General features: G+C 43.0%; 7 protein-coding genes and 1 pseudogene across 7 annotated transcripts; all 8 read right to left on the bottom strand.

Annotated features, from left to right (window-relative positions):
- Positions 1-18,888: 18,888 nt before the first annotated feature.
- On the bottom strand, positions 18,889-22,551 carry LOC109748732 (wall-associated receptor kinase 4-like; annotated as a pseudogene).
- A 12,128-nt stretch (positions 22,552-34,679) lies between these two features.
- Positions 34,680-35,573, bottom strand: LOC109748731 (uncharacterized). The gene has a single exon (XM_020307753.1). The coding sequence runs from the start codon at positions 35,571-35,573 to the stop codon at positions 34,680-34,682; it is 894 nt and encodes a 297-aa protein (XP_020163342.1).
- A 105-nt stretch (positions 35,574-35,678) lies between these two features.
- LOC141025725 (uncharacterized) lies at positions 35,679-42,873 on the bottom strand. Its single transcript, XM_073501638.1, has 11 exons — positions 42,750-42,873; positions 42,575-42,664; positions 42,374-42,478; positions 42,189-42,272; positions 41,929-42,102; positions 40,717-40,791; positions 40,479-40,628; positions 39,136-39,261; positions 38,319-39,036; positions 38,116-38,213; positions 35,679-38,029 (listed from the first exon to the last, which is right to left on the bottom strand). Exons 1-11 carry the CDS (start codon positions 42,871-42,873, stop codon positions 35,679-35,681), a joined length of 4,095 nt encoding a protein of 1,364 aa, XP_073357739.1.
- A 9,892-nt stretch (positions 42,874-52,765) lies between these two features.
- LOC141025503 (wall-associated receptor kinase 5-like) lies at positions 52,766-56,845 on the bottom strand. The gene is made up of 3 exons (XM_073500874.1): positions 55,820-56,845; positions 55,591-55,672; positions 52,766-55,478 (listed from the first exon to the last, which is right to left on the bottom strand). The coding sequence occupies exons 1-3, from the start codon at positions 56,819-56,821 to the stop codon at positions 54,259-54,261; spliced, it is 2,304 nt and encodes a 767-aa protein (XP_073356975.1). The 5' UTR covers positions 56,822-56,845; the 3' UTR covers positions 52,766-54,258.
- Positions 56,846-73,367: 16,522 nt separating this feature from the next.
- LOC109777003 (uncharacterized) lies at positions 73,368-81,247 on the bottom strand. The gene is made up of 13 exons (XM_073501637.1): positions 81,122-81,247; positions 80,601-80,664; positions 80,441-80,530; positions 80,266-80,355; positions 80,065-80,169; positions 79,880-79,963; positions 79,620-79,793; positions 78,170-78,319; positions 76,824-76,949; positions 76,007-76,724; positions 75,804-75,901; positions 75,057-75,624; positions 73,368-74,952 (listed from the first exon to the last, which is right to left on the bottom strand). Exons 1-13 carry the CDS (start codon positions 81,245-81,247, stop codon positions 73,368-73,370), a joined length of 3,978 nt encoding a protein of 1,325 aa, XP_073357738.1.
- Positions 81,248-90,450: 9,203 nt separating this feature from the next.
- Positions 90,451-94,529, bottom strand: LOC141025504 (wall-associated receptor kinase 3-like). The gene is made up of 5 exons (XM_073500875.1): positions 94,047-94,529; positions 93,509-93,794; positions 93,275-93,409; positions 93,229-93,240; positions 90,451-93,162 (listed from the first exon to the last, which is right to left on the bottom strand). Exons 1-5 carry the CDS (start codon positions 94,503-94,505, stop codon positions 91,943-91,945), a joined length of 2,112 nt encoding a protein of 703 aa, XP_073356976.1. The 5' UTR covers positions 94,506-94,529; the 3' UTR covers positions 90,451-91,942.
- A 16,501-nt stretch (positions 94,530-111,030) lies between these two features.
- Positions 111,031-118,225, bottom strand: LOC141025724 (uncharacterized). Its single transcript, XM_073501636.1, has 11 exons — positions 118,102-118,225; positions 117,927-118,016; positions 117,726-117,830; positions 117,541-117,624; positions 117,281-117,454; positions 115,831-115,980; positions 114,487-114,612; positions 113,670-114,387; positions 113,467-113,564; positions 112,720-113,380; positions 111,031-112,615 (listed from the first exon to the last, which is right to left on the bottom strand). Exons 1-11 carry the CDS (start codon positions 118,223-118,225, stop codon positions 111,031-111,033), a joined length of 3,915 nt encoding a protein of 1,304 aa, XP_073357737.1.
- A 9,829-nt stretch (positions 118,226-128,054) lies between these two features.
- On the bottom strand, positions 128,055-132,198 carry LOC141025502 (wall-associated receptor kinase 5-like). Its single transcript, XM_073500872.1, has 3 exons — positions 131,173-132,198; positions 130,944-131,025; positions 128,055-130,831 (listed from the first exon to the last, which is right to left on the bottom strand). Exons 1-3 carry the CDS (start codon positions 132,172-132,174, stop codon positions 129,612-129,614), a joined length of 2,304 nt encoding a protein of 767 aa, XP_073356973.1. The 5' UTR covers positions 132,175-132,198; the 3' UTR covers positions 128,055-129,611.
- Positions 132,199-144,179: the final 11,981 nt, after the last annotated feature.

Below are 144,179 nucleotides of genomic sequence, written 5' to 3'. Positions count from 1 at the left end.
TGCTGCAATTTATTTTATTTAGCGTTCGATCTATCAATATTTACAACTCTCTCACGTCCGTTTTCCTGCCTTGGGGCGCCGCTACCCGAAAAGGATTGACAACCACTTTTACACGTCGGGTTGCGTGTATTTGTTATTTGTGTGCAGGTGTTGTTTACGTAGAGTTGCTTGGTTCTCCTACTGGTTCGATAACCTTGGTCTCATCACTGAGGGAAATACCTACCATCGTTGTGCTGCATCATCCCTTCCTCTTTGGGGAAATACCGACGTAGCTTCAAGCCGCATCAAGAACCAAGGTATTAATCCAGTAGGAGGAACACATGAGTCACCAATGGTCGCACCTACACAACCAAGCAAAAACTTGCACCCAACGCGATAAAAGGGGTTGTCAATCCCTTCACGGTTACTTGCAAGGATGAGATCTGATACTGATAGATATAAAAAGATAAGTAAAAGTGCAAAATAACATAAAGGTAAATAAATTGCAGCAAGGTATTTTTGTGTTTTTGATTTTATAGATCTGAAAATAATATGATAACAAAAACACCCGAGGGCCATAGTTTTCACTAGGGGATTCTCTCTTGGAAGAAAGCATACGTGGGTAAACGAATTACTGTTGAGCAATTGATAGAAAAAGAGCATAGTTATGAGGATATCTAAGGCAATGATCATGAATATAGGCATCACGTCCATGACAAGTAGACCAACTCCTGCCTAGATCTACTACTATTACTCCACACATCGACCGCTATCCAGTATGCATCTAGAGTATTAAGTTCATAAGAAGATCACTGTCGGTGTCAAAACCGGCGGATCTCGGGTAGGGGGTCCCGAACTGTGCGTCTGAGGATCAAAGGTAACAGGAGACGGGGGACACAATGTTTACCCAAGTCCGGGCCCTCTTAATGGAGGTAGTACCCTACTTCCTGCTTGATTGATCTTTATGAATATAGGGGTTACAAGAGTTGATCTACCTCGAGATCGTAATAGCTAAACCCTAGATGTCTAGCCTCGGTGATTTGTGATAGCCTCTACGGACTAAACCCTCCGGTTTATATAGACACCGGATGGGACTACGGTTGTACAAGATCGGTTTACAGAGGAAGGAAACTACACATCGGACGCCAAGCTTGCCATCCACGCAAAGGAGAGTCCCAACCGGACACAAGGGAAGACCTTCGATCTTACATCTTCACGGCCCATCAGTCCGACCCATATCACATTGCCCGGACGCCCGAGGATCCCTTAGTCCAGGACTCCCTCAGTAGCCCCCAAACTTGCCTTCAATGACGACGCCACATCTGGTTTTATGCCTTCAGCTTTGCAAGGCAGGTTCTTCATTATACCTTGGATAGTTTGGCTTTGCATTGAATACCACACTCTTCGCCTTCTGCGCCGCCACCGTCTCGGCTTCCACGCGTCGGATGAATACGAAGGGTCTAAACAGTTTTGCAAATAATCCCTTGACCGCATAGGGAAAGCGTCTATTTAAATAGATGAGGTCTCAGATGCCATTCCACACCACGCAGAAATCCTTAGATCTTCCCACAGAAAATCGCTCAAGCACGGCCAGCACTCCTAGCTCCTCCTCACGCCCTCACGGCCCTCGAAAAGGAGACTGGGAAAGTTGTTCGGTATCCCACACTCATCTGAATAAACTTCAGATATAGGGATACCTGCCTCCCGTGGATTTAGTCCCCATTCGGGCTGGATTAACGTCCATCAGCGGCGAAGTCCTGGCAGAGAATTTCCCCAATCCCACTGAAGGGTAGAGGGTGTGCTTTTCTTCCTTCCTGTTGAGAGGTGTAGGGTTTCCGATCCACCCTTTCCTCAGAGGTCTCCTGGAGTATTACGGCCTCCAACTGCACTGTCTTACACCGGGCTCAATCCTGCACATTGCGGGCTTTGTTGCTCTTTGCGAGCTGTTCCTAGGCTGTGAGGCCCATTTCGAGCTATGGAGGAAATTTTTCTGCCTCGCCCCCCACTCCCAGAAGGGATCTATATTCGAGGTGGGCGGTGCCGAAGTGTGGCGCATAGCCGGGACAGGATACCTGTCCGGCACTCCGAAGTAGGCGTCTGAAGAGTGGCCCTCGGAATGGTTCTACATCGAAGACGTTGTTCTCCCGGATCCAATCCAGATTGGTCTTCCCGAATTCTCCACCGCTCCTTTGAAGAAGCGCACCAGCTGGCGTCCCCGAAGCCTCCAGGAAGAGGACAGTGCGGAGGTTAAGAGGCTAGCAAGCAAGATCAGAGTCCTCGCCAACTCCGGACTATCCATAATCGAGGTAATGGCGATTTCAATAACATGATGTGTTCAGCCACTCCAATCCAGAGGGCTTCCCGTGTGGGCATTACAACGGGGAGGACGACGCCTCCCGCTATGGTCGCAAGGGTCCGGATAATTTTGCCGCCCTGGCCGCCATGTTGGCTGATCTTTTCAAAGGGGAGAAAAAAGACTTCACTCGTTTGAAATGTCGGGAAGGTTTTTCCATGCACAATCCCATCTCGTGGGTGAGTTTTCATCGATTATTGGCTCCACTTAATCCCCTTCCCGAGTTGCACTAGTCGAATTTAATCCAGCTATTTTTAATAGGAGTGGAGAAAGGTTGTCGAGGGGGTCCACAGCCCCGCTCCGCAGCCAGAGGTCCACATTAGAGACCTAGATCCCGGATAGGAAGAAGATCCAGATATACTTATAGAGCTCAAGGAGGGGGTCTTTTATCAGGCGAGCTACGACGGCACAGAAGTGGCCATTATAGCCGATTGCCCCGGCCTTCTCCCCTCCTCCCACGTAAGTACCTAGGAGACGTCTCCTCCAAAAGAGTTTTCTCATTGCGCCTCACCCACCGCACCGTCTCGTGCTCCAAAGGGGCGGCACTTGTCTCGCCACGCCGTATCAGAGGTGTCCCTTAAGAGGGCGACGCCTGCGCAGGGCAGGTCTTCGAAAAGAAAGGCGGACGGTGATACTTCCGAGCCCTCACCCTCACCAAAGAGGTACGGTTTTTAATATGCACTAGGCTGACGTACCAGATTGTGACGTTTCCTGTTGTGCCGCACCTTTAGGAAGAGCATACGCCGGACTATGTCCGGAGACCTCGCCGGTCATGCATCAACCAATCCGACCCCGGACCCTGCCACAAGGACCAGGGTTGATACGGGTGCAATGTCGAATTGTCCTCTCACCGAGCATTCGGATAATGTATCTATCACCAACTCCGAAGTGGAGAGTGCGATGAACCATCAGCGCCGGAGGGCGGCTATGCGCGACCCAAATTTCACCGAAGAAGCATTCAATGCTTTCAGCTCAGCGGATGCATACATCCGAGCTGCTCGGGATGGGCTTGCCAGAGCCACTCACCAACTTTCAAAGGATATGCGGGTAAGAATTTTTGTATAGGTTTAATAATCATGTGCCAGTAGCCCCCGAGCCTTGAAGCAGTTGGCCCAACTGATTTAAGGGTCGTTATGCCATCAGGTACTCACGAAGAAGAATAACACATTATCCAAGGAGCTGGAAGAATGCCGGACTAGGCTAACTGTTGCCACCGCCGAACTTGAAGATTTAAAGAAATCCTAGGGGCACCTGATGGTAAGCACAACAGTATCTGGAGAATATTATTCCATACCCACAATGATTCCCACTATGCATTGTTTTTGTATGCAACGGCAGGATCGTCAGACCGGTTGGGCGAGAGGCTAAGAGCTGTCCAAAGGGAAAGAAGCCGCTAGTCAACGTGTATTAACACGGACCATTAATGAGAAGAACAAACTACAAGATGCAAACATCAAGCAAGCCGAAGAGTTGAAGGACATACGAGCCCAACTAGCGGATGCCTTGAAGGAGAACAGAAAGCTGAAAGGCGGCATATTCAGTATGCTCTTTAACCTTACTTTCGTACGGTCCCCTGATGGAAAATTTAACAAGTTTGTTTCAGTAGGTGTGCTGATTGGGCGGCCTGAAGGAGAAGTGTCCGGATTCCAAGGCGATCTGCTACAAGAGCTGTCCAAAGTGCATGAGCGAGCTCGAAAGGCGATGAGGAACATCGCTAAAGCTTTATGGCCATCTGGTTCTCCTCCAAGAAGTATGGAGGAACTCGTGAATTTGTTCAAGAGAGCTCGTCGCCGTTTTGGGATATGGAAGATATCGTCATGCCGCGAAGGCGCACGAGAGGCCTGGGCCATGGTGAAAACATGGTACACCGGACTTGATCCGAATCATATGGCCCGGGTCAGACCTCGGGGACCAGATGGACAAGAAATTCCTGTTAGCTTGGTGTACGACCAAGTAAAGATAGCCGCCAAGTTTTCACAACAAGATTGTAAACTAGATAACCTGTTAGATGGTCTAGAGGAGGAAGAAGTTTGTGAGTCCATGTAGCAATGTACTTTTATCGGCAGACTTATCTCCAACCGAATTGTAAAACGAATGTCATGGAAGACCTTCTGCTTCACCCTCCGAAACCCAAGGTTTGGAGTGTTTCCGAATACTATACCGTCGGTAGACACCAAAGTACATTTGGAAACCAGGCAGTCCGGTCATAGTCGCTTGAACAGACACGTTGTATTCGGGGAGTTATGTTATATTACATTTGATCATAAGAAACATCTTCCAGAGAGAATAGTTCCGTTAAGGGTTCCTCTCCCTGGGCCAGCATGCGTTTTTGTGCATGCCTAAGCTGTGATGCTAAAAATCACAGCACACGTTATATTTTGGGGGCTTATATTGCAACAAGGGCAGCTCGTCTTTTGTCCGCCGACCAATTATTCCCTTAAGAACGCTAGCTTTCGGCTTCACCCGTCTGAGGTACACGTCGGGATAACCCGGCTGTAACAATCGCAGAGGTGCTCCCTTTATGCCCTAGCCGAACAAGCGGGAACGTAGGCATAAGCACAGGAGCCAGGCAACCCCGTTTGGCAAAAACTTAAGTCATAAAGGTGCATATAATGGCGAAGAAAAGACATATATGATCAGACGACACATATATATGGTGAGCTCGATGCTCGAATAATAATAATAATAATAATAAGCTTATGTGAAAAGAAGCCCCCAGGTATCGTGGGGTATATACATTTAAGGATGTATACCTTTTAAGTGTGCAGTTTGTCCGAACACGAGCTGGAAGTCGTATAAAAACGAGAAAAAAAAATAACAAGGTGAATAGGAGAAAAGAAGGAACAAGGAAAAAGGTATGTGTGCGGACTTTGGCGTAGAATCTTCGGAGCCGGGTAGCGTTCCATGGGTTTGGCTCCAAGCGATTATCCGAAGCATTGCGAAGGTGATAGGCTTCTCCAGTGAGAACTTTATCTATAATGAAGGGACCCTCCCATTTGGGCTTGAGCTTGTTCTTTTTCTTATCTGGTAGGCGTAGAACGAGTTCCCCGACATTATAAGTCTTTGCCCATACTTCTCTGCTTTGATATCGCCAAGCCTGCTGTTGGTAGAATGCAGAACGGGCCTTCACGACATCGCGCTCTGTAGGGGAACGCAGCAGAAAACAAAAAATTTCCGACCTACGCACCAGCCCAGGACCACTATGGAGACTGCATACATGGTTTTATCTTTTTCGTTACCGACTCGTAGCGCAGCGGGAAGTAGAGTCGATGACGATCGGCGGTGCAGATCCCCGCAGCTAGGATTTACAACCTCCCAACCGCGAGGATGTATACCCTCATCTGCTCCTCAGACAGCCCTCCAGGAGGCGGTCGAACAGCCCCCCGGACGGTGTCGCGGACAGCCCTTCGGGAGGACCTTCGAAACTCGAACGGTCACTCGGACAGCCCTTCGGGAGGACCTTCGAAACTCGGACGGTCACGCGGACAGCCCTTCGGGAGGCACTCACGAACTAAGACCGAAACTACGATCTCTCTACAGAGTTGCACACATACGGTGTCATCTATCCGGCAGGGCTTCGCCGTCCAGAACTAGTTCCTGCCGGAACCCAGACAGCCTTACGGCTCTACGAAACTCTTTTCGTGGGAGGGAGAGAAGAAGCCAGATAATGCATGGCATGTGTATGAGAGCAAGGGATGAGTGTGGAGGGCTGCCCCTCCACCTCTATTTATAGGAAATCCCAAGGGGGTAGGGTAGTTTCACAAAAAACCCAAGATGCACATGAATGAAGTCCTTCCACAAGGACCTAGGAGTGAAACCAAGGAACAAGAGGGTCCCCAAGGGGGGATACCCCATGTGGCCGGCCACACCCTCATGAGGGGCCCAAAAAATGGCTCCTATCCATCCATGTCATCCCCAAGATCTTTTGGAGCAAAGCCCCAAAAGGTGGCTTTCCATAAAGTAACCATAAAGCTGATTTTCACTATTCACGACGACATTTTTCAGCGTCTGATCGAACTGAAAATATTTATGTGGGCTAAGAACATTTCCAGTACCCACTAAAATGATTTTCAACGCGTTCCGAAACAATTCCGGTTTTAGTGATTTTCATCTGCGAAACGCATATGAAGTGGCTCCGGCAGCTCCAGAACATTTCCGGTTTTTATCTCAGAAAATTCCAAAAAGCTTCCAGAATGATTCTGGCATCCTCCAAGAATTATCAGGCATGTGCCAAAATCAATTTGACTTAATGGTGTATCCCGAAACAACTTTTCGGTATCATCGAAACTTATCCGATGACCTCTCTCTGCGGTACGATTCCGCTGTCCGAAACTTTTCGGTGTCCGAAACTTTTTCGGTGATTTTCTCTCAGACTCCCTGTCTAGTATTCAGCAGATAGATGACCCTTAAGTGTGTGACCCTATAGGTTCGGTGAAGTATAGACATGACCCGGAACCCCTTCCGATCAATGATCAACATCGGAGCCGTGGACACCCATATTGACCCCTATACCCACACGAATAAATATTCGAGTGAACCTCCAGTTGTCGTGTGCTATTCCTGTTGCTTCGCGATATGTTACAAATACCCGAGGTGAGACATGTTGGCATTCCCGTGGATCAACAACTTGTCCACTATGCTAGTTACCTCGTTACCGGTATTGTTCTATTTTCTCGTTATCGTGTTCCGGCATCCCCGTGATCAAATCACAAAGTGTCTGGCCAGACGATGATGGATACCGTAACACCGAGAGGGCCCAGAGATATCTCTCCATCATCGGAGGAGCAAATCCCAATCTTGAGCTATCAAGTTACTTGACACACTTTTCCATGAACCCGTAAGCCGCCGTAATAGCCACCCATTTACGGATGACGTTTAACAAACCCCAAAGTTCATGAAGCAAGCATGAAGAAACTCGATACTCTCATGGTCTAAGGAATCATGCAAACGTTAACCATCTCTGTGTTATGTACCAATAAACTTGTGACGAATGAATCTTATAGCATAACATCATGCCGGGTCGATTCAACACAAATGTTCTCTTAACATTATGCCCTCAAGGTTGCTGACATAGACATGCCCATGATCAGGAAAACATAACCATCATGCAACACTTGAGCTAGTCTTAGAGGCCAGACTAGGAATACATTTTACCGTTTATTATTCCACACGTGCATATGAGTCTTCCTCTGAGCCTCGTGGTTATTGCAGACTCGAGAACCATAGCAGTTATAGCATGGAACATAAACATAATTATGAACTCGGAGATAAATAATATCATTTATTACTGCCTCTAGGGCATATCTCCTACAGACTCCCACTTGCACTAGAGTCAATAATCTAGTTAATGCTAATGCACTTTACACCTGTGGCACACTGGTGTAAATATGCTTCGCTTGTGGTATAGCCTGATGTCCAACGGATCTGACGACTTCAGTTCCGTGTGTATCTTTGCATGTCCTCGCGTTTTCACGTTTTCACAAAAAATCATATTTTGTGTGGACTTGGCTTTGTATGTATGTGAATCACAGGTCGAACCTGGATTCCTCAGACTGAGTTATGGAGCAACTACCTGCAGTAGTGTCCCATTGTCAAAAGCCATCTTGGAACTATACTAAGTTCATGAATGAACTATATGATTCAACATCTTCTTTGTCGCTTCTAAAGCGTCAACATACTTAGCCCTTGTTATAGAATTCGCCACAGTAACTAGTTTGAACAAATTCCAACTAACTGTGCCACCACATTGTGTGTTACACAAAACCCTTAACTTAAATCGAAAATCGCACGGTGAAAAGATGAAGACTATCGATGTAACATTTTACAACGAACTCTTCATGATCTCCGCTTGCAAGAAAACATATCATCAGTACTTACTCTAGTACTCAATGACATCTTTCACTGTTGCCCCACGATCAGTACTTTGATCACTTTAGTATCCATACTCGCAACACCTTGGGAGTATCGGACATATCTGGTTGTTTTACATACCATGGAATACATGATTAATCCAAACACAAAAGTGTGTGGAATCTGCATCATGTATTTTACTCATCAGTGTTTTGGGACACCGAGTCTTGCAAAAACTCCTTCCATGTGACTTTGGCAAGAATCACTCCTTGGCGTTTTAAATGCTAAAAGGTTTTAGCATCTTGTCAATATGTATTCATTGCTTAGCCCCATTAGGTAAATCTATCTCCATAGATCATCATGCCTAATATTGAGGCTATTTAGCCTAAGCACTTCATCGAAAAACTATTTTCAAATGAAGTCCTAATTCGTGTCAGGAAATTTATTTCCAATTACCAATGTGCCAAGCACATAAGGTTTTTAGAAATATTATTACGCTCCCACTTACTTTCTTGAATTACAAGCATCTTCGTTACCCATTGATGAACTCAAAACCCCTTTGACCCTTTCATCAAAACACGAAGATTCCAACTCCATTTTGCTCTCTTCTGTCCATTGCTGGAACTCTGAAGTTTGCATACCTACTAGCATCCTCTAGATCGACAAATTACTTTGGACTGTATCATATACAAGTCCTAGCTTTCATTTCCATTAGATGGAAATCCTTTTATCATCCATGTTTCATATCTCATGATTGAAATATGTATTAATTGCTAGTTCAACCCGAACCGACTTTAAGCATCGCTACGATGAAAACAACCTCATCGTAGTCAACTCTTGAACTTGTTATTTCAACAAGTCGAGCTTTATGGATAAAACTTTTTATCCATATCAGTTTTAAGTTCCATAAATATTCGTTAGACTCTAAGTCTTCCGAAAGGTGTATCAAGGTTTTAATCTTGAATCACTTATATGGAAACTAACTTGGGTTGTATTGGCATTTAGCCAATTCCGGAGTCAGGGCCCATCAACGCTTCCTTGTGTATCGTAGGTATAATGTTGTCTAACAACAATATCTCGTTTGCGCACCTGAGAGGTTTGCACGAGCCTTGCCTACGTGGTTCAGCTGCAAGTTCAACCGAAGTTCATACATTTTATTGTAGAAACTTCCGTATCAGTCGCAGTAGGAAACTCTGGAATTACTTCGAAGGTCTCTTTCCTTTGATCTGATGACTTAGATACTGTTTATCTCGTCGAGTTGCACTATTCTCCCACTCACCTTTTTGAAAGAACCATTCTCTTTAAAAGCACACCGTTTCGCGGCAAAACTATTTGCCTCGGTATAGTGAGGGAGGAATACCCAACATTTTGGTATAACCTACAAAGTAGCACTTGTCTGATTTGGAATAGGTTTGTAACCTTTTACACAAGCCCCATATTCCAAATGTTAAGAAAACATATAACATGGTTGGGCGTACCATACCATGGCTTCATTTCAACAGACCCGATGTAGCTCTTTTCAGTGTAAAAGCCGCAGTCTCTAAAGCATCACTTTAAAAGGGATAATGGCAAATTTATTTATGTCATCTTTCACCTTACCATGTCATAAATGGTTTGATTACATCTCCACAGACTTTCCACTTGCAGTGGTGTTCCGGGAGGTGCAAGTTATGAAACCCCTTTCACAACTCATCAGACATTCGCTAAACATGTAACTCAAATATTCCTTTGTGCAATCAAATTGCAGAAACATAATTTTCTTGTTACAATAACTTCTACTTCATTTTTGAGAACCTTTCGAATGATTTCAAAAGATCCAGACTTACGTCTCATCAAGTAAATATCCATATATCTACTTGAGTCATTTCTGAAGATAAATAAATCCACCACTAACAACACTTATCGGACTACACACATCAAATGTATGATCACTAGTAAGTTTGTTGTTCGTTCCTTATGGCCTGTGAACGGTATTTTAGTCACTTCACTTTTCGGAGGAAAGTTGCAAGTGTCAGATGATTCAAAATCAAGAAGACTTCAAAATCCATCATAGTGGAATTTTCCATGCGGTTTCTCCAATGTGACCAAATGTAGTGCCACACTTGTGTGGTATTCTTTTAGTCTTGCGACATTTAGCGTCAGTGTTATGGATGTATCATATTACCATCAATATTCATAACATACATGCCATCTTGGATGGAAGCATGGCCCTTCATGTTATTCATAATACTTAACAACAATTGTTGTTTTTATGAACAACTCTTTTGCAACAAACATTGTGCAATGGGCTAGAGTGTATGAAACTCTAAAATGAATTATGAAAGTAAACCCAGAGGTATTGTATTATTATCAATATTCATAACATACATCTCATTCATAATGAAAGTATGGCCCTTGTGTTATTCATAACATCGAACATAAAAAGTTCTCTTATGAACAACCTTCTTGCAAGATACCTTATGCAATGGGATAGAGTTTGTAAAACTCTAAATGAATTATGAAAATAAATACAGACGGCAATACACCGATCGAAGGTATAGTAACATTTACTATGTTCCCTGTGTATACCTTAACCTCATTTCTAGCTAGTCTTTCAGGCCATAGTAGTTCTTACATCGAGTTGCAACAGAATGCAATCGAGCGGGCAATTTTGTGATGAACTCACAATACCCAAGAATTAGTGATTAACATGTTTAACCATAATTCGCAAGAACTATATCTTTGACCAGCCTACTATACAACAAAAACTTGTATGACATTCATACATGAGCTGGATATTCCAGTCATCTTTCTTTCTGCCTTTTTACTTCTAACAGTTTAACTTTTAGTATTTCTCCTACTCGCAAAAGAAGCACCCAACTTAAGAGTGGCGTTAGCCCCGGACTTCCTAGGCGTGTAAGTCATACTAACACCCTTTGGACACTTCCTTTCTCTTTAAGTTGTTGTTTTATTCACCTTTCATTATATGACAGGCGTTCTTCTGGATCCCTTTCCCAACAGTCAAATGTGTAGTAAACACTTTTACTAATACTTGCAAACAAACATTGCTTTGTTTGTATCTGAAAATAATTTTCAGTTCCATGAATATCATATAACTATCCCAACTTTCGAAGTTTGGGTTTCATGGAAGCAAACATATTGCACTTGACTGAAACGGAATTATAGCTTTTGGATCGAAGGACGAGAGTCACATGATCCATAGCTTTAGCGGGAGGATACGGAAAGCATGCGATAGGACAAAGTCCTTCTCGGCACTTTTGAGGACAATCCTCATATTACGTTACCAATCGTAAAGTTTTAACCAGATATTTAACAGTTATTCAATTTTAATAGGGAAGGTGGAAACGCGAGCCATTATTCTACAACTATTTTGCAAGAAACACTTAGACAGTGTTCATAATTAATTGCACTGAGAATTAAACATGTTAATTCAACAGTGCGCTCCCACTCAAATCAATATCTCTCACAATTAATTTTGAGTGATACAAGATCCAGACTTCAATTCATCGCCATAGAATCATCATCTCATAACGGGAATTTTAATCGGTAGGCCAACTTGCCGATCACATCTCTATGTGACTCTTGCTCATCTTTCGATGCGTGTGTTCCGAGCTCAGGACGATCCTGCCATGAACGTCAAGACAACCAAGTGATCTTGCTGCGAGGTCTGACCTCACCCGCCTCACACTTCTCTAATCGTTCGTACCCATGCATCCATGGCGCACCCCGAAAAGATAGGTGCCGTGACGGTGCTACACTTGGGAGAACACTAACTACTTGATATTTTAAGTGAGAGATCACCCTAATAAAAGCGACTACCGCGCAATCAAGAAGGGTGCATCATAAGGGATAAACATCTCAGGCAATTCATAATAGCATGATATGGTATAGCCCTTTCTGACGGAGAAGTATTTCATTTCTTCGTCTTCAGCATTCGCGTCGGTGTTCACCTTCGCGAAGATTGCCACCACCTTGTCGATGCACCAGATAATATTGCTATCTCTATAGCTAACAAAATAATGCATTACAACAAGGTTGACACGCAGGTCATTAAAGTGCAATCATATGGCTCCAGCCATCATGCCGAATCATGACACGCAGGTCATGTTAATCAAATTACATCATATAGTCATCTCATACATAATCGAATTAGTATGAGCACTGCTATACCACATCACATGCACATCCTGCAAAACCAAGTTAGACGCCTCTAATAGGTTTATGCAAAATTTTATTTTACGTGGCTTCTAAGGTTTTGACTTAAACCGCAGCTACCAACGTTTTATCATCAAGTATGATTATTCAAGTTGCTAACATCTCGGGGTGTATGAAACACGGGATAATTAAATCTCGAGCCCCATACTAAACTTCATCATACGCATGACCCCCGTGCAGATCATATCTGCAATGCCCTTTCATCTGCGAATTTCATCTTTCTTTTGACTACGGCAGAACCCAAAGAACTGATAGCACTTCCATGATCAATCAGGATCACGGATTGCCAGAACTTTGTCAAATTCCACCATGCTGTCTCGAGATTGAGCAAACGCAAATTCTAGGGAAGCAACAAGAAGGTCGGGTAACAGATTTCATCTGTCACCCGCATAAATATTTTTCAGCAATAGATCTCATCTACTACCTAATTATATTATGCAATACCCATACATCTCCATGTATTCTAGATCAAAACCTGCATCTACGCATAGCACGGCTCTTGATGCCACTGTAGGGGAACGCAGCAGAAAACAAAAAATTTCCGACCTACGCACCAGCCCAGGACCACTATGGAGACTGCATACATGGTTTTATCTTTTTCGTTACCGACTCGTAGCGCAGCGGGAAGTAGAGTCGATGACGATCGGCGGTGCAGATCCCCGCAGCTAGGATTTACAACCTCCCAACCGCGAGGATGTATACCCTCATCTGCTCCTCAGACAGCCCTCCAGGAGGCGGTCGAACAGCCCCCCGGACGGTGTCGCGGACAGCCCTTCGGGAGGACCTTCGAAACTCGAACGGTCACTCGGACAGCCCTTCGGGAGGACCTTCGAAACTCGGACGGTCACGCGGACAGCCCTTCGGGAGGCACTCACGAACTAAGACCGAAACTACGATCTCTCTACAGAGTTGCACACATACGGTGTCATCTATCCGGCAGGGCTTCGCCGTCCAGAACTAGTTCCTGCCGGAACCCAGACAGCCTTACGGCTCTACGAAACTCTTTTCGTGGGAGGGAGAGAAGAAGCCAGATAATGCATGGCATGTGTATGAGAGCAAGGGATGAGTGTGGAGGGCTGCCCCTCCACCTCTATTTATAGGAAATCCCAAGGGGGTAGGGTAGTTTCACAAAAAACCCAAGATGCACATGAATGAAGTCCTTCCACAAGGACCTAGGAGTGAAACCAAGGAACAAGAGGGTCCCCAAGGGGGGATACCCCATGTGGCCGGCCACACCCTCATGAGGGGCCCAAAAAATGGCTCCTATCCATCCATGTCATCCCCAAGATCTTTTGGAGCAAAGCCCCAAAAGGTGGCTTTCCATAAAGTAACCATAAAGCTGATTTTCACTATTCACGACGACATTTTTCAGCGTCTGATCGAACTGAAAATATTTATGTGGGCTAAGAACATTTCCAGTACCCACTAAAATGATTTTCAACGCGTTCCGAAACAATTCCGGTTTTAGTGATTTTCATCTGCGAAACGCATATGAAGTGGCTCCGGCAGCTCCAGAACATTTCCGGTTTTTATCTCAGAAAATTCCAAAAAGCTTCCAGAATGATTCTGGCATCCTCCAAGAATTATCAGGCATGTGCCAAAATCAATTTGACTTAATGGTGTATCCCGAAACAACTTTTCGGTATCATCGAAACTTATCCGATGACCTCTCTCTGCGGTACGATTCCGCTGTCCGAAACTTTTCGGTGTCCGAAACTTTTTCGGTGATTTTCTCTCAGACTCCCTGTCTAGTATTCAGCAGATAGATGACCCTTAAGTGTGTGACCCTATAGGTTCGGTGAAGTATAGACATGACCCGGAACCCCTTCCGATCAATGATCAACATCGGAGCCGTGGACACCCATATTGACCCCTATACCCACACGAATAAATATTCGAGTGAACCTCCAGTTGTCGTGTGCTATTCCTGTTGCTTCGCGATATGTTACAAATACCCGAGGTGAGACATGTTGGCATTCCCGTGGATCAACAACTTGTCCACTATGCTAGTTACCTCGTTACCGGTATTGTTCTATTTTCTCGTTATCGTGTTCCGGCATCCCCGTGATCAAATCACAAAGTGTCTGGCCAGACGATGATGGATACCGTAACACCGAGAGGGCCCAGAGATATCTCTCCATCATCGGAGGAGCAAATCCCAATCTTGAGCTATCAAGTTACTTGACACACTTTTCCATGAACCCGTAAGCCGCCGTAATAGCCACCCATTTACGGATGACGTTTAACAAACCCCAAAGTTCATGAAGCAAGCATGAAGAAACTCGATACTCTCATGGTCTAAGGAATCATGCAAACGTTAACCATCTCTGTGTTATGTACCAATAAACTTGTGACGAATGAATCTTATAGCATAACATCATGCCGGGTCGATTCAACACAAATGTTCTCTTAACATTATGCCCTCAAGGTTGCTGACATAGACATGCCCATGATCAGGAAAACATAACCATCATGCAACACTTGAGCTAGTCTTAGAGGCCAGACTAGGAATACATTTTACCGTTTATTATTCCACACGTGCATATGAGTCTTCCTCTGAGCCTCGTGGTTATTGCAGACTCGAGAACCATAGCAGTTATAGCATGGAACATAAACATAATTATGAACTCGGAGATAAATAATATCATTTATTACTGCCTCTAGGGCATATCTCCTACACGCTCCTCCTCCAGGCCGTCCAGATCGTCCTGTCGATCGATCTCGGCTTCTCTCTCTTCGTACATGCGCACTCGAGGTGAGCCATGAATAATGTCTCAAGGCAAGACCGCCTCCGCTCCGTACACCATGAAGAAAGGTGTATATCTGGTCGTGCGATTGGGCGTGGTCCGCAGCCCCCAGAGTACGGAATCGAGTTCCTCAACCCAGTGCTTGTCTGATTCTTGCAGGGATCGCACTAGTCTAGGTTTGATGCCGCTCATTATCAGGCCGTTAGCTCTTTCGACCTAACCGTTTGTCTGAGGGTGATATACGGAGGCGTAATCGAACTTTTGCCAGCAGGTGGCATACCCATGGTAGGCATCGATGCCCCCAATATTTTTTTCCATGGCCTTGTATAACCAATTCCAGGCACCAACCCAAGTTGCTTGGGTTTTTGACAAGTTTTTCATTTTCTAAAGTTTTCTCGGTCGATAAATGGCTAGACATGTTGCAACTTACATACAGTGTCGAAAGTCGTTCAAACCTGCCATGGATGCCTATCATTAGCATATTCATCTAGTAGCAAAAGTTGGGGTAATTTCAAGGATATCTACAAAAACATCATGTTCAATGGAGTGTGTTCGGGTTGCCCAGAAGGGTCCGTCTGAGAGCACGTTGTTTTTCGACATCCTTGAAATGGCCCTAATTTTTTTCATGGCCTCATATGACCAATCCAAGGCACCATGACAAGTTGTTTTGGTTTTCGATAAGTTTTGTATTTTCCTTTAAATAGCCCCATTTTTCATGGCCTCGTATGACCAATTCAAGGCACCATGTCAAAAAATTTGGGTTTTGGCCCAGTTTTGCATTTTCAAAAAAAATTGTAGTTTCAGTAAAATGTTTACAATCTTAAAAAAATGTTCTTCAAATTTAAAACAAATCAAAATATCAAAATATTTTCATAAAAAAATGGTGCACAAATTTGAAAAAAAAAATCATGTCCCAAAGAAGTTCAAATTTTGGAAAACGTTTCATTTAAAAAATATTCCAAAAGAGGAGAAAACACATTAGTTCTTTTTAGCTATACTAGCAAAAATGCCCGTGTGTTGCAACAGGAGAAAAAAATCCTTTGTGCCTAGCTCATTTAACACAACTCATGACCTTCCAAAGGTCTATGCCCTCTAGTTGAAATTATACTCCTTCCCATCCTCATCAATAGTGGCCACTGTGTCCACCTGAAGGCAATGCGTTCGAACGTGACCAATCCAAACACGGTGATCTCAGCCTCTACATGAAACACCTGCAATTGAGACACGCCAGCGCAAGGGAGTGTTTATACTTTGAAAAATAATCTCGTCGCAGGGACACTCTCCGTGAGCTACACCCTAGACCTACCACTTAGGATGGTGATAATTTCTGATGTCATGAAGCCATCGGCTCCTCCATGAAATAAGTTGTCATATTTTTGGATTTCTTCTCAAGTCAGAATGCTTGATAAAAAATGGTCTCAGTTTCTTTTTGCCAGAGCACATCCCACCGAGTAATGCTACACATAAGAAACTAACCAGCCCATTCAAGTATATTGATCCCCACCCTTTAATTACGCATCTTGCATGGCAGCCCTCAATTGCCTTTAATGTTGATTCCTTCTTAAATCATGCATGGCAGCCCTCAATTCCCGTTTAACGCTGATTCCTTCTTAAACAATTCCGCAATCCCTCCTTCTATTATTATACCATGCACCTCGTGGCCTCCATCTCCTTGTGTGCTTCTCCCTTTTCTTTGCCCTCCCTCCTTCCTTTCCCTCCCAACTTCTCTCTTTGTAGACACCGATTTAGGCCAATATATGTTGGGTCTTTCTCCCATTAATTCCTTCTTTGAAAGAATCCTTGATTCGAGGCTGCTTATTGTTTTGAGCTCACTAACATATTTAAACTGGTGGGATTTTATAAAGAAAAACGATATGGGATTATCTTGTGAACAGTTCGTGAGGTTAGGATTAGGAGTTCGATCGAGTAATTATTTTTACCGTATTCTTGGGCCACGTTGCAAAGGATGGATGGATGGACTGAGGCCCAAGACAGATCAACCTAGAAATTCTGCTAGACGGGCGAAGCCGATTAACATAAGAAAAATCGGCTGATTGTGATAGATAACCGGCGCTAGATCGGCTGGTCCTTTCAGGGTGGTTTCTTGTGTGAAGTCTTGTGTTCGATCCCCGCTTGGATCTGGGCCGGCCCAGGTTTCGTGACAGGTTTTTTAGCGAGGCTAGCGTGCGGCGCATCAAATTTTATTAGTACCACCTCGCGTATACGTTTTAAATTTAAACTGAAAGCGTAAATTCACGGGAAGAAGCGTATTGTGACGGTGAACCCGATAAAATCAATCCGTGCTTTATTATTATAGGGAGAGAAAAAACTCTTTAGCTACATGGTAGGCATACCCATGGTAGGCATCGATGCCCCCAATATTTTTTTCCATGGCCTTGTATAACCAATTCCAAGCACCAACCCAAGTTGCTTGGGTTTTTGACAAGTTTTTCATTTTCTAATGTTTTCTCAGTCGATAAATGGCTAGACATGTTGCAACTTACATACAGTGTCGAAAGTCGTTCAAACCTGCCATGGATGCCTACCATTAGCATATTCATCTAGTAGCAAAAGTTGGGGTAATTTCAAGGATATCTACAAAAACATCATGTTCAATGGAGTGTGTTCAGGTTGCCCAGAAGGGTCCGTCTGAGAGCACGTTGTTTTTCGACATCCTTGAAATGGCCCTAATTTTTTTCATGGCCTCATATGACCAATCCAAGGCACCATGACAAGTTGTTTTGGTTTTCGATACGTTTTGTATTTTCCTTGAAATAGCCCCATTTTTCATGGCCTCGTATGACCAATTCAAGGCACCATGTCAAAAAATTTGGGTTTTGGCCCAGTTTTGCATTTTCAAAAAAAATTGTAGTTTCAGTAAAATGTTTACAATCTTAAAAAAATGTTCTTCAAATTTAAAACAAATCAAAATATCAAAATATTTTCATAAAAAAATGGTGCACAAATTTGAAAAAAAAATCATGTCCCAAAGAAGTTCAAATTTTGGAAAACGTTTCATTTAAAAAATATTCCAAAAGAGGAGAAAACACATTAGTTCTTTTTAGCTATACTAGCAAAAATGCCCGTGTGTTGCAACAGGAGAAAAAAAATCCTTTGTGCCTAGCTCAGTTAACACAACTCATGATCGGCTGGTCCTTTCAGGCTGGTTTCTTGTGTGAAGTCTTGTGTTCGATCCCCGCTTGGATCTGGGCTGGCCCAGGTTTCGTGACAGGTTTTTTAGCGAGGCTAGCGGGCGGCGCATCAAATTTTATTAGTACCACCTCGCGTATACGTTTTAAATTTAAACTGAAAGCGTAAATTCACGGGAAGAAGCGTATTGTGACGGTGAACCCGATAAAATCAATCCGTGCTTTATTATTATAAGGAGAGAAAAAACTCTTTAGCTACAATACCAGTGTCCGGCCAGCTTGTACAGTACCAATTTTGTTATGTTACAGTATTTCCAAAATAAAACTCCTACAGTACGTCCATTCTAGTTCAAAGTAAACTCTGCAAATATATCACCAAATCGTCTTTGTTCTGGTTGTATTAGCAAGTTCACCTCTGCTCGGGATCTTGGGTTCGATTCCTAACAGGCACATGATTATTTTTGGATTTTCGAACCGTGCTACAGTACATAACACTAATGGGCGTCGAACCGTGCTACAGTACATAACACTAATGGGCTGGCCCAAGGCGGACTCAAAAACGTGACAGATCTTCATGGGTATTTTCTTGACAGACCATCCTGCCCTTTGTTATAAAAGGGTATGAATAGATCTGGTCCGTTGATGTGTTTAGGGGGGTTGTACATACGATCCTTGTTTATAAGCTTGAAAAGCCACTAGGAAAGAAGACAATACTTTCATCTACATGGATACCAAGCCCACCATGATCTTTGGGTGCTCCAAAAAATGCCCCATTGAACCAAACAACATGGGGAGTGGGGAGTTAGATGATCATCAAGAATGATGAGTGCACGACAACATGCAAAATTAGCACAACAGAGATATGTTCACCACACATGTTCATACAATAATACATACTGATTCTCAATAACAGAAATAATGTACCTTAGCTAAAAAGCCACTTACAAGCAAGCAAAACTATCGAGGGAATGTCGCGGACAACAGGAATTCTTCTTCTTGGCTATAACACCTGCTTGTTTCTTTTTGTTTTTTCTTTGCTTGTTGGCTGGTCGAGGGATAGCCCGTTGCTACATACACCTCATCTATTTCTTCTACCAAATCAGCCAAGACAATCTCCTTGGTTGCTTGGAGAGCTTCAAGTTCCATCTCCACTTGCCTCATGGTTGGCCGCTCCTCTGCTCCTAGTTTCACACACGCCACAGCTAGAGTAGCAACTTCGTTCACTTCGCTACCCCCCTCCTCTACAACTTGCGGATCTAATATTTTGGGCAGATTACCTTCTGCAAGTAGTGCCACAAATTGCATGACAAGTCCATCGCCTTCGGTGGATCTATACAAAGATGGCTTCCTCCTAGTAAGCAATTCAACAAGAAGGACTCCAAAGCTATAAACATCACTACTTTCTGTGAGGCGCCCATTATAATAATACATAGGGTCTAAGTACCCTATAGTTCCTTGCACTGCAGTTGTTGTTCCTGCTTGATCCACTTGAATGTATCTTGAAGCTCCAAAGTCTGAAACTTTTGCTGTCAATGCATCGTCAAGAAGTATGTTGGAAGGCTTGATATCTCTATGTATTACTGGGACTGAAACAGCAGAGTGAAGGTAAGCGAGAGCTTTGCTTATTTCACTTGTGATCCTCAACCTATCTTTCCAAGGAAGCGATCCTGGTTCTGGCCTGTGAAGATGATCACTGAGTGTTCCATTGGAAATGAACTCATAAGCCAATAAAGGGACTTCTGTCTCGAGGCAACACCCACGGAGCCTCACAATATTTCTATGGTTGATTTGTGAGAGTATGGCAACCTCATTTATGAACTCGTCGATTTCTCTCTTGACAACAATATTTGATTTCTTGATGGCCACAACATGCAGGTCCGACAAGATCCCCTTGTAGACGATGCCATGCCCTCCTTCATCGAGCCTGCGAGTTTGATCAAAATTGTTGGTAGCCTTCACTAGCTCTTCTAATGAAATGATCATCCTCTCTCCGATATCTGCCCTGTGAGATACCAACTGCTTCAATAGTTGCCCACGGTTCTGACTAAAGAACTTCCATCTCAATGCATCAGCCTTGCATTGCTTAAGAGCACGGGTTATTAGGAGTGCACCAAGAACCAACAGTAAAATGCATGGTCCACTTGCAATCGAGAGACCAATGATTAAACGCAAGTTACCTGGAAATTAAACATTACACATATATATATTTACTATTATTATTTGCTCAATAATGTATATTTAACCGTTTCCACGCACTAGTAGTATTTGTGAGGCTGGTGATCATCATACCTTTGTGGACGCAGCCACCAGGTAGGGTATAGTTGCCATGTGTTCCTGCCGGGCACCGGCAACGAAACGACCCCGGCAATTCCTCACAGTCGCCATAGCAGTCATATTTTTCTTTCTGCTCGCACTCTTTGATATCTGCATATACACAATCTAATTTATCATGTCTACTTTAAGACCACGGTAAGAAAAAATAAAAATCAAGTTTACAAAACAGCCACGTGCAAATTACGTTACCTTGGCATCCGCCGGTAAGGTAAGGGTTGCCTTGGTAAGAAGAACAATAATATACATCCGCACATTAAATATTGATACATGATACTTACTCCAAACATCCAGCATCATTGATCGACATGATGTAGTTGCAGAGGCCGGCAAGTATTTCACGTTGGTCCGTGGGAATGATAGTGATTGGGGCGGACGTTTCTCTTCGACCACGTCAAATGGATTATCCAGGATCTCAAGATCAGAATTAGCTAAAGTTTCTTCATTGAGAGGTTGATGGTACATGGGACATCCTTTTAACTTATTAAGCTCTGAATCGAGCAAAATAATTGCTAATTTTTGTCGAAAATATTTCATATCCTCCTACAAAAAAAAATATGAAAACAATTTATAAGATATTTTGATAAAACATTATGAGATAATGTATAAAACTGAAATACCTGCGTAAACTAGTCTGGCAGTCCATGTGGTGTCCAGTATTCCATATAATTTAGCATAAATAATCCACATGATACGCTATAATATTATAAAATAATGCTTCAGAATATCACACAGATGAATCTAAAAACAAACCATTGTAACAAGTGCTTACCCATCGGTTTGTATTGCCTCCTGAATTTGCTCTACAACCGTCCATTTTGTAACATTGAGATTAGGCCACTTATGAGCTTTGATAAACTCCGGACTATGCTCTACAAGTTTCAGCCATTTCTCGAGCCCTAGCAACTATTTTATATATGAGAAATGTTAAGGATGAAGTCAAACAAAATAAATGCTAAGATGAGAAAAGAAATAGATATTTACCGTAGTAGCAAGGTCATTGCGTTTGACATTCTCACCAAGTGAGTCCAATACTTGGATCTCTCGTTTTTTGGCATTGGCAACTGCTAGATACCAATGGTAGCCCGGCATGTTAATCGGAATGAATAACTGGTGTAAATAAGATACAAGTCACAGTCACAATTAGATATAATTATTAATAAATCATTAAACATATGAACTAAATAAAAACAATCCATAATTATATGCATGGATTACGAGACAAAAACTAATCATATCTTGTTGTAGATAACTATTAACATGACGCACGATGCGACGATATTTTGATGGGTCTATGTCTCTTTCCCCGTCTTCTTTTATCTGGCCCGATACAAATGTGCTAATAATGTGTACCTTTTCACCCGCCCTGTCTTGTAGATGGTCGTGAGCAAGCAAGCAATATATGTAAGCATTTATCACCTGTAATGGGCATTTAGATTATATTTATATTTTATGATATTATATATTATTCGTATTATTAATTACAAAGTTTGTGCAATTGGTCTTACACCGTCATGTAAGAACATATCAACTTTAATAAGGCATTCCAAATCGTCGGTTGATAACAAGGCATCTCCAATGTCTACGAACTGGGTATTCTTCGGGGCAGACTTGATTGATTCGATGACTGTAATATCCCTAGCGGTACAAACATAGTCTGTCGAATTCATAAAAATATGAGCCAACTTAACAATCAAAATGAGCAAAATTAGTTCAATACAAAAGGCAATATCACAAAAAAAAAGATTGATAATAATATTAAAAAAATACCTTGTGGGATAACATGTAAATTAGCATCCTTTTTTGGTTTGTTATGAGATATAACCTCTTCGACATTATTATGTTGTGAATTTTCGTCCCCTTTCAGCGACATTGCATCTGAACCCTCAATGGATTCTTTCCGTGCATCTCCAAAGTCCATATCCATGTCTCCTATATTCTGAAAAACCAAAAATATAAAAATAGACCTTTCATATTATCATTTATAATATACATAGAGAGGAAGGTTAGCTATATGCACCTCTTCTCGTGGTGTTTCAGTGCGGTCTGTCGTCGTTACATCAGTGCGTATGTTGGAACCCATTACTTTATAGCTATGCTGAAATATAAATAGTATTTTTTGCTGCATCATATAATGTGAAACTAACACAACTATTTTCTCTGTGATAAAAAATTCTTTTGATTATAATGCTGAAGGCAGGGGCGACTGGGCCGGCCCATTTGGAGGTAACGAGCTCCAGCCGCGTAGTGATAGGCCCGAAACTAACCACATGTCTTAAAGAAACCTAGTGATAGGCTTGCGGAGCGACCTATTAAGTATCGAACTTATTTTGAAAAAAATTCAAAAAATACACACTAAACATTTTGTAATATACGTTGAACATTTTCTTGACATACAATGAACTTTTTTCATTATAGAATGAACTTTTTTAATATACATGATTTTTTAAAAACATACGAATATATCCTCTGAACAAATTTTGAATACCCATTGAACATTATGTAATATAAGTTGAACAATTTTGTAATACACATTGAACATTTGTGTAATATACACTTAACAAATTTCAAAACAATGTGATTATATATTCACTGAACAATTTCTAATAAATGTTTAACAGTTTTGTAATGGATGATGAACTTTTGTAAAAAACCATGAACATTTCCTTAATATACCGATGAACACTTGTGTAACATGCAATGAACTTTGTATATTATAATAAAAAGGAAACAATATAAATAAAGAATAAAACAGTATAGGAAAAGAAATATAAACATAAACAAAAAAAGATAAGAAAGAGAAAAAGGAAAATAAAAGAAATAGAAAGCAGAAGAAACAGGGAGGCAGCAGCGAAACAAGTATGGGTCGGCCCAAACAGGGCTGTTGCGAGGCGGCCCGGCACGACGGCCCACCTGGCACGCATGCCACTCGGGCGGCAAAAGCACTAGAGCGACGCGGCAAGCCCTTTCCCCTCCCCCCGCCGCATTCTACCTACCCCCTCGCCCCTTTCCCCTTATCCACATCACTCTCTCCTCTCCTCTCAACTCACTCACTCAAACCATCTCGCCCTTTCCCCTTCCCCTGCCGCATCGCCGCCCACGTCGATGACCAGGCAGCCGCACTCTTTCGCCCACCGACCACCGCATCGATCTCCTGCATTGACGGACCTTGGTGCTGCGTGCTATGTGCTGCGCGGCCGAGCGGGACGGACGGGGCGCGCTTCCTGGAGCACCTGCGAGTGGTCGATCCGGTCCCGTTCCGGTCGGATCCGCGGCGGCGCTCCTCTCCGGCGATGTCTCGGGTGGATCCGAAGCGAGGCGTCCCGATCTGCAACGCCACAGCTCTGGTACGCCACTCCCCATACCTGACAACTCCATTAAACGCACGCTGCTCCGATCCGCCCCCTCCTGGTCTTGTTCGAATCTTTGCGTCCCTGATCTCGTTCCTCTTGTCTTTCTGTGCCGCGGCGCCGTCACCAAACCACACATGCACGGCGAGGACGACGACTGCTTCCCGACGCCGCGTCTGACGCATCCATGAGAGGCGCCTGATGGGGCTTGGTTGGGAGGCGCCTGATGATGTAGAAGGCAAGTGAACAGAGGCACTTGGTGGGACAGAAGTTGGGCTCAGGTGATGCGGCGGTCGGAGAGATGTTGTGGAGGAGTTGGCCGGCGACCCCTTTCCTTCTAGCTTCAACGAGTCCGTGCATGCATGACCTGTGCCGCCGAAGAAAGCGAAGCAGCAGCGTGTGTCCTCCCTTTGCCCTTCTCTTTCTGTCTTATAAGTACTATTGCTCTATCAAGGTTTGTGTGCTAGGTTTTCATCTTGGTTTAGAAATTGGACATATTATTTGATTAGCAGATCGTTAGCGTAGATTAGACATCCATACGATCAAAGAAGTAGGTGCTTAATGGATGGGTGGATGCTGGCTTTAAATCGGCTCTCACCTGATCACTGGATTTGATGTGATCTGGATTTGAGGAACTTGGCTCCCTTTTACATTCTGAAGATATATGCGTCTTGTTTTCGATGTGATCTCGATTCGAGGAACTTGGCTCCCTGTACAGATCATTTTGCTAATGGGTACCTCAACGAGAGTACAATGCACATGGTACACCAATGATAACGTCCCATACTGCTATTCAGTATTTATTTGTCATCTCAGTGCTAAATGGAAATTTTCTTTTAATTTATGTATCTATATTGTTACCCTAGCAACGCACGGGCATTTAGCTAGTGAACTTCCTAAATCAATTCGTACACGCGGCTTTGCCCTTTGGAAACTTGTTTAGTAGTACAAGACGATAAGAGGCCGAGGGCATCTGTCACCCTCCATCTGAAATTTTTGTGACTAAAGTAACACGCATTTCTTACTGATTATAGTTTTTGAGAAAAACCATATAGTTAATTCTCATTTTAAGTGTTTGCTGTTTTATCTTGAACATCTTTCTTTCAGAATGATTTGAGTCTTGTTGGTAGGCATTGTTCAATAGTCAACATAAATGCAACTTTGTATTTTGAATGATCAGTCTAACTTCTCCATTGAAACAAGCGACAGATCTTCAGTGAGCAAAGAGGGCAGTGGAAGGCAGGAACCCAACCCTAGGAGTTCCTTTGAACCCTTCAGCGTTAATACAATTATGCTTACACAGATCCTAAGAAGCAGGATGCTATAAATGTGTAAGTTAATTTATGTCTGCAAAAATATCACTCTGACAAAACCTTAGGAGTAGAGAGACATTGGTCTAATATAGTTACACACAAGATTTTGATGTTGTGTTTGTTTGAAATGCAGATTCTTGGGCCATTTCCAGCCTCAACAAGGCAAACCTCCTCTTGTGGAAGTTGGACTGAGATCAGCATTACAATATTGGCCGCCAAGGAACTCTAAGTGAAGAAACTGGAAGGTACTGATATAAACTCTTGTACTAACAACAGCATTGTTTGATAAGCTGTGTTGTGCCCCTTACTACCATTCTCATCAATTATAGATTCGTGATGGTCTGCAAGATATGCTTTATGAGCCAATATAAAGTTTAAATAGTTGTTTCACTTCGCAGCTACGAAGGTGGTTTAGAATATTTTTGTTATATTCTAGTAATAAAGAAGAATGCCCACAGCACAACTTATGCAGAGAGCAAGTGATTAATTGTTATTTATCCCGTCTTTCCTAATCGCTAATTCACTGGATTCTTAATGTGCAGACTGATGCAGAAGCAAAGCATTTCAAGAAAAAATTCCTCCAACTGAGGGCAAGAAGGGGCCTACACCACTGACAACCATTGCCATGCAGAAACGGTGAGCCCAGTGCACGGTGTTCACTTTCCTAGGAGTGCTAGTAGCATCTGCAAATAGTGCCAGCTCAAAATAAGCACGTGCATCGTATTACTTGCTCTATGTTGAGAATGTAGATTCATTTGGTTGGGATATAGTTGGTATTGGAGTATTACATATCCATTGTGAATAATTTAGAGTAATCCATCGAAGCATTCTGTCCTCATGCAATTTTTATTACATGAAATGACATAATATTATGACTCTGATGATATATATCTTCAGATGCTTTTTTTTATAAAAGAGAGCTTGCCTCTCCGATTTCATATAAAGAAATCATCCGTTCACAGACATTTCTTCAGAAGATAATTATATTTGTTTGTTTTCTGGCATGTTGAAACACTTAAAAAGTTATTAGTTTGTTCTTCTGGCTCAAATATATTTGTGAGATTTCATTAAAAATATTGCTTGGCTATGCAAATTTAGGCAGTGAACTATGGTCATAACTTAAAAAGTTAGGTGTATGCCACACTTGCGATGTCCAGAATAGACTGTTAGCCTATAATATCTGAAAGAACTGTTTGTATTCAGTTGCAGCCCACCTAATAGGACTGCTTTATTAGATCTACAATCAATTGTATTGCCTATGAGCTTTTTATAAGCTGGCACTATCTCCACTGGTGTTCTTCATTTGGAATTTGATGGTATGCCTGACCAAACATGATCCTAATCTAATTATTTTACAAAAGAGAAAGATCCAGAAATTTGATGGTATGCTTTTTTTAAACTACTATTAAGGAAAAATTTAATGTATTAATTATATCTAGTGGTGGAAGTTGGATGAGGGGCCCATTCTGAATAATTTTAGAGTATTCCATCGAAGCATTTTCACCTCAGTTTTTCTTACATAGAAGGACTTAATATTATGACTGTCATGATATTAAGTTTTTCAGAAGTGTTTGTTTATTTGTTTGTTTTCTGCCATGTTCAGAATTGCATGCATGCTTTTATTGCTATAAAATGTGCTTTAGAAAATCATGTGTTCATAATTGCATGCATAATTTTGTAGGTGAACATACAGAAAATGCAAGATAAAACATACTTTTGATTGTATACCTCAACCTAACATGATCCTAATATAACAACTATTACACTTTTGGAGAAGATAAAGATCCAGAATTGTTCGTACCTAGAGGAACTCGCCTTCTTGATGCTGTTGTGATTTTCCTCCAGGTCTGTTGTTGTGATGGCCGAAGGAAGAGCAAGGAGGGGGAGGAGGGATGGCAGAGGAGGTTAAGATCTATAGGTAGGCCATGCGGAGAATAACTGGGTAGCAGATCATGGCTGAATATAGTTGTACCATTTATACCATTGTTTTCTACCATATATACCATTGTTGATGGTGCAGATATATTTCCTTTTTCCATCAAATGCACACCTGTTAATAAATTAGAAAAGATGTAAAAATCAGAACTTACTAAAGAATTAAATTATTGTATCTATTCTTTATCCCAGTATCAGATAATATATTCCCAATTCCATTATTTCAGCCCACTTATTTTGTGAATACAACAGAAAAGGAAATAAAAGAAACTTCCTTTTCCTACTCCCCGTGGTCGTCTGTATGTACAAGCATTATCTCTTTATTAGGAAAATCATATCTCTAGATTTAATACAATCTTATTTCTCTATCCCAGACAAATGAAATATTTAATTTACTAACTCATATTAATGTATACACCGAAGGATTGCAACGGAGTACGTCTGCTAATAAATCAGAGAAGATGTAAAAGATCCAAACTTGCTTAAAACAATTTTTTTCTTTACTATTTCTTTAAGTTACTGAATAGTTTTTATGAGGTATAAAATTTTCGCATATAAAAATACAATAGTTACAATATGCGATTTGTCTATTAAAATATTAAATTGGTAACGGTGAAATTATAATAAATTTTTTGTTCACTTATTTTCTCACTGAAAAATAATGCTTTGGCCTTTTATGTCACTTGTTTGGTTGACTGTATATTAACTCATTGTAGTTATCTTTTGATATGTTGATTGGCAGCTTTTATTATGAAGCTAAGCTTCTAGACACACATCTGATCTGGTAGTTATTTGTATGAGTTGACAAGACATTCGACATGAAGCTATTAGAATACACATCGTTCGACTGGTATGACATATTTTCTTCTGTCTTGAACTCGTCGTGCTCCTGGTAACATGGGATTTCCTTGCTACTAATGTATCGTATTGCATATGTCTGTTTTCAGTGTAAATGTGTTCTTTGATCAACCAAACCTTGGTGAATGTACAATCAGGGGGAGCCTTGATGCCTTCTCATGTAAGAGTAAGATCCAAAAAAAATGATAACTTGAGTCCATTACATCATGACAATAGGGTCAAGCTCCACTTTAATTTGCAGGCAAAGCATGCAGGAAATGATTGTTGGCTTTCAATAAGCTTTGAATATGAGGTACATACTTTCCATCAGCCTATGATTTACGACAACTGCTTTTCTTTTAGCGCTGATGTTGATAAGTAGGCATTGACGTGTTAGTTATATATAGTTCGTATTGCCAAATATGTAGTTCATGACTTGTTCTCATTGACGTGATATTTCGAGTTCTAGTTGACATATCTTGGATACAGTTATATGAAACGAGGAATTATAGGGTGCGCCGCAAAACAAATGTTTAATATATCCAAAACAACAAAACAACAAAAAGTAACATGCAACAAACCTGCTCCTGACCGCACGGGTATTAAAGTACAAAATATACATAGAAGCCAAAATATATAGATATAACCAAAACAAGCAGACAACGTTGAAGCGAATACGAAGCTAGAGGGTGCCATCAAACCGTTTATTCCCTACATATATATAATCCAATACATTATTCATATTGCCAAAAGGATAATTCTCAATTTGATCCCTAACAAAGTTCTATTAGCTTATTATATTTGCGACATTTGAATATGCATCAGTCCATAGTCACTCGTCCAAAAACCTCAAGGACGTTGTAATTTCAGCTGGGATGTTTCCAGCTGCTCCATTGCCTTTGATCATCAGCATCGGGACCAGCAAGTGCTTTCTGAGCTGTATTGAATCCTGAAAAACATAAATAAAAATTTAATAAATCGCTGAAAAATGAATTGCACAACAGACCTACGTGATAGGAAGAACATAAATTTATAATTAACAAAGCTATGGAAGACAGAAACTTGTTATATATGCACGTACCGAAGTCCTGGACATGTTATGCCCGAGAGTATCATCTTGGTGAGCCATCTCCTGTAGGACTTTGAATCTAGAGTCCAGGCTGTGACCAAAAAAATCCATATGTTAGAACCTATATCAGTGTGGCTATAATATGCATGACCAATTTAAACTATTACCGCGGGGCTGTAATATAGGTATGATCTTGTGGCCAATCCACGAGTTGGGGATTCAAACCAGGCCTCCCCTGTTGCAATACACTGCCAAATTCTTGCAAAACTATCAGGGCTTCCTTCTTAAGTTCCTTGTCATGAAAGTCCTCTGAGCCTAGGAATGACTCATTGGAATGATCAATGAGGAGAGTCCTCCTATTTTCAATATTAACTGCAAGGAGGCCGTAGGAGGAATCCACCAAATACAACGGCAATAGGTACTGCAATAGGTATACAAAGTTAATGGTGAACAGGTAGTATACACACCAATTTTTTAGAATGAAAATCCTTACAATGGACGGGGTCATGAGCACGTTGTATTTTGGCAAAGGCCGTACAATAACAGTGTTAATCAACAAGTTGGTGCGTTCAGCTTGGCCTAAGCCAGTCTGACTCAGCCCCCATGCTAGGCGATGGAATTGCAAATCAAACATATGCGTGGAGCCAACAAAGTCTGTTCCTGCGTTCCTCTGTATCGCGTCGCTAGTAAGCTTACGCACTGCAAGATCGAAGCACCTCGGATTGACCCATGTATCAGCTCGCATGGTGTCTTGGATAGTCCGTAGACTTAACTCGATCAAGAATGGACGAGGGCTCCTTATCCATATTGTGCTGCAAACAAACCGGCATGATAGCAAAGCTGTTAGAAAAATAAGGGTATCAAAAAAATGTAGTACTTCAATGTGTGGGCAAACAATAGTACATTTTTTCAAAAATTTAGTAAGGTCTGAAATGTATGTATCTTCTAATTGGAGTTGTACTGTCATTTGAGGAGAGAAGTACTATTTCTTAAGATAACCAAATCTATTATGACATGTTAGGTTGTAATGTATTTCTGTAGTATTACAGTTATGAAAAAATCTGTAGATGGTACATGTATCATGCACCAGGACACGTTGCAATATACTACCGTTCAAAGAAAATTTGTAGTTTAAAATAACGTTTTGTGGATGGTACTATCATGGCGTAATGTAAAAGGATAATATTAGCGCATGGCCAGTTTTTTGCAACCACTGCGTTTGATCTTAAGAACCTTATGGACCTAGAAAGGATAGCATGATCCTAACCAGTACATGCATGCAACAACTTATGAACGTGACCAACTAATCGCCATGGTTAGGTGAAAGAACAGATTTTTACTCGGGTTTAAAATAAGAAGCCGATAATGCAAACTATAATGGTAGTGATCTGCAGCTAACAAGTGCAAATAAAGTATAGATGGAGTTTAGGTCTGCCAGAACAAACTCTAATTCCTCCTCGTTTGAGGAAACCATGACGTAGTTGTAGATGTACTCGACTGCGTCGTCCACTCCATCAAAAATCGGCATTGCAGCCATTACCGCGGGCAGAAAGTCATCTTAGCACCAGGATGAGCGAGCGAGGGGGCATTGGACAATGGTGGACTCACAGCCGGACCATATATATGAGTGTCAGAGGGGAATTGTCCGGCACCAGGTCGGTGAGGCATTAGCATGTTGTATGGATTGGAAGGTGCCCCTTATCCTTCCATCTTTGCATGTTTCCATTACAAAACCTTGCTAATAAACGGACAAGCAATTATTTTTATTCCTTACTGCACTGGGCAAATAAATAAATGCCGGATTATATATCTATTATATACGTCTCCCTTTCCCGACCGGAACAAGCAGGATTTAACTTTCCTTATAAGCAAATTCGATTAAGGGAAAACTAATGGCCAAACTGGGAAACCCAATGAACGTATGGTAGGCCACACCGGGAGATTGGATACTATAACGTATTGGAAGGAAAGTTGTGATTCGGCGTGATCAACCCAGTAGTACTTTACAAGGAAAAACACCGAACATGCCATTATATAAACACCGGATATGATCACCTGCCGTAATAAATACTAAGTCTTCCGATAATATATTATTTGTTTCAGGATATTATATGGGGATTTTGGCTTCTTTATTATGGATATATATACTAATAAGTCTGAAGATATTAAAATTAAGTTATTTCCTTTTCCGGTTTTGTTATGTTTTAAACATGCAGAAGATAAATAGTAGGACAAAAACTTAATATTCATCCTTTTAACAGTTTCTTGCTAATGGCATCGACTTTGGCAGGCCCGTGTGTTGCTACTTCGCATTCAAAAGTACTGTATAAAGTTATGACTAATGGATCATTTTGTGCAATATGGATGTTATTTCTCTTGCCTTTTACACAATATCACTATAGCTTTCCGGCACACACACCGAGTATTTATACAATGTCAAAACCTCGAAAAGCAGTTGTATTAGTAATGCCAATTTAGTTGGCACTGCAATATACCTGAGTACTGATTCTCTCTGGGCCTGTTTTTCTTTGTTTCTTAGGGCTACTCGTGGTCACCTCATTCATCTACGCTTGGTGGTTTAGTGTCCTCTTTTGTTAAACTCTTAATATTCCAGGTATGGTCATATGAACCACCTTAGGAAATTCCATAACTATCAATATTTATCTGCAGTATTTTTTCACTCGCTCTAAAAATGTCAATATATATAGTAATTTCCTTTTCCATTTTATTTCTTAAACTCCTAATAAGATCAAATATGCTTAACCCATTTATAGATCACAAGCGGTGGTAACAGCAAATAAGAAGTACAATAATATCCCGGATTGTGGGGAAGAGAATAGATAACATGAACATAGCAAATATGCAGAAAATGAAACCAGAATGATAGGCTTCCTCCTTGAAACAGAAAGTATAGTAATATTGAACAGACTTTATTAAAGCGATTAAGAATTAGCATGATGGAAACAATGGTCTCAGAAAATGGCAGAAAATGCACCATCTCGCCACTGACAGACTCCTGACGCTGCTTTCCTTCTAAGTCGAATCCTTGTTGTCCCGCTACGGCACCACAACACAGTATGCTCGATATCAGCCGAAAACAAGTTCTCATGGACCAGAAATCCATGAAATGATGCTTGCTCGCTGAACCCATCCTCGCCAGGTCCTAGATTAATGCAGCCATGTACAAATTTTTAGGTCTGAGCTCTCTTAGATCCGCAGAAAATTCGTGAAGGTCGGGAAGGGATGTGCGGGCCGGGAAGGGATGTGCCAGATCAGACGCCGCAACCTCAACCCGTAAAAAAGCATATTCTGGGAATATCCTTTTTTACGGGTCCATTATGCGGGGTCTGCAACTGCGGCCATCCGCGCCGACCCGCAAAGGCGTTTTTCTGCGAACTGCAAAAATGTTTTGCGGGTCAGGAGAATGCGGGGTCTGCTAGAGTTGCTCTTAAGAGTTAAAGTCTAGATGCACAAAACTTAGTCCAATTAGCACTGGAACTTCTGAAATTACAATGATATTATGACCGGAACTTGTCGAGTCTCAAAGACACCGGTTTGCAGCCCCAAGTCATGAGTTGGTATGTATGTACGTCGGTTGGGCTGGACACACTTGCATTCATGACAAGCAGTGAAAAACCTTGAAATTACAGTAAGAAAACCTTGCAAGTATAGTACCTCGTGTCATCTACGGATTATAGAGACACAGCTGAACCAACATACACACTTTCTCTTCTATAGATGAAGACACACTGAACCAACATACACACTGCCCTATCCATAGTGTGAAAAAAGAAGTTCAACATCTCTCTCAAGCAAAAAAGCATTCTTCTCCATCATTGTTAATTTGCATTCTGAAAAAGGGATCAAATAAGAAATTATAATCAATTCTCAATTTCCATCATTCTAATCTGCAAGAGAAATTCAGACTGCTCATTGAAGCTGGATCTAGGAAAGCAAAGGCTCTTCCCTTCCAACAAACGATTTAAGAAAACCAATGCTTTCGAATGGTTACAGGGAAGCAAACTGCAACAAGGAAGAATACTGTAAAGAAAATGTATATAGAAGAAATGAGATATAAAAAAGAAATATTCTAGTAAGAATGCACTGTGATTACCCATGGAAATTACACTATAACAGCACTATAAATTATAGAGAAATTGCACTGTAATTACAATAACATAGTAGTGGGATTTACAGTGTACTTACCCTGCAAATTACACTGCAATTACAAGTACACTGTAAGAACACTATGATTACTCTGTAATTTCAGAGGAAATTACACTGTAACTAACGAGATTACAATCTTGGAGCTGCTGTAAACTTGGATGCAACACTACAGAAAACATAGAAAAAAGGTTATAAAATTGATACAAATACTACCCAACGAAGAAAACCACAAAAAGAAAAAGGTTCTAGAATGCTTGGAGACCCAACATAGGGCAACCCCTCCCCCCCAAAAAAATCACAGAAGTAACAGAAAAATTTGAACTGTGGTTAACTTTGGAAATTACACTGAAATTACAGTGTCACTACTCTGTGATTTGAGAGGAAATTTCACTGAAATTGATGTAACTTAGATGCAAGTACTACCTAAAAACACACACCCCTGCATCTAACAGCAAAAAAGGCCAGTGGAATCAAACACCCAGGCTAGCAGAAAGAAAATCAACAGGGGAATCGGATCCACCGCTACATCCATGCTACTACCACTGTAACCTTAAAAAAGTTCGCAGGAAAATCCACCTCTGCATCAAACACAAGGGGAATCAAATCAAACCACAAGATCTATACAAAATTCAAATTAGCACTCGTGTTCTTGGTAAACACGATGAGATGTAAACAGTCAATGAGATTATTAGAAGTGATAAAAATGGAAATGCACAAGAAGTACAAATTTAAATTTTGCGGGCCGGGAAGGGATGTGCCAGATCAGACGCCGCAACCTCAACCCGTAAAAAAGCATATTCTGGGAACCAGATGAGATTTAGTTGGCAGCGAGATTATTTGACGCACGGGCACTCACATGTATTATGGAGCACTATAGTAGCTTAATAATCATAGCTCCCCTTCTGCATGTGTTGGTCTTATAATTCAGACCGATAATAATCTGATAGTTCCGACCTATCAGAATAATACAGGGATAATAAGGATGCCAATAATTTTACATTCAAGCATACTATCAAAATACCAAACTAATAACAACGGATATGATCACTTGCCATAATACAAGAGTTTCATTGCATGTTCCAGATATTTATCAGGCCAATCATTATATCTGAATCACATATTACACATGAAATACTACGCTGTGTGACATGTACATTCCCAAAAACATTGCGATAGTAGAAAACCTATAACAATGATGATGGTGCCAATGTGACGGATGATTATTGAAATGCATTTAGTAGCTCAACTAAATGGAGTATACCTCCAACTATCAAAATACCAAATAAAAAGTTATATGTAAAAAAACGAATTACAGCAAATCTTGACCATCGCAAGAGTAAATGCTCTATCATTACAAAACCTGCCGGTCTATTAAGACCGGAATTCAGCCTGTAAGGACTTCCATGTAGACGATGTTCTTCATCGACGTCAGTAAGGACACGGTCGGTCTTTTTCGCTTCTTTGGATTGTCCTTTGGCTTGTTGGCCTTCTCCTTCGGCTTCTCCTTCTGAATGAGTATCTTTATATTTCTTTTCGCGGTGGCTCGACACAGAGCAACATAGAGCTGACCATGAGAGAACACGGGATTGGGTAGGTACACACCAACAATCGGGATGGTCTGCCCTTGAGCCTTGTTATTGGTCATAGCAAAGCTAAGCCTTATAGGAAATTGCTTCCTTTTAAACTTGAACGGAAACATGTCGTTTTCAGATGGGCAGAGAGGTATTCGAGGAAGGAAGACCCTCCTGCCAGCGTGTTGTCCAATCACGATTTCTGCATCAATGGTGTTCCTCTCAAAACCTCTAAAAACAAGCCTAGTGCCGTTACACAGTCCATTAGCTGGATCAATGTTCCTTAGAAGTATGACAGGGCAGTTCAGCTTTAGCTTGAGTGCATGCGGAGGAAGACCGTTAGGAGTCAATCCATTCAGAAACTCCTGAGCGTAGTAGCCATATGGGTCGTCCTCCGCGCTGTCAAAGCTATGGTAGATTACTTCATCTCCATGAAAACGCTCTATCATGCGGATGTTTATCTTGTCGACATTGTCGTCTGTCGTGGAAAGGATTGCGCGAGATGTCATGTAATTCGAATCAGACATGTTGTCATCTAGACTCGGAAACACGTGGTCAATAAGCTTCTCCAGGTCGTCAACCTCGCCTGTAGACGGCAGACAGATGTCTTCAGGGAGTAGTATGTTGCCTTGATCGTCGACATCCTCAGTGCCATTGCCGACCCTTAGCAAGTAATCTGCAAACCACGTGTCATTATGAGCCCTCATGTTGGTGATGAGCCGAAGCTGCCATATACCCTTCCATAGATGAGAACTTCGGAGGGTTGCATCAATTATCTGGCCCCATGACCCCCTTCTGACGACCGGAAGCACCTACCTAAAGTCCCCACCAAAAACAACAGTCTTTCCTCCAAAGGGTCGGTCGCGTATTCCCATAATGTCGCGCATGCTATTGTCCAATGCCTCGACCGCTTGTCGCTTCGTCATGCTGGCCTCGTCCCATATTATCAATGAGGCCATCCTTAGCAGCTTCGTGGTCCCACTCTGCTTGGTGAAGCTGCACGAGGCTCCATCATTGCAACTCAATGGGATCTTGAACCTCGAGTGGGCAGTCCAGCCGCCAGGCATGATAGAAGCGGCGACGCCCGACGTCGCGGTAGCGATACCAATCTTGCCATCGCTCCTCACCTTGGCAAGCATCGCCCTGTATAGGATGGTCTTTCCTGTACCTCCAGGGCCATCAACAAAGAATACACCCCCATCACCGCGTTCAACAGCCGCTAGTATCTCGTCGTATGCGGCCCTCTGCTCCAAGTTCCGGGAAGATGCCAATTTAGTGTCATCCATGTCAAACTCAACGGTTGATTCCTCGATGACCTCTCTTGCCTCGCCCTCGATTGGGTCAAACGCATCATCGATGCTTGGCAGAGCGAAATCAACAATGTCTTTACCCATGGACTGCAACATACCCCTAATGTCAAGCAACACCATCTGCTCCACCTCGTTCGGGGACGTGCGTGTTCGACGATAGTCATCTGACATAGGCTCAAGGTGCCTATCCCATAAACCGTGCATGTCGCCTGGCTCGCAGTGCACCAAGATGGTTGCGAAGAGCCTCCTAAGAGAACATGGCATCGCCCACTGCTCAGCCTCAGTAAGACAGTCGTCGAGCGTGTTGTCTGCCTCGATGAGTCCCAACCTTTCAGCAGCATCTCTAAAGCTCCCACATAGCACGCCGTCCACGGTGAGCAAGTCGTCGAAGGATGTTTTGCCCGTAACATGGTTTAGCAACACACGCAGGTAGTATCGCTCCCCCTCGGCAGGATTGGCAGACACGATGCGACCTATTTGAAAACGCTCGACCCTAGGCTTCCAAAACTTCTTTTTCTTCTGCCACGTGAAGCTTCCGGGAAAATCCTTGTACAATATATGCCTAGCCCGAGGGTGTTCCTGGTTAGCCTTGAAATACCCCGTTAACATGGATTTTGAAGCATTTTCGGAGGCGGCAACATTTTTCAAGTCAGCCTGCGCATTGAATGCAACCCTGTGCATATTTGGGAGATGAAGAGGCAACTGCAAGACAAGCGGGTAATTGGCGCAAAGTGGGAAGCCAAATATCCTCCACATAGCCTCCGGAGGGGTGACCCACCTTGCGTCAACGTATCTCTTGATCTCATCGATGTTACCATCAGCATCGGGCTGGTCGATGCTGAAAGAAGCCTTATCATGGCCCTTGTAAATGCACTTGTAAAGATATTTGACGGCCTTTATGCTAGAGCAGACCTCAACGTTGATGTGGCAATTGAACATCCGCAGAAGGTAAGGGTTATAAGGCACAACCCATCTGTTGTCCAACATTTTCCCTCGGACCTTAGCACAGCTTCCATCGTCTCTACGCCGATAAACTGGGTATGAGTCCTTGCCTTGTGCTGTGTTCTCATTGAACGGGCGTGGGTATCTGCACTTGCATTCGTTATCTTGCATGCAAACATTCTTCGGGTTGAGAGCACCGCAGGGTCCGTGCATCATATGTTTTACCACCAATGCATGCAATTCCGGATACTTCTGCTTGTTTGGGAGCTTTGCGGAAATTAGTCGGTCATACTGCTCCGGGACGACAAGCTTATATGTTGAATCCATGATCAACAGAAAATGTGCATGGGGGAGGCCCCTCTTCTGGAACTCGACTACGTAAACGTAAGCGACCACAACACCCAGGATATGCTTCTTGAACAACATGTATTTCATAGCCTCTAGTTTGCCGTAGAACACGCGAGCCACAATATCAGGTCGGTCTTGCGCCGTCTGACCAGGAAGCAACTCATTTGTTATCTCTTCCCATTTAGGGTTGCAAGTCATGGTCAAGAAGATGTCAGGCTTCCCGTATGTATGGACAATTGCCATGGCATCCATATGCCTCTTCTTCATGTCGCGGTCGCCACCAGGGTATGTTCCAGGGAGAACTATTCGGGTGCCAACAGCGCTTGCTCTCGTCTCCCCCGATGTGATCGCATCAACAACTCCTTTATACAAGTCAGCACGAATCTGCGTCTGGTTCTTCCTATACCACCTCAACCGACAACTCTCAATCTTGATGTACATGTCGACCGCCCATTGCTGCAGCAGGCGTGCTCCACAGAGTATGGGATTGAAGATCGCAGGCCGTGTTTGCAGCATGTAACAGTAGTAGTCTCTAACGGAGACGCATAACCTGCTATTCCCCTCTGCACATGATTGAGTACCACGAAAATGAGGATACTTTTGAGAAATAATATATTATTTGTAACCAAATCGGACACAAACGACATACCTGCATCCTCCTCATCATCATGGCCCAGTTGAGGATGTTGTACAACCTCCCATGGAACATTACGTTTAGGTAGCTTTGGGTTCCAACCTAGCTCCCCCCTTGGATAGAATAGGGGATAAGACAACGGATCATATGCTCCGGAGGTCACACGTATACTGTGCCTTTCGTTGTTGTTACCACAAAGCGTTATCCTCCTGTCAAACCTTTTGGCTAGGTCACTGCCCTCAACCCAAATTGCAGCAACCTCAGTTGACAGCGGTCTATTATATCTTCTTTGGTTAAGCCTCTTATCGGTGTTTAGGTCTATCCTATAATCATCGAGGTTGTCCTTGTGTGCACCCAAACTCCTAAATTGCTGGGAGTATGGGTTTTCTTTGAGTATGTCTACTAACATCTTCACGACATCCTGGTCTAATTGATTGGTCGCCGCCTTACGATGATTAAGGTTTGGGTCGTCATCATAGAAGTACAACTGCAAATGTTCAGGACGGGAGCTAGGCCCGAACGAATGCACATTGTGGTAGATGGTGACGTGTGCCCGGAATGTGTACACCCCAGACTTCATGTTTGTGTAGTTTTCATCAAGGCTGACGCCAAGGGTTGTGAAGGCAAAATGCCCGTTGAAGAACCGTATGTTCTCCCAAAAATGTCTAGAATCTGCATCCATGCTGGACCATAGCCTCATCAACTCTGGGACTGGTTCCGGTTGCTTAAGTTCGATCTGGCCATTGCGACAGTAGAACCCGTCAGTCTCAGACTCAAATTTTCTGGCCTTGCAGTGTTCACAGTTTGCGGCGAGTTTCAGGATGTGAGTGTTGTCTGGAATGTTTGAGTAGACAAAGTCAAATGGATCAATCTCGCTAGGATTACCACCAGTCATGGTTGCTTCGCTCTCATCATCCATGCTGTCATTATCGGATCCTACGGGCATTTGTTGAAACATCACGTTCAAAATAAAAACTGCACATAATTCTAACTACAATAAAGCCACACGACGTGCTAGTTCAGAGTTGACCATACCTTGGTTGCGAAACATGTAGTACTCCTCGTCCATCAAATTGGGACCTGTCGGCTCATCGCCCATGATGTCACTTAGGAATACATCGATGTCATCTGCATTGTCGTCGTGGCGAATGTGCCAGTAGACTTCATCATGTTACAAGAGGGTTGCTTATAATTACCATAAGAAAAGTGACAATAGTACATTCATACCATCGGTACGGACAGTGTAATTCGGCATGTTCGTCGGAGGGTCGCCATCAGATGAATCATCTCCTCTGGCCCGAGAGACGGGTGATGTGCGGCAGGTGAATGCCGGACATTGAGAGGTTGAGTTTCCCAGGTCTGGACGGGGGATAGCGATGGATTCGTTGCACGGGGTGTTTTTCCTTCTGGCATAATTGGCCTTCCTTTGAGCACTTGACTCCCCCCTTTCAATTACTTACATGCTTTTCCGGCGTTCCGTCTGCTTATCTCGTACTTTTTCATTCTGTTTTTGTCTCACATCAACCGTTACCTCCTCCTTTTTCTTCTGATAAGAAGCTCGGCTACGTTCGTTTATCTGCTCCCTTTGCTCGTTTGTTAAATTACATTTCCGCTCATTATCACGTTTCCTCCTAGCAAGATCATTATCATGATTGACACCAGACATGTCTAATGTTGAAGGGGTAAATGTTGCTTCCTCCTGCAATATTTCTGTATAGCTCGAGCTATTAGGGGGGGGCTTGCTATTAACACTATTTGATATTAAGACGTATGGAGGCAGTGTCATTATACATATTCTAATTTAACGTAAATACAAACAATGTGCATTAAGATGTACCATTAAACTGTACGCTTCGAGCATGATGGTCGCTAAAAAGTATTTTGGTATGAGCAACAACAAGTCAGTAACACACATGGTGAAACTCAAGGTAATATTTTACCTGATGATGAAAGTGGACGTTTGTTTCCCTCTTCGAGAAGCTTATCCTTGTTCCTCCGATAAGAAGCTCTCCGCATGGCGTTTCTACGATCTCTCTTCATTTCTTCATCCGTTTTTGGATTTGTTTCTTGGGCGTCATTCAAGATGACGTCTGCTGTCATTCAGGACATTCACAAAATTTAAAATATAATGTATCCACAGGCCCTTAATTGATCATGGAGTCCCAACAATATGATTACCTTCTAGGTCATTGCCATTAATGAGACCAGATGTGACCGTAGTTGTAGCAGGAAATGTTGACCCATTATGCGAGAATGATGTATAGTTGGAGATAGATGGGTTGTCTTGTTAACAGAGGTTGTCAATACACATCGCCAAGTCACTGGTTAAGACAAGAGTAGTGGTACTGATTATAATTAATATCACTTTTAGAGCTCACCTGATAAAATAATGGCATTAGCATTTTCATCCTGGAATTGCCGATCTTTTTTCATTCGATATGTAGCTCTTCGCATGGCGTTTCTACGGTCTCTCTTGAGTTCTTCCTCCATTTTTGCATTTGTTTCTTGGGTGTCATTCAAGATTAAATCTGAAGTCAATCAGGACACTCAAAAATTTTAGATAACAAAACATAACCAACTCAGCAACTGACACTTTAGTACCCACAATTTGTTTACCTTGTAGATCTATGTCATTAATGAGTCCAGATGTGACAGTAGCTGTTGCAGGAAATGTTGACTCGTCATGCGACACTGATGTATACCAAAATAAGCTTGTTGGGTTGAATACTTAAGCAAAGTAATCAATACATATTGCAATCTCAAAGGTTTTGACATTAACCGTGGTACTGACTATAATTAATAAAACTTTTAAAGCTTACCTGATAAATTAAGGGTCTGTGCATTTTCATCCTGGAATCGCAGATCTTTTTTCGGCCGATAAGTAGTTCTCCTTAGGGCGTTTCTACGGTCTCTTTTGCGTTCTTCTTCTGTTTTTTGCGCATTTTCTCTGTTGGCGTTAAAGTCATTTACTGGTGACATTCATGCCATTCTCTCAAAAACCATAGGAAACAACATAATTTGATATGAAATCAAATTGGATTAGGTCCAATGATATTACCTTGTATATCATTCGCAGAAATCATACCAGAAGTGTCCGTACCACTACAAGGATATCCCGCATCATTATGCGAGATTGATGTATAGTCCGAGCTACCTGGGTTATCTGATGGGAATGATTGGATCGTATAAACTTAAATGACAGAACCAGATGTTATTGAATCAATTACGGGACGAATATCGTCTTGTATGGGAATGTTTAGCTGTAGCCGTACAAACATATGAATGTACGGATGTAAGATAAAATAGACTTACTTGAAATACGAAGGGGACATAGATCATCTCGTGTCTGTTTGTTTAGCTGCCCAAGCATATGATCCGACCCGTTTTTGTTGAATTGTCCCATCAGTTCATCTCCTATTGTATTCTGGCATAAATGCGGAGAGTAAAAATAAGATGCATAGAAGCTGATCTAGTACACTTATGTAATACGCACATATAACGCACAACATTGAGAAAGTACCAACAATATACCTGGAATCACATATGAAGGTTGTTTCACGTTGGTGATATCACATAGAGAACGGCGATGAACATTATGCCCATCTTCTTGATGTTTTTTTAAACAATCTGACTTGTTTGTGTGATAAGATGCCCGCCTCCACGTGTTGATAAGATCCCTACGGTCTATCATACGTACCACATATATGAGAGTTTAAGGAGCAATATATAGTTACGTTACTATAACGAATTCTTCGCATACCGTGCCCTTTCAAATAATAATCTATGTAATCCTAAGAGTAGTCAGAAAAATCACGCCAAACTACTTACCAGTCTTTGGAAGGGAAGGCTGATTCTCCTTTTGTAACCTGACCATATCCTCATCTTTTTTCTTCCGATAAGCTACACGCTTCTGTGCATTGAACTGTTCCCTAGTTTGATCAGCGGATTTAGTCCGTTCAAAAAATACAGATCCCGTTGCCTTCTGCTCGCAAGTTGTGTCCTCTGCAGTGTGAATAAAAGGATAAAACAATAATCCCGTACAGGTCATCTCGTCAATCTGAAAATGGGTAGGCATGCTTGGAGACTACCTTCATTTTCATCCTGTAGGTTAGTCGTATTATCCTTATTGTTTTCAAAAGACTCAAGCATCCTGAATTTCAAAGGTTCTTGCCCTACAAATTAGAAATCAACTCAAATTGCGTTAGGTTGTACATGATGGATTACACCCATAAATATTATTACTCATGTCACATGAAATAGTCTGAGTCAGTACCATTTCCATGTTGCGCTACAGGTGTGCCAAAATTCAGTGTTATAATACTCATTGCGGACAACGAAGAATCATGAGCATCATCAATACGTAGCAATTTAGAACCATCTGTAGAGTTGTAATGTTGATGAATACAAGACAAATGAATCAAAGGAGGCATAGGATTTAGGCAACATTCCAAGAAGTACTCACACAGTCTCATACCTAGTTCTGTTGTGGAAGTATCGTCAACATTATTAGCTACGGGTATGATGCCTGCATTGTATTCTTCAACATTTTCAACACTCGTAAGGACTGCAACACAAAATGCCGACAGTCGATGCATGTAAGAATTTTGTGTTAGGCAACACATATAAGTAATCTGCACACTGAATTATACCTGGTTCCGTCGCGTAAATATCGTCAAAATGTTCAGATACGGGTATGGTGTTTGGGTTGTACTCATCATCAATTACCCCTTTCTTAAGGACTGCAACACATTTCGCTGTCAGAAAAGCACGCATCGCATGTGATCGAATTTACGTTGGACTGCATCATACCTGTAGTTACGTCATCATCTGTTTGATGTTCACCTGCCGTACTTTTTGAATTCCCCATACTCACCTAAGGTACCAAAAATATCCATTTAATGAACAATCATTGCTTGATGGGAAGAATATTTGAATTAACTGATGTTTGTAATTTATAGAATTCACTACGGCACTTGTTCATTCATGTATATGTGGCTGGATCTGATGGAGAAGATAAAGACAACTAATATGCTGAAAATGATTTTAGATCCTGGTTCGAAAAGTAAAAGGGAAATCTTCGAGTTAATGTATGTTCCAGTGCAAAGGAACTTCCCGAGGGATCCCATTGAAATTGAAAGTATGTTTCTTTTTTTATTCCTATGCATACTAAATGTGCATACTGGCTAGGCTCTTGGCACACGCACAATCCATCAGATGAACAGAGCACTCTTGGAGTACTCCTATATTTCCTAGAGCAATATTACTTACATTTAGTTTCGTGCCATCATGGAAATTCAGACGGGCGTTTCGCAGAGTGTCCAGAATAATACTTTGCAAGGGACAGCAGCGCGATGTCAAGCAGCAGCAGCAGCAGCATGTTCTGCAGCTTCGACGACCCTGGTGAGTCCACGGTCGTGCTCAACTCGCGCCAGCAGGGCGCGAAGGAGTTTCCCCTGGAACCCCATGACCTGATTCTCAGGTTCGTAATTTAGCCTATTTTTGGCTGTTGATCACTCCTTTGTTTCTTTATACATGTTCTGATTAATGGTGCTTTGGAACAGTTCAACATGTAGTTTTTGATGGGATTTAGTAATTTTGGGCTGTTGAGATGGAACAATTCAACACGGTCATAATTTTGGGCTGTTGAGGTGGGATTTAGTCATAAATCTGGGAAGCTGAAGCTTAAGAAGTTACAGAATGAGTTTGCCTCGTTTTTCACTCTATATATTGATTTTATTGACTACAAACATTTTGTATTTTCCATCGTCAAAACAGGCTGCACTATTCCTAAATTTTATGACTAATGTTGGTGTATGGTGCAATCTAATGTGATGTACAACTTGTATGCTTATTTATATCCCTCCTGTTGCTAATACGCAGGAAGATATTTATCATATATTTTTGTCCCCTCATGAAAAAAATGAACCTAATGTTCTTCCCTGATATACTATTAGTCACGGTGTTGGCTATTGTTATTTGGAGTATAGATTGAAATGCTTCAGATATTGTGCCTTATGAAATAACACACTTATGTTATGAAATCAAACTTTCCAGTTTCTAAAAAGATTAAGTGTCTGTTGGCTGCTAATAATTTTGTTTATAAATAAATTATATTATTTATGCAGGTTGATTTGAACAATGTATAAGGTCGCCACTGCTGGCCGAGTTGGATACCCATTTGTGGTCCTTTTTTCCTTATTCTTGTTGTACAGATGACAGTTCATGGATTTCTGATATGATTGCTTCAGTGATGATTTTTGCAGAACCACATGCCGATGGTGCACTTGCCTTTGGAATTAAAGATCAGCTTACTACACTAACCAGATATCATATATAAATACTTTACTCTACAGCAGTATGAAGGGGTGAGCTAATTCTATTGTCACTGTGTTTCACACTTTTCTGTCATAGTTTGCGTCTAATTTCCCTACAGATTTCAGGGCTAGAAAATATGTTGAAGATAGATACAGAGAAAGGCGATTAGGGGAGTGGATTCCGATAATGAAGCTTCTTGGTAATGGAGATGGTTCTCTTATATTTGGTAGGAGTCAGAAAAAATCCAGCATGGAAAAACACCACATTCAACATGGTGTAATTATGATGATCTAAACGAGTATTCCTGGTCTGTCTACAACCTTATTTTATGGTCACATACAAACACACCTTTTCAAATTTTCTCTAATAGATCCTACTCTGTTTTAGGACTTCTAATTGTTTCTCACTGCCATGACCAATGCGGGATGATGCTGGCTTCTTCAAATATGTGCAAGATATGTCCTGTTTAGCATCACTGGATTTTTGAAAACGTTATATCTGAATTTAGAGTGCACTTCTGCAAAAAAGGTTTTGTCCTGATTACTATTCCGATTTTATTTCTGCAGGCACTGTGAAATGATCGAATGCCGCTAATCATTTTGGAGGTTTGTTGTAGGGTGCTCTACCAGGTATTTTGATCAGATCTGCTCTTTCTCTGCCTGCCATTTTAGCCATCCGTTGAGAATTATATTCAGGTTAGCAAACAAGTTTCTTGATACTTATAAGGCGAACATACAAAGAAATAAAATCTTGATGACTTGTGAGCTGATTCTACATGCATCTGTCGTGGCTTATATACATTAGTAAATGTTACCATTTAACATGACCTGACTCACACCCCTAGGATAAAATCGAACTTGTACATAGATTTTGCTTCAACTGGAAAAGTCTACTATCTCATGCCAGATTCAATTAGAAAATGACTAAGTGTGCCTACAGAATGCTACAGCTAATTTTTCACTGGAACAGGATACTGAAGTCTCACTCATGACGTATGTGGGATGGCCATTGTGAAAGCACTACCAACTTGCATTGTGATGTGTGTATTAGATGTGATGGGAGTATGAAATGCGATGGGTGTATGAGATGTGATGGCTGTATGAGATACATATATTTCGTCGGCGTCTCCTCGAAAACGATCAGCGCCGGATCCTGTACGTGTTTGGCGGCGGTGGATCAATGCATCGGCTGCATCGGCGAGATGTGATGGTTGTATGAGATGTGATGGGTATAGGTAAACTGGACGTCATACCTGATGGATCTGCGCCGGTAAACTGAACGTCTCCCTGCGCCGGATCGCGGACGTTTTCGGCGGCGGCGGCGTGCGCGTGATACCTATATGATGTTTGTATGAGATGCATCGGCGAGTTGTGATGGTTGTATGAGATGTGATGGGTATAGGTAAACCGGACGTCATACCTGATGGATCTGCGCCGGATCTGCGCCGGATCTGCGCCGGTAAACTGAACGTCGATCTGCGCCGGATCGCGGACGTTTTCGGCGGCGGCGGATCGCGTGTCCAGATGAGGAACGGCTCGGCGGGTTCGTTGTGCGACTGGGGCGGCGGCGAACGGATGAAGGGTGGCGGCGGCGACGATCCAGTGCAGGGAGACTGGCGTGCAAGTCGTCCTCGCTCGAGGGCATGTGACGAGGCGGGGTTTTTTTTCGCTGCTCAATCCTCCTACGTTTTCGCTCGAGGGCATGTGACGAGGCGGGGGTTTTTTTCGCTGGTTAACCGTCGTAGGTTTTATTTCGTCGCATTACCTGAAGAGCGATGGGAGGGCGCGACCTGAAGAGCGATGGGGCTGGCGGAGGTTTTGGTACGTGTTTTTTTCGGTTTTTACCGTTCAGCGTTATGCGGCAGGAGGTGGGAGGAGGTACCAAAAAAGGTACCAAAAAAACCGGGTGAGGTGGGACGAAAATAAACCTGAAACGGAGACTACCAACTGCTCCATTAGGAGTAGAGATAGATTTTATCTACATCATGTCATCGTTCTTATTGCGTTACTCCATTTCTCCATGAACTTAATACACTAGATGCATGCTGGATAGCGGTCGATTTGTGGAGTAATAGTAGCAGATGCAGGCAGGAGTCGGTCTACTAATCTTGGACATGATGCCTATATAATGATCATTGCCTGGATATCGTCATGATTATTTGAAGTTCTATCAATTGCCCAACAGTAATTTGTTCACCCGCCGTTTGCTATTTTTCTCGAGAGAAGCCACTAGTGAAACCTACGGCCCCCGGGTCTCTCTCTCATATTATTTGCCTTTGCAATCTATTTTATTTGCCTTTTATTTTCAGATCTATTAAACCAAAAAAATACAAAAATACCTTGCTGCAATTTATTTTATTTAGCGTTCGATCTATCAATATTTACAACTCTCTCACGTCCGTTTTCCTGCCTTGGGGCGCCGCTACCCGAAAAGGATTGACAACCACTTTTACACGTCGGGTTGCGAGTATTTGTTATTTGTGTGCAGGTGTTGTTTACGTAGAGTTGCTTGGTTCTCCTACTGGTTCGATAACCTTGGTCTCATCACTGAGGGAAATACCTACCGTCGTTGTGCTGCATCATCCCTTCCTCTTTGGGGAAATACCGACGTAGCTTCAAGCCGCATCAAGAACCAAGGTATTAATCCAGTAGGAGGAACACATGAGTCACCAATGGTCGCACCTACACAACCAAGCAAAAACTTGCACCCAACGCGATAAAAGGGGTTGTCAATCCCTTCACGGTTACTTGCAAGGATGAGATCTGATACTGATAGATATAAAAAGATAAGTAAAAGTGCAAAATAACATAAAGGTAAATAAATTGCAGCAAGGTATTTTTGTGTTTTTGATTTTATAGATCTGAAAATAATATGATAACAAAAAGACCCGAGGGCCATAGTTTTCACTAGGGGATTCTCTCTTGGAAGAAAGCATACGTGGGTAAACGAATTACTGTTGAGCAATTGATAGAAAAGAGCATAGTTATGAGGATATCTAAGGCAATGATCATGAATATAGGCATCACGTCCATGACAAGTAGACCAACTCCTGCCTAGATCTACTACTATTACTCCACACATCGACCGCTATCCAGTATGCATCTAGAGTATTAAGTTCATAAGAAGATCACTGTCGGTGTCAAAACCGGCGGATCTCGGGTAGGGGGTCCCGAACTGTGTGTCTGAGGATCAAAGGTAACAGGAGACGGGGGACACAATGTTTACCCAAGTCCGGGCCCTCTTAATGGAGGCAGTACCCTACTTCCTGCTTGATTGATCTTTATGAATATAGGGGTTACAAGAGTTGATCTACCTCGAGATCGTAATAGCTAAACCCTAGATGTCTAGCCTTGGTGATTTGTGATAGCCTCTACGGACTAAACCCTCCGGTTTATATAGACACCGGATGGGACTACGGTTGTACAAGATCGGTTTACAGAGGAAGGAAACTACACATCGGACGCCAAGCTTGCCATCCACGCAAAGGAGAGTCCCAACCGGACACAAGGGAAGGCCTTCGATCTTACATCTTCACGGCCCATCAGTCCGACCCATATCACATTGCCCGGACGCCCGAGGATCCCTTAGTCCAGGACTCCCTCAGTAGCCCCCAAACTTGCCTTCAATGACGACGCCACATCTGGTTTTATGCCTTCAGCTTTGCAAGGCAGGTTCTTCATTATACCTTGGATAGTTTGGCTTTGCATTGAATACCACACTCTTCGCCTTCTGCGCCGCCACCGTCTCGGCTTCCACGCGTCGGATGAATACGAAGGGTCTAAACAGTTTTGCAAATAATCCCTTGACTGCATAGGGAAAGCGTCTATTTAAATAGATGAGGTCTCAGATGCCATTCCACACCACGCAGAAATCCTTAGATCTTCCCACCGAAAATCGCTCAAACACGGCCAGCACTCCTAGCTCCTCCTCACGCCCTCACGGCCCTCGAAAAGGAGACTGGGAAAGTTGTTCGGTATCCCACGCTCATCTGAATAAACTTCAGATATAGGGATACCTGCCTCCCGTGGATTTAGTCCCCATTCGGGTTGGATTAACGTCCATCAGCGGCGAAGTCCTGGCAGAGAATTTCCCCAATCCCACTGAAGGGTAGAGGGTGTGCTTTGTTTCCTTCCTGTTGAGAGGTGTAGGGTTTCCGATCCACCCTTTCCTCAGAGGTCTCCTGGAGTATTACGGCCTCCAACTGCACTGTCTTACACCGGGCTCAATCCTGCACATTGCGGGCTTTGTTGCTCTTTGCGAGCTGTTCCTAGGCTGTGAGGCCCATTTCGAGCTATGGAGGAAATTTTTCTGCCTCGCCCCCCACTCCCAGAAGGGGTCTATATTCGAGGTGGGCGGTGCCAAAGTGTGGCGCATAGCCGGGACAGGATACCTGTCCGGCACTCCGAAGTAGGCGTCTGAAGAGTGGCCCTCGGAATGGTTCTACATCGAAGACGTTGTTCTCCCGGATCCAATCCAGAGTGGTCTTCCCGAATTCTCCACCGCTCCTTTGAAGAAGCGCACCAGCTGGCGTCCCCGAAGCCTCCAGGAAGAGGACAGTGCGGAGGTTAAGAGGCTAGCAAGCAAGATCAGAGTCCTCGCCAACTCCGGACTATCCATAATCGAGGTAATGGCGATTTCAATAACATGATGTGTTCAGCCACTCCAATCCAGAGGGCTTCCCGTGTGGGCATTACAACGGGGAGGACGACGCCTCCCGCTATGGTCGCAAGGGTCCGGATAATTTTGCCGCCCTGGCCGCCATGTTGGCTGATCTTTTCAAAGGGGAGAAAAAAGACTTCACTCGTTTGAAATGTCGGGAAGGTTTTTCCATGCACAATCCCATCCCGTGGGTGAGTTTTCATCGATCATTGGCTCCACTTAATCCCCTTCCCGAGTTGCACTAGTCGAATTTAATCCAGCTATTTTTAATAGGAGTGGAGAAAGGTTGTCGAGGGGGTCCACAGCCCCGCTCCGCAGCCAGAGGTCCACATTAGAGACCTAGATCCCGGATAGGAAGAAGATCCGGATATACTTATAGAGCTCAAGGAGGGGGTCTTTTATCAGGCGAGCTACGACGGCACAGAAGTGGCCATTATAGCCGATTGCCCCGGCCTTCTCCCCTCCTCCCACGTAAGTACCTAGGAGACGTCTCCTCCAAAAGAGTTTTCTCATTGCGCCTCACCCACCGCACCGTCTCGTGCTCCAAAGGGGCGGCACTTGTCTCGCCACGCCGTATCAGAGGCGTCCCTTAAGAGGGCGACGCCTGCGCAGGGCGGGTCTTCGAAAAGAAAGGCGGACGGTGATACTTCCGAGCCCTCACCCTCACCAAAGAGGTACGGTTTTTAATATGCACTAGGCTGACGTACCAGATTGTGACGTTTCCTGTTGTGCCGCACCTTTAGGAAGAGCATACGCCGGACTATGTCCGGAGACCTCGCCGTTCATGCATCAACCAATCCGACCCCGGACCCTGCCCCAAGGACCAGGGTTGATACGGGTGCAATGTCGAATTGTCCTCTCACCGAGGATTCGGATAATGTATCTATCACCAACTCCGAAGTGGAGAGTGCGATGAACCATCAGCGCCGGAGGGCGGCTATGCGCGACCCAAATTTCACCGAAGAAGCATTCAATGCTTTCAGCTCAGCGGATGCATACATCCGAGCTGCTCGGGATGGGCTTGCCAGAGCCACTCACCAACTTTCAAAGGATATGCGGGTAAGAATTTCTGTATAGGTTTAATAATCATGTGCCAGTAGCCCCCGAGCCTTGAAGCAGTTGGCCCAACTGATTTAAGGGTCGTTATGCCATCAGGTACTCACGAAGAAGAATAACACATTATCCAAGGAGCTGGAAGAATGCTAGACTAGGCTAACTGTTGCCACCGCCGAACTTGAAGATTTAAAGAAATCCTAGGGGCACCTGATGGTAAGCACAACAGTATCCGGAGAATATTATTCCATACCCACAATGATTCCCACTATGCATTGTTTTTGTATGCAACGGCAGGATCGTCGGACCGGTTGGGCGAGAGGCTAAGAGCTGTCCAAAGGGAAAGAAGCCGCTAGTCAACGTGTATTAACACGGACCATTAATGAGAAGAACAAACTACAAGATGCAAACATCAAGCAAGCCGAAGAGCTGAAGGACATACGAGCCCAACTAGCGGATGCCTTGAAGGAGAACAGAAAGCTGAAAGGCGGCATATTCAGTATGCTCTTTAACCTTACTTTCGTACGGTCCCCTGATGGAAAATTTAACAAGTTTGTTTCTGTAGGTGTGCTGATTGGGCGGCCCGAAGGAGAAGTGTCCGGATTCCAAGGCGATCTGCTACAAGAGTTGTCCAAAGTGCATGAGCGAGCTCGGAAGGCGATGAGGAACATCGCTAAAGCTTTATGGCCATCTGGTTCTCCTCCAAGAAGTATGGAGGAACTCGTGAATTTGTTCAAGGGAGCTCGTCACCGTTTTGGGCTATGGAAGATATCGTCATGCCGCGAAGGCGCACGAGAGGCCTGGGCCATGGTGAAAACGTGGTACACCGGACTTGATCCGAATCATATGGCCCGGGTCAGACCTCGGGGACCAGATGGACAAGAAATTCCTGTTAGCTTGGTGTACGACCAAGTAAAGGTAGCCGCCAAGTTTTCACAACAAGATTGTAAACTAGATAACCTGTTAGATGGTCTAGAGGAGGAAGAAGTTTGTGAGTCCATGTAGCAATGTACTTTTATCGGCAGACTTATCTCCAGCCGAATTGTAAAACGAATGTCATGGCAGACCTTCTGCTTCACCCTCCGAAACCCAAGGTTTGGAGTGTTTCCGAATACTATACCGTCGGTAGACACCAAAGTACATTTGGAAACCAGGCAGTCCGGTCATAGTCGCTTGAACAGACACGTTGTATTCGGGGAGTTATGTTATATTACATTTGATCATAAGAAACATCTTCCAGAGAGAATAGTTCCGTTAAGGGTTCCTCTCCCTGGGCCAGCATGCGTTTTTGTGCATGCCTAAGCTGTGATGCTAAAAATCACAGCACACGTTATATTTTGGGGGCTTATATTGCAACAAGGGCAGCTCGTCTTTTGTCCGCCGACCAATTATTCCCTTAAGAACGCTAGCTTTCGGCTTCACCCGTCTGAGGTACACGTCGGGATAACCCGGCTGTAACAATCGCAGAGGTGCTCCCTTTATGCCCTAGCCGAACAAGCGGGAACGTAGGGCATAAGCACAGGAGCCAGGCAACCCAGTTTGGCAAAAACTTAAGTCATAAAGGTGCATATAATGGCGAAGAAAAGACATATATGATCAGACGACACATATATATGGTGAGCTTGATGCTCGAATAATAATAATAATAAGCTTCTGTGAAAAGAAGCCCCCAGGTATCGTGGGGTATGTACATTTAAGGATGTATACCCCTTAAGTGTGCAGTTTGTCCGAACACGAGCTGGAAGTCGTATAAAAATGAGAAAAAAATAACAAGGTGAATAGGAGAAAAGAAGGAACGAGGAAAAGGTATGTGTGCGGACTTTGGCGTAGAATCTTCGGAGCCGGGTAGCGTTCCATGGGTTTGGCTCCAAGCGATTATCCGAAGCATTGCGAAGGTGATAGGCTTCTCCAGTGAGAACTTTATCTATAATGAAGGGACCCTCCCATTTGGGCTTGAGCTTATTCTTTTTCTTATCTGGTAGGCGTAGAACGAGTTCCCCGACATTATAAGTCTTTGCCCATACTTCTCTGCTTTGATATCGCCAAGCCTGCTGTTGGTAGAATGCAGAACGGGCCTTCACGACATCGCGCTCCTCCTCCAGGCCGTCCAGATCGTCCTGTCGATCGATCTCGGCTTCTCTCTCTTCGTACATGCGCACTCGAGGTGAGCCATGAATAATGTCTCAAGGCAAGACCGCCTCCGCTCCGTACACCATGAAGAAAGGTGTATATCTGGTCGTGCGATTGGGCGTGGTCCGCAGCCCCCAGAGTACGGAATCGAGTTCCTCAACCCAGTGCTTGTCTGATTCTTGCAGGGATCGCACTAGTCTAGGTTTGATGCCGCTCATTATCAGGCCGTTAGCTCTTTCGACCTAACCGTTTGTCTGAGGGTGATATACGGAGGCGTAATCGAACTTTTGCCAGCAGGTGGCATACCCATGGTAGGCATCGATGCCCCCAATATTTTTTTCCATGGCCTTGTATAACCAATTCCAGGCACCAACCCAAGTTGCTTGGGTTTTTGACAAGTTTTTCATTTTCTAATGTTTTCTCAGTCGATAAATGGCTAGACATGTTGCAACTTACATACAGTGTCGAAAGTCGTTCAAACCTGCCATGGATGCCTACCATTAGCATATTCATCTAGTAGCAAAAGTTGGGGTAATTTCAAGGATATCTACAAAAACATCATGTTCAATGGAGTGTGTTCAGGTTGCCCAGAAGGGTCCGTCTGAGAGCACGTTGTTTTTCGACATCCTTGAAATGGCCCTAATTTTTTTCATGGCCTCATATGACCAATCCAAGGCACCATGACAAGTTGTTTTGGTTTTCGATACGTTTTGTATTTTCCTTGAAATAGCCCCATTTTTCATGGCCTCGTATGACCAATTCAAGGCACCATGTCAAAAAAATTGGGTTTTGGCCCAGTTTTGCATTTTCAAAAAAAATTGTAGTTTCAGTAAAATGTTTACAATCTTAAAAAAATGTTCTTCAAATTTAAAACAAATCAAAATATCAAAATATTTTCATAAAAAAATGGTGCACAAATTTGAAAAAAAAAATCATGTCCCAAAGAAGTTCAAATTTTGGAAAACGTTTCATTTAAAAAATATTCCAAAAGAGGAGAAAACACATTAGTTCTTTTTAGCTATACTAGCAAAAATGCCCGTGTGTTGCAACAGGAGAAAAAAATCCTTTGTGCCTAGCTCAGTTAACACAACTCATGATCGGCTGGTCCTTTCAGGGTGGTTTCTTGTGTGAAGTCTTGTGTTCGATCCCCGCTTGGATCTGGGCTGGCCCAGGTTTCGTGACAGGTTTTTAGCGAGGCTAGCGTGCGGCGCATCAAATTTTATTAGTACCACCTCGCGTATACGTTTTAAATTTAAACTGAAAGCGTAAATTCACGGGAAGAAGCGTATTGTGACGGTGAACCCGATAAAATCAATCCGTGCTTTATTATTATAGGGAGAGAAAAAACTCTTTAGCTACAATACCAGTGTCCGGCCAGCTTGTACAGTACCAATTTTGTTATGTTACAGTATTTCCAAAATAAAACTCCTACAGTACGTCCATTCTAGTTCAAAGTAAACTCTGCAAATATATCACCAAATCGTCTTTGTTCTGGTGGTATTAGCAAGTTCACCTCTGCTCGGGATCAGTACATAACACTAATGGGCGTCGAACCGTGCTACAGTACATAACACTAATGGGCTGGCCCAAGGCGGACTCAAAAACGTGACAGATCTTCGTGGGTATTTTCTTGACAGACCATCCTGCCCTTTGTTATAAAAGGGTATGAATAGATCTGGTCCGTTGATGTGTTTAGGGGGGTTGTACATACGATCCTTGTTTATAAGCTTGAAAAGCCACTAGGAAAGAAGACAATACTTTCATCTACATGGATACCAAGCCCACCATGATCTTTGGGTGCTCCAAAAAATGCCCCATTGAACCAAACAACATGGGGAGTGGGGAGTTAGATGATCATCAAGAATGATGAGTGCACGACAACATGCAAAATTAGCACAACAGAGATATGTTCACCACACATGTTCATACAATAATACATACTGATTCTCAATAACAGAAATAATGTACCTTAGCTAAAAAGCCACTTACAAGCAAGCAAAACTATCGAGGGAATGTCGCGGACAACAGGAATTCTTCTTCTTGGCTATAACACCTGCTTGTTTCTTTTTGTTTTTTCTTTGCTTGTTGGCTGGTCGAGGGATAGCCCGTTGCTACATACACCTCATCTATTTCTTCTACCAAATCAGCCAAGACAATCTCCTTGGTTGCTTGGAGAGCTTCAAGTTCCATCTCCACTTGCCTCATGGTTGGCCGCTCCTCTGCTCCTAGTTTCACACACGCCACAGCTAGAGTAGCAACTTCGTTCACTTCGCTACCCCCCTCCTCTACAACTTGCGGATCTAATATTTTGGGCAGATTACCTTCTGCAAGTAGTGCCACAAATTGCGTGACAAGTCCATCGCCTTCGGTGGATCTATACAAAGATGGCTTCCTCCTAGTAAGCAATTCAACAAGAAGGACTCCAAAGCTATAAACATCACTACTTTCTGTGAGGCGCCCATTATAATAATACATAGGGTCTAAGTACCCTATAGTTCCTTGCACTGCAGTTGTTGTTCCTGCTTGATCCACTTGAATGTATCTTGAAGCTCCAAAGTCTGAAACTTTTGCTGTCAATGCATCGTCAAGAAGTATGTTGGAAGGCTTGATATCTCTATGTATTACTGGGACTGAAACAGCAGAGTGAAGGTAAGCGAGAGCTTTGCTTATTTCACTTGTGATCCTCAACCTATCTTTCCAAGGAAGCGATCCTGGTTCTGGCCTGTGAAGATGATCACTGAGTGTTCCATTGGAAATGAACTCATAAGCCAATAAAGGGACTTCTGTCTCGAGGCAACACCCACGGAGCCTCACAATATTTCTATGGTTGATTTGTGAGAGTATGGCAACCTCATTTATGAACTCGTCGATTTCTCTCTTGACAACAATATTTGATTTCTTGATGGCCACAACATGCAGGTCCGACAAGATCCCCTTGTAGACGGTGCCATGCCCTCCTTCACCGAGCCTGCGAGTTTGATCAAAATTGTTGGTAGCCTTCACTAGCTCTTCTAATGAAATGATCATCCTCTCTCCGATATCTGCCCTGTGAGATACCAACTGCTTCAATAGTTGCCCACGGTTCTGACTAAAGAACTTCCATCTCAATGCATCAGCCTTGCGTTGCTTAAGAGCACGGGTTATTAGGAGTGCACCAAGAACCAACAGTAAAATGCATGGTCCACTTGCAACCGAGAGACCAATGATTAAACGCAAGTTACCTGGAAATTAAACATTACACATATATATATTTACTATTATTATTTGCTCAATAATGTATATTTAACCGTTTCCACGCACTAGTAGTATTTGTGAGGCTGGTGATCATCATACCTTTGTGGACGCAGCCACCAGGTAGGGTATAGTTGCCATGTGTTCCTGCCGGGCACCGGCAACGAAACGACCCCGGCAATTCCTCACAGTCGCCATAGCAGTCATATTTTTCTTTCTGCTCGCACTCTTTGATATCTGCATATACACAATCTAATTTATCATGTCTACTTTAAGACCACGTTAAGAAAAAATAAAAATCAAGTTTACAAAACAGCCACGTGCAAATTACGTTACCTTGGCATCCGCCGGTGAGGTAAGGGTTGCCTTGGTAGCCCTTCTTGCACTGGCAGGAATAGGCTCCCCTGTCCTTACAATACTTGTCATCCTTGCATTTGCTGTTGGTGCTCTTGCAGATGCTCCGCTTTACGTCATAGGGGCATTTGCGCGAAAAATTATACACTGGGACGTCGTGCGCCACGGCCCACTGGAGGACCACAGGGACCCTGAGCTGATCAGCCTTCCGCCGCCAGTTACTACTATTCTTGTAGGTAAATTTCATAACCACTTTCAGGTTGTTCTCCTTTAACCAGCCCACCTTGGCGATGAGCAGTACGTTCTTCACCGTTGTATAGCGCTTCGTGTCATTGCGCTGGATGCCCTTGAGCCCATTGACGTAGACATCGTAGGACACGCCGTAGGGCATGCTGTTACCGATGATGGACGACTGGCAGCAACCGATGTTGGAGCAGGTAGAGTTGGGGCCATGCCCCGGAACATATCCGGCAAATCGACGATCAGAGAGAGGAGGGCAGAAAGAGGCGCAGCCGCTGACGAGGTTACCCTTTCGCAGCAACATCGCCTGCACGTTGCAGCCCGTCAGTATGAACTCGTTGGACCTCGGACGCAGGAAGTACATCACCCCGCCGGCGGTCTCACCGAGGCTCCACCGACCGGAGCGACCACTCATGTTGATGGCTTGCAGTCCATGGCTGACGACGCGCATCCAGCTGTTGTCCAGGGAGATGCGGTCGACCTCGAATGTGCCAGCGCTGCCGTCGCCGAGGAGCAGCCGCGGGGGCTTGCTTCCGTCATTGTCGCAGGTGAGCTTGAACCCTGGCCTGTAGCACCTGCTCGGCCCCATGCCGAACGGGTACGGCACACTCACGTCGCCACAGCTGGTGTCGCAGCCCGGCAGCCCGATCATCATCGGCGGATCCCCTGCGGCGACGGCTTTTGCCGAGATCAGCAGCACCAGCGCCGCTGCCGCAATGGATACACTGCTGGTTACCATCACGTACGGGCGGCACGGAGATGGGTTGTCTAATTTCCTTGTTGCTAGAGTTAGCTGATTTCACTTAATTTTGCTATATGTACATAGTACTACGTGCTACTATCACTTAAAAATGTCAAGGCGCCGGCACGTGAAAGTGAACGAAAATATATCTGCCTGTTACTATACTCCAGTCAAAGTTAATCGCTGAGTTTGCCTCATAACCTCGTCTACTAATCTTCCTCTGGGAGGATAAGTTAGCAAACAGGCGTCCAGCCTTGCCAAATGGCAGTCGATGACGCCGGACGTTTTGTCATTGTTGTGGTTCCTTCGCTTTAGTTACATCAACGCAGATTAGTAATAATCAATCGTTTGACTCGGGGCTCCTGAGACCAGGATTTAGTCCCATTCTCGAAATTCTTTTGTGTATGTTGCCATCCTCAAAATTCAGCACCCTATTTTCCTTTTTTTTTCCGGGTTCATAGCCTCTTTTCTCCCTCACTAAGACTGCCTCGTTGGGAATTATGGGCTATGCAGTCTACCCTCTTATTTCTCTGTCTTTTCCTTGATGTTGCTCATAATGCATATTGAGGCTAGAGTATAGGGACTTATTTATAGACTCTATTTCAGTTGTTTTATTATTGCACCTATTTTTGGAAAAATCCGTGTCTCTCATGGGCAATGTTATCAATCATGATAAAACATTCCAGTTTTTTGAGTCTAAATAAACTAGTCCCTAGCACACATGTATGAGTTGTGTGTGCCATGATTAGACTGAATCTGTGACATCAACCTCGAATCTTAATCGTGTGGGTCAACAGCATGCGAAACAAACCTGGCTCTTCCACTTGTGAAGTCCTGGGGAAATTGCATCAATTATTCTCCGTCACAAACATTAATAATATGAATAATTCAACATTGAGTTAAATAAATAATAACCATGTCGAATAAATGTTGAAAGCCGCATAAATATCCAACATCTCTCACTTGGCTGAAACATAGTAATCAATATATGAAGTTCCATGTGTAAACATGCTTTGAAAAGTATTCCTGGCTCTAGTAAGTGGATCTGCACCATATTAGTACTATTATACAAATAAATCAAATATGCACCTGAGTTTAATCATTCCACACCTCGTGTATAGAATGGTAACTTCCTCAATGTGTTTACTTTTAAGCAAAAACTCCGGAATAGATGACAGGTCGTGATTCACATTCCACAATCTTAGGCCTTCTTTGGTTCACAGGGTAGGAAAATCATAGGAATAGAAAGGTCATAGGAAATGAGATGACATGCATCTCACATCCTATGAGTGGGAATAGGAAAGGAGATATCCTTTGTTTCACATCATAGGATTTTTTCCATTGAGTCTAGGCTAATGTTTATTTTCCTATGAAATGTGGAGGACAGGAAGATTTCCTCCATAGGAATAGGATTCCATTCCTACAAACCAAAAGGCTCTATAGGAATTTTTCCTATAAAAATCCTTGAAATTCCTACAAAATTCCTCCAAGCCAAAGGAGGCCTTATATGATGCGTGAGATTCCCTTAGCCACACATCTTTCACTCCATTGCTTGAATGCTGCAACAAATTCTGATAGCTAAGGTTGCTAGTACAATGAAGATACATACACATTCCAATACCATTTATTATCCCCTTTTTCCTCGGAAGTTCAAACATAATTCCTCACTGAGTATGATTCCCCTATATCAAGGTATTTTAAAAGGTTTGCAATTTTCCATAAAAAAATGTATCACAACACTCCCTATGTATTTCCACTTCCAAAAAATCGAAAGCTTCAAACATGCCTTTCATATGAAAATTACAAGATAACGAAGTTTTCACCATCAATGTGACTTTATCATTGCAAAAAACAAAAAAAACATTAATATATAATAGCAATGCAAAATAGTTTACACTTATATTTGTAGATGACCGCTTTGCTTCCTCTAGAAAACCATGTGATCTGCATTTCCTTCCAACTTAAGAAAAGGTGCACAAGTCAAAATATAACCATATCAATTTGTTAAAACTTTGAAATATTTTAATCAACTGATTTTCCACTTCGGTACAAGACTTTTATTTGAAAGATAAATATAACCATATCAAGTGTTGTCAAGAGTCAACGATGAATGAGATAAAATAAATAATCTGACCTCCACTGAAAGTGTCCAAAGAAATACCATAAGTATCTCAGAAAAAATGATATTAAACTTCTTATTTCCTTCCAACTTAAGAGAAGGTGAGCAAGTTAAAATACTCATTATATACGTTTCTCAAGTGCCACAATCCTCCCACTAAAGTTTAAAATTCCAGAATTAATAAGAAAATCAATTATGTTTGTAGAATATATGACCAAGACGTATACGACATAAGTGACAATATTCCAAGGATGTTCTTCCGCAATATTCCTCTTTGTAGAGTTATATACCCAGCCTGTACCCAAACCTTAGAACCCAGCCGCTAGGCTGAACTCCCTTAGATTTCCATTTTGAGGACAAATAACACCTATTATATACCCAGGCTATTATGTGTATTATTTTATGATGAAAATTAAACAAAATGAAAAATGAATGCACAATATAAAAAAACATGAATTTGAAGAAAGTTCATAAATTTGAAAAGCTTCGTACAAATAGAAAAAAAATCGTGAATATGAGAAAAGTTCACAAAATTAGGATAAAGTTCATGAAATTTCAAAAACAAATCATGAATTTGAAAAATAATCATCAAAATTGAAAATAGTTCATCAAATTGGAAAAAAAGATTAATGATTTTGAACAAAAAGTTCATCAAATTTGTTTAAAAATCATCAATTTAAAAGAAGTACATCAATTTTGAAAAGAAGTTCATCAATTTTGAAATAAGTTCATCGATTTGAAAAAAAGTTCACCGAATTTGAAAAGAGTTCATCAACTTTTTTAAATAGATAATTGAATTTGAAAAAGAGTTCATTAGTTTTGAAAAAAGTTCATAAATTTCAGAAGAAAAAAACATGTTGTACGCCAACTGCTGTTGAAAAAAAGTTTATCAAATTTCAAGAAGTTCATCTATTTTGATAAAAATTTCATCGTTTTAAAAAATGGTTCATCAATTTTGAAAATAAGCTTATCAAATTTGAAAAAAGTTCATCGATTTTGGAAAAGGTTCATCAAATTTTAAAAAGTTCATCGAATTATAATAAAGTTCATCAATTTTGAAAAAAGTTCACAAAATTGAAAAAAGTTCATGATTTCAGTAAAAGTTGATCATTTTAAAAAAGTTCACCAGAGTTTTAAAAAGAGTTCACGAAATTGAAAAAAGTTCGTTGATTTTGATAAAAAAATCACGAATTTGAAAAGAAGATCACAAATTTTGAAATAAAAAGATCATGAAATTGGAAAAATTTCACTGAATTTTTTAAAAAAATCAGGAATTTAAAGAAAGTTTGTGAATTAAGTATAATAAAAAGAAAAAAGAGGAAAAATCATAGAAAATGGCCAAATAGAGAGAAAAATGTACGAAGACTGGATGCTTTTTTTAATGCTTTGTATTTGAAGAAGAGAAAAAGAAACAAGTTGGCACCACAAAGCAAGTTGTCGGGGTGGTTATGAAGGAAATATGCCCTAGAGGCAATAATAAAGTATTATATATTTCCTTATATCATGATAAATGTTTATTATTCATGCTAGAATTGTATTAACCGGAAACATAATACATGTGTGAATACATAGACAAACAGAGTGTCACTAGTATGCCTCTACTTGACTAGCTCGTTAATCAAAGATGGTTATGTTTCCTAGCCATAGACATGAGTTGTCATTTGATTAACGGGATCACCTCATTAGGAGAATGACGTGATTGACTTGACCCATTCCGTTAGCTTAGCACCCGATCGTTTAGTATGTTGCTATTGCTTTCTTCATGACTTATACATGTTCCTATGACTATGAGATTATGCAACTCCCGTTTACCGGAGGAACACTTTGTGTGCTACCAAACGTCACAACGTAAATGGGTGATTATAAAGGTGCTCTACAGGTGTCTCCAAAGGTACTTGTTGGGTTGGCGTATTTCGAGATTAGGATTTGTCACTCCAATTGTCGGAGAGGTATCTCTGGGCCCACTCGGTAATGCACATCACTATAAGCCTTGCAAGCACTGTGACTAATGAGTTAGTTGCTGGATGATGTGTTACGGAATGAGTAAAGAGACTTGCCGGTAACGAGATTGAACTAGGTATCGAGATACCGACGATCAAATCTCGGGCAAGTAACATACCGGTGACAAAGGGAACAACGTATGTTGTTATGCGGTCTGACCGATAAAGATCTTCGTAGAATATGTGGGAGCCAATATGGGCATCCAGGTCCCGCTATTGGTTATTGACCGGAGACGTGTCTCGGTCATGTCTACATAGTTCTCGAACCCGTAGGGTCCGCACGCTTAAAGTTACGATGACAGTTTTATTATGAGTTTATTTATGTTGATGTACCGAAGGAGTTCGGAGTTCCAAATGAGATCGGGGACATGACGAGGAGTCTCGAAATGATCGAGACGTAAAGATCGATATATTGGACGACTATATTCGGACTTCGGAAAGGTTCCGAGTGATTCAGGTATTTTTCGGAGTACCGGAGAGTTACGGGAATACGTATTGGGCCTTATTGGGCCATACGGGAAAGAAGGAAAAGGGCCTCAAGGGTGGCCGCACCCCTCCCCTTGGTCTGGTCCGAATTGGACTAGGGAAGAGGGGCGCCCCCTTCCTTCTTCTCTTTTTCCCTTCCTCTTTTCCTATTCCTTATGGGAGGTGGAATCCTACTAGGACTAGGGAGTCCTAGTAGGACTCCACACTTGGTGCGCCCCCTCCTAGGGCCGGCCTCCTCCTCCCTTGCTCCTTTATATACGGGGGCAGGGGGGCACCCCAGAGACACAACAATTGATCCTTGAGATCTCTTAGCCGTGTGCGGTGCCCCCCTCCACCATATTACACCTCGATAATACCGTTGCGGAGCTTAGGCGAAAACCTGCGTCGGTGGAACATCATCATCGTCACCACGCCGTCGTGCTGACGAAACTCTCCCTCAACACTCGGCTGGATCGGAGTTCGAGGGACGTCATCGAGCTGAACGTGTGTAGAACTCGGAGGTGCCGTACGTTCGGTACTTGATCGGTCGGATCGTGAAGACGTACGACTACATCAACCGCGTTGTGATAACGCTTCCGCTGTCGGTCTACGAGGGTACGTGGACAACACTCTCCCCTCTCGTTGCTATGCATCACCATGATCTTGCGTGTGCGTAGGAAATTTTTTGAAATTACTACGTTCCCCAGCAGTGGCATCCGAGCCTGGTTTTATGCGTTGATGCTAGCACGAGTAGAACACAAGTGAGTTGTGGGCGATATAAGTCATACTGCTTACCAGCATGTCATACTTTGGTTCAGCGGTATTGTGAGATGAAGCGGCCCGGACCAACATTACGCGTACGCTTACGCGAGACTGGTTTCACCGTTGCGAGCACTCGTTGCTTAAAGGTGACCGGCGGGTGTCTGTCTCTCTCACTTTAGTTGAACCGAGTGTGGCTACGCCCGGTCCTTGCGAAGGTTAAAACAGCACCAACTTGACAAACTATCGTTGTGGTTTTGATGCGTAGGTAAGAACGGTTCTTGCTAAGCCCGTAGCAGCCACGTAAAACATGCAACAACAAAGTAGAGGACGTCTAACTTGTTTTTGCAGGGCATGTTGTGATGTGATATGGTCAAGACATGATGTGATATAATGTGTTGTATGAGATGATCATGTTTTGTAACCGAGTTATCGGCAACTGGCAGGAGCCATATGGTTGTCGCTTTATTGTATGAGATGCAATCGCCATGTAATAGTTTTACTTTATCACTAAGCGGTAGCGATAGTCGTAAAAGCAATAAGTTGGTGAGACGACAACGATACTACGATGGAGATCAAGGTGTCGAGCCGGTGACGATGGTGATCATGACGGTGCTTCGGAGATGGAGATCACAAGCACGGTGCTTCGGAGATGGAGATCACAAGCACAAGATGATGATGGCCATATCATATCACTTATATTGATTGCATGTGATGTTAATCCTTTATGCATCTTATCTTGCTTTGATTGACGGTAGCATTATAAGATGATCTCTCACTAAAAATTTCAAGATAAAAGTGTTCTCCCTGAGTATGCACCGTTGCAAAAGTTCTTCGTGCTGAGACACCACGTGTTAATCGGGTGTGATAGGCTCTACGTTCAAATACAACGGGTGCAAAACAGTTGCACACGCGGAATACTCAGGTTAAACTTGACGAGCCTAGCATATACAGATATGGCCTCGGAACACAGAGACCGAAAGGTCGAGTGTGAATCATATAGTAGATATGATCAACATAGTGATGTTCACCATTGAAACTACTCCATCTCACGTGTTAATCGGACATGGTTTAGTTGCTTTGGATCACGTAATCACTTAGATGATTAGAGGGATGTCTATCTAAGTGGGAGTTCTTAAGTAATGTGATTAATTGAACTTGAATTTATCATGAACTTAGTCCTGATAGTATTTTGCAAATTATGTTGTAGATCAATAGCTCGCGTTGTTGCTTCCCTGTGTTTATTTTTGATATGTTCCTAGAGAAAAATTATGTTGAAAGATGTTAGTAGCAAAGATGCGGATTGGATCCGTGATCTGAGGATTATCCTCATTGCTGCACAGAAAAAATTATGTCCTTGATGCACCGCTAGGTGACAGACCTATTGCAGGAGCAGATGCAGACGTTATGAACGTTTGGCTAGCTCAATATGATGACTACTTGATAGTTTAGTGCACCATGCTTAACGGCTTAGAATCGGGACTTCAAAGACGTTTTGAACGTCATGGACCATATAAGATGTTCCAGGAGTTGAAGTTAATATTTCAAACAAATACCCGAGTTGAGAGATATGAAGTCTCCAACAAGTTCTATAGCTAAAAGATGGAGGAGAATCGCTCAACTAGTGAGCATGTGCTCAGATTGTCTGGGTACTACAATCGCTTGAATCAAGTGGGAGTTAATCTTCCAGATAAAATAGTGATTGACAGAATTCTCTAGTCACCATCACCAAGTTAGTAGAACTTCGTGATGAACTATAATATGCAAGGGATGACGAAAGTAATTCCCGAGCTCTTTGTGATGCTGAAATCGACGAAGGTAGAAATCAAGAAAAACATCAAGTGTTGATGGTTGACGAGACCACTTCAAGTGTTGATGGTTGACGAGACCACTAGTTTCAAGAAAAGGGCAAAGGGAGGAAGGGGAACTTCAAAAAGAACGGCAAGCAAGTTGCTACTCAAGTGAAGAAGCCCAAGTCTGTACCTAAGCCTGAGACTAAGTGCTTCTACTGCAAAGGGACTGGTCAACTGGAAGCGGAACTACCCCAACTATTTGATGGATAAGAAGGATGGCAAAGTGAACAAAGGTATATTGGATATACATGTTATTGATGTGTACGTTACTAGTGTTTATAGCAACCCCTCGGTATTTGATACTGGTTCAGTTGCTAAGAGTAGTAACTCGAAACGGGAGTTGCAGAATAAACAGAGACTAGTAAAAGGCGAGGTGACGATGTTTGTTGGAAGTAGTTCCAAGATTGATATGATCATCATCGCACACTCCCTGTACTTTCGGGATTAGTGTTGAAACTAAATAAGTGTTATTTGGTGTTTGCGTTGAGCATGAATATTATTTGATCATGTTTATTGCAATACGGTTATTCATTTAAGTTAGAGAACAATTGTTGTTCTGTTTACATGAATAAAAAACCTTCTATGGTCATACACACCAACGAAAATGGTTTGTTGGATCTCGATCGTAATGATACACATATTAATAATATTGAAACCAAAAGATGCAGAGTTGATAATGATAGTGCAACTTATTTGTGGCACTGCCGTTTAGGTCATATCGGTGTAAAGCGCATGAAGAAACTCCATACTGATGGACTTTTGGAACCACTTGATTATGAATCACTTGGTACTTGCGAACCGTGCCTCATGGGCAAGATGACTAAAACACCGTTCTCCGGAACTATGGAGAGAGCAACAGATTTGTTGGAAATCATACATACAGATGTATGTGGTCCGATGAATGTTGAGGCTCGTGGCGGATATCGTTATTTTCTCACCTTCACAGATGATTTGAGCAGATATGGGTATATCTACTTAATGAAACATAAGTCTGAAACATTTGAAAAGTTCAAAGAATTTCAGAGTGAAGTTGAAAATCATCGTAACAAGAAAATAAAATTCCTACGATCTGATCGTGGAGGAGAATATTTGAGTTACGAGTTTGGTCTACATTTGAAACAATGCGGAATAGTTTCGCAACTCACGCCACCCGGAACACCACAGCGTAATGGTGTGTCCGAACGTCGTAATCGCACTTTACTAGATATGGTGCGATCTATGATGTCTCTTACTGATTTACCGCTATCGTTTTGGGGTTATGCTTTAGAGACGGCTGCATTCACGTTAAATAGGGCACCATCAAAATCCGTTGAGACGACGCCTTATGAACTGTGGTTTGGCAAGAAACCAAAGTTGTCGTTTCTTAAAGTTTGGGGTTGCGATGCTTATGTGAAAAGGTTTCATCCTGATAAGCTCAAACCCAAATCGGAGAAATGTGTCTTCATAGGATACCCAAAGGAGACAGTTGGGTACACCTTCTATCACAGATCCGAAGGCAAGACAATCGTTGCTTAGTATGGATCCTTTCCAGAGAAGGAGTTTCTCTCGAAAGAAGTAAGTGGGAGGAAAGTAGAACTTGATGAGGTAACTGTACCTGCTCCCTTATTGGAAAGTAGTTCATCACAGAAATCTGTTCCTGTGACTCCTACACCAATTAGTGAGGAAGTTAATGATGATGATCATCTAACTTCAGATCAAGTTACTACCAAACCTCGTAGGTAAACCAGAGTAAGATCCGCACCAGAGTGGTACGGTAATCCTGTTCTGGAAGTTATGTTACTAGACCATGACGAACCTACGAACTATGAAGAAGCGATGGTGAGCCCAGATTCCGCAAAATGGCTTGAGGCCATGAAATCTGAGATAAGATCCATATATGAGAACAAAGTATGGACTTTGATTGACTTGCCCAATGATCGGCGAGCCATTGAGATTAAATGGATCTTCAAGAGGAAGACGAACGCTGATAGTAGTGTTACTATCTACAAAGCTAGAATTGTCAGAAAAAGGTTTTTGACAAAGTTCAAGGTGTTGACTACGATGAGAGTTTCTCACTCGTATCTATGCTTAAGTCTGTCTGAATCATGTTAGCAATTGCCGCATTTTGTGAAATATGGCAAATGGATAGACAAAACTGCATTCCTTAATGGATTTATTAAAGAAGAGTTGTATATGATGCAACCAGAAGGTTTGGTCAATCCTAAAGGTGCTAACAAAATATGCAAGCTCCAGCGATCCATCTGTGGACTGGTGCAAGCATCTCGGAGTTGGAATATACGCTTTGATAAGTTGATCAAAGGATATAGTTTTATACAGACTTGCGGTGAAGCCTGTATTTACAAGAAAGTGAGTGGGAGCACTACAGCATTTCTGATAAGTATATGTGAATGACATATTGTTGATCGAAAATAATGTAGAATTATTCTGCAAAGCATAAAGGAGTGTTTGAAAGAAGTTTTTCAAAGAAAGACCTCGGTGAAGCTGCTTACATATTGAGCATCAAGATCTATAGAGATAGATCAAGACGCTTGATAAGTTTTTTCAATGAGTACATACCTTAACAAGATTTTGAAGTGGTTCAAAATAGAACAGTCAAAGAAAGAGTTCTTGCCTGTGTTACAAGGTGTGAAATTGAGTAAAGACTCAAATCCCGACCACGGCAGAAGATAGAAAGAGAATGAAAGTCATTCCCTATGCCTTGGCCATAGGTTCTATAAAGTATGTCATGCTGTGTACCAGATCTATTGTATACCCTACACTGATTTAGGCAAGGGAGTACAATAGTGATCTAGGAGTAGATCACTGTACAGCGGTCAAAATTATCCTTAGTGGAATAAGGATATATTTCTCGATTATGGAAGTGACAAAAGGTTCATCGTAAAGGGTTACGTCGATGCAAGGTTTGACACTAATCTAGATGACTCTAAGTCTCGGTCTAGATACATATTGAAAGTGGGAGCAATTAGCTAGAGTAGCTCCATGCAGAGCATTGTAGACATAGAAATTTGCAAAATACTTACGGATCTGAATGTGACAGACCCGTTGACTAAAATTATCTCACAATCAAAACATGATCACACCTTAGTACTCTTTGGGTGTTAATCACATAGCGATGTGAACTAGATTATTGACTCTAGTAAACCCTTTGAGTGTTGGTCACATAGAGATGTGAACTATGGGTGTTAATCACATGGTGATGTGAATTATTGATGTTAAATCACATGGTGATGTGAACTAGATTATTGACTCTAGTGCGAGTGGGAGACTGAAGGAAATATGCCCTAGAGGCAATAATAAAGTATTATATATTTCCTTATATCATGATAAATGTTTATTATTCATGCTAGAATTGTATTAACCTGAAACATAATACATGTGTGAATACATAGACAAACAGAATGTCACTAGTATGCCTCTACTTGACTAGCTCGTTAATCAAAGATGGTTATGTTTCCTAGCCATAGACATGAGTTGTCATTTGATTAACGGGATCACCTCATTAGGAGAATGACGTGATTGACTTGACCCATTCCGTTAGCTTAGCACCCGATCGTTTAGTATGTTGCTATTGCTTTCTTCATGACTTATACATGTTCCTATGACTATGAGATTATGCAACTCCCGTTTACCGGAGGAACACTTTGTGTGCTACCAAACGTCACAACGTAAATGGGTGATTATAAAGGTGCTCTACAGGTGTCTCCAAAGGTACTTGTTGGGTTGGCGTATTTCGAGATTAGGATTTGTCACTCCAATTGTCGGAGAGGTATCTCTGGGCCCACTCGGTAATGCACATCACTATAAGCCTTGCAAGCATTGTGACTAATGAGTTAGTTGCGGGATGATGTGTTACGGAACGAGTAAAGAGACTTGCCGGTAACGAGATTGAACTAGGTATCGAGATACCGACGATCAAATCTCGGGCAAGTAACATACCGGTGACAAAGGGAACAACGTATGTTGTTATGCGGTCTGACCGATAAAGATCTTCGTAGAATATGTGGGAGCCAATATGGGCATCCAGGTCCCGCTATTGGTTATTGACCGGAGACGTGTCTCGGTCATGTCTACACAGTTCTCGAACCCGTAGGGTCCGCACGCTTAAAGTTACGATGACAGTTTTATTATGAGTTTATGTATGTTGATGTACCGAAGGAGTTCGGAGTCCCGAATGAGATCGGGGACATGACGAGGAGTCTCGAAATGGTCGAGACGTAAAGATCGATATATTGAACGACTATATTCGGACTTCGGAAAGGTTCCGAGTGATTCGGATATTTTTCGGAGTACCGGAGAGTTACGGGAATACGTATTGGGCCTTATTGGGCCATACGGGAAAGAAGGAAAAGGGCCTCAAGGGTGGCCGCACCCCTCCCCTTGGTCTGGTCCGAATTGGACTAGGGAAGGGGGGCGCCCCCTTCCTTCCTTCTCTTTTTCCCTTCCTCTTTTCCTATTCCTTATGGGAGGTGGAATCCTACTAGGACTAGGGAGTCCTAGTAGGACTCCACACTTGGTGCGCCCCCTCCTAGGGCCGGCCTCCTCCTCCCTTGCTCCTTTATATACGGGGGCAGGGGGCACCCCAGAGACACAACAATTGATCCTTGAGATCTCTTAGCCGTGTGCGGTGCCCCCCTCCACCATATTACACCTCGATAATATCGTTGCGGAGCTTAGGCGAAGCCCTGCGTCGGTGGAACATCATCATCGTCACCACGCCGTCGTGCTGACGAAACTCTCCCTCAACACTCGGCTGGATCGGAGTTCGAGGGACGTCATCGAGCTGAACGTGTGTAGAACTCGGAGGTGCCGTACGTTCGGTACTTGATCGGTCGGATCGTGAAGACGTACGACTACATCAACCGCGTTGTGATAACGCTTCCGCTGTCGGTCTACGAGGGTACGTGGACAACACTCTCCCCTCTCGTTGCTATGCATCACCATGATCTTGCGTGTGCGTAGGAAATTTTTTGAAATTACTACGTTCCCCAACAGGTTATGGGGTCGGGGATTGAACAAGGCCGATTGGAGTTCGAATCCTCCCAGATTTGGGTCGGTCGGCCCGCAGCCACCCGATTGGTTCGATAGGAACCGTCTGATGCGTCGTTGTCTTCGTCAACACACTCATACGAAAAGATCATTTCTGCATGTCATCGCTCCCTTCCATCTCATCGGCCATGCATGTTTTGCCGTCGCTGCCGCTGGTCGTCGTCCTCACCGGTCGTCCTAGTCACCTTGCCGTCCCTCCTCATCACTGGATACACTGCACCCATGCAACAGATGCATCATGTGGGTTGTAGCTCCTATGGTGACGGTTGCAGCTCCGGTGTGCGATGGTCACAACTCACCGGCGTGCTTGGTACCGCTCATGCCCGATACCCCCGAGTAGCTCACCATCCTCCATCGCCCATCGTAGCAAAAAGCCCTCACTAGTTAGTAGCTTTTGCGGTTGCCGATTGAAGCAAAAAAGCAACGTGGTTGTAGCACCGAGTCGACGCCGGTGATGGCTTGTAGCTAAAGGAGGCGTCATGCCGTCCCGGTCGGGTCGCATCTCTATCATGAATGGATGTAGCAAAAATCCTCGCCGGATGTAGCAAAAATTGATGACGATTGCAGCAAAAAGCCATCTTTGCCGTCATGGGTCGTAGCTCCGTCATGTGACGCGGATGGATGTAGCAAATTGCCATCAGCGTGGTAGCAAAAAGTCAACATGGTTGCAACAACAAAATGTCATTGTCTTCGGCTGTAGCTCATCATGCATGCCCTTTCTCCCCGGTTGAAGCTATTCACAAAACACATTGCAGCTATCTTGCAGCCGGTTGCAGCTTTTTGGTTTGTGTGGTGGCCTCCTCCCAGCTTCCTCGTCTCTGTTTGAAACTTTGAAGAAGCCGGTGGTACCTTTCCTGGACACCGGTTGTAGCATTTTTAGGTACTGTTTTGCAGCTTCTCCGCACCATTTGCAGCCTCCGCTCTCTTTCTGGTTCCAGAAAAACATCTCCGGTCGTAGCATTTTGTATCACTGATTGCAGCTCCATCGATTGCCTTTCGCAGCTCCACCACCGCTAGTTGTTGGTTCTAGCAAGAAAAGAAGATGGTTGTAGCATCTGTAAAAGCTGATTCCAGCTCTGATGACTGTCAGTCGCAGCTCTTGTGCAAGAAGGTGAGGGTGTCCAAGGGGGTTGTGAGGGGAAAAGGTGAGGGAGGAGGCGCTGGTTGTTGTAGTCTTCTCCGCCCTGCCGTGGCTCGCCCTAGTTGCAAGCCTCGTCATGCCGGTGTGATGCGCATGAGGCATAGATGGAGAAGGGAGCGGTCTTGAGGAAGGAGAAAGAGAAAGATGGAAAACGGTTCGTATGAGGTGTGGATAAGGTTTGAGTAGGAATCGCTCATGGCCTTGGGCGACACACGATCGATATCAATTACAAGGCCCGCATGCGGCTGGCGGAATATTTCGGCCGGCGCCCCGGCCGCAAACGTTTCCCTACTCTTTTTGACGTTTGGAAAGAAAACACAGAAGGAAATGGACCGAGCCCATGATGGCGGGACAGTGTGCGCCAAGTAACAAAACATACTGGGCAAATCCTATGTGGCTGCCTTAAGCAACAGTTACAGTTCATTTTTTTAGGCAAACAGTTCATTTTGTAAACCGGCGCACCCCCCCCCCCCCTCCGCTATGGGCCAACCCATTTCACCTTCTTTTCTCCATTTTAAACTCCAAAAATCTAGCGCTAGACACGATTCAAACTCGGTACATCGGATCGAATAACCAAGTCGGACAACCAAAGTCTAGTGCCTAGATTGTCTTTTCTACTCTTAAATACGACACTGAAAAAAGCAGTGGTTCCTATTTTTTTCGTTTTTGTTTGGCTAGTTTTCTTATGTTATTTATTTTTCTCCTTCTATTTAATTTTACACATTTCTTTTCCTTTCTAAAATTCATGTTTTTTAAATAATAAATCATGAGATTTTCTTTAATTTGTGACATTTTGTTTTCAAATTGATGAACCATTTTTGGAATAAGTGTTTTTTTAAATTTGATGATTTTTTAAAATTTATGTTTTTTTTGCTTTATGACTTTTTTCTCAAAATTGATGAACTTTTTTAAATTCGTGATTTTTTTCCTTCAAAATCATGAAAAAAAAATCAAACTTAATGAACTTTTTCCAATTTTTGTGAACTTTTTTTCCAAACTTGATGAACTTTTTTTAAATTCGATGAACGATATTCAAAATCGATGATTTTTTTTCCCAAAATCGATGAGCCATTTTCAAAATCGATGAACCATTTCAATTTTGTGAACTTTTCTCCCAAGTAGGTGAACTATTTCAATTTGTGAACTTCTCTTCAAATAACGATGAACTTTTTTCTAAATCGAGGAAGTTACTGGGCCAGCCTGCTACAAGGCGTCTGCGAGAGCCAACTAGTCTAAGGGGCGCTGAGGGCGTCAAACAAGACCTCCAAACATAAAACGGAAGAGCAACTCTAACTAACGAGCGCTTGTTCACAAGGGTGACCAGGGGTGGGCTCAGCCGTCACCACGTGTCATACTCTGGGCGCTCCCTCAGATTTTTGTTTTTTTATTTATTCGCACTTGTTCTTGACCTTTTTTTTATTTATTTGCAGCTTTTTGGGTTACCACCAGTCTTTCTTAACTTCTGGACACAAAAAAAATTGCGCAATTTTTTTTTCCTTTCAAGAGAGGCACAAATTTGTTTTTCCGAGAGGCACGGTTTTGCTTCCTCAAATGTCTCTTGGAAAGCGGATATTTTTTTCCTTTTGCGAGAGGCACGGATTTACTTACGCGAGAGCCACGGCCGTGCTTTCGGAAAAGGAAAAAAACATGTTTTTTTGGTTCTGTGAGAGGCATGATTTTGCTTCCGTGAGAGGTATGGCCATGCCTATCAGAAATGGGAGAAAAATATGAGGCACGAATTTGCTTCTCGTGGAGGCATGATTTTACTTCCGGGAGAGGCACAGTCGCGTCTCTCTTTGGAAAGGGGAAAAAACGGGCTTCCGGTTTGGTTTTTCCGTTCATTTCTGTTTGTAAAATAAAATTCGTCAAAATCTATCGACATGGTATTTAGTTTTGAAAATCTCAACGTGAGGAATCCAACCGTGAAAATGGTTCGAGATTTGGATGCACATTTTAAGAGATAAATTGTTTTGAATAATCGGATCTACTAAAAAAAGAAAACTCCCTGGTTGCGATAAGTGACACACATGCCACTTGTCGCAACCTAAAGAGGTGGGGTGACCTTTGCAAAGATTGCTCTTTAGTGATTTCAGCCAAACAAGACCACCCAATATACTGTACCGGGCGCTGAGGGCGCCAAATAGGAATCACCCAATTTAATACAAAAATCACTAGTTGAGGAGTACTCTTTTCAAACATCACTTTCCTTTTTTTATAGATTCGTTTATTCAAAACGTTTTATCTCTTTAATCGTGTGTCCAAATCTCAAACCATTTTCACCATTGGATTCCTCACGTCGAGATTTTCAAAACTAGATCCCATGTTGATAGGTTCTGACTAATATTTTCATAAAAAATAAGACAAAAAAACGTGCCTCTCGTGAAAAAAGAAAAAAAGAAAATATATTTTTTCCGTTTTCGAGAGGCACGGCCGTGCCTCTCATGGTAGGGAAGCCGTGCCTCTCAGAGAAGGAAAAAACTTATTTTTTTTGTTTTCGAGAGGCACAACCGTGCCTCTCACAGAAGCAAAACCGTACATCTCACGGAAGGAAAAAACATGTTTTTCCCTTTTTGAGAGGCACGTCCGCGAAAGCAAAACTGTGTCTCTCACGGAAGCAAAAAAAGAAGAACATGTTTTTTAAGGCACGACCGCACCTCTCGCAAAAGCAAAACCGTGCCTCTCACGAAGCAAAAAAAAACATGTTTTTTTCCGTTTCCAAAAGACATGGTCGTGCCTTTCACGGAAGCAAAAAAAAACTTTGATAGATTACTTCATCTCCATGAAAACACTCTATCATGCGGATGTTTATCTTGTCAACATTGTCGTCTGTCGTGGAAAGGATTGCGCGAGATGTCATGTAATTCGAATCAGACATGTTGTCATCTAGACTCGGAAACACGTGGTCAATAAGCTTCTCCAGGTCGTCAACCTCGCCTGTAGACGGCAGACATATGTCTTCAGGGAGTAGTATGTTGCCTTGATCGTCGACATCCTCAGTGCCATTGCCGACCCTTAGCAAGTAATCTGCAAACCACGTGTCATTATGAGCCATCATGTTGGTGATGAGCCGAAGCTGCCGCATACCCTTCCATAGATGAGAACTTCGGAGGGTTGCATCAATTATCTGGCCCCATGACCCCCTTCTGACGACCGGAAGCACCTACCTAAAGTCCCCACCAAAAACAACAGTCTTTCCTCCAAAGGGTCGGTCGCGTATTCCCATAATGTCGCGCATGCTATTGTCCAATGCCTCGACCGCTTGTCGCTTTGTCATGCTGGCCTCGTCCCATATTATCAATGAGGCCATCCTTAGCAGCTTCGCGGTCCCACTCTGCTTGGTGAAGCTGCACGAGGCTCCATCATTGCAACTCAATGGGATCTTCAACCTCGAGTGGGCAGTCCAGCCGCCAGGCATGATAGAAGCGGCGACGCCCGACGTCGCGGTAGCGATACCAATCTTGCCATCGCTCCTCACCTTGGCAAGCATCGCCCTGTATAGGAAGGTCTTTCCTGTACCTCCAGGGCCATCAACAAAGAATACACCCCCATCACCGCGTTCAACAGCCGCTAGTATCTCGTCGTATGCGGCCCTCTGCTCCAAGTTCAGGGAAGATGCCAATTTAGTGTCATCCATGTCAAACTCAACGGTTGATTCCTCGATGACCTCTCTTGCCTCGCCCTCGGTTGGGTCAAACGCATCATCGATGCTTGGCAGAGCGAAATCAACAATGTCTTTACCCATGGACTGCAACATACCCCTAATGTCAAGCAACACCATCTGCTCCACCTCGTTCGGGGACGTGCGTGTTCGACGATAGTCATCTGACATAGGCTCGAGGTGCCTATCCCATAAACCGCGCACGTCGCCTGGCTCGCAGTGCACCAAGATGGTTGCGAAGAGCCTCCTAAGAGAACATGGCATCGCCCACTGCTCAGCCTCAGTAAGACAGTCGTCGAGCGTGTTGTCTGCCTCGATGAGTCCCAACCTTTCAGCAGCATCTCTAAAGCTCCCACATAGCACGCCGTCCACGGTGAGCAAGTCGTCGAAGGATGTTTTGCCCGTAACATGGTTTAGCAACACACGCAGGTAGTATCGCTCCCCCTCGGCAGGATTGGCAGACACGATGCGACCTATTTGAAAACGCTCAACCCTAGGCTTCCAAAACTTCTTTTTCTTCTGCCACGTGAAGCTTCCGGGAAAATCCTTGTACAATATATGCCTAGCCCGAGGGTGTTCCTGGTTAGCCTTGAAATACTCCGTTAACATGGATTTTGAAGCATTTTCGGAGGCGACAACATTTTTCAAGTCAGCCTGCGCATTGAATGCAACCCTGTGCATATTTGGGAGATGAAGAGGCAACTGCAAGACAAGCGGGTAATTGGCGCAAAGTGGGAAGCCAAATATCCTCCACATAGCCTCCGGAGGGGTGACCCACCTTGCGTCAACGTATCTCTTGATCTCATCGATGTTACCATCGGCATCGGGCTGGTCGATGCTGAAAGAAGCCTTATCATGGCCCTTGTAAATGTACTTGTAAAGATATTTGACGGCCTTTATGCTAGAGCAGACCTCAACGTTGATGTGGCAATTGAACATCCGCAGAAGGTAAGGGTTATAAGGCACAACCCATCTGTTGTCCAACATTTTCCCTCGGACCTTAGCACAGCTTCCATCGTCTCTACGCCGATAAACTGGGTATGAGTCCTTTCCTTGTGATGTGTTCTCATTGAACGGGCGTGGGTATCTGCACTTGCATTCGTTATCTTGCATGCAAACATTCTTCGGGTTGAGAGCACCGCAGGGTCCGTGCATCATATGTTTTACCACCAATGCATGCAATTCGGATACTTCTGCTTGTTTGGGAGCTTTGCGGAAATTAGTCGGTCATACTGCTCCGGGACGACAAGCTTATATGTTGAATCCATGATCAACAGAAAATGTGCATGGGGGAGGCCCCTCTTCTGGAACTCGACTACGTAAACGTAAGCGACCACAACACCCAGGATATGCTTCTTGAACAACATGTATTTCATAGCCTCTAGTTTGCCGTAGAACACGCGAGCCACAATATCAGGTCGGTCTTGCGCCGTCTGACCAGGAAGCAACTCATTTGTTATCTCTTCCCATTTAGGGTTGCAAGTCATGGTCAAGAAGATGTCAGGCTTCCCGTATGTATGGACAATTGCCATGGCATCCATATGCCTCTTCTTCATGTCGCGGTCGCCACCAGGGTATGTTCCAGGGAGAACTATTCGGGTGCCAACAGCGCTTGCTCTCGTCTCCCCCGATGTGATCGCATCAACAACTCCTTTATACAAGTCAGCACGAATCTGCGTCTGGTTCTTCCTATACCACCTCAACCGACAACTCTCAATCTTGATGTACATGTCGACCGCCCATTGCTGCAGCAGGCGTGCTCCACAGAGTATGGGATTGAAGATCGCAGGCCGTGTTTGCAGCATGTAACAGTATTAGTCTCTAACGGAGACGCATAACCTGCTATTCCCCTCTGCACATGATTGAGTACCACGAAAATGAGGATACTTTTGAGAAATAATATATTATTTGTAACCAAATCGGACACAAACGACATACCTGCATCCTCCTCATCATCATGGCCCAGTTGAGGATGTTGTACAACCTCCCATGGAACATTACGTTTAGGTAGCTTTGGGTGCCAACCTAGCTCCCCCCTTGGATAGAATAGGGGATAAGACAACGGATCATATGCTCCGGAGGTCACATGTATATTGTGCCTTTCGTTGTTGTTACCACAAAGCGTTATCCTCCTGTCAAACCTTTTGGCTAGGTCACTGCCCTCAACCCAAATTGCAGCAACCTCAGTTGACAGCGGTCTATTATATCTTCTTTGGTCAAGCCTCTTATTGGTGTTTAGGTCTATCCTATAATCATCGAGGTTGTCCTTGTGTGCACCCAAACTCCTAAATTGCTGGGAGTATGGGTTTTCTTTGAGTATGTCTACTAACATCTTCACGACATCCTGGTCTAATTGATTGGTCGCCGCCTTACGATGATTAAGGTTTGGGTCGTCATCATAGAAGTACAACTGCAGATGTTCAGGACGGGAGCTAGGCCCGAACGAATGCACATTGTGGTAGATGGTGACGTGTGCCCGGAATGTGTACACCCCAGACTTCATGTTTGTGTAGTTTTCATCAAGGCTGACGCCAAGGGTTGTGAAGGCAAAATGCTCGTTGAAGAACCGTATGTTCTCCCAAAAATGTCTAGAATCTGCATCCATGCTGGACCATAGCCTCACCAACTCTGGGACTGGTTCCGGTTGCTTAAGTTCGATCTGGCCATTGCGACAGCAGAACCCGTCAGTCTCAGACTCAAATTTTCTGGCCTTGCAGTGTTCACAGTTTGCGGCGAGTTTCAGGATGTGAGTGTTGTCTGGAATGTTTGAGTAGACAAAGTCAAATGGATCAATCTCGCTAGGATTACCACCAGTCATGGTTGCTTCGCTCTCATCATCCATGCTGTCATTATCGGATCCTACGGGCATTTGTTGAAACATCACGTTCAAAATAAAAACTGCACATAATTCTAACTACAATAAAGCCACACGACGTGCTAGTTCAGAGTTGACCATACCTTGGTTGCGAAACATGTAGTACTCCTCGTCCATCAAATTGGGACCTGTCGGCTCATCGCCCATGATGTCGCTTAGGAATACATCGATGTCACCTGCATTGTCGTCGTGGCGAATGTGCCAGTAGACTTCATCATGTTACAAGAGGGTTGCTTATAATTACCATAAGAAAAGTGACAATAGTACATTCATACCATCGGTACGGACAGTGTAATTCGGCATGTTCGTCGGAGGGTTGCCATCAGATGAATCATCTCCTCTGGCCCGAGAGACGGGTGATGTGCGGCAGGTGAATGCCGGACATTGAGAGGTTGAGTTTCCCAGGTCTGGACGGGGGATAGCGATGGATTCGTTGCACGGGGTGTTTTTCCTTCTGGCATAATTGGCCTTCCTTTGAGCACTTGACTCCCCCCTTTCAATTACTGACATGCTTTTCCGGCGTTCCGTCTGCTTATCTCGTACTTTTTCATTCTGTTTTTGTCTCACATCAACCGTTACCTCCTCCTTTTTCTTCTGATAAGAAGCTCGGCTACGTTCGTTTATCTGCTCCCTTTGCTCGTTTGTTAAATTACATTTCCGCTCATTATCACGTTTCCTCCTAGCAAGATCATTATCATGATTGACACCAGACATGTCTAATGTTGAAGGGGTAAATGTTGCTTCCTCCTGCAATATTTCTGTATAGCTCGAGCTATTAGGGGGGGGGGGCTTGCTATTAACACTATTTGATATTAAGACGTATGGAGGCAGTGTCATCATACATATTCTAATTTAACGTAAATACAAACAATGTGCATTAAGATGTACCGTTAAACTGTACGCTTCGAGCATGATGGTCGCTAAAAAGTATTTTGGTATGAGCAACAACAAGTCAGTAACACACATGGTGAAACTCAAGGTAATATTTTACCTGATGATGAAAGTGGACGTTTGTTTCCCTCTTCGAGAAGCTTATCCTTGTTCCTCCGATAAGAAGCTCTCCGCATGGCGTTTCTACGATCTCTCTTCATTTCTTCATCCGTTTTTGGATTTGTTTCTTGGGCGTCATTCAAGATGACGTCTGCTGTCATTCAGGACATTCACAAAATTTAAAATATAATGTATCCACAGGCCCTTAATTGATCATGGAGTCCCAACAATATGATTACCTTCTAGGTCATTGCCATTAATGAGACCAGATGTGACCGTAGTTGTAGCAGGAAATGTTGACCCATTATGCGAGAATGATGTATAGTTGGAGATAGATGGGTTGTCTTGTTAACAGAGGTTGTCAATACACATCGCCAAGTCACTGGTTAAGACAAGAGTAGTGGTACTGATTATAATTAATATAACTTTTAGAGCTCACCTGATAAATTAATGGCATTAGCATTTTCATCCTGGAATTGCCGATCTTTTTTCATTCGATATGTAGCTCTCCGCATGGCGTTTCTACGGTCTCTCTTGAGTTCTTCCTCCGTTTTTGCATTTGTTTCTTGGGTGTCATTCAAGATTAAATCTGAAGTCAATCAGGACACTCACAATTTTTAGATAACAAAACATAACCAACTCAGCAACTGACACTTTAGTACCCACAATTTGTTTACGTTGTAGATCTATGTCATTAATGAGTCCAGATGTGACAGTAGTTGTTGCAGGAAATGTTGACTCGTCATGCGACACTGATGTATACCAAAATAAGCTTGTTGGGTTGAATACTTAAGCAAAGTAATCAATACATATTGCAATCTCAAAGGTTTTGACATTAACCGTGGTACTGACTATAATTAATAAAACTTTTAAAGCTTACCTGATAAATTAAGGGTCTGTGCATTTTCATCCTGGAGAAGCAGATCTTTTTTCGGCCGATAAGTAGTTCTCCTTAGGGCGTTTCTATGGTCTCTTTTGCGTTCTTCTTCTGTTTTTTGCGCATTTTCTTTGTTGGCGTTAAAGTCATTTACTGGTGACATTCATGCCATTCTCTCAAAAACCATAGGAAACAACATAATTTGATATGAAATGAAATTGGATTAGGTCCAATGATATTACCTTGTATATCATTCGCAGAAATCATACCAGAAGTGTCCGTACCACTACAAGGATATCCCGCATCATTATGCGAGATTGATGTATAGTCCGAGCTACCTGGGTTATCTGATGGGAATGATTGGATCGTATAAACTTAAATGACAGAACCAGATGTTATTGAATCAATTACGGGACGAATATCGTCTTGTATGGGAATGTTTAGCTGTAGCCGTACAAACATATGAATGTACGGATGTAAGATAAAATAGACTTACTTGAAATAGGAAGGGGACATAGATCATCTCGTGTCTGTTTGTTTAGCTGCCCAAGCATATGATCCGACCCGTTTTTGTTGAATTGTCCCATCAGTTCATCTCCTATTGTATTCTGGCATAAATGCGGAGAGTAAAAATAAGATGCATAGAAGCTGATCTAGTACACTTATGTAATACGCACATATAACGCACAACATTGCGAAAGTACCAACAATATACCTGGAATCACATATGAAGGTTGTTTCACGTTGGTGATATCACATAGAGAATGGCGATGAACATTATGCCCATCTTCTTGATGTTTTTTTAAACAATCTGACTTGTTTGTGTGATAAGATGCCCGCCTCCACGTGTTGATAAGATCCCTATGGTCTATCATACGTACCACATATATGAGAGTTTAAGGAGCAATATATAGTTACGTTACTATAACGAATTCTTCGCATACCGTGCCCTTTCAAATAATAATCTATGTAATCCTAAGAGTAGTCAGAAAAATCACGCCAAACTACTTACCAGTCTTTGGAAGGGAAGGCTGATTCTCCTTTTGTAACCTGACCATATCCTCATCTTTTTTCTTCCGATAAGCTGCGCGCTTCTGTGCATTGAACTGTTCCCTAGTTTGATCAGCGGATTTAGTCCGTTCAAAAAATACAGATACCATTGCCTTCTGCTCGCAAGTTGTGTCCTCTGGAGTGTGAATAAAAGGATAAAACAATAATCCCGTACAGGTCATCTCGTCAATCTGAAAATGGGTAGGCATGCTTGGAGACTACCTTCATTTTCATCCTGTAGGTTAGTCGTATTATCCTTATTGTTTTCAAAAGACTCAAGCATCCTGAATTTCAAAGGTTCTTGCCCTACAAATTAGAAATCAACTCAAATTGCGTTAGGTTGTACATGATGGATTACACCCATAAATATTATTACTCATGTCACATGAAATAGTCTGAGTCAGTACCATTTCCATGTTGCGCTACAGGTGTGCCAAAATTCAGTGTTATAATACTCATTGCGGACAACGAAGAATCATGAGCATCATCAATACGTAGCAATTTAGAACCATCTGTAGAGTTGTAATGTTGATGAATACAAGACAAATGAATCAAAGGAGGCATAGGATTTAGGCAACATTCCAAGAAGTACTCACACAGTCTCATACCTAGTTCTGTTGTGGAAGTATCGTCAACATTATCAGCTACGGGTATGATGCCTGCATTGTATTCTTCAACATTTTCAACACTCGTAAGGACTGCAACACAAAATGCCGACAGTCGATGCATGTAAGAATTTTGTGTTAGGCAACACATATAAGTAATCTGCACACTGAATTATACCTGGTTCCGTCGCGTAAATATCGTCAAAATGTTCAGATACGGGTATGGTGTTTGGGTTGTACTCATCATCAATTACCCCTTTCTTAAGGACTGCAACACATTTCGCTGTCAGAAAAGCACGCATCGCATGTGATCGAATTTACGTTGGACTGCATCATACCTGTAGTTACGTCATCATCTGTTTGATGTTCACCTGCCGTACTTTTTGAATTCCCCATACTCACCTAAGGTACCAAAAAGATCCATTTAATGAACAATCATTGCTTGATGGGAAGAATATTTGAATTAACTGATGTTTGTAATTTATAGAATTCACTACGGCACTTGTTCATTCATGTATATGTGGCTGGATCTGATGGAGAAGATAAAGACAACTAATACGCTGAAAATGATTTTAGATCCTGGTTCGAAAAGTAAAAGGGAAATCTTCGAGTTAATGTATGTTCCAGTGCAAAGAAACTTCCCGAGGGATCCCATTGAAATTGAAAGTATGTTTCTTTTTTTATTCCTATGCATACTAAATGTGCATACTGGCCTGGCTCTTGGCACACGCACAATCCATCAAATGAACAGAGCACTCTTGGAGTACTCCTATATTTCCTAGAGCAATATTACTTACATTTAGTTTCGTGCCATCATGGAAATTCAGACGGGCGTTTCGCAGAGTGTCCAGAATAATACTTTGCAAGGGACAGCAGCAGCAGCAGCAGCAGCAGCATGTTCTGCAGCTTCGACGACCCTGGTGAGTCCACGGTCGTGCTCAACTCGCGCCAGCAGGGCGCGAAGGAGTTTCCCCTGGAACCCCATGACCTGATTCTCAGGTTCGTAATTTAGCCTATTTTTGGCTGTTGATCACTCCTTTGTTTCTTTATACATGTTCTGATTAATGGTGCTTTGGAACAGTTCAACATGTAGTTTTTGATGGGATTTAGTAATTTTGGGCTGTTGAGATGGAACAATTCAACACGGTCATAATTTTGGGCTGTTGAGGTGGGATTTAGTCATAAATCTGGGAAGCTGAAGCTTAAGAAGTTACAGAATGAGTTTGCCTCGTTTTTCACTCTATATATTGATTTTATTGACTACAAACATTTTGTATTTTCCATCGTCAAAACAGGCTGCACTATTCCTAAATTTTATGACTAATGTTGGTGTATGGTGCAATCTAATGTGATGTACAACTTGTATGCTTATTTATATCCCTCCTGTTGCTAATACGCAGGAAGATATTTATCATATATTTTTGTCCCCTCATGAAAAAAATGAACCTAATGTTCTTCCCTGATATACTATTAGTCACGGTGTTGGCTATTGTTATTTGGAGTATAGATTGAAATGCTTCAGATATTGTGCCTTATGAAAGAACACACTTATGTTATGAAATCAAACTTTCCAGTTTCTAAAAAGATTAAGTGTCTGTTGGCTGCTAATAATTTTGTTTATAAATAAATTATATTATTTATGCAGGTTGATTTGAACAATGTATAAGGTCGCCACTGCTGGCCGAGTTGGATACCCATTTGTGGTCCTTTTTTCCTTATTCTTGTTGTACAGATGACAGTTCATGGATTTCTGATATGATTGCTTCAGTGATGATTTTTGCAGAACCACATGCCGATGGTGCACTTGCCTTTGGAATTAAAGATCAGCTTACTACACTAACCAGATATCATATATAAATACTTTACTCTACAGCAGTATGAAGGGGTGAGCTAATTCTATTGTCACTGTGTTTCACACTTTTCTGTCATAGTTTGCGTCTAATTTCCCTACAGATTTCAGGGCTAGAAAATATGTTGAAGATAGATACAGAGAAAGGCGATTAGGGGAGTGGATTCCGATAATGAAGCTTCTTGGTAATGGAGATGGTTCTCTTATATTTGGTAGGAGTCAGAAAAAATCCAGCATGGAAAAACACCACATTCAACATGGTGTAATTATGATGATCTAAACGAGTATTCCTGGTCTGTCTACAACCTTATTTTATGGTCACATACAAACACACCTTTTCAAATTTTCTCTAATAGATCCTACTCTGTTTTAGGACTTCTAATTGTTTCTCACTGCCATGACCAATGCGGGATGATGCTGGCTTCTTCAAATATGTGCAAGATATGTCCTGTTTAGCATCACTGGATTTTTGAAAACGTTATATCTGAATTTAGAGTGCACTTCTGCAAAAAAGGTTTTGTCCTGATTACTATTCCGATTTTATTTCTGCAGGCACTGTGAAATGATCGAATGCCGCTAATCATTTTGGAGGTTTGTTGTAGGGTGCTCTACCAGGTATTTTGATCAGATCTGCTCTTTCTCTGCCTGCCATTTTAGCCATCCGTTGAGAATTATATTCAGGTTAGCAAACAAGTTTCTTGATACTTATAAGGCGAACATACAAAGAAATAAAATCTTGATGACTTGTGAGCTGATTCTACATGCATCTGTCGTGGCTTATATACATTAGTAAATGTTACCATTTAACATGACCTGACTCACACCCCTAGGATAAAATCGAACTTGTACATAGATTTTGCTTCAACTGGAAAAGTCTACTATCTCATGCCAGATTCAATTAGAAAATGACTAAGTGTGCCTACAGAATGCTACAGCTAATTTTTCACTGGAACAGGATACTGAAGTCTCACTCATGACGTATGTGGGATGGCCATTGTGAAAGCACTACCAACTTGCATTGTGATGTGTGTATTAGATGTGATGGGAGTATGAAATGCGATGGGTGTATGAGATGTGATGGCTGTATGAGATACATATATTTCGTCGGCGTCTCCTCGAAAACGATCAGCGCCGGATCCTGTACGTGTTTGGCGGCGGTGGATCAATGCATCGGCTGCATCGGCGAGATGTGATGGTTGTATGAGATGTGATGGGTATAGGTAAACTGGACGTCATACCTGATGGATCTGCGCCGGTAAACTGAACGTCTCCCTGCGCCGGATCGCGGACGTTTTCGGCGGCGGCGGCGTGCGCGTGATACCTATATGATGTTTGTATGAGATGCATCGGCGAGTTGTGATGGTTGTATGAGATGTGATGGGTATAGGTAAACCGGACGTCATACCTGATGGATCTGCGCCGGATCTGCGCCGGATCTGCGCCGGTAAACTGAACGTCGATCTGCGCCGGATCGCGGACGTTTTCGGCGGCGGCGGATCGCGTGTCCAGATGAGGAACGGCTCGGCGGGTTCGTTGTGCGACTGGGGCGGCGGCGAACGGATGAAGGGTGGCGGCGGCGACGATCCAGTGCAGGGAGACTGGCGTGCAAGTCGTCCTCGCTCGAGGGCATGTGACGAGGCGGGGTTTTTTTTCGCTGCTCAATCCTCCTACGTTTTCGCTCGAGGGCATGTGACGAGGCGGGGTTTTTTTTCGCTGGTTAACCGTCGTAGGTTTTATTTCGTCGCATTACCTGAAGAGCGATGGGAGGGCGCGACCTGAAGAGCGATGGGGCTGGCGGAGGTTTTGGTACGTGTTTTTTTCGGTTTTTACCGTTCAGCGTTACGCGGCAGGAGGTGGGAGGAGGTACCAAAAAAGGTACCAAAAAAACCGGGTGAGGTGGGACGAAAATAAACCTGGAACGGAGACTACCAACTGCTCCATTAGGAGTAGAGATAGATTTTATCTACATCATGTCATCGTTCTTATTGCGTTACTCCATTTCTCCATGAACTTAATACACTAGATGCATGCTGGATAGCGGTCGATTTGTGGAGTAATAGTAGCAGATGCAGGCAGGAGTCGGTCTACTAATCTTGGACATGATGCCTATATAATGATCATTGCCTGGATATCGTCATGATTATTTGAAGTTCTATCAATTGCCCAACAGTAATTTGTTCACCCGCCGTTTGCTATTTTTCTCGAGAGAAGCCACTAGTGAAACCTACGGCCCCCGGGTCTCTCTCTCATATTATTTGCCTTTGCAATCTATTTTATTTGCCTTTTATTTTCAGATCTATTAAACCAAAAAAATACAAAAATACCTTGCTGCAATTTATTTTATTTAGCGTTCGATCTATCAATATTTACAACTCTCTCACGTCCGTTTTCCTGCCTTGGGGCACCGCTACCCGAAAAGGATTGACAACCACTTTTACACGTCGGGTTGCGAGTATTTGTTATTTGTGTGCAGGTGTTGTTTACGTAGAGTTGCTTGGTTCTCCTACTGGTTCGATAACCTTGGTCTCATCACTGAGGGAAATACCTACCGTCGTTGTGCTGCATCATCCCTTCCTCTTTGGGGAAATACCGACGTAGCTTCAAGCCGCATCAAGAACCAAGGTATTAATCCAGTAGGAGGAACACATGAGTCACCAATGGTCGCACCTACACAACCAAGCAAAAACTTGCACCCAACGCGATAAAAGGGGTTGTCAATCCCTTCACGGTTACTTGCAAGGATGAGATCTGATACTGATAGATATAAAAAGATAAGTAAAAGTGCAAAATAACATAAAGGTAAATAAATTGCAGCAAGGTATTTTTGTGTTTTTGATTTTATAGATCTGAAAATAATATGATAACAAAAAGACCCGAGGGCCATAGTTTTCACTAGGGGATTCTCTCTTGGAAGAAAGCATACGTGGGTAAACGAATTACTGTTGAGCAATTGATAGAAAAGAGCATAGTTATGAGGATATCTAAGGCAATGATCATGAATATAGGCATCACGTCCATGACAAGTAGACCAACTCCTGCCTAGATCTACTACTATTACTCCACACATCGACCGCTATCCAGTATGCATCTAGAGTATTAAGTTCATAAGAAGATCACTGTCGGTGTCAAAACCGGCGGATCTCGGGTAGGGGGTCCCGAACTGTGTGTCTGAGGATCAAAGGTAACAGGAGACGGGGGACACAATGTTTACCCAAGTCCGGGCCCTCTTAATGGAGGTAGTACCCTACTTCCTGCTTGATTGATCTTTATGAATATAGGGGTTACAAGAGTTGATCTACCTCGAGATCGTAATAGCTAAACCCTAGATGTCTAGCCTTGGTGATTTGTGATAGCCTCTACGGACTAAACCCTCCGGTTTATATAGACACCGGATGGGACTACGGTTGTACAAGATCGGTTTACAGAGGAAGGAAACTACACATCGGACGCCAAGCTTGCCATCCACGCAAAGGAGAGTCCCAACCGGACACAAGGGAAGGCCTTCGATCTTACATCTTCACGGCCCATCAGTCCGACCCATATCACATTGCCCGGACGCCCGAGGATCCCTTAGTCCAGGACTCCCTCAGTAGCCCCCAAACTTGCCTTCAATGACGACGCCACATCTGGTTTTATGCCTTCAGCTTTGCAAGGCAGGTTCTTCATTATACCTTGGATAGTTTGGCTTTGCATTGAATACCACACTCTTCGCCTTCTGCGCCGCCACCGTCTCGGCTTCCACGCGTCGGATGAATACGAAGGGTCTAAACAGTTTTGCAAATAATCCCTTGACTGCATAGGGAAAGCGTCTATTTAAATAGATGAGGTCTCAGATGCCATTCCACACCACGCAGAAATCCTTAGATCTTCCCACAGAAAATCGCTCAAACACGGCCAGCACTCCTAGCTCCTCCTCACGCCCTCACGGCCCTCGAAAAGGAGACTGGGAAAGTTGTTCGGTATCCCACGCTCATCTGAATAAACTTCAGATATAGGGATACCTGCCTCCCGTGGATTTAGTCCCCATTCGGGTTGGATTAACGTCCATCAGCGGCGAAGTCCTGGCAGAGAATTTCCCCAATCCCACTGAAGGGTAGAGGGTGTGCTTTGTTTCCTTCCTGTTGAGAGGTGTAGGGTTTCCGATCCACCCTTTCCTCAGAGGTCTCCTGGAGTATTACGGCCTCCAACTGCACTGTCTTACACCGGGCTCAATCCTGCACATTGCGGGCTTTGTTGCTCTTTGCGAGCTGTTCCTAGGCTGTGAGGCCCATTTCGAGCTATGGAGGAAATTTTTCTGCCTCGCCCCCCACTCCCAGAAGGGGTCTATATTCGAGGTGGGCGGTGCCGAAGTGTGGCGCATAGCCGGGACAGGATACCTGTCCGGCACTCCGAAGTAGGCGTCTGAAGAGTGGCCCTCGGAATGGTTCTACATCGAAGACGTTGTTCTCCCGGATCCAATCCAGAGTGGTCTTCCCGAATTCTCCACCGCTCCTTTGAAGAAGCGCACCAGCTGGCGTCCCCGAAGCCTCCAGGAAGAGGACAGTGCGGAGGTTAAGAGGCTAGCAAGCAAGATCAGAGTCCTCGCCAACTCCGGACTATCCATAATCGAGGTAATGGCGATTTCAATAACATGATGTGTTCAGCCACTCCAATCCAGAGGGCTTCCCGTGTGGGCATTACAACGGGGAGGACGACGCCTCCCGCTATGGTCGCAAGGGTCCGGATAATTTTGCCGCCCTGGCCGCCATGTTGGCTAATCTTTTCAAAGGGGAGAAAAAAGACTTCACTCGTTTGAAATGTCGGGAAGGTTTTTCCATGCACAATCCCATCCCGTGGGTGAGTTTTCATCGATCATTGGCTCCACTTAATCCCCTTCCCGAGTTGCACTAGTCGAATTTAATCCAGCTATTTTTAATAGGAGTGGAGAAAGGTTGTCGAGGGGGTCCACAGCCCCGCTCCGCAGCCAGAGGTCCACATTAGAGACCTAGATCCCGGATAGGAAGAAGATCCGGATATACTTATAGAGCTCAAGGAGGGGGTCTTTTATCAGGCGAGCTACGACGGCACAGAAGTGGCCATTATAGCCGATTGCCCCGGCCTTCTCCCCTCCTCCCACGTAAGTACCTAGGAGACGTCTCCTCCAAAAGAGTTTTCTCCTTGCGCCTCACCCACCGCACCGTCTCGTGCTCCAAAGGGGCGGCACTTGTCTCGCCACGCCGTATCAGAGGCGTCCCTTAAGAGGGCGACGCCTGCGCAGGGCGGGTCTTCGAAAAGAAAGGCGGACGGTGATACTTCCGAGCCCTCACCCTCACCAAAGAGGTACGGTTTTTAATATGCACTAGGCTGACGTACCAGATTGTGACGTTTCCTGTTGTGCCGCACCTTTAGGAAGAGCATACGCCGGACTATGTCCAGAGACCTCGCCGTTCATGCATCAACCAATCCGACCCCGGACCCTGCCCCAAGGACCAGGGTTGATACGGGTGCAATGTCGAATTGTCCTCTCACCGAGGATTCGGATAATGTATCTATCACCAACTCCGAAGTGGAGAGTGCGATGAACCATCAGCGCCGGAGGGCGGCTATGCGCGACCCAAATTTCACCGAAGAAGCATTCAATGCTTTCAGCTCAGCGGATGCATACATCCGAGCTGCTCGGGATGGGCTTGCCAGAGCCACTCACCAACTTTCAAAGGATATGCGGGTAAGAATTTCTGTATAGGTTTAATAATCATGTGCCAGTAGCCCCCGAGCCTTGAAGCAGTTGGCCCAACTGATTTAAGGGTCGTTATGCCATCAGGTACTCACGAAGAAGAATAACACATTATCCAAGGAGCTGGAAGAATGCCAGACTAGGCTAACTGTTGCCACCGCCGAACTTGAAGATTTAAAGAAATCCTAGGGGCACCTGATGGTAAGCACAACAGTATCCGGAGAATATTATTCCATACCCACAATGATTCCCACTATGCATTGTTTTTGTATGCAACGGCAGGATCGTCGGACCGGTTGGGCGAGAGGCTAAGAGCTGTCCAAAGGGAAAGAAGCCGCTAGTCAACGTGTATTAACACGGACCATTAATGAGAACAACAAACTACAAGATGCAAACATCAAGCAAGCCGAAGAGCTGAAGGACATACGAGCCCAACTAGCGGATGCCTTGAAGGAGAACAGAAAGCTGAAAGGCGGCATATTCAGTATGCTCTTTAACCTTACTTTCGTACGGTCCCCTGATGGAAAATTTAACAAGTTTGTTTCTGTAGGTGTGCTGATTGGGCGGCCCGAAGGAGAAGTGTCCGGATTCCAAGGCGATCTGCTACAAGAGTTGTCCAAAGTGCATGAGCGAGCTCGGAAGGCGATGAGGAACATCGCTAAAGCTTTATGGCCATCTGGTTCTCCTCCAAGAAGTATGGAGGAACTCGTGAATTTGTTCAAGGGAGCTCGTCACCGTTTTGGGCTATGGAAGATATCGTCATGCCGCGAAGGCGCACGAGAGGCCTGGGCCATGGTGAAAACGTGGTACACCGGACTTGATCCGAATCATATGGCCCGGGTCAGACCTCGGGGACCAGATGGACAAGAAATTCCTGTTAGCTTGGTGTACGACCAAGTAAAGGTAGCCGCCAAGTTTTCACAACAAGATTGTAAACTAGATAACCTGTTAGATGGTCTAGAGGAGGAAGAAGTTTGTGAGTCCATGTAGCAATGTACTTTTATCGGCAGACTTATCTCCAGCCGAATTGTAAAACGAATGTCATGGCAGACCTTCTGCTTCACCCTCCGAAACCCAAGGTTTGGAGTGTTTCCGAATACTATACCGTCGGTAGACACCAAAGTACATTTGGAAACCAGGCAGTCCGGTCATAGTCGCTTGAACAGACACGTTGTATTCGGGGAGTTATGTTATATTACATTTGATCATAAGAAACATCTTCCAGAGAGAATAGTTCCGTTAAGGGTTCCTCTCCTTGGGCCAGCATGCGTTTTTGTGCATGCCTAAGCTGTGATGCTAAAAATCACAGCACACGTTATATTTTGGGGGCTTATATTGCAACAAGGGCAGCTCGTCTTTTGTCCGCCGACCAATTATTCCCTTAAGAACGCTAGCTTTCGGCTTCACCCGTCTGAGGTACACGTCGGGATAACCCGGCTGTAACAATCGCAGAGGTGCTCCCTTTATGCCCTAGCCGAACAAGCGGGAACGTAGGGCATAAGCACAGGAGCCAGGCAACCCAGTTTGGCAAAAACTTAAGTCATAAAGGTGCATATAATGGCGAAGAAAAGACATATATGATCAGACGACACATATATATGGTGAGCTTGATGCTCGAATAATAATAATAATAATAAGCTTCTGTGAAAAGAAGCCCCCAGGTATCGTGGGGTATGTACATTTAAGAATGTATACCCCTTAAGTGTGCAGTTTGTCCGAACACGAGCTGGAAGTCGTATAAAAACGAGAAAAAAATAACAAGGTGAATAGGAGAAAAGAAGGAACGAGGAAAAGGTATGTGTGCGGACTTTGGCGTAGAATCTTCGGAGCCGGGTAGCGTTCCATGGGTTTGTCTCCAAGCGATTATCCGAAGCATTGCGAAGGTGATAGGCTTCTCCAGTGAGAACTTTATCTATAATGAAGGGACCCTCCCATTTGGGCTTGAGCTTATTCTTTTTCTTATCTGGTAGGCGTAGAACGAGTTCCCCGACATTATAAGTCTTTGCCCATACTTCTCTGCTTTGATATCGCCAAGCCTGCTGTTGGTAGAATGCAGAACGGGCCTTCACGACATCGCGCTCCTCCTCCAGGCCGTCCAGATCGTCCTGTCGATCGATCTCGGCTTCTCTCTCTTCGTACATGCGCACTCGAGGTGAGCCATGAATAATGTCTCAAGGCAAGACCGCCTCCGCTCCGTACACCATGAAGAAAGGTGTATATCTGGTCGTGCGATTGGGCGTGGTCCGCAGCCCCCAGAGTACGGAATCGAGTTCCTCAACCCAGTGCTTGTCTGATTCTTGCAGGGATCGCACTAGTCTAGGTTTGATGCCGCTCATTATCAGGCCGTTAGCTCTTTCGACCTAACCGTTTGTCTGAGGGTGATATACGGAGGCGTAATCGAACTTTTGCCAGCAGGTGGCATACCCATGGTAGGCATCGATGCCCCCAATATTTTTTTCCATGGCCTTGTATAACCAATTCCAGGCACCAACCCAAGTTGCTTGGGTTTTTGACAAGTTTTTCATTTTCTAATGTTTTCTCAGTCGATAAATGGCTAGACATGTTGCAACTTACATACAGTGTCGAAAGTCGTTCAAACCTGCCATGGATGCCTACCATTAGCATATTCATCTAGTAGCAAAAGTTGGGGTAATTTCAAGGATATCTACAAAAACATCATGTTCAATGGAGTGTGTTCAGGTTGCCCAGAAGGGTCCGTCTGAGAGCACGTTGTTTTTCGACATCCTTGAAATGGCCCTAATTTTTTTCATGGCCTCATATGACCAATCCAAGGCACCATGACAAGTTGTTTTGGTTTTCGATACGTTTTGTATTTTCCTTGAAATAGCCCCATTTTTCATGGCCTCGTATGACCAATTCAAGGCACCATGTCAAAAAAATTGGGTTTTGGCCCAGTTTTGCATTTTCAAAAAAAATTGTAGTTTCAGTAAAATGTTTACAATCTTAAAAAAATGTTCTTCAAATTTAAAACAAATCAAAATATCAAAATATTTTCATAAAAAAATGGTGCACAAATTTGAAAAAAAAATCATGTCCCAAAGAAGTTCAAATTTTGGAAAACGTTTCATTTAAAAAATATTCCAAAAGAGGAGAAAACACATTAGTTCTTTTTAGCTATACTAGCAAAAATGCCCGTGTGTTGCAACAGGAGAAAAAAATCCTTTGTGCCTAGCTCAGTTAACACAACTCATGATCGGCTGGTCCTTTCAGGGTGGTTTCTTGTGTGAAGTCTTGTGTTCGATCCCCGCTTGGATCTGGGCTGGCCCAGGTTTCGTGACAGGTTTTTAGCGAGGCTAGCGTGCGGCGCATCAAATTTTATTAGTACCACCTCGCGTATACGTTTTAAATTTAAACTGAAAGCGTAAATTCACGGGAAGAAGCGTATTGTGACGGTGAACCCGATAAAATCAATCCGTGCTTTATTATTATAGGGAGAGAAAAAACTCTTTAGCTACAATACTAGTGTCCGGCCAGCTTGTACAGTACCAATTTTGTTATGTTACAGTATTTCCAAAATAAAACTCCTACAGTACGTCCATTCTAGTTCAAAGTAAACTCTGCAAATATATCACCAAATCGTCTTTGTTCTGGTGGTATTAGCAAGTTCACCTCTGCTCGGGATCAGTACATAACACTAATGGGCGTCGAACCGTGCTACAGTACATAACACTAATGGGCTGGCCCAAGGCGGACTCAAAAACGTGACAGATCTTCGTGGGTATTTTCTTGACAGACCATCCTGCCCTTTGTTATAAAAGGGTATGAATAGATCTGGTCCGTTGATGTGTTTAGGGGGGTTGTACATACGATCCTTGTTTATAAGCTTGAAAAGCCACTAGGAAAGAAGACAATACTTTCATCTACATGGATACCAAGCCCACCATGATCTTTGGGTGCTCCAAAAAATGCCCCATTGAACCAAACAACATGGGGAGTGGGGAGTTAGATGATCATCAAGAATGATGAGTGCACGACAACATGCAAAATTAGCACAACAGAGATATGTTCACCACACATGTTCATACAATAATACATACTGATTCTCAATAACAGAAATAATGTACCTTAGCTAAAAAGCCACTTACAAGCAAGCAAAACTATCGAGGGAATGTCGCGGACAACAGGAATTCTTCTTCTTGGCTATAACACCTGCTTGTTTCTTTTTGTTTTTTCTTTGCTTGTTGGCTGGTCGAGGGATAGCCCGTTGCTACATACACCTCATCTATTTCTTCTACCAAATCAGCCAAGACAATCTCCTTGGTTGCTTGGAGAGCTTCAAGTTCCATCTCCACTTGCCTCATGGTTGGCCGCTCCTCTGCTCCTAGTTTCACACACGCCACAGCTAGAGTAGCAACTTCGTTCACTTCGCTACCCCCCTCCTCTACAACTTGCGGATCTAATATTTTGGGCAGATTACCTTCTGCAAGTAGTGCCACAAATTGCATGACAAGTCCATCGCCTTCGGTGGATCTATACAAAGATGGCTTCCTCCTAGTAAGCAATTCAACAAGAAGGACTCCAAAGCTATAAACATCACTACTTTCTGTGAGGCGCCCATTATAATAATACATAGGGTCTAAGTACCCTATAGTTCCTTGCACTGCAGTTGTTGTTCCTGCTTGATCCACTTGAATGTATCTTGAAGCTCCAAAGTCTGAAACTTTTGCTGTCAATGCATCGTCAAGAAGTATGTTGGAAGGCTTGATATCTCTATGTATTACTGGGACTGAAACAGCAGAGTGAAGGTAAGCGAGAGCTTTGCTTATTTCACTTGTGATCCTCAACCTATCTTTCCAAGGAAGCGATCCTGGTTCTGGCCTGTGAAGATGATCACTGAGTGTTCCATTGGAAATGAACTCATAAGCCAATAAAGGGACTTCTGTCTCGAGGCAACACCCACGGAGCCTCACAATATTTCTATGGTTGATTTGTGAGAGTATGGCAACCTCATTTATGAACTCGTCGATTTCTCTCTTGACAACAATATTTGATTTCTTGATGGCCACAACATGCAGGTCCGACAAGATCCCCTTGTAGACGGTGCCATGCCCTCCTTCACCGAGCCTGCGAGTTTGATCAAAATTGTTGGTAGCCTTCACTAGCTCTTCTAATGAAATGATCATCCTCTCTCCGATATCTGCCCTGTGAGATACCAACTGCTTCAATAGTTGCCCACGGTTCTGACTAAAGAACTTCCATCTCAATGCATCAGCCTTGCGTTGCTTAAGAGCACGGGTTATTAGGAGTGCACCAAGAACCAACAGTAAAATGCATGGTCCACTTGCAACCGAGAGACCAATGATTAAACGCAAGTTACCTGGAAATTAAACATTACACATATATATATTTACTATTATTATTTGCTCAATAATGTATATTTAACCGTTTCCACGCACTAGTAGTATTTGTGAGGCTGGTGATCATCATACCTTTGTGGACGCAGCCACCAGGTAGGGTATAGTTGCCATGTGTTCCTGCCGGGCACCGGCAACGAAACGACCCCGGCAATTCCTCACAGTCGCCATAGCAGTCATATTTTTCTTTCTGCTCGCACTCTTTGATATCTGCATATACACAATCTAATTTATCATGTCTACTTTAAGACCACGTTAAGAAAAAATAAAAATCAAGTTTACAAAACAGCCACGTGCAAATTACGTTACCTTGGCATCCGCCGGTGAGGTAAGGGTTGCCTTGGTAGCCCTTCTTGCACTGGCAGGAATAGGCTCCCCTGTCCTTACAATACTTGTCATCCTTGCATTTGCTGTTGGTGCTCTTGCAGATGCTCCGCTTTACGTCATAGGGGCATTTGCGCGAAAAATTATACACTGGGACGTCGTGCGCCACGGCCCACTGGAGGACCACAGGGACCCTGAGCTGATCAGCCTTCCGCCGCCAGTTACTACTATTCTTGTAGGTAAATTTCATAACCACTTTCAGGTTGTTCTCCTTTAACCAGCCCACCTTGGCGATGAGCAGTACGTTCTTCACCGTTGTATAGCGCTTCGTGTCATTGCGCTGGATGCCCTTGAGCCCATTGACGTAGACATCGTAGGACACGCCGTAGGGCATGCTGTTACCGATGATGGACGACTGGCAGCAACAGATGTTGGAGCAGGTAGAGTTGGGGCCATGCCCCGGAACATATCCGGCAAATCGACGATCAGAGAGAGGAGGGCAGAAAGAGGCGCAGCCGCTGACGAGGTTACCCTTTCGCAGCAACATCGCCTGCACGTTGCAGCCCGTCAGTATGAACTCGTTGGACCTCGGACGCAGGAAGTACATCACCCCGCCGGCGGTCTCACCGAGGCTCCACCGACCGGAGCGACCACTCATGTTGATGGCTTGCAGTCCATGGCTGACGACGCGCATCCAGCTGTTGTCCAGGGAGATGCGGTCGACCTCGAATGTGCCAGCGCTGCCGTCGCCGAGGAGCAGCCGCGGGGGCTTGCTTCCGTCATTGTCGCAGGTGAGCTTGAACCCTGGCCTGTAGCACCTGCTCGGCCCCATGCCGAACGGGTACGGCACACTCACGTCGCCACAGCTGGTGTCGCAGCCCGGCAGCCCGATCATCATCGGCGGATCCCCTGCGGCGACGGCTTTTGCCGAGATCAGCAGCACCAGCGCCGCTGCCGCAATGGATACACTGCTGGTTACCATCACGTACGGGCGGCACGGAGATGGGTTGTCTAATTTCCTTGTTGCTAGAGTTAGCTGATTTCACTTAATTTTGCTATATGTACATAGTACTACGTGCTACTATCACTTAAAAATGTCAAGGCGCCGGCACGTGAAAGTGAACGAAAATATATCTGCCTGTTACTATACTCCAGTCAAAGTTAATCGCTGAGTTTGCCTCATAACCTCGTCTACTAATCTTCCTCTGGGAGGATAAGTTAGCAAACAGGCGTCCAGCCTTGCCAAATGGCAGTCGATGACGCCGGACGTTTTGTCATTGTTGTGGTTCCTTCGCTTTAGTTACATCAACGCAGATTAGTAATAATCAATCGTTTGACTCGGGGCTCCTGAGACCAGGATTTAGTCCCATTCTCGAAATTCTTTTGTGTATGTTGCCATCCTCAAAATTCAGCACCCTATTTTCCTTTTTTTTTCCGGGTTCATAGCCTCTTTTCTCCCTCACTAAGACTGCCTCGTTGGGAATTATGGGCTATGCAGTCTACCCTCTTATTTCTCTGTCTTTTCCTTGATGTTGCTCATAATGCATATTGAGGCTAGAGTATAGGGACTTATTTATAGACTCTATTTCAGTTGTTTTATTATTGCACCTATTTTTGGAAAAATCCGTGTCTCTCATGGGCAATGTTATCAATCATGATAAAACATTCCAGTTTTTTGAGTCTAAATAAACTAGTCCCTAGCACACATGTATGAGTTGTGTGTGCCATGATTAGACTGAATCTGTGAGATCAACCTCGAATCTTAATCGTGTGGGTCAACAGCATGCGAAACAAACCTGGCTCTTCCACTTGTGAAGTCCTGGGAAATTGCATCAATTATTCTCCGTCACAAACATTAATAATATGAATAATTCAACATTGAGTTAAATAAATAATAACCATGTCGAATAAATGTTGAAAGCCGCATAAATATCCAACATCTCTCACTTGGCTGAAACATAGTAATCAATATATGAAGTTCCATGTGTAAACATGCTTTGAAAAGTATTCCTGGCTCTAGTAAGTGGATCTGCACCATATTAGTACTATTATACAAATAAATCAAATATGCACCTGAGTTTAATCATTCCACACCTCGTGTATAGAATGGTAACTTCCTCAATGTGTTTACTTTTAAGCAAAAACTCCGGAATAGATGACAGGTCGTGATTCACATTCCACAATCTTAGGCCTTCTTTGGTTCACAGGGTAGGAAAATCATAGGAATAGAAAGGTCATAGGAAATGAGATGACATGCATCTCACATCCTATGAGTGGGAATAGGAAAGGAGATATCCTTTGTTTCACATCATAGGATTTTTTCCATTGAGTCTAGGCTAATGTTTATTTTCCTATGAAATGTGGAGGACAGGAAGATTTCCTCCATAGGAATAGGATTCCATTCCTACAAACCAAAAGGCTCTATAGGAATTTTTCCTATAAAAATCCTTGAAATTCCTACAAAATTCCTCCAAGCCAAAGGAGGCCTTATATGATGCGTGAGATTCCCTTAGCCACACATCTTTCACTCCATTGCTTGAATGCTGCAACAAATTCTGATAGCTAAGGTTGCTAGTACAATGAAGATACATACACATTCCAATACCATTTATTATCCCCTTTTTCCTCGGAAGTTCAAACATAATTCCTCACTGAGTATGATTCCCCTATATCAAGGTATTTTAAAAGGTTTGCAATTTTCCATAAAAAAAATGTATCACAACACTCCCTATGTATTTCCACTTCCAAAAAATCGAAAGCTTCAAACATGCCTTTCATATGAAAATTACAAGATAACGAAGTTTTCACCATCAATGTGACTTTATCATTGCAAAAAACAAAAAAAACATTAATATATAATAGCAATGCAAAATAGTTTACACTTATATTTGTAGATGACCGCTTTGCTTCCTCTAGAAAACCATGTGATCTGCATTTCCTTCCAACTTAAGAAAAGGTGCACAAGTCAAAATATAACCATATCAATTTGTTAAAACTTTGAAATATTTTAATCAACTGATTTTCCACTTCGGTACAAGACTTTTATTTGAAAGATAAATATAACCATATCAAGTGTTGTCAAGAGTCAACGATGAATGAGATAAAATAAATAATCTGACCTCCACTGAAAGTGTCCAAAGAAATACCATAAGTATCTCAGAAAAAATGATATTAAACTTCTTATTTCCTTCCAACTTAAGAGAAGGTGAGCAAGTTAAAATACTCATTATATACGTTTCTCAAGTGCCACAATCCTCCCACTAAAGTTTAAAATTCCAGAATTAATAAGAAAATCAATTATGTTTGTAGAATATATGACCAAGACGTATACGACATAAGTGACAATATTCCAAGGATGTTCTTCCGCAATATTCCTCTTTGTAGAGTTATATACCCAGCCTGTACCCAAACCTTAGAACCCAGCCGCTAGGCTGAACTCCCTTAGATTTCCATTTTGAGGACAAATAACACCTATTATATACCCAGGCTATTATGTGTATTATTTTATGATGAAAATTAAACAAAATGAAAAATGAATGCACAATATAAAAAACATGAATTTGAAGAAAGTTCATAAATTTGAAAAGCTTCGTACAAATAGAAAAAAAATCGTGAATATGAGAAAATTTCACAAAATTAGGATAAAGTTCATGAAATTTCAAAAACAAATCATGAATTTGAAAAATAATCATCAAAATTGAAAATAGTTCATCAAATTGGAAAAAAAGATTAATGATTTTGAACAAAAAGTTCATCAAATTTGTTTAAAAATCATCAATTTAAAAGAAGTACATCAATTTTGAAAAGAAGTTCATCAATTTTGAAAAAAGTTCATCGATTTGAAAAAAAGTTCACCGAATTTGAAAAGAGTTCATCAACTTTTTTAAATAGATAATTGAATTTGAAAAAGAGTTCATTAGTTTTGAAAAAAGTTCATAAATTTCAGAAGAAAAAAACATGTTGTACGCCAACTACTGTTGAAAAAAAGTTTATCAAATTTCAAGAAGTTCATCTATTTTGATAAAAATTTCATCGTTTTAAAAAATGGTTCATCAATTTTGAAAATAAGCTTATCAAATTTGAAAAAAGTTCATCGATTTTGGAAAAAGGTTCATCAAATTTTAAAAAGTTCATCGAATTATAATAAAGTTCATCAATTTTGAAAAAAGTTCACAAAATTGAAAAAAGTTCATGATTTCAGTAAAAGTTGATCATTTTAAAAAAGTTCACCAGAGTTTTAAAAAGAGTTCACGAAATTGAAAAAAGTTCGTTGATTTTGATAAAAAAAATCACGAATTTGAAAAGAAGATCACAAATTTTGAAATAAAAAGATCATGAAATTGGAAAAATTTCACTGAATTTTTTAAAAAAATCAGGAATTTAAAGAAAGTTTGTGAATTAAGTATAATAAAAAGAAAAAAGAGGAAAAAATCATAGAAAATGGCCAAATAGAGAGAAAAATGTACGAAGACTGGATGCTTTTTTTAATGCTTTGTATTTGAAGAAGAGAAAAAGAAACAAGTTGGCACCACAAAGCAAGTTGTCGGGGTGGTTATGAAGGAAATATGCCCTAGAGGCAATAATAAAGTATTATATATTTCCTTATATCATGATAAATGTTTATTATTCATGCTAGAATTGTATTAACCGGAAACATAATACATGTGTGAATACATAGACAAACAGAGTGTCACTAGTATGCCTCTACTTGACTAGCTCGTTAATCAAAGATGGTTATGTTTCCTAGCCATAGACATGAGTTGTCATTTGATTAACGGGATCACCTCATTAGGAGAATGACGTGATTGACTTGACCCATTCCGTTAGCTTAGCACCCGATCGTTTAGTATGTTGCTATTGCTTTCTTCATGACTTATACATGTTCCTATGACTATGAGATTATGCAACTCCCATTTACCGGAGGAACACTTTGTGTGCTACCAAACGTCACAACGTAAATGGGTGATTATAAAGGTGCTCTACAGGTGTCTCCAAAGGTACTTGTTGGGTTGGCGTATTTCGATATTAGGATTTGTCACTCCAATTGTCAGAGAGGTATCTCTGGGCCCACTCGGTAATGCACATCACTATAAGCCTTGCAAGCACTGTGACTAATGAGTTAGTTGCGGGATGATGTGTTACGGAATGAGTAAAGAGACTTGCCGGTAACGAGATTGAACTAGGTATCGAGATACCGACGATCAAATCTCGGGCAAGTAACATACCGGTGACAAAGGGAACAACGTATGTTGTTATGCGGTCTGACCGATAAAGATCTTCGTAGAATATGTGGGAGCCAATATGGGCATCCAGGTCCCGCTATTGGTTATTGACCGGAGACGTGTCTCGGTCATGTCTACATAGTTCTCGAACCCGTAGGGTCCGCACGCTTAAAGTTACGATGACAGTTTTATTATGAGTTTATTTATGTTGATGTACCGAAGGAGTTCGGAGTTCCAAATGAGATCGGGGACATGACGAGGAGTCTCGAAATGATCGAGACGTAAAGATCGATATATTGGACGACTATATTCGGACTTCGGAAAGGTTCCGAGTGATTCAGGTATTTTTCGGAGTACCGGAGAGTTACGGGAATACGTATTGGGCCTTATTGGGCCATACGGGAAAGAAGGAAAAGGGCCTCAAGGGTGGCCGCACCCCTCCCCTTGGTCTGGTCCGAATTGGACTAGGGAAGAGGGGCGCCCCCTTCCTTCTTCTCTTTTTCCCTTCCTCTTTTCCTATTCCTTATGGGAGGTGGAATCCTACTAGGACTAGGGAGTCCTAGTAGGACTCCACACTTGGTGCGCCCCCTCCTAGGGCCGGCCTCCTCCTCCCTTGCTCCTTTATATACGGGGGCAGGGGGCACCCCAGAGACACAACAATTGATCCTTGAGATCTCTTAGCCGTGTGCGGTGCCCCCCTCCACCATATTACACCTCGATAATACCGTTGCGGAGCTTAGGCGAAAACCTGCGTCGGTGGAACATCATCATCGTCACCACACCGTCGTGCTGACGAAACTCTCCCTCAACACTCGGCTGGATCGGAGTTCGAGGGACGTCATCGAGCTGAACGTGTGTAGAACTCGGAGGTGCCGTACGTTCGGTACTTGATCGGTCAGATCGTGAAGACGTACGACTACATCAACCACGTTGTGATAACGCTTCCGCTGTCGGTCTACGAGGGTACGTGGACAACACTCTCCCCTCTCGTTGCTATGCATCACCATGATCTTGCGTGTGCGTAGGAAATTTTTTGAAATTACTACGTTCCCCAGCAGTGGCATCCGAGCCTGGTTTTATGCGTTGATGCTAGCACGAGTAGAACACAAGTGAGTTGTGGGCGATATAAGTCATACTGCTTACCAGCATGTCATACTTTGGTTCAGCGGTATTGTGAGATGAAGCGGCCCGGACCAACATTACGCGTACGCTTACGCGAGACTGGTTTCACCGTTGCGAGCACTCGTTGCTTAAAGGTGACCGGCGGGTGTCTGTCTCTCTCACTTTAGTTGAACCGAGTGTGGCTACGCCCGGTCCTTGCGAAGGTTAAAACAGCACCAACTTGACAAACTATCGTTGTGGTTTTGATGCGTAGGTAAGAACGGTTCTTGCTAAGCCCGTAGCAGCCACGTAAAACATGCAACAACAAAGTAGAGGACGTCTAACTTGTTTTTGCAGGGCATGTTGTGATGTGATATGGTCAAGACATGATGTGATATAATGTGTTGTATGAGATGATCATGTTTTGTAACCGAGTTATCGGCAACTGGCAGGAGCCATATGGTTGTCGCTTTATTGTATGAGATGCAATCGCCATGTAATAGTTTTACTTTATCACTAAGCGGTAGCGATAGTCGTAAAAGCAATAAGTTGGTGAGACGACAACGATACTACGATGGAGATCAAGGTGTCGAGCCGGTGACGATGGTGATCATGACGGTGCTTCGGAGATGGAGATCACAAGCACGGTGCTTCGGAGATGGAGATCACAAGCACAAGATGATGATGGCCATATCATATCACTTATATTGATTGCATGTGATGTTAATCCTTTATGCATCTTATCTTGCTTTGATTGACGGTAGCATTATAAGATGATCTCTCACTAAAAATTTCAAGATAAAAGTGTTCTCCCTGAGTATGCACCGTTGCAAAAGTTCTTCGTGCTGAGACACCACGTGTTAATCGGGTGTGATAGGCTCTACGTTCAAATACAACGGGTGCAAAACAGTTGCACACGCGGAATACTCAGGTTAAACTTGACGAGCCTAGCATATACAGATATGGCCTCGGAACACAGAGACCGAAAGGTCGAGTGTGAATCATATAGTAGATATGATCAACATAGTGATGTTCACCATTGAAACTACTCCATCTCACGTGTTAATCGGACATGGTTTAGTTGCTTTGGATCACGTAATCACTTAGATGATTAGAGGGATGTCTATCTAAGTGGGAGTTCTTAAGTAATGTGATTAATTGAACTTGAATTTATCATGAACTTAGTCCTGATAGTATTTTGCAAATTATGTTGTAGATCAATAGCTCGCGTTGTTGCTTCCCTGTGTTTATTTTTGATATGTTCCTAGAGAAAAATTATGTTGAAAGATGTTAGTAGCAAAGATGCGGATTGGATCCGTGATCTGAGGATTATCCTCATTGCTGCACAGAAAAAATTATGTCCTTGATGCACCGCTAGGTGACAGACCTATTGCAGGAGCAGATGCAGACGTTATGAACGTTTGGCTAGCTCAATATGATGACTACTTGATAGTTTAGTGCACCATGCTTAACGGCTTAGAATCGGGACTTCAAAGACGTTTTGAACGTCATGGACCATATAAGATGTTCCAGGAGTTGAAGTTAATATTTCAAACAAATACCCGAGTTGAGAGATATGAAGTCTCCAACAAGTTCTATAGCTAAAAGATGGAGGAGAATCGCTCAACTAGTGAGCATGTGCTCAGATTGTCTGGGTACTACAATCGCTTGAATCAAGTGGGAGTTAATCTTCCAGATAAAATAGTGATTGACAGAATTCTCTAGTCACCATCACCAAGTTAGTAGAACTTCGTGATGAACTATAATATGCAAGGGATGACGAAAGTAATTCCCGAGCTCTTTGTGATGCTGAAATCGACGAAGGTAGAAATCAAGAAAAACATCAAGTGTTGATGGTTGACGAGACCACTTCAAGTGTTGATGGTTGACGAGACCACTAGTTTCAAGAAAAGGGCAAAGGGAGGAAGGGGAACTTCAAAAAGAACGGCAAGCAAGTTGCTACTCAAGTGAAGAAGCCCAAGTCTGTACCTAAGCCTGAGACTAAGTGCTTCTACTGCAAAGGGACTGGTCAACTGGAAGCGGAACTACCCCAACTATTTGATGGATAAGAAGGATGGCAAAGTGAACAAAGGTATATTGGATATACATGTTATTGATGTGTACGTTACTAGTGTTTATAGCAACCCCTCGGTATTTGATACTGGTTCAGTTGCTAAGAGTAGTAACTCGAAACGGGAGTTGCAGAATAAACAGAGACTAGTAAAAGGCGAGGTGACGATGTTTGTTGGAAGTAGTTCCAAGATTGATATGATCATCATCGCACACTCCCTGTACTTTCGGGATTAGTGTTGAAACTAAATAAGTGTTATTTGGTGTTTGCGTTGAGCATGAATATTATTTGATCATGTTTATTGCAATACGGTTATTCATTTAAGTTAGAGAACAATTGTTGTTCTGTTTACATGAATAAAAAACCTTCTATGGTCATACACACCAACGAAAATGGTTTGTTGGATCTCGATCGTAATGATACACATATTAATAATATTGAAACCAAAAGATGCAGAGTTGATAATGATAGTGCAACTTATTTGTGGCACTGCCGTTTAGGTCATATCGGTGTAAAGCGCATGAAGAAACTCCATACTGATGGACTTTTGGAACCACTTGATTATGAATCACTTGGTACTTGCGAACCGTGCCTCATGGGCAAGATGACTAAAACACCGTTCTCCGGAACTATGGAGAGAGCAACAGATTTGTTGGAAATCATACATACAGATGTATGTGGTCCGATGAATGTTGAGGCTCGTGGCGGATATCGTTATTTTCTCACCTTCACAGATGATTTGAGCAGATATGGGTATATCTACTTAATGAAACATAAGTCTGAAACATTTGAAAAGTTCAAAGAATTTCAGAGTGAAGTTGAAAATCATCGTAACAAGAAAATAAAATTCCTACGATCTGATCGTGGAGGAGAATATTTGAGTTACGAGTTTGGTCTACATTTGAAACAATGCGGAATAGTTTCGCAACTCACGCCACCCGGAACACCACAGCGTAATGGTGTGTCCGAACGTCGTAATCGCACTTTACTAGATATGGTGCGATCTATGATGTCTCTTACTGATTTACCGCTATCGTTTTGGGGTTATGCTTTAGAGACGGCTGCATTCACGTTAAATAGGGCACCATCAAAATCCGTTGAGACGACGCCTTATGAACTGTGGTTTGGCAAGAAACCAAAGTTGTCGTTTCTTAAAGTTTGGGGTTGCGATGCTTATGTGAAAAGGTTTCATCCTGATAAGCTCAAACCCAAATCGGAGAAATGTGTCTTCATAGGATACCCAAAGGAGACAGTTGGGTACACCTTCTATCACAGATCTGAAGGCAAGACATTCGTTGCTTAGTATGGATCCTTTCCAGAGAAGGAGTTTCTCTCGAAAGAAGTAAGTGGGAGGAAAGTAGAACTTGATGAGGTAACTGTACCTGCTCCCTTATTGGAAAGTAGTTCATCACAGAAATCTGTTCCTGTGACTCCTACACCAATTAGTGAGGAAGTTAATGATGATGATCATGTAACTTCAGATCAAGTTACTACCAAACCTCGTAGGTAAACCAGAGTAAGATCCGCACCAGAGTGGTACGGTAATCCTGTTCTGGAAGTTATGTTACTAGACCATGACGAACCTACGAACTATGAAGAAGCGATGGTGAGCCCAGATTCCGCAAAATGGCTTGAGGCCATGAAATCTGAGATAAGATCCATATATGAGAACAAAGTATGGACTTTGATTGACTTGCCCAATGATCGGCGAGCCATTGAGATTAAATGGATCTTCAAGAGGAAGACGAACGCTGATAGTAGTGTTACTATCTACAAAGCTAGAATTGTCAGAAAAAGGTTTTTGACAAAGTTCAAGGTGTTGACTACGATGAGAGTTTCTCACTCGTATCTATGCTTAAGTCTGTATGAATCATGTTAGCAATTGCCGCATTTTGTGAAATATGGCAAATGGATAGACAAAACTGCATTCCTTAATGGATTTATTACAGAAGAGTTGTATATGATGCAACCAGAAGGTTTGGTCAATCCTAAAGGTGCTAACAAAATATGCAAGCTCCAGCGATCCATCTGTGGACTGGTGCAAGCATCTCGGAGTTGGAATATACGCTTTGATAAGTTGATCAAAGGATATAGTTTTATACAGACTTGCGGTGAAGCCTGTATTTACAAGAAAGTGAGTGGGAGCACTACAGCATTTCTGATAAGTATATGTGAATGACATATTGTTGATCGGAAATAATGTAGAATTATTCTGCAAAGCATAAAGGAGTGTTTGAAAGAAGTTTTTCAAAGAAAGACCTCGGTGAAGCTGCTTACATATTGAGCATCAAGATCTATAGAGATAGATCAAGACGCTTGATAAGTTTTTTCAATGAGTACATACCTTAACAAGATTTTGAAGTGGTTCAAAATAGAACAGTCAAAGAAAGAGTTCTTGCCTGTGTTACAAGGTGTGAAATTGAGTAAAGACTCAAATCCCGACCACGGCAGAAGATAGAAAGAGAATGAAAGTCATTCCCTATGCCTTGGCCATAGGTTCTATAAAGTATGCCATGCTGTGTACCAGATCTATTGTATACCCTACACTGATTTAGGCAAGGGAGTACAATAGTGATCTAGGAGTAGATCACTGTACAGCGGTCAAAATTATCCTTAGTGGAATAAGGATATATTTCTCGATTATGGAAGTGACAAAAGGTTCATCGTAAAGGGTTACGTCGATGCAAGGTTTGACACTAATCTAGATGACTCTAAGTCTCGGTCTAGATACATATTGAAAGTGGGAGCAATTAGCTAGAGTAGCTCCATGCAGAGCATTGTAGACATAGAAATTTGCAAAATACTTACGGATCTGAATGTGACAGACCCGTTGACTAAAATTATCTCACAATCAAAACATGATCACACCTTAGTACTCTTTGGGTGTTAATCACATAGCGATGTGAACTAGATTATTGACTCTAGTAAACCCTTTGAGTGTTGGTCACATAGAGATGTGAACTATGGGTGTTAATCACATGGTGATGTGAATTATTGATGTTAAATCACATGGTGATGTGAACTAGATTATTGACTCTAGTGCAAGTGGGAGACTGAAGGAAATATGCCCTAGAGGCAATAATAAAGTATTATATATTTCCTTATATCATGATAAATGTTTATTATTCATGCTAGAATTGTATTAACCGGAAACATAATACATGTGTGAATACATAGACAAACAGAATGTCACTAGTATGCCTCTACTTGACTAGCTCGTTAATCAAAGATGGTTATGTTTCCTAGCCATAGACATGAGTTGTCATTTGATTAACGGGATCACCTCATTAGGAGAATGACGTGATTGACTTGACCCATTCCGTTAGCTTAGCACCCGATCGTTTAGTATGTTGCTATTGCTTTCTTCATGACTTATACATGTTCCTATGACTATGAGATTATGCAACTCCCGTTTACCGGAGGAACACTTTGTGTGCTACCAAACGTCACAACGTAAATGGGTGATTATAAAGGTGCTCTACAGGTGTCTCCAAAGGTACTTGTTGGGTTGGCGTATTTCGAGATTAGGATTTGTCACTCCAATTGTCGGAGAGGTATCACTGGGCCCACTCGGTAATGCACATCACTATAAGCCTTGCAAGCATTGTGACTAATGAGTTAGTTGCGGGATGATGTGTTACGGAACGAGTAAAGAGACTTGCCGGTAACGAGATTGAACTAGGTATCGAGATACCGACGATCAAATCTCGGGCAAGTAACATACCGGTGACAAAGGGAACAACGTATGTTGTTATGCGGTCTGACCGATAAAGATCTTCATAGAATATGTGGGAGCCAATATGGGCATCCAGGTCCCGCTATTGGTTATTGACCGGAGACGTGTTTCGGTCATGTCTACACAGTTCTCGAACCCGTAGGGTCCGCACGCTTAAAGTTACGATGACAGTTTTATTATGAGTTTATGTATGTTGATGTACCGAAGGAGTTCGGAGTCCCGAATGAGATCGGGGACATGACGAGGAGTCTCTAAATGGTCGAGACGTAAAGATCGATATATTGAACGACTATATTCGGACTTCGGAAAGGTTCCGAGTGATTCGGGTATTTTTCGGAGTACCGGAGAGTTACGGGAATACGTATTGGGCCTTATTGGGCCATACGGGAAAGAAGGAAAAGGGCCTCAAGGGTGGCCGCACCCCTCCCCTTGGTCTGGTCCGAATTGGACTAGGGAAGGGGGGCGCCCCCTTCCTTCCTTCTCTTTTTCCCTTCCTCTTTTCCTATTCCTTATGGGAGGTGGAATCCTACTAGGACTAGGGAGTCCTAGTAGGACTCCACACTTGGTGCGCCCCCTCCTAGGGCCGGCCTCCTCCTCCCTTGCTCCTTTATATACGGGGGCAGGGGGCACCCCAGAGACACAACAATTGATCCTTGAGATCTCTTAGCCGTGTGCGGTGCCCCCCTCCACCATATTACACCTCGATAATACCGTTGCGGAGCTTAGGCGAAGCCCTGCGTCGGTGGAACATCATCATCGTCACCATGCCGTCGTGCTGACGAAACTCTCCCTCAACACTCGGCTGGATCGGAGTTCGAGGGACGTCATCGAGTGGAACGTGTGTAGAACTCGGAGGTGCCGTACGTTCGGTACTTGATCGGTCGGATCGTGAAGACGTACGACTACATCAACCGCGTTGTGATAACGCTTCCGCTGTCGGTCTACGAGGGTACGTGGACAACACTCTCCCCTCTCGTTGCTATGCATCACCATGATCTTGCGTGTGCGTAGGAAATTTTTTGAAATTACTACGTTCCCCAACAGGTTATGGGGTCGGGGATTGAACAAGGCCGATTGGAGTTCGAATCCTCCCAAATTTGGGTCGGTCGGCCCGCAGCCACCCGATTGGTTCGATAGGAACCGTCTGATGCGTCGTTGTCTTCGTCAACACACTCATACGAAAAGATCATTTCTGCATGTCATCGCTCCCTTCCATCTCATCGGCCATGCATGTTTTGCCGTCGCTGCCGCTGGTCGTCGTCCTCACCGGTCGTCCTAGTCACCTTGCCGTCCCTCCTCATCACTGGATACACTGCACCCATGCAACAGATGCATCATGTGGGTTGTAGCTCCTATGGTGACGGTTGCAGCTCCGGTGTGCGATGGGCACAACTCACCGGCGTGCTTGGTACCGCTCATGCCCGATACCCCCGAGTAGCTCACCATCCTCCATCGCCCATCGTAGCAAAAAGCCCTCACTAGTTAGTAGCTTTTGCGGTTGCCGATTGAAGCAAAAAAGCAACGTGGTTGTAGCACCGAGTCGACGCCGGTGATGGCTTGTAGCTAAAGGAGGCGTCATGCCGTCCCGGTCGGGTCGCATCTCTATCATGAATGGATGTAGCAAAAATCCTCGCCGGATGTAGCAAAAATTGATGACGATTGCAGCAAAAAGCCATCTTTGCCGTCATGGGTCGTAGCTCCGTCATGTGACGCGGATGGATGTAGCAAATTGCCATCAGCGTGGTAGCAAAAAGTCAACATGGTTGCAACAACAAAATGTCATTGTCTTCGGCTGTAGCACGTCATGCATGCCCTTTCTCCCCGGTTGAAGCTATTCACAAAACACATTGCAACTATCTCGCAGCCGGTTGCAGCTTTTTGGTTTGTGTGGTGGCCTCCTCCCAGCTTCCTCGTCTCTGTTTGAAACTTTGAAGAAGCCGGTGGTACCTTTCCTGGACACCGGTTGTAGCATTTTTAGGTACTATTTTGCAGCTTCTCCGCACCATTTGCAGCCTCCGCTCTCCTTCTGGTTCCAGAAAAACATCTCCGGTCGTAGCATTTTGTATCACTGATTGCAGCTCCATCGATTGCCTTTCGCAGCTCCACCACCGCTAGTTGTTGGTTCTAGCAAGAAAAGAAGATGGTTGTAGCATCTGTAAAAGCTGATTCCAGCTCTGATGACTGTCAGTCGCAGCTCTTGTGCAAGAAGGTGAGGGTGTCCAAGGGGGTTGTGAGGGGAAAAGGTGAGGGAGGAGGCGCTGGTTGTTGTAGTCTTCTCCGCCCTGCCGTGGCTCGCCCTAGTTGCAAGCCTCGTCATGCCGGTGTGATGCGCATGAGGCATAGATGGAGAAGGGAGCGGTCTTGAGGAAGGAGAAAGAGAAAGATGGAAAACGGTTCGTATGAGGTGTGGATAAGGTTTGAGTAGGAATCGCTCATGGCCTTGGGCGACACACGATCGATATCAATTACAAGGCCCGCGTGCGGCTGGCGGAATATTTCGGCCGGCGCCCCGGCCGCAAATGTTTCCCTACTCTTTTTGACGTTTGGAAAGAAAACACAGAAGGAAATGGACCGAGCCCATGATGGCGGGACAGTGTGCGCCAAGTAACAAAACATACTGGGCAAATCAGTTACAGTTCATTTTTTTAGGCAAACAGTTCATTTTGTAAACCGGCGCACCCCCCCTCCGCTATGGGCCAACCCATTTCACCTTCTTTTCTCCATTTTAAACTCCAAAAATCTAGCGCTAGACACGATTCAAACTCGGTACATCGGATCGAATAACCAAGTCGGACAACCAAAGTCTAGTGCCTAGATTGTCTTTTCTACTCTTAAATACGACACTGAAAAAAGCAGTGGTTCCTATTTTTTCGTTTTTGTTTGGCTAGTTTTCTTATGTTATTTATTTTTCTCCTTCTATTTAATTTTACACATTTATTTTCCTTTCTAAAATTCATGTTTTTTAAATAATAAATCATGAGATTTTCTTTAATTTGTGACATTTTGTTTTCAAATTGATGAACCATTTTTGGAATAAGTGTTTTTTTAAATTTGATGATTTTTTAAAATTTATGTTTTTTTTGCTTTATGACTTTTTTCTCAAAATTGATGAACTTTTTTAAATTCGTGATTTTTTTCCTTCAAAATCATGAAAAAAAAATCAAACTTGATGAACTTTTTCCAATTTTTGTGAACTTTTTTTCCAAACTTGATGAACTTTTTTTAAATTCGATGAACGATATTCAAAATCGATGATTTTTTTCCCAAAATCGATGAGCCATTTTCAAAATCGATGAACCATTTCAATTTTGTGAACTTTTCTCCCAAGTAGGTGAACTATTTCAATTTGTGAACTTCTCTTCAAATAACGATGAACTTTTTTCTAAATCGAGGAAGTTACTGGGCCAGCCTGCTACAAGGCGTCTGCGAGAGCCAACTAGTCTAAGGGGCGCTGAGGGCGTCAAACAAGACCTCCAAACATAAAATGGAAGAGCAACTCTAACTAACGAGCGCTTGTTCACAAGGGTGACCAGGGGTGGGCTCAGCCGTCACCACGTGTCATACTCTGGGCGCTCCCTCAGATTTTTGTTTTTTTATTTATTCGCACTTGTTCTTGACCTTTTTTTTATTTATTTGCAGCTTTTTGGGTTACCACCAGTCTTTCTTAACTTCTGGACACAAAAAAAATTGCGCAATTTTTTTTCCTTTCAAGAGAGGCACAAATTTGTTTTTCCGAGAGGCACCGTTTTGCTTCCTCAAATGTCTCTTGGAAAGCGGAAAAAAAATATTTTTTCCCTTTTGCGAGAGGCACGGATTTAATTACGCGAGAGCCACGGCCGTGCTTTCGGAAAAGGAAAAAAACATGTTTTTTTGGTTCTGTGAGAGGCATGATTTTGCTTCCGTGAGAGGTATGGCCATGCCTATCAGAAATGGGAGAAAAATATGAGGCACGAATTTGCTTCTCGTGGAGGCATGATTTTACTTCCGGGAGAGGCACAGTCGCGTCTCTCTTTGGAAAGGGGAAAAAACGGGCTTCCGGTTTGGTTTTTCCGTTCATTTCTGTTTGTAAAATAAAATTTGTCAAAATCTATCGACATGGTATTTAGTTTTGAAAATCTCAACGTGAGGAATCCAACCGTGAAAATGGTTCGAGATTTGGATGCACATTTTAAGAGATAAAACGTTTTGAATAATCGGATCTACTAAAAAAAGAAAACTCCCTGGTTGCGATAAGTGACACACATGCCACTTGTCGCAACCTAAAGAGGTGGGGTGACCTTTGCAAAGATTGCTCTTTAGTGATTTCAGCCAAACAAGACCACCCAATATACTGTACCGGGCGCTGAGGGCGCCAAATAGGTATCACCCAATTTAATACAAAAATCACTAGTTGAGGAGTACTCTTTTCAAACATCACTTTCCTTTTTTTATAGATTCGTTTATTCAAAACGTTTTATCTCTTTAATCGTGTGTCCAAATCTCAAACCATTTTCACCATTGGATTCCTCACGTCGAGATTTTCAAAACTAGATCCCATGTTGATAGGTTCTGACTAATATTTTCATAAAAAATAAGACAAAAAAACGTGCCTCTCGTGAAAAAAGAAAAAAAGAAAATATATTTTTTTCCGTTTTCGAGAGGCACGGCCGTGCCTCTCATGGTAGGGAAGCCGTGCCTCTCAGAGAAGGAAAAAACTTATTTTTTTTGTTTTCGAGAGGCACAACCGTGCCTCTCACAGAAGCAAAACCGTACCTCTCACGGAAGGAAAAAACATGTTTTTCCCTTTTTGAGAGGCACGTCCGCGAAAGCAAAACTGTGTCTCTCACGGAAGCAAAAAAAGAAGAACATGTTTTTTAAGGCACGACCGCACCTCTCGCAAAAGCAAAACCGTGCCTCTCACGAAGCAAAAAAAACATGTTTTTTTCCGTTTCCAAAAGACATGGTCGTGCCTTTCACGGAAGCAAAAAAAAAAACTTTGATAGATTACTTCATCTCCATGAAAACACTCTATCATGCGGATGTTTATCTTGTCGACATTGTCGTCTGTCGTGGAAAGGATTGCGCGAGATGTCATGTAATTCGAATCAGACATGTTGTCATCTAGACTCGGAAACACGTGGTCAATAAGCTTCTCCAGGTCGTCAACCTCGCCTGTAGACGGCAGACATATGTCTTCAGGGAGTAGTATGTTGCCTTGATCGTCGACATCCTCAGTGCCATTGCCGACCCTTAGCAAGTAATCTGCAAACCACGTGTCATTATGAGCCATCATGTTGGTGATGAGCCGAAGCTGCCGCATACCCTTCCATAGATGAGAACTTCGGAGGGTTGCATCAATTATCTGGCCCCATGACCCCCTTCTGACGACCGGAAGCACCTACCTAAAGTCCCCACCAAAAACAACAGTCTTTCCTCCAAAGGGTCGGTCGCGTATTCCCATAATGTCGCGCATGCTATTGTCCAATGCCTCGACCGCTTGTCGCTTCGTCATGCTGGCCTCGTCCCATATTATCAATGAGGCCATCCTTAGCAGCTTCGCGGTCCCACTCTGCTTGGTGAAGCTGCACGAGGCTCCATCATTGCAACTCAATGGGATCTTCAACCTCGAGTGGGCAGTCCAGCCGCCAGGCATGATAGAAGCGGCGACGCCCGACGTCGCGGTAGCGATACCAATCTTGCCATCGCTCCTCACCTTGGCAAGCATCGCCCTGTATAGGAAGGTCTTTCCTGTACCTCCAGGGCCATCAACAAAGAATACACCCCCATCACCGCGTTCAACAGCCGCTAGTATCTCGTCGTATGCGGCCCTCTGCTCCAAGTTCAGGGAAGATGCCAATTTAGTGTCATCCATGTCAAACTCAACGGTTGATTCCTCGATGACCTCTCTTGCCTCGCCCTCGGTTGGGTCAAACGCATCATCGATGCTTGGCAGAGCGAAATCAACAATGTCTTTACCCATGGACTGCAACATACCCCTAATGTCAAGCAACACCATCTGCTCCACCTCGTTCGGGGACGTGCGTGTTCGACGATAGTCATCTGACATAGGCTCGAGGTGCCTATCCCATAAACCGCGCACGTCGCCTGGCTCGCAGTGCACCAAGATGGTTGCGAAGAGCCTCCTAAGAGAACATGGCATCGCCCACTGCTCAGCCTCAGTAAGACAGTCGTCGAGCGTGTTGTCTGCCTCGATGAGTCCCAACCTTTCAGCAGCATCTCTAAAGCTCCCACATAGCACGCCGTCCACGGTAAGCAAGTCGTCGAAGGATGTTTTGCCCGTAACATGGTTTAGCAACACACGCAGGTAGTATCGCTCCCCCTCGGCAGGATTGGCAGACACGATGCGACCTATTTGAAAACGCTCGACCCTAGGCTTCCAAAACTTCTTTTTCTTCTGCCACGTGAAGCTTCCGGGAAAATCCTTGTACAATATATGCCTAGCCCGAGGGTGTTCCTGGTTAGCCTTGAAATACTCCGTTAACATGGATTTTGAAGCATTTTCGGAGGCGACAACATTTTTCAAGTCAGCCTGTGCATTGAATGCAACCCTGTGCATATTTGGGAGATGAAGAGGCAACTGCAAGACAAGCGGGTAATTGGCGCAAAGTGGGAAGCCAAATATCCTCCACATAGCCTCCGGAGGGGTGACCCACCTTGCGTCAACGTATCTCTTGATCTCATCGATGTTACCATCGGCATCGGGCTGGTCGATGCTGAAAGAAGCCTTATCATGGCCCTTGTAAATGTACTTGTAAAGATATTTGACGGCCTTTATGCTAGAGCAGACCTCAACGTTGATGTGGCAATTGAACATCCGCAGAAGGTAAGGATTATAAGGCACAACCCATCTGTTGTCCAACATTTTCCCTCGGACCTTAGCACAGCTTCCATCGTCTCTACGCCGATAAACTGGGTATGAGTCCTTTCCTTGTGCTGTGTTCTCATTGAACGGGCGTGGGTATCTGCACTTACATTCGTTATCTTGCATGCAAACATTCTTCGGGTTGAGAGCACCGCAGGGTCCGTGCATCATATGTTTTACCACCAATGCATGCAATTCGGATACTTCTGCTTGTTTGGGAGCTTTGCGGAAATTAGTCGGTCATACTGCTCCGGGACGACAAGCTTATATGTTGAATCCATGATCAACAGAAAATGTGCATGGGGGAGGCCCCTCTTCTGGAACTCGACTACGTAAACGTAAGCGACCACAACACCCAGGATATGCTTCTTGAACAACATGTATTTCATAGCCTCTAGTTTGCCGTAGAACACGCGAGCCACAATATCAGGTCGGTCTTGCGCCGTCTGACCAGGAAGCAACTCATTTGTTATCTCTTCCCATTTAGGGTTGCAAGTCATGGTCAAGAAGATGTCAGGCTTCCCGTATGTATGGACAATTTCCATGGCATCCATATGCCTCTTCTTCATGTCGCGGTCGCCACCAGGGTATGTTCCAGGGAGAACTATTCGGGTGCCAACAGCGCTTGCTCTCGTCTCCCCCGATGTGATCGCATCAACAACTCCTTTATACAAGTCAGCACGAATCTGCGTCTGGTTCTTCCTATACCACCTCAACCGACAACTCTCAATCTTGATGTACATGTCGACCGCCCATTGCTGCAGCAGGCGTGCTCCACAGAGTATGGGATTGAAGATCGCAGGCCGTGTTTGCAGCATGTAACAGTAGTAGTCTCTAACGGAGACGCATAACCTGCTATTCCCCTCTGCACATGATTGAGTACCACGAAAATGAGGATACTTTTGAGAAATAATATATTATTTGTAACCAAATCGGACACAAACGACATACCTGCATCCTCCTCATCATCATGGCCCAGTTGAGGATGTTGTACAACCTCCCATGGAACATTACGTTTAGGTAGCTTTGGGTGCCAACCTAGCTCCCCCCTTGGATAGAATAGGGGATAAGACAACGGATCATATGCTCCGGAGGTCACATGTATACTGTGCCTTTCGTTGTTGTTACCACAAAGCGTTATCCTCCTGTCAAACCTTTTGGCTAGGTCACTGCCCTCAACCCAAATTGCAGCAACCTCAGTTGACAGCGGTCTATTATATCTTCTTTGGTCAAGCCTCTTATCGGTGTTTAGGTCTATCCTATAATCATCGAGGTTGTCCTTGTGTGCACCCAAACTCCTAAATTGCTGGGAGTATGGGTTTTCTTTGAGTATGTCTACTAACATCTTCACGACATCCTGGTCTAATTGATTGGTCGCCGCCTTACGATGATTAAGGTTTGGGTCGTCATCATAGAAGTACAACTGCAGATGTTCAGGACGGGAGCTAGGCCCGAACGAATGCACATTGTGGTAGATGGTGACGTGTGCCCGGAATGTGTACACCCCAGACTTCATGTTTGTGTAGTTTTCATCAAGGCTGACGCCAAGGGTTGTGAAGGCAAAATGCTTGTTGAAGAACCGTATGTTCTCCCAAAAATGTCTAGAATCTGCATCCATGCTGGACCATAGCCTCACCAACTCTGGGACTAGTTCCGGTTGCTTAAGTTCGATCTGGCCATTGCGACAGCAGAACCCGTCAGTCTCAGACTCAAATTTTCTGGCCTTGCAGTGTTCACAGTTTGCGGCGAGTTTCAGGATGTGAGTGTTGTCTGGAATGTTTGAGTAGACAAAGTCAAATGGATCAATCTCGCTAGGATTACCACCAGTCATGGTTGCTTCGCTCTCATCATCCATGCTGTCATTATCGGATCCTACGGGCATTTGTTGAAACATCACGTTCAAAATAAAAACTGCACATAATTCTAACTACAATAAAGCCACACGACGTGCTAGTTCAGAGTTGACCATACCTTGGTTGCGAAACATGTAGTACTCCTCGTCCATCAAATTGGGACCTGTCGGCTCATCGCCCATGATGTCGCTTAGGAATACATCGATGTCACCTGCATTGTCGTCGTGGCGAATGTGCCAGTAGACTTCATCATGTTACAAGAGGGTTGCTTATAATTACCATAAGAAAAGTGACAATAGTACATTCATACCATCGGTACGGACAGTGTAATTCGGCATGTTCGTCGGAGGGTCGCCATCAGATGAATCATCTCCTCTGGCCCGAGAGACGGGTGATGTGCGGCAGGTGAATGCCGGACATTGAGAGGTTGAGTTTCCCAGGTCTGGACGGGGGATAGCGATGGATTCGTTGCACGGGGTGTTTTTCCTTCTGGCATAATTGGCCTTCCTTTGAGCACTTGACTCCCCCCTTTCAATTACTGACATGCTTTTCCGGCGTTCCGTCTGCTTATCTCGTACTTTTTCATTCTGTTTTTGTCTCACATCAACCGTTACCTCCTCCTTTTTCTTCTGATAAGAAGCTCGACTACGTTCGTTTATCTGCTCCCTTTGCTCGTTTGTTAAATTACATTTCCGCTCATTATCACGTTTCCTCCTAGCAAGATCATTATCATGATTGACACCAGACATGTCTAATGTTGAAGGGGTAAATGTTGCTTCCTCCTGCAATATTTCTGTATAGCTCGAGCTATTAGGGGGGGGGCTTGCTATTAACACTATTTGATATTAAGACGTATGGAGGCAGTGTCATCATACATATTCTAATTTAACGTAAATACAAACAATGTGCATTAAGATGTACCGTTAAACTGTACGCTTCGAGCATGATGGTCGCTAAAAAGTATTTTGGTATGAGCAACAACAAGTCAGTAACACACATGGTGAAACTCAAGGTAATATTTTACCTGATGATGAAAGTGGACGTTTGTTTCCCTCTTCGAGAAGCTTATCCTTGTTCCTCCGATAAGAAGCTCTCCGCATGGCGTTTCTACGATCTCTCTTCATTTCTTCATCCGTTTTTGGATTTGTTTCTTGGGCGTCATTCAAGATGACGTCTGCTGTCATTCAGGACATTCACAAAATTTAAAATATAATGTATCCACAGGCCCTTAATTGATCATGGAGTCCCAACAATATGATTACCTTCTAGGTCATTGCCATTAATGAGACCAGATGTGACCGTAGTTGTAGCAGGAAATGTTGACCCATTATGCGAGAATGATGTATAGTTGGAGATAGATGGGTTGTCTTGTTAACAGAGGTTGTCAATACACATCGCCAAGTCACTGGTTAAGACAAGAGTAGTGGTACTGATTATAATTAATATAACTTTTAGAGCTCACCTGATAAATTAATGGCATTAGCATTTTCATCCTGGAATTGCCGATCTTTTTTCATTCGATATGTAGCTCTCCGCATGGCGTTTCTACGGTCTCTCTTGAGTTCTTCCTCCGTTTTTGCATTTGTTTCTTGGGTGTCATTCAAGATTAAATCTGAAGTCAATCAGGACACTCACAATTTTTAGATAACAAAACATAACCAACTCAGCAACTGACACTTTAGTACCCACAATTTGTTTACGTTGTAGATCTATGTCATTAATGAGTCCAGATGTGACAGTAGCTGTTGCAGGAAATGTTGACTCGTCATGCGACACTGATGTATACCAAAATAAGCTTGTTGGGTTGAATACTTAAGCAAAGTAATCAATACATATTGCAATCTCAAAGGTTTTGACATTAACCGTGGTACTGACTATAATTAATAAAACTTTTAAAGCTTACCTGATAAATTAAGAGTCTGTGCATTTTCATCCTGGAGTAGCAGATCTTTTTTCGGCCGATAAGTAGTTCTCCTTAGGGCGTTTCTTTGGTCTCTTTTGCGTTCTTCTTCTGTTTTTTGCGCATTTTCTTTGTTGGCGTTAAAGTCATTTACTGGTGACATTCATGCCATTCTCTCAAAAACCATAGGAAACAACATAATTTGATATGAAATGAAATTGGATTAGGTCCAATGATATTACCTTGTATATCATTCGCAGAAATCATACCAGAAGTGTCCGTACCACTACAAGGATATCCCGCATCATTATGCGAGATTGATGTATAGTCCGAGCTACCTGGGTTATCTGATGGGAATGATTGGATCGTATAAACTTAAATGACAGAACCAGATGTTATTGAATCAATTACGGGACGAATATCGTCTTGTATGGGAATGTTTAGCTGTAGCCGTACAAACATATGAATGTACGGATGTAAGATAAAATAGACTTACTTGAAATAGGAAGGGGACATAGATCATCTCGTGTCTGTTTGTTTAGCTGCCCAAGCATATGATCTGACCCGTTTTTGTTGAATTGTCCCATCAGTTCATCTCCTATTGTATTCTGGCATAAATGCGGAGAGTAAAAATAAGATGCATAGAAGCTGATCTAGTACACTTATGTAATACGCACATATAACGCACAACATTGCGAAAGTACCAACAATATACCTGGAATCACATATGAAGGTTGTTTCACGTTGGTGATATCACATAGAGAACGGCGATGAACATTATGCCCATCTTCTTGATGTTTTTTTAAACAATCTGACTTGTTTGTGTGATAAGATGCCCGCCTCCACGTGTTGATAAGATCCCTATGGTCTATCATACGTACCACATATATGAGAGTTTAAGGAGCAATATATAGTTACGTTACTATAACGAATTCTTCGCATACCGTGCCCTTTCAAATAATAATCTATGTAATCCTAAGAGTAGTCAGAAAAATCACGCCAAACTACTTACCAGTCTTTGGAAGGGAAGGCTGATTCTCCTTTTGTAACCTGACCATATCCTCATCTTTTTTCTTCCGATAAGCTGCGCGCTTCTGTGCATTGAACTGTTCCCTAGTTTGATCAGCGGATTTAGTCCGTTCAAAAAATACAGATACCATTGCCTTTTGCTCGCAAGTTGTGTCCTCTGGAGTGTGAATAAAAGGATAAAACAATAATCCCGTACAGGTCATCTCGTCAATCTGAAAATGGGTAGGCATGCTTGGAGACTACCTTCATTTTCATCCTGTAGGTTAGTCGTATTATCCTTATTGTTTTCAAAAGACTCAAGCATCCTGAATTTCAAAGGTTCTTGCCCTACAAATTAGAAATCAACTCAAATTGCGTTAGGTTGTACATGATGGATTACACCCATAAATATTATTACTCATGTCACATGAAATAGTCTAAGTCAGTACCATTTCCATGTTGCGCTACAGGTGTGCCAAAATTCAGTGTTATAATACTCATTGCGGACAACGAAGAATCATGAGCATCATCAATACGTAGCAATTTAGAACCATCTGTAGAGTTGTAATGTTGATGAATACAAGACAAATGAATCAAAGGAGGCATAGGATTTAGGCAACATTCCAAGAAGTACTCACACAGTCTCATACCTAGTTCTGTTGTGGAAGTATCGTCAACATTATCAGCTACGGGTATGATGCCTGCATTGTATTCTTCAACATTTTCAACACTCGTAAGGACTGCAACACAAAATGCCGACAGTCGATGCATGTAAGAATTTTGTGTTAGGCAACACATATAAGTAATCTGCACACTGAATTATACCTGGTTCCGTCGCGTAAATATCGTCAAAATGTTCAGATACGGGTATGGTGTTTGGGTTGTACTCATCATCAATTACCCCTTTCTTAAGGACTGCAACACATTTCGCTGTCAGAAAAGCACGCATCGCATGTGATCGAATTTACGTTGGACTGCATCATACCTGTAGTTACGTCATCATCTGTTTGATGTTCACCTGCCGTACTTTTTGAATTCCCCATACTCACCTAAGGTACCAAAAGATCCATTTAATGAACAATCATTGCTTGATGGGAAGAATATTTGAATTAACTGATGTTTGTAATTTATAGAATTCACTACGGCACTTGTTCATTCATGTATATGTGGCTGGATCTGATGGAGAAGATAAAGACAACTAATACGCTGAAAATGATTTTAGATCCTGGTTCGAAAAGTAAAAGGGAAATCTTCGAGTTAATGTATGTTCCAGTGCAAAGGAACTTCCCGAGGGATCCCATTGAAATTGAAAGTATGTTTCTTTTTTTATTCCTATGCATACTAAATGTGCATACTGGCCTGGCTCTTGGCACACGCACAATCCATCAAATGAACAGAGCACTCTTGGAGTACTCCTATATTTCCTAGAGCAATATTACTTACATTTAGTTTCGTGCCATCATGGAAATTCAGACGGGCGTTTCGCAGAGTGTCCAGAATAATACTTTGCAAGGGACAGCAGCGCGATGTCAAGCAGCAGCAGCAGCAGCAGCATGTTCTGCAGCTTCGACGACCCTGGTGAGTCCACGGTCGTGCTCAACTCGCGCCAGCAGGGCGCGAAGGAGTTTCCCCTGGAACCCCATGACCTGATTCTCAGGTTCGTAATTTAGCCTATTTTTGGCTGTTGATCACTCCTTTGTTTCTTTGTACATGTTCTGATTAATGGTGCTTTGGAACAGTTCAACATGTAGTTTTTGATGGGATTTAGTAATTTTGGGCTGTTGAGATGGAACAATTCAACACGGTCATAATTTTGGGCTGTTGAGGTGGGATTTAGTCATAAATCTGGGAAGCTGAAGCTTAAGAAGTTACAGAATGAGTTTGCCTCGTTTTTCACTCTATATATTGATTTTATTGACTACAAACATTTTGTATTTTCCATCGTCAAAACAGGCTGCACTATTCCTAAATTTTATGACTAATGTAGGTGTATGGTGCAATCTAATGTGATGTACAACTTGTATGCTTATTTATATCCCTCCTGTTGCTAATACGCAGGAAGATATTTATCATATATTTTTGTCCCCTCATGAAAAAAATGAACCTAATGTTCTTCCCTGATATACTATTAGTCACGGTGTTGGCTATTGTTATTTGGAGTATAGATTGAAATGCTTCAGATATTGTGCCTTATGAAAGAACACACTTATGTTATGAAATCAAACTTTCCAGTTTCTAAAAAGACTAAGTGTCTGTTGGCTGCTAATAATTTTGTTTATAAATAAATTATATTATTTATGCAGGTTGATTTGAACAATGTATAAGGTCGCCACTGCTGGCCGAGTTGGATACCCATTTGTGGTCCTTTTTTCCTTATTCTTGTTGTACAGATGACAGTTCATGGATTTCTGATATGATTGCTTCAGTGATGATTTTTGCAGAACCACATGCCGATGGTGCACTTGCCTTTGGAATTAAAGATCAGCTTACTACACTAACCAGATATCATATATAAATACTTTACTCTACAGCAGTATGAAGGGGTGAGCTAATTCTATTTTCACTGTGTTTCACACTTTTCTGTCATAGTTTGCGTCTAATTTCCCTACAGATTTCAGGGCTAGAAAATATGTTGAAGATAGATACAGAGAAAGGCGATTAGGGGAGTGGATTCCGATAATGAAGCTTCTTGGTAATGGAGATGGTTCTCTTATATTTGGTAGGAGTCAGAAAAAATCCAGCATGGAAAAACACCACATTCAACATGGTGTAATTATGATGATCTAAACGAGTATTCCTGGTCTGTCTACAACCTTATTTTATGGTCACATACAAACACACCTTTTCAAATTTTCTCTAATAGATCCTACTCTGTTTTAGGACTTCTAATTGTTTCTCACTACCATGACCAATGCGGGATGATGCTGGCTTCTTCAAATATGTGCAAGATATGTCCTGTTTAGCATCACTGGATTTTTGAAAACGTTATATCTGAATTTAGAGTGCACTTCTGCAAAAAAGGTTTTGTCCTGATTACTATTCCGATTTTATTTCTGCAGGCACTGTGAAATGATCGAATGCCGCTAATCATTTTGGAGGTTTGTTGTAGGGTGCTCTACCAGGTATTTTGATCAGATCTGCTCTTTCTCTGCCTGCCATTTTAGCCATCCGTTGAGAATTATATTCAGGTTAGCAAACAAGTTTCTTGATACTTATAAGGCGAACATACAAAGAAATAAAATCTTGATGACTTGTGAGCTGATTCTACATGCATCTGTCGTGGCTTATATACATTAGTAAATGTTACCATTTAACATGACCTGACTCACACCCCTAGGATAAAATCGAACTTGTACATAGATTTTGCTTCAACTGGAAAAGTCTACTATCTCATGCCAGATTCAATTAGAAAATGACTAAGTGTGCCTACAGAATGCTACAGCTAATTTTTCACTGGAACAGGATACTGAAGTCTCACTCATGACGTATGTGGGATGGCCATTGTGAAAGCACTACCAACTTGCAATGTGATGTGTGTATTAGATGTGATGGGAGTATGAAATGCGATGGGTGTATGAGATGTGATGGCTGTATGAGATACATATATTTCGTCGGCGTCTCCTCGAAAACGATCAGCGCCGGATCCTGTACGTGTTTGGCGGCGGTGGATCAATGCATCGGCTGCATCGGCGAGATGTGATGGTTGTATGAGATGTGATGGGTATAGGTAAACTAGACGTCATACCTGATGGATCTGCGCCGGTAAACTGAACGTCTCCCTGCGCCGGATCGCGGACGTTTTCGGCGGCGGCGGCGTGCGCGTGATACCTATATGATGTTTGTATGAGATGCATCGGCAAGTTGTGATGGTTGTATGAGATGTGATGGGTATAGGTAAACCGGACGTCATACCTGATGGATCTGCGCCGGATCTGCGCCGAATCTGCGCCGGTAAACTGAACGTCGATCTGCGCCGGATCGCGGACGTTTTCGGCGGCGGCGGATCGCGTGTCCAGATGAGGAACGGCTCGGCGGGTTCGTTGTGCGACTGGGGCGGCGGCGAACGGATGAAGGGTGGCGGCGGCGACGATCCAGTGCAGGGAGACTGGCGTGCAAGTCGTCCTCGCTCGAGGGCATGTGACGAGGCGGGGTTTTTTTTCGCTGCTCAATCCTCCTACGTTTTCGCTCGAGGGCATGTGACGAGGCGGGGTTTTTTTTCGCTGGTTAACCGTCGTAGGTTTTATTTCGTCGCATTACCTGAAGAGCGATGGGAGGGCGCGACCTGAAGAGCGATGGGGCTGGCGGAGGTTTTGGTACGTGTTTTTTTCGGTTTTTACCGTTCAGCGTTACGCGGCAGGAGGTGGGAGGAGGTACCAAAAAAGGTACCAAAAAAACCGGGTGAGGTGGGATGAAAATAAACCTGGAACGGAGACTACCAACTGCTCCATTAGGAGTAGAGATAGATTTTATCTACATCATGTCATCGTTCTTATTGCGTTACTCCATTTCTCCATGAACTTAATACACTAGATGCATGCTGGATAGCGGTCGATTTGTGGAGTAATAGTAGCAGATGCAGGCAGGAGTCGGTCTACTAATCTTGGACGTGATGCCTATATAATGATCATTGCCTGGATATCGTCATGATTATTTGAAGTTCTATCAATTGCCCAACAGTAATTTGTTCACCCGCCGTTTGCTATTTTTCTCGAGAGAAGCCACTAGTGAAACCTACGGCCCCCGGGTCTCTCTCTCATATTATTTGCCTTTGCAATCTATTTTATTTGCCTTTTATTTTCAGATCTATTAAACCAAAAAAATACAAAAATACCTTGCTGCAATTTATTTTATTTAGCGTTCGATCTATCAATATTTACAACTCTCTCACGTCCGTTTTCCTGCCTTGGGGCGCCGCTACCCGAAAAGGATTGACAACCACTTTTACACATCGGGTTGCGAGTATTTGTTATTTGTGTGCAGGTGTTGTTTACGTAGAGTTGCTTGGTTCTCCTACTGGTTCGATAACCTTGGTCTCATCACTGAGGGAAATACCTACCGTCGTTGTGCTGCATCATCCCTTCCTCTTTGGGGAAATACCGACGTAGCTTCAAGCCGCATCAAGAACCAAGGTATTAATCCAGTAGGAGGAACACATGAGTCACCAATGGTCGCACCTACACAACCAAGCAAAAACTTGCACCCAACGCGATAAAAGGGGTTGTCAATCCCTTCACGGTTACTTGCAAGGATGAGATCTGATACTGATAGATATAAAAAGATAAGTAAAAGTGCAAAATAACATAAAGGTAAATAAATTGCAGCAAGGTATTTTTGTGTTTTTGATTTTATAGATCTGAAAATAATATGATAACAAAAAGACCCGAGGGCCATAGTTTTCACTAGGGGATTCTCTCTTGGAAGAAAGCATACGTGGGTAAACGAATTACTGTTGAGCAATTGATAGAAAAGAGCATAGTTATGAGGATATCTAAGGCAATGATCATGAATATAGGCATCACGTCCATGACAAGTAGACCAACTCCTGCCTAGATCTACTACTATTACTCCACACATCGACCGCTATCCAGTATGCATCTAGAGTATTAAGTTCATAAGAAGATCACTGTCGGTGTCAAAACCGGCGGATCTCGGGTAGGGGGTCCCGAACTGTGTGTCTGAGGATCAAAGGTAACAGGAGACGGGGGACACAATGTTTACCCAAGTCCGGGCCCTCTTAATGGAGGTAGTACCCTACTTCCTGCTTGATTGATCTTTATGAATATAGGGGTTACAAGAGTTGATCTACCTCGAGATCGTAATAGCTAAACCCTAGATGTCTAGCCTTGGTGATTTGTGATAGCCTCTACGGACTAAACCCTCCGGTTTATATAGACACCGGATGGGACTACGGTTGTACAAGATCGGTTTACAGAGGAAGGAAACTACACATCGGACGCCAAGCTTGCCATCCACGCAAAGGAGAGTCCCAACCGGACACAAGGGAAGGCCTTCGATCTTACATCTTCACGGCCCATCAGTCCGACCCATATCACATTGCCCGGACGCCCGAGGATCCCTTAGTCCAGGACTCCCTCAGTAGCCCCCAAACTTGCCTTCAATGACGACGCCACATCTGGTTTTATGCCTTCAGCTTTGCAAGGCAGGTTCTTCATTATACCTTGGATAGTTTGGCTTTGCATTGAATACCACACTCTTCGCCTTCTGCGCCGCCACCGTCTCGGCTTCCACGCGTCGGATGAATACGAAGGGTCTAAACAGTTTTGCAAATAATCCCTTGACTGCATAGGGAAAGCGTCTATTTAAATAGATGAGGTCTCAGATGCCATTCCACACCACGCAGAAATCCTTAGATCTTCCCACAGAAATCGCTCAAACACGGCCAGCACTCCTAGCTCCTCCTCACGCCCTCACGGCCCTCGAAAAGGAGACTGGGAAAGTTGTTCGGTATCCCACGCTCATCTGAATAAACTTCAGATATAGGGATACCTGCCTCCCGTGGATTTAGTCCCCATTCGGGTTGGATTAACGTCCATCAGCGGCGAAGTCCTGGCAGAGAATTTCCCCAATCCCACTGAAGGGTAGAGGGTGTGCTTTGTTTCCTTCCTGTTGAGAGGTGTAGGGTTTCCGATCCACCCTTTCCTCAGAGGTCTCCTGGAGTATTACGGCCTCCAACTGCACTGTCTTACACCGGGCTCAATCCTGCACATTGCGGGCTTTGTTGCTCTTTGCGAGCTGTTCCTAGGCTGTGAGGCCCATTTCGAGCTATGGAGGAAATTTTTCTGCCTCGCCCCCCACTCCCAGAAGGGGTCTATATTCGAGGTGGGCGGTGCCAAAGTGTGGCGCATAGCCGGGACAGGATACCTGTCCGGCACTCCGAAGTAGGCGTCTGAAGAGTGGCCCTCGGAATGGTTCTACATCGAAGACGTTGTTCTCCCGGATCCAATCCAGAGTGGTCTTCCCGAATTCTCCACCGCTCCTTTGAAGAAGCGCACCAGCTGGCGTCCCCGAAGCCTCCAGGAAGAGGACAGTGCGGAGGTTAAGAGGCTAGCAAGCAAGATCAGAGTCCTCGCCAACTCCGGACTATCCATAATCGAGGTAATGGCGATTTCAATAACATGATGTGTTCAGCCACTCCAATCCAGAGGGCTTCCCGTGTGGGCATTACAACGGGGAGGACGACGCCTCCCGCTATGGTCGCAAGGGTCCGGATAATTTTGCCGCCCTGGCCGCCATGTTGGCTGATCTTTTCAAAGGGGAGAAAAAAGACTTCACTCGTTTGAAATGTCGGGAAGGTTTTTCCATGCACAATCCCATCCCGTGGGTGAGTTTTCATCGATCATTGGCTCCACTTAATCCCCTTCCCGAGTTGCACTAGTCGAATTTAATCCAGCTATTTTTAATAGGAGTGGAGAAAGGTTGTCGAGGGGGTCCACAGCCCCGCTCCGCAGCCAGAGGTCCACATTAGAGACCTAGATCCCGGATAGGAAGAAGATCCGGATATACTTATAGAGCTCAAGGAGGGGGTCTTTTATCAGGCGAGCTACGACGGCACAGAAGTGGCCATTATAGCCGATTGCCCCGGCCTTCTCCCCTCCTCCCACGTAAGTACCTAGGAGACGTCTCCTCCAAAAGAGTTTTCTCATTGCGCCTCACCCACCGCACCGTCTCGTGCTCCAAAGGGGCGGCACTTGTCTCGCCACGCCGTCAGAGGCGTCCCTTAAGAGGGCGACGCCTGCGCAGGGCGGGTCTTCGAAAAGAAAGGCGGACGGTGATACTTCCGAGCCCTCACCCTCACCAAAGAGGTATGGTTTTTAATATGCACTAGGCTGACGTACCAAATTGTGACGTTTCCTGTTGTGCCGCACCTTTAGGAAGAGCATACGCCGGACTATGTCCGGAGACCTCGCCGTTCATGCATCAACCAATCCGACCCCGGACCCTGCCCCAAGGACCAGGGTTGATACGGGTGCAATGTCGAATTGTCCTCTCACCGAGGATTCGGATAATGTATCTATCACCAACTCCGAAGTGGAGAGTGCGATGAACCATCAGCGCCGGAGGGCGGCTATGCGCGACCCAAATTTCACCGAAGAAGCATTCAATGCTTTCAGCTCAGCGGATGCATACATCCGAGCTGCTCGGGATGGGCTTGCCAGAGCCACTCACCAACTTTCAAAGGATATGCGGGTAAGAATTTCTGTATAGGTTTAATAATCATGTGCCAGTAGCCCCCGAGCCTTGAAGCAGTTGGCCCAACTGATTTAAGGGTCGTTATGCCATCAGGTACTCACGAAGAAGAATAACACATTATCCAAGGAGCTGGAAGAATGCCAGACTAGGCTAACTGTTGCCACCGCCGAACTTGAAGATTTAAAGAAATCCTAGGGGCACCTGATGGTAAGCACAACAGTATCCGGAGAATATTATTCCATACCCACAATGATTCCCACTATGCATTGTTTTTGTATGCAACGGCAGGATCGTCGGACCGGTTGGGCGAGAGGCTAAGAGCTGTCCAAAGGGAAAGAAGCCGCTAGTCAACGTGTATTAACACGGACCATTAATGAGAAGAACAAACTACAAGATGCAAACATCAAGCAAGCCGAAGAGCTGAAGGACATACGAGCCCAACTAGCGGATGCCTTGAAGGAGAACAGAAAGCTGAAAGGCGGCATATTCAGTATGCTCTTTAACCTTACTTTCGTACGGTCCCCTGATGGAAAATTTAACAAGTTTGTTTCTGTAGGTGTGCTGATTGGGCGGCCCGAAGGAGAAGTGTCCGGATTCCAAGGCGATCTGCTACAAGAGTTGTCCAAAGTGCATGAGCGAGCTCGGAAGGCGATGAGGAACATCGCTAAAGCTTTATGGCCATCTGGTTCTCCTCCAAGAAGTATGGAGGAACTCGTGAATTTGTTCAAGGGAGCTCGTCACCGTTTTGGGCTATGGAAGATATCGTCATGCCGCGAAGGCGCACGAGAGGCCTGGGCCATGGTGAAAACGTGGTACACCGGACTTGATCCGAATCATATGGCCCGGGTCAGACCTCGGGGACCAGATGGACAAGAAATTCCTGTTAGCTTGGTGTACGACCAAGTAAAGGTAGCCGCCAAGTTTTCACAACAAGATTGTAAACTAGATAACCTGTTAGATGGTCTAGAGGAGGAAGAAGTTTGTGAGTCCATGTAGCAATGTACTTTTATCGGCAGACTTATCTCCAGCCGAATTGTAAAACGAATGTCATGGCAGACCTTCTGCTTCACCCTCCGAAACCCAAGGTTTGGAGTGTTTCCGAATACTATACCGTCGGTAGACACCAAAGTACATTTGGAAACCAGGCAGTCCGGTCATAGTCGCTTGAACAGACACGTTGTATTCGGGGAGTTATGTTATATTACATTTCATCATAAGAAACATCTTCCAGAGAGAATAGTTCCGTTAAGGGTTCCTCTCCTTGGGCCAGCATGCGTTTTTGTGCATGCCTAAGCTGTGATGCTAAAAATCACAGCACACGTTATATTTTGGGGGCTTATATTGCAACAAGGGCAGCTCGTCTTTTGTCCGCCGACCAATTATTCCCTTAAGAACGCTAGCTTTCGGCTTCACCCGTCTGAGGTACACGTCGGGATAACCCGGCTGTAACAATCGCAGAGGTGCTCCCTTTATGCCCTAGCCGAACAAGCGGGAACGTAGGGCATAAGCACAGGAGCCAGGCAACCCAGTTTGGCAAAAACTTAAGTCATAAAGGTGCATATAATGGCGAAGAAAAGACATATATGATCAGACGACACATATATATGGTGAGCTTGATGCTCGAATAATAATAATAATAATAAGCTTCTGTGAAAAGAAGCCCCCAGGTATCGTGGGGTATGTACATTTAAGAATGTATACCCCTTAAGTGTGCAGTTTGTCCGAACACGAGCTGGAAGTCGTATAAAAACGAGAAAAAAATAACAAGGTGAATAGGAGAAAAGAAGGAACGAGGAAAAGGTATGTGTGCGGACTTTGGCGTAGAATCTTCGGAGCCGGGTAGCGTTCCATGGGTTTGTCTCCAAGCGATTATCCGAAGCATTGCGAAGGTGATAGGCTTCTCCAGTGAGAACTTTATCTATAATGAAGGGACCCTCCCATTTGGGCTTGAGCTTATTCTTTTTCTTATCTGGTAGGCGTAGAACGAGTTCCCCGACATTATAAGTCTTTGCCCATACTTCTCTGCTTTGATATCGCCAAGCCTGCTGTTGGTAGAATGCAGAACGGGCCTTCACGACATCGCGCTCCTCCTCCAGGCCGTCCAGATCGTCCTGTCGATCGATCTCGGCTTCTCTCTCTTCGTACATGCGCACTCGAGGTGAGCCATGAATAATGTCTCAAGGCAAGACCGCCTCCGCTCCGTACACCATGAAGAAAGGTGTATATCTGGTCGTGCGATTGGGCGTGGTCCGCAGCCCCCAGAGTACGGAATCGAGTTCCTCAACCCAGTGCTTGTCTGATTCTTGCAGGGATCGCACTAGTCTAGGTTTGATGCCGCTCATTATCAGGCCGTTAGCTCTTTCGACCTAACCGTTTGTCTGAGGGTGATATACGGAGGCGTAATCGAACTTTTGCCAGCAGGTGGCATACCCATGGTAGGCATCGATGCCCCCAATATTTTTTTCCATGGCCTTGTATAACCAATTCCAGGCACCAACCCAAGTTGCTTGGGTTTTTGACAAGTTTTTCATTTTCTAATGTTTTCTCAGTCGATAAATGGCTAGACATGTTGCAACTTACATACAGTGTCGAAAGTCGTTCAAACCTGCCATGGATGCCTACCATTAGCATATTCATCTAGTAGCAAAAGTTGGGGTAATTTCAAGGATATCTACAAAAACATCATGTTCAATGGAGTGTGTTCAGGTTGCCCAGAAGGGTCCGTCTGAGAGCACGTTGTTTCTCGACATCCTTGAAATGGCCCTAATTTTTTTCATGGCCTCATATGACCAATCCAAGGCACCATGACAAGTTGTTTTGGTTTTCGATACGTTTTGTATTTTCCTTGAAATAGCCCCATTTTTCATGGCCTCGTATGACCAATTCAAGGCACCATGTCAAAAAAATTGGGTTTTGGCCCAGTTTTGCATTTTCAAAAAAAATTGTAGTTTCAGTAAAATGTTTACAATCTTAAAAAAATGTTCTTCAAATTTAAAACAAATCAAAATATCAAAATATTTTCATAAAAAAATGGTGCACAAATTTGAAAAAAAAATCATGTCCCAAAGAAGTTCAAATTTTGGAAAACGTTTCATTTAAAAAATATTCCAAAAGAGGAGAAAACACATTAGTTCTTTTTAGCTATACTAGCAAAAATGCCCGTGTGTTGCAACAGGAGAAAAAAATCCTTTGTGCCTAGCTCAGTTAACACAACTCATGATCGGCTGGTCCTTTCAGGGTGGTTTCTTGTGTGAAGTCTTGTGTTCGATCCCCGCTTGGATCTGGGCTGGCCCAGGTTTCGTGACAGGTTTTTAGCGAGGCTAGCGTGCGGCGCATCAAATTTTATTAGTACCACCTCGCGTATACGTTTTAAATTTAAACTGAAAGCGTAAATTCACGGGAAGAAGCGTATTGTGACGGTGAACCCGATAAAATCAATCCGTGCTTTATTATTATAGGGAGAGAAAAAACTCTTTAGCTACAATACTAGTGTCCGGCCAGCTTGTACAGTACCAATTTTGTTATGTTACAGTATTTCCAAAATAAAACTCCTACAGTACGTCCATTCTAGTTCAAAGTAAACTCTGCAAATATATCACCAAATCGTCTTTGTTCTGGTGGTATTAGCAAGTTCACCTCTGCTCGGGATCAGTACATAACACTAATGGGCGTCGAACCGTGCTACAGTACATAACACTAATGGGCTGGCCCAAGGCGGACTCAAAAACGTGACAGATCTTCGTGGGTATTTTCTTGACAGACCATCCTGCCCTTTGTTATAAAAGGGTATGAATAGATCTGGTCCGTTGATGTGTTTAGGGGGGTTGTACATACGATCCTTGTTTATAAGCTTGAAAAGCCACTAGGAAAGAAGACAATACTTTCATCTACATGGATACCAAGCCCACCATGATCTTTGGGTGCTCCAAAAAATGCCCCATTGAACCAAACAACATGGGGAGTGGGGAGTTAGATGATCATCAAGAATGATGAGTGCACGACAACATGCAAAATTAGCACAACAGAGATATGTTCACCACACATGTTCATACAATAATACATACTGATTCTCAATAACAGAAATAATGTACCTTAGCTAAAAAGCCACTTACAAGCAAGCAAAACTATCGAGGGAATGTCGCGGACAACAGGAATTCTTCTTCTTGGCTATAACACCTGCTTGTTTCTTTTTGTTTTTTCTTTGCTTGTTGGCTGGTCGAGGGATAGCCCGTTGCTACATACACCTCATCTATTTCTTCTACCAAATCAGCCAAGACAATCTCCTTGGTTGCTTGGAGAGCTTCAAGTTCCATCTCCACTTGCCTCATGGTTGGCCGCTCCTCTGCTCCTAGTTTCACACACGCCACAGCTAGAGTAGCAACTTCGTTCACTTCGCTACCCCCCTCCTCTACAACTTGCGGATCTAATATTTTGGGCAGATTACCTTCTGCAAGTAGTGCCACAAATTGCATGACAAGTCCATCGCCTTCGGTGGATCTATACAAAGATGGCTTCCTCCTAGTAAGCAATTCAACAAGAAGGACTCCAAAGCTATAAACATCACTACTTTCTGTGAGGCGCCCATTATAATAATACATAGGGTCTAAGTACCCTATAGTTCCTTGCACTGCAGTTGTTGTTCCTGCTTGATCCACTTGAATGTATCTTGAAGCTCCAAAGTCTGAAACTTTTGCTGTCAATGCATCGTCAAGAAGTATGTTGGAAGGCTTGATATCTCTATGTATTACTGGGACTGAAACAGCAGAGTGAAGGTAAGCGAGAGCTTTGCTTATTTCACTTGTGATCCTCAACCTATCTTTCCAAGGAAGCGATCCTGGTTCTGGCCTGTGAAGATGATCACTGAGTGTTCCATTGGAAATGAACTCATAAGCCAATAAAGGGACTTCTGTCTCGAGGCAACACCCACGGAGCCTCACAATATTTCTATGGTTGATTTGTGAGAGTATGGCAACCTCATTTATGAACTCGTCGATTTCTCTCTTGACAACAATATTTGATTTCTTGATGGCCACAACATGCAGGTCCGACAAGATCCCCTTGTAGACGGTGCCATGCCCTCCTTCACCGAGCCTGCGAGTTTGATCAAAATTGTTGGTAGCCTTCACTAGCTCTTCTAATGAAATGATCATCCTCTCTCCGATATCTGCCCTGTGAGATACCAACTGCTTCAATAGTTGCCCACGGTTCTGACTAAAGAACTTCCATCTCAATGCATCAGCCTTGCGTTGCTTAAGAGCACGGGTTATTAGGAGTGCACCAAGAACCAACAGTAAAATGCATGGTCCACTTGCAACCGAGAGACCAATGATTAAACGCAAGTTACCTGGAAATTAAACATTACACATATATATATTTACTATTATTATTTGCTCAATAATGTATATTTAACCGTTTCCACGCACTAGTAGTATTTGTGAGGCTGGTGATCATCATACCTTTGTGGACGCAGCCACCAGGTAGGGTATAGTTGCCATGTGTTCCTGCCGGGCACCGGCAACGAAACGACCCCGGCAATTCCTCACAGTCGCCATAGCAGTCATATTTTTCTTTCTGCTCGCACTCTTTGATATCTGCATATACACAATCTAATTTATCATGTCTACTTTAAGACCACGTTAAGAAAAAATAAAAATCAAGTTTACAAAACAGCCACGTGCAAATTACGTTACCTTGGCATCCGCCGGTGAGGTAAGGGTTGCCTTGGTAGCCCTTCTTGCACTGGCAGGAATAGGCTCCCCTGTCCTTACAATACTTGTCATCCTTGCATTTGCTGTTGGTGCTCTTGCAGATGCTCCGCTTTACGTCATAGGGGCATTTGCGCGAAAAATTATACACTGGGACGTCGTGCGCCACGGCCCACTGGAGGACCACAGGGACCCTGAGCTGATCAGCCTTCCGCCGCCAGTTACTACTATTCTTGTAGGTAAATTTCATAACCACTTTCAGGTTGTTCTCCTTTAACCAGCCCACCTTGGCGATGAGCAGTACGTTCTTCACCGTTGTATAGCGCTTCGTGTCATTGCGCTGGATGCCCTTGAGCCCATTGACGTAGACATCGTAGGACACGCCGTAGGGCATGCTGTTACCGATGATGGACGACTGGCAGCAACCGATGTTGGAGCAGGTAGAGTTGGGGCCATGCCCCGGAACATATCCGGCAAATCGACGATCAGAGAGAGGAGGGCAGAAAGAGGCGCAGCCGCTGACGAGGTTACCCTTTCGCAGCAACATCGCCTGCACGTTGCAGCCCGTCAGTATGAACTCGTTGGACCTCGGACGCAGGAAGTACATCACCCCGCCGGCGGTCTCACCGAGGCTCCACCGACCGGAGCGACCACTCATGTTGATGGCTTGCAGTCCATGGCTGACGACGCGCATCCAGCTGTTGTCCAGGGAGATGCGGTCGACCTCGAATGTGCCAGCGCTGCCGTCGCCGAGGAGCAGCCGCGGGGGCTTGCTTCCGTCATTGTCGCAGGTGAGCTTGAACCCTGGCCTGTAGCACCTGCTCGGCCCCATGCCGAACGGGTACGGCACACTCACGTCGCCACAGCTGGTGTCGCAGCCCGGCAGCCCGATCATCATCGGCGGATCCCCTGCGGCGACGGCTTTTGCCGAGATCAGCAGCACCAGCGCCGCTGCCGCAATGGATACACTGCTGGTTACCATCACGTACGGGCGGCACGGAGATGGGTTGTCTAATTTCCTTGTTGCTAGAGTTAGCTGATTTCACTTAATTTTGCTATATGTACATAGTACTACGTGCTACTATCACTTAAAAATGTCAAGGCGCCGGCACGTGAAAGTGAACGAAAATATATCTGCCTGTTACTATACTCCAGTCAAAGTTAATCGCTGAGTTTGCCTCATAACCTCGTCTACTAATCTTCCTCTGGGAGGATAAGTTAGCAAACAGGCGTCCAGCCTTGCCAAATGGCAGTCGATGACGCCGGACGTTTTGTCATTGTTGTGGTTCCTTCGCTTTAGTTACATCAACGCAGATTAGTAATAATCAATCGTTTGACTCGGGGCTCCTGAGACCAGGATTTAGTCCCATTCTCGAAATTCTTTTGTGTATGTTGCCATCCTCAAAATTCAGCACCCTATTTTCCTTTTTTTTTCCGGGTTCATAGCCTCTTTTCTCCCTCACTAAGACTGCCTCGTTGGGAATTATGGGCTATGCAGTCTACCCTCTTATTTCTCTGTCTTTTCCTTGATGTTGCTCATAATGCATATTGAGGCTAGAGTATAGGGACTTATTTATAGACTCTATTTCAGTTGTTTTATTATTGCACCTATTTTTGGAAAAATCCGTGTCTCTCATGGGCAATGTTATCAATCATGATAAAACATTCCAGTTTTTTGAGTCTAAATAAACTAGTCCCTAGCACACATGTATGAGTTGTGTGTGCCATGATTAGACTGAATCTGTGAGATCAACCTCGAATCTTAATCGTGTGGGTCAACAGCATGCGAAACAAACCTGGCTCTTCCACTTGTGAAGTCCTGGGAAATTGCATCAATTATTCTCCGTCACAAACATTAATAATATGAATAATTCAACATTGAGTTAAATAAATAATAACCATGTCGAATAAATGTTGAAAGCCGCATAAATATCCAACATCTCTCACTTGGCTGAAACATAGTAATCAATATATGAAGTTCCATGTGTAAACATGCTTTGAAAAGTATTCCTGGCTCTAGTAAGTGGATCTGCACCATATTAGTACTATTATACAAATAAATCAAATATGCACCTGAGTTTAATCATTCCACACCTCGTGTATAGAATGGTAACTTCCTCAATGTGTTTACTTTTAAGCAAAAACTCCGGAATAGATGACAGGTCGTGATTCACATTCCACAATCTTAGGCCTTCTTTGGTTCACAGGGTAGGAAAATCATAGGAATAGAAAGGTCATAGGAAATGAGATGACATGCATCTCACATCCTATGAGTGGGAATAGGAAAGGAGATATCCTTTGTTTCACATCATAGGATTTTTTCCATTGAGTCTAGGCTAATGTTTATTTTCCTATGAAATGTGGAGGACAGGAAGATTTCCTCCATAGGAATAGGATTCCATTCCTACAAACCAAAAGGCTCTATAGGAATTTTTCCTATAAAAATCCTTGAAATTCCTACAAAATTCCTCCAAGCCAAAGGAGGCCTTATATGATGCGTGAGATTCCCTTAGCCACACATCTTTCACTCCATTGCTTGAATGCTGCAACAAATTCTGATAGCTAAGGTTGCTAGTACAATGAAGATACATACACATTCCAATACCATTTATTATCCCCTTTTTCCTCGGAAGTTCAAACATAATTCCTCACTGAGTATGATTCCCCTATATCAAGGTATTTTAAAAGGTTTGCAATTTTCCATAAAAAAAATGTATCACAACACTCCCTATGTATTTCCACTTCCAAAAAATCGAAAGCTTCAAACATGCCTTTCATATGAAAATTACAAGATAACGAAGTTTTCACCATCAATGTGACTTTATCATTGCAAAAAACAAAAAAAACATTAATATATAATAGCAATGCAAAATAGTTTACACTTATATTTGTAGATGACCGCTTTGCTTCCTCTAGAAAACCATGTGATCTGCATTTCCTTCCAACTTAAGAAAAGGTGCACAAGTCAAAATATAACCATATCAATTTGTTAAAACTTTGAAATATTTTAATCAACTGATTTTCCACTTCGGTACAAGACTTTTATTTGAAAGATAAATATAACCATATCAAGTGTTGTCAAGAGTCAACGATGAATGAGATAAAATAAATAATCTGACCTCCACTGAAAGTGTCCAAAGAAATACCATAAGTATCTCAGAAAAAATGATATTAAACTTCTTATTTCCTTCCAACTTAAGAGAAGGTGAGCAAGTTAAAATACTCATTATATACGTTTCTCAAGTGCCACAATCCTCCCACTAAAGTTTAAAATTCCAGAATTAATAAGAAAATCAATTATGTTTGTAGAATATATGACCAAGACGTATACGACATAAGTGACAATATTCCAAGGATGTTCTTCCGCAATATTCCTCTTTGTAGAGTTATATACCCAGCCTGTACCCAAACCTTAGAACCCAGCCGCTAGGCTGAACTCCCTTAGATTTCCATTTTGAGGACAAATAACACCTATTATATACCCAGGCTATTATGTGTATTATTTTATGATGAAAATTAAACAAAATGAAAAATGAATGCACAATATAAAAAACATGAATTTGAAGAAAGTTCATAAATTTGAAAAGCTTCGTACAAATAGAAAAAAAATCGTGAATATGAGAAAATTTCACAAAATTAGGATAAAGTTCATGAAATTTCAAAAACAAATCATGAATTTGAAAAATAATCATCAAAATTGAAAATAGTTCATCAAATTGGAAAAAAAGATTAATGATTTTGAACAAAAAGTTCATCAAATTTGTTTAAAAATCATCAATTTAAAAGAAGTACATCAATTTTGAAAAGAAGTTCATCAATTTTGAAAAAAGTTCATCGATTTGAAAAAAAGTTCACCGAATTTGAAAAGAGTTCATCAACTTTTTTAAATAGATAATTGAATTTGAAAAAGAGTTCATTAGTTTTGAAAAAAGTTCATAAATTTCAGAAGAAAAAAACATGTTGTACGCCAACTACTGTTGAAAAAAAGTTTATCAAATTTCAAGAAGTTCATCTATTTTGATAAAAATTTCATCGTTTTAAAAAATGGTTCATCAATTTTGAAAATAAGCTTATCAAATTTGAAAAAAGTTCATCGATTTTGGAAAAAGGTTCATCAAATTTTAAAAAGTTCATCGAATTATAATAAAGTTCATCAATTTTGAAAAAAGTTCACAAAATTGAAAAAAGTTCATGATTTCAGTAAAAGTTGATCATTTTAAAAAAGTTCACCAGAGTTTTAAAAAGAGTTCACGAAATTGAAAAAAGTTCGTTGATTTTGATAAAAAAAATCACGAATTTGAAAAGAAGATCACAAATTTTGAAATAAAAAGATCATGAAATTGGAAAAATTTCACTGAATTTTTTAAAAAAATCAGGAATTTAAAGAAAGTTTGTGAATTAAGTATAATAAAAAGAAAAAAGAGGAAAAAATCATAGAAAATGGCCAAATAGAGAGAAAAATGTACGAAGACTGGATGCTTTTTTTAATGCTTTGTATTTGAAGAAGAGAAAAAGAAACAAGTTGGCACCACAAAGCAAGTTGTCGGGGTGGTTATGAAGGAAATATGCCCTAGAGGCAATAATAAAGTATTATATATTTCCTTATATCATGATAAATGTTTATTATTCATGCTAGAATTGTATTAACCGGAAACATAATACATGTGTGAATACATAGACAAACAGAGTGTCACTAGTATGCCTCTACTTGACTAGCTCGTTAATCAAAGATGGTTATGTTTCCTAGCCATAGACATGAGTTGTCATTTGATTAACGGGATCACCTCATTAGGAGAATGACGTGATTGACTTGACCCATTCCGTTAGCTTAGCACCCGATCGTTTAGTATGTTGCTATTGCTTTCTTCATGACTTATACATGTTCCTATGACTATGAGATTATGCAACTCCCATTTACCGGAGGAACACTTTGTGTGCTACCAAACGTCACAACGTAAATGGGTGATTATAAAGGTGCTCTACAGGTGTCTCCAAAGGTACTTGTTGGGTTGGCGTATTTCGATATTAGGATTTGTCACTCCAATTGTCAGAGAGGTATCTCTGGGCCCACTCGGTAATGCACATCACTATAAGCCTTGCAAGCACTGTGACTAATGAGTTAGTTGCGGGATGATGTGTTACGGAATGAGTAAAGAGACTTGCCGGTAACGAGATTGAACTAGGTATCGAGATACCGACGATCAAATCTCGGGCAAGTAACATACCGGTGACAAAGGGAACAACGTATGTTGTTATGCGGTCTGACCGATAAAGATCTTCGTAGAATATGTGGGAGCCAATATGGGCATCCAGGTCCCGCTATTGGTTATTGACCGGAGACGTGTCTCGGTCATGTCTACATAGTTCTCGAACCCGTAGGGTCCGCACGCTTAAAGTTACGATGACAGTTTTATTATGAGTTTATTTATGTTGATGTACCGAAGGAGTTCGGAGTTCCAAATGAGATCGGGGACATGACGAGGAGTCTCGAAATGATCGAGACGTAAAGATCGATATATTGGACGACTATATTCGGACTTCGGAAAGGTTCCGAGTGATTCAGGTATTTTTCGGAGTACCGGAGAGTTACGGGAATACGTATTGGGCCTTATTGGGCCATACGGGAAAGAAGGAAAAGGGCCTCAAGGGTGGCCGCACCCCTCCCCTTGGTCTGGTCCGAATTGGACTAGGGAAGAGGGGCGCCCCCTTCCTTCTTCTCTTTTTCCCTTCCTCTTTTCCTATTCCTTATGGGAGGTGGAATCCTACTAGGACTAGGGAGTCCTAGTAGGACTCCACACTTGGTGCGCCCCCTCCTAGGGCCGGCCTCCTCCTCCCTTGCTCCTTTATATACGGGGGCAGGGGGCACCCCAGAGACACAACAATTGATCCTTGAGATCTCTTAGCCGTGTGCGGTGCCCCCCTCCACCATATTACACCTCGATAATACCGTTGCGGAGCTTAGGCGAAAACCTGCGTCGGTGGAACATCATCATCGTCACCACACCGTCGTGCTGACGAAACTCTCCCTCAACACTCGGCTGGATCGGAGTTCGAGGGACGTCATCGAGCTGAACGTGTGTAGAACTCGGAGGTGCCGTACGTTCGGTACTTGATCGGTCAGATCGTGAAGACGTACGACTACATCAACCACGTTGTGATAACGCTTCCGCTGTCGGTCTACGAGGGTACGTGGACAACACTCTCCCCTCTCGTTGCTATGCATCACCATGATCTTGCGTGTGCGTAGGAAATTTTTTGAAATTACTACGTTCCCCAGCAGTGGCATCCGAGCCTGGTTTTATGCGTTGATGCTAGCACGAGTAGAACACAAGTGAGTTGTGGGCGATATAAGTCATACTGCTTACCAGCATGTCATACTTTGGTTCAGCGGTATTGTGAGATGAAGCGGCCCGGACCAACATTACGCGTACGCTTACGCGAGACTGGTTTCACCGTTGCGAGCACTCGTTGCTTAAAGGTGACCGGCGGGTGTCTGTCTCTCTCACTTTAGTTGAACCGAGTGTGGCTACGCCCGGTCCTTGCGAAGGTTAAAACAGCACCAACTTGACAAACTATCGTTGTGGTTTTGATGCGTAGGTAAGAACGGTTCTTGCTAAGCCCGTAGCAGCCACGTAAAACATGCAACAACAAAGTAGAGGACGTCTAACTTGTTTTTGCAGGGCATGTTGTGATGTGATATGGTCAAGACATGATGTGATATAATGTGTTGTATGAGATGATCATGTTTTGTAACCGAGTTATCGGCAACTGGCAGGAGCCATATGGTTGTCGCTTTATTGTATGAGATGCAATCGCCATGTAATAGTTTTACTTTATCACTAAGCGGTAGCGATAGTCGTAAAAGCAATAAGTTGGTGAGACGACAACGATACTACGATGGAGATCAAGGTGTCGAGCCGGTGACGATGGTGATCATGACGGTGCTTCGGAGATGGAGATCACAAGCACGGTGCTTCGGAGATGGAGATCACAAGCACAAGATGATGATGGCCATATCATATCACTTATATTGATTGCATGTGATGTTAATCCTTTATGCATCTTATCTTGCTTTGATTGACGGTAGCATTATAAGATGATCTCTCACTAAAAATTTCAAGATAAAAGTGTTCTCCCTGAGTATGCACCGTTGCAAAAGTTCTTCGTGCTGAGACACCACGTGTTAATCGGGTGTGATAGGCTCTACGTTCAAATACAACGGGTGCAAAACAGTTGCACACGCGGAATACTCAGGTTAAACTTGACGAGCCTAGCATATACAGATATGGCCTCGGAACACAGAGACCGAAAGGTCGAGTGTGAATCATATAGTAGATATGATCAACATAGTGATGTTCACCATTGAAACTACTCCATCTCACGTGTTAATCGGACATGGTTTAGTTGCTTTGGATCACGTAATCACTTAGATGATTAGAGGGATGTCTATCTAAGTGGGAGTTCTTAAGTAATGTGATTAATTGAACTTGAATTTATCATGAACTTAGTCCTGATAGTATTTTGCAAATTATGTTGTAGATCAATAGCTCGCGTTGTTGCTTCCCTGTGTTTATTTTTGATATGTTCCTAGAGAAAAATTATGTTGAAAGATGTTAGTAGCAAAGATGCGGATTGGATCCGTGATCTGAGGATTATCCTCATTGCTGCACAGAAAAAATTATGTCCTTGATGCACCGCTAGGTGACAGACCTATTGCAGGAGCAGATGCAGACGTTATGAACGTTTGGCTAGCTCAATATGATGACTACTTGATAGTTTAGTGCACCATGCTTAACGGCTTAGAATCGGGACTTCAAAGACGTTTTGAACGTCATGGACCATATAAGATGTTCCAGGAGTTGAAGTTAATATTTCAAACAAATACCCGAGTTGAGAGATATGAAGTCTCCAACAAGTTCTATAGCTAAAAGATGGAGGAGAATCGCTCAACTAGTGAGCATGTGCTCAGATTGTCTGGGTACTACAATCGCTTGAATCAAGTGGGAGTTAATCTTCCAGATAAAATAGTGATTGACAGAATTCTCTAGTCACCATCACCAAGTTAGTAGAACTTCGTGATGAACTATAATATGCAAGGGATGACGAAAGTAATTCCCGAGCTCTTTGTGATGCTGAAATCGACGAAGGTAGAAATCAAGAAAAACATCAAGTGTTGATGGTTGACGAGACCACTTCAAGTGTTGATGGTTGACGAGACCACTAGTTTCAAGAAAAGGGCAAAGGGAGGAAGGGGAACTTCAAAAAGAACGGCAAGCAAGTTGCTACTCAAGTGAAGAAGCCCAAGTCTGTACCTAAGCCTGAGACTAAGTGCTTCTACTGCAAAGGGACTGGTCAACTGGAAGCGGAACTACCCCAACTATTTGATGGATAAGAAGGATGGCAAAGTGAACAAAGGTATATTGGATATACATGTTATTGATGTGTACGTTACTAGTGTTTATAGCAACCCCTCGGTATTTGATACTGGTTCAGTTGCTAAGAGTAGTAACTCGAAACGGGAGTTGCAGAATAAACAGAGACTAGTAAAAGGCGAGGTGACGATGTTTGTTGGAAGTAGTTCCAAGATTGATATGATCATCATCGCACACTCCCTGTACTTTCGGGATTAGTGTTGAAACTAAATAAGTGTTATTTGGTGTTTGCGTTGAGCATGAATATTATTTGATCATGTTTATTGCAATACGGTTATTCATTTAAGTTAGAGAACAATTGTTGTTCTGTTTACATGAATAAAAAACCTTCTATGGTCATACACACCAACGAAAATGGTTTGTTGGATCTCGATCGTAATGATACACATATTAATAATATTGAAACCAAAAGATGCAGAGTTGATAATGATAGTGCAACTTATTTGTGGCACTGCCGTTTAGGTCATATCGGTGTAAAGCGCATGAAGAAACTCCATACTGATGGACTTTTGGAACCACTTGATTATGAATCACTTGGTACTTGCGAACCGTGCCTCATGGGCAAGATGACTAAAACACCGTTCTCCGGAACTATGGAGAGAGCAACAGATTTGTTGGAAATCATACATACAGATGTATGTGGTCCGATGAATGTTGAGGCTCGTGGCGGATATCGTTATTTTCTCACCTTCACAGATGATTTGAGCAGATATGGGTATATCTACTTAATGAAACATAAGTCTGAAACATTTGAAAAGTTCAAAGAATTTCAGAGTGAAGTTGAAAATCATCGTAACAAGAAAATAAAATTCCTACGATCTGATCGTGGAGGAGAATATTTGAGTTACGAGTTTGGTCTACATTTGAAACAATGCGGAATAGTTTCGCAACTCACGCCACCCGGAACACCACAGCGTAATGGTGGGTCCGAACGTCGTAATCGCACTTTACTAGATATGGTGCGATCTATGATGTCTCTTACTGATTTACCGCTATCGTTTTGGGGTTATGCTTTAGAGACGGCTGCATTCACGTTAAATAGGGCACCATCAAAATCCGTTGAGACGACGCCTTATGAACTGTGGTTTGGCAAGAAACCAAAGTTGTCGTTTCTTAAAGTTTGGGGTTGCGATGCTTATGTGAAAAGGTTTCATCCTGATAAGCTCAAACCCAAATCGGAGAAATGTGTCTTCATAGGATACCCAAAGGAGACAGTTGGGTACACCTTCTATCACAGATCTGAAGGCAAGACATTCGTTGCTTAGTATGGATCCTTTCCAGAGAAGGAGTTTCTCTCGAAAGAAGTAAGTGGGAGGAAAGTAGAACTTGATGAGGTAACTGTACCTGCTCCCTTATTGGAAAGTAGTTCATCACAGAAATCTGTTCCTGTGACTCCTACACCAATTAGTGAGGAAGTTAATGATGATGATCATGTAACTTCAGATCAAGTTACTACCAAACCTCGTAGGTAAACCAGAGTAAGATCCGCACCAGAGTGGTACGGTAATCCTGTTCTGGAAGTTATGTTACTAGACCATGACGAACCTACGAACTATGAAGAAGCGATGGTGAGCCCAGATTCCGCAAAATGGCTTGAGGCCATGAAATCTGAGATAAGATCCATATATGAGAACAAAGTATGGACTTTGATTGACTTGCCCAATGATCGGCGAGCCATTGAGATTAAATGGATCTTCAAGAGGAAGACGAACGCTGATAGTAGTGTTACTATCTACAAAGCTAGAATTGTCAGAAAAAGGTTTTTGACAAAGTTCAAGGTGTTGACTACGATGAGAGTTTCTCACTCGTATCTATGCTTAAGTCTGTATGAATCATGTTAGCAATTGCCGCATTTTGTGAAATATGGCAAATGGATAGACAAAACTGCATTCCTTAATGGATTTATTACAGAAGAGTTGTATATGATGCAACCAGAAGGTTTGGTCAATCCTAAAGGTGCTAACAAAATATGCAAGCTCCAGCGATCCATCTGTGGACTGGTGCAAGCATCTCGGAGTTGGAATATACGCTTTGATAAGTTGATCAAAGGATATAGTTTTATACAGACTTGCGGTGAAGCCTGTATTTACAAGAAAGTGAGTGGGAGCACTACAGCATTTCTGATAAGTATATGTGAATGACATATTGTTGATCGGAAATAATGTAGAATTATTCTGCAAAGCATAAAGGAGTGTTTGAAAGAAGTTTTTCAAAGAAAGACCTCGGTGAAGCTGCTTACATATTGAGCATCAAGATCTATAGAGATAGATCAAGACGCTTGATAAGTTTTTTCAATGAGTACATACCTTAACAAGATTTTGAAGTGGTTCAAAATAGAACAGTCAAAGAAAGAGTTCTTGCCTGTGTTACAAGGTGTGAAATTGAGTAAAGACTCAAATCCCGACCACGGCAGAAGATAGAAAGAGAATGAAAGTCATTCCCTATGCCTTGGCCATAGGTTCTATAAAGTATGCCATGCTGTGTACCAGATCTATTGTATACCCTACACTGATTTAGGCAAGGGAGTACAATAGTGATCTAGGAGTAGATCACTGTACAGCGGTCAAAATTATCCTTAGTGGAATAAGGATATATTTCTCGATTATGGAAGTGACAAAAGGTTCATCGTAAAGGGTTACGTCGATGCAAGGTTTGACACTAATCTAGATGACTCTAAGTCTCGGTCTAGATACATATTGAAAGTGGGAGCAATTAGCTAGAGTAGCTCCATGCAGAGCATTGTAGACATAGAAATTTGCAAAATACTTACGGATCTGAATGTGACAGACCCGTTGACTAAAATTATCTCACAATCAAAACATGATCACACCTTAGTACTCTTTGGGTGTTAATCACATAGCGATGTGAACTAGATTATTGACTCTAGTAAACCCTTTGAGTGTTGGTCACATAGAGATGTGAACTATGGGTGTTAATCACATGGTGATGTGAATTATTGATGTTAAATCACATGGTGATGTGAACTAGATTATTGACTCTAGTGCAAGTGGGAGACTGAAGGAAATATGCCCTAGAGGCAATAATAAAGTATTATATATTTCCTTATATCATGATAAATGTTTATTATTCATGCTAGAATTGTATTAACCGGAAACATAATACATGTGTGAATACATAGACAAACAGAATGTCACTAGTATGCCTCTACTTGACTAGCTCGTTAATCAAAGATGGTTATGTTTCCTAGCCATAGACATGAGTTGTCATTTGATTAACGGGATCACCTCATTAGGAGAATGACGTGATTGACTTGACCCATTCCGTTAGCTTAGCACCCGATCGTTTAGTATGTTGCTATTGCTTTCTTCATGACTTATACATGTTCCTATGACTATGAGATTATGCAACTCCCGTTTACCGGAGGAACACTTTGTGTGCTACCAAACGTCACAACGTAAATGGGTGATTATAAAGGTGCTCTACAGGTGTCTCCAAAGGTACTTGTTGGGTTGGCGTATTTCGAGATTAGGATTTGTCACTCCAATTGTCGGAGAGGTATCACTGGGCCCACTCGGTAATGCACATCACTATAAGCCTTGCAAGCATTGTGACTAATGAGTTAGTTGCGGGATGATGTGTTACGGAACGAGTAAAGAGACTTGCCGGTAACGAGATTGAACTAGGTATCGAGATACCGACGATCAAATCTCGGGCAAGTAACATACCGGTGACAAAGGGAACAACGTATGTTGTTATGCGGTCTGACCGATAAAGATCTTCATAGAATATGTGGGAGCCAATATGGGCATCCAGGTCCCGCTATTGGTTATTGACCGGAGACGTGTTTCGGTCATGTCTACACAGTTCTCGAACCCGTAGGGTCCGCACGCTTAAAGTTACGATGACAGTTTTATTATGAGTTTATGTATGTTGATGTACCGAAGGAGTTCGGAGTCCCGAATGAGATCGGGGACATGACGAGGAGTCTCTAAATGGTCGAGACGTAAAGATCGATATATTGAACGACTATATTCGGACTTCGGAAAGGTTCCGAGTGATTCGGGTATTTTTCGGAGTACCGGAGAGTTACGGGAATACGTATTGGGCCTTATTGGGCCATACGGGAAAGAAGGAAAAGGGCCTCAAGGGTGGCCGCACCCCTCCCCTTGGTCTGGTCCGAATTGGACTAGGGAAGGGGGGCGCCCCCTTCCTTCCTTCTCTTTTTCCCTTCCTCTTTTCCTATTCCTTATGGGAGGTGGAATCCTACTAGGACTAGGGAGTCCTAGTAGGACTCCACACTTGGTGCGCCCCCTCCTAGGGCCGGCCTCCTCCTCCCTTGCTCCTTTATATACGGGGGCAGGGGGCACCCCAGAGACACAACAATTGATCCTTGAGATCTCTTAGCCGTGTGCGGTGCCCCCCTCCACCATATTACACCTCGATAATACCGTTGCGGAGCTTAGGCGAAGCCCTGCGTCGGTGGAACATCATCATCGTCACCATGCCGTCGTGCTGACGAAACTCTCCCTCAACACTCGGCTGGATCGGAGTTCGAGGGACGTCATCGAGTGGAACGTGTGTAGAACTCGGAGGT

Source organism: Aegilops tauschii, chromosome 6 (assembly GCF_002575655.3).
Source record: "Aegilops tauschii subsp. strangulata cultivar AL8/78 chromosome 6, Aet v6.0, whole genome shotgun sequence".
Classification (NCBI taxonomy): Eukaryota; Viridiplantae; Streptophyta; class Magnoliopsida; order Poales; family Poaceae; genus Aegilops; species Aegilops tauschii.
Note: the sequence above shows the minus strand (reverse complement) of the source record. Positions and strands in the feature narration are given on the sequence as shown.

Bases quoted from the DNA above. Each gene is read 5' to 3' on its own strand.
- LOC109748731 (XM_020307753.1), bottom strand. From the start codon at position 35,573: ATGAGGGCTCATAATGACACGTGGTTTGCAGATTACTTGCTAAGGGTC.
- LOC141025725 (XM_073501638.1), bottom strand. From the start codon at position 42,873: ATGCGTGCTTTTCTGACAGCGAAATGTGTTGCAGTCCTTAAGAAAGGG. The intron at 42,273-42,373 runs GTACTGACTCAG...TCTAATTTGTAG, and splicing joins TGTAGCGCAACATGGAAATG to GGCAAGAACCTTTGAAATTC. The intron at 38,214-38,318 runs GTTTGACAGGAG...ATTCTATCCAAG, and splicing joins GGCAGTGACCTAGCCAAAAG to GGGGGAGCTAGGTTGGAACC.
- LOC141025503 (XM_073500874.1), bottom strand. From the start codon at position 56,821: ATGGTAACCAGCAGTGTATCCATTGCGGCAGCGGCGCTGGTGCTGCTG. The intron at 55,673-55,819 runs GTAATTTGCACG...GGCGACTGTGAG, and splicing joins CCGGCGGATGCCAAGGTAAC to GAATTGCCGGGGTCGTTTCG. The intron at 55,479-55,590 runs GTATGATGATCA...TTTAATTTCCAG, and splicing joins TGGTGGCTGCGTCCACAAAG to GTAACTTGCGTTTAATCATT.
- LOC109777003 (XM_073501637.1), bottom strand. From the start codon at position 81,247: ATGGGGTTCCAGGGGAAACTCCTTCGCGCCCTGCTGGCGCGAGTTGAG. The intron at 80,665-81,121 runs GTATTATTCTGG...TTGGTACCTTAG, and splicing joins CTGCTGCTGTCCCTTGCAAA to GTGAGTATGGGGAATTCAAA. The intron at 76,725-76,823 runs GTATGGTCAACT...AAATGCCCGTAG, and splicing joins CTACATGTTTCGCAACCAAG to GATCCGATAATGACAGCATG.
- LOC141025504 (XM_073500875.1), bottom strand. From the start codon at position 94,505: ATGGTAACCAGCAGTGTATCCATTGCGGCAGCGGCGCTGGTGCTGCTG. The intron at 93,795-94,046 runs GTCAGCGGCTGC...GGCTGGTTAAAG, and splicing joins TGCTGCGAAAGGGTAACCTC to GAGAACAACCTGAAAGTGGT. The intron at 93,410-93,508 runs GTAACGTAATTT...GTGTATATGCAG, and splicing joins CCTCACCGGCGGATGCCAAG to ATATCAAAGAGTGCGAGCAG.
- LOC141025724 (XM_073501636.1), bottom strand. From the start codon at position 118,225: ATGCGTGCTTTTCTGACAGCGAAATGTGTTGCAGTCCTTAAGAAAGGG. The intron at 118,017-118,101 runs GTATAATTCAGT...TTTGTGTTGCAG, and splicing joins TATTTACGCGACGGAACCAG to TCCTTACGAGTGTTGAAAAT. The intron at 112,616-112,719 runs GTATCCGAATTG...ATGTAAGTGCAG, and splicing joins AAGCTCCCAAACAAGCAGAA to ATACCCACGCCCGTTCAATG.
- LOC141025502 (XM_073500872.1), bottom strand. From the start codon at position 132,174: ATGGTAACCAGCAGTGTATCCATTGCGGCAGCGGCGCTGGTGCTGCTG. The intron at 131,026-131,172 runs GTAATTTGCACG...GGCGACTGTGAG, and splicing joins CCGGCGGATGCCAAGGTAAC to GAATTGCCGGGGTCGTTTCG. The intron at 130,832-130,943 runs GTATGATGATCA...TTTAATTTCCAG, and splicing joins TGGTGGCTGCGTCCACAAAG to GTAACTTGCGTTTAATCATT.